Source organism: Schistocerca serialis, chromosome 3 (genome assembly GCF_023864345.2).
Source record: "Schistocerca serialis cubense isolate TAMUIC-IGC-003099 chromosome 3, iqSchSeri2.2, whole genome shotgun sequence".
NCBI classification, from domain to species: Eukaryota; Metazoa; Arthropoda; class Insecta; order Orthoptera; family Acrididae; genus Schistocerca; species Schistocerca serialis.
Genome location: NC_064640.1, coordinates 356409775 through 356553953, shown reverse-complemented (window position 1 = coordinate 356553953; position 144179 = coordinate 356409775). Strand labels below are relative to the sequence as shown.

The following is a 144179-nucleotide window of genomic DNA, read 5'->3' as shown; positions in this document are numbered from 1 at the left end:
AAAATTACTAAGAAAAGTTATTAAAAATTCAAATAACATGCACATTATGTTGGAAATTGGTAATTCTGACAACAGAGTTAAGGCTATATGGAATGTAGTGAAACGAGACAGGACAACCAGTCACAGAATTGTACATCATCACTACTGAAGTAAATGGAAAGACTATAAATGATGAGTCACAGGTAGAAAATATGTTTAATACTAACTTATTAAATACTGTAGAAAGTACAGGGACAAACAGTTCAAGGGAAAATTCACAGCAGTATTTGAAAAAGCAACCCACATAGAATTCTATCAAATGGATGTATCACCAACTTCTCCTTCTGAAACTAACAAAATTATACATTCACTCAAAATTAAAAATTCATTTGGATTTGATGATCGTTACAATAGAGTGCTATAGATTTGTTCCCATATCATAAGCCCCATCTTATCTGAAATATGTAATGCATGACTATTGAAAGGCACTTTTCCAAAGAAACTGAAATATTCCACCGACAAACCTCTCTGTAAGAAAGGTGATAGAACAGATGTCAGTAGTTAATGACTTGGTCCACTGCTGCCATTTTCCAAAATTTTGGAGAAGGTGGTGTATTCCAGAATAGTATCTTACCTAATCGACAATAATATCCACAGCAAACATGAATTTGGATTTTAGAAGATCTGCTTCACTGAAAATGCCATTTACGTCGTCACTCACCAAATTTTACAGGCATTAAATAATAAAACAGTGTCAGTTGGTATTTTCTGCAACCTATCTAAGGCATTTGTCTATGTTAATAACAATAGTCTCTTAGATAAACTGATGTTTTATGGGGATGATGGTATAAGCAACAAATGGATAATGTCATATCTGACAAAACACATGCAGTAAGTTTTACTTAGTAAGTCAACCCATGTAGTCCAGGTACATTACTCTGACTGAGGAGAAATCATGCATGGGGTTCCCCAAGGCTCAGCCTTAAGCCCACTAGTGTTCCTCATATAGGTAAATGATCTTCCGTCTGATAGACAAGAAGCAGAATTAGTTCTTTTGCAGATGCAGTCCAAGCATACACACAGAAACAGAAAAAATAGTAAACAATGTTCATAAAAGTATCATTGACTGGTTTTCTGCAAATGGTCTCAGCCCCAATTTTAAAAAGACATAACATATTCAGTTCTGCAGGTCTAGGGGTACTGCACCACTGACAAGTGTAACGTGTGGTGAGGTAATAATAAAAAAGGTAGAAACTTCAAAATTCTTAGATGTTCACATTGATGAGAATTTAAACAAGAAAAAGCACATTTTGGAACACCAAAACAACTTAGTTTGTATTTAGAATCTCTGCAGATATTACGGAGAGACGAATCTGTAAGTTGACATTCTGCATATCTTCATTCAGTAATATCATATGGAATAATATTCTGGGGAAAGTCATGTTTAAGTAAAAAGTCTTTATTGTTCTAAAACAAGCTGTAAGAGTAATATGTGTCACACACCCATGATCATCTTGTAGACATCCATCGAAAGGGTTGGGAACTGTTCACAGCACATTTACTATCTCATGAAATTTGTTGTATATAATCCACTGTAGTTCAAAAGGAACAATATGTACATAATTACAATACCAGAATGAAAATTGGCATTCATCACTCCACATTAAGGTTGTTTTTAGCAAATTAAGGTGTGCACAATGCTGCAACAAAAATTTTTGGTAACTTACCTAGTGATACAAAATGTCTGACAGACAGAAAAGTAAAATTTGAAAACAAACTAAAAAAGTTTATCCTTGGCAACTTCTCTTGTTCTGTAGAATAATTTCTATTACCGTAATGTGTAAAAGGTGGTGGGAGGAATTAGTAGCTCACATTTGTAGATGTTTATAATGAATTAAAAAAGCAGTTTACAACTGTTCAGCATATAGCCATATTTAAAAATTAAGTTGTGCTGTGCATGCAATATTATTCATTCCATGTCATCACAATTTACTGTGCAATTGATCCATGGAACATAAGACTAACTAACTAACTAAATGTGCCTGAAGTAACTTGTTTTAGGAGTTCTGAAATGTGCTTTTTCTACTTTAAATTCTCATCAATATGGACATCTAAGAATTTTGAATTTCCACCCTATTTATGTTTCCTCAGCATGTGTTATACTTATCATTGTATAATGTCCCTAGATGTGCAGAACTGAATATGTTGTGTCTTCTAAAATTGAGGGCGAGACCATTCACAGAAAACCAGTCAATGACCCTTTCAACAACATTGTTTACTACTTCTTATCTTGCTGAATGTATGCTTGGATTAATAACAATACCACTGTCATCTGCCAAAAGAACTGATTCTGCTTGATGTATATTACATGAAACATCATTTAGATACACGAGTAACAATATCAGGCCTAAGATTGAGCCTTGGCGACCATCATATGTGATTTCTCCCCAGTCAGAATAAGGTCCCTCAACTACATCAGTTGGGTTACCAAGTACAACTTTTGCATGCTTTTGGTTAGATATGTTGCTATCCATTTTTATGTAGAAGAATATTGATTCTGCAATCAAATGCATTAGATAAATCATAGAAAATACCAACTGGTACTGTTTTATTATTTAATGCTTGTAAAATTTGGTAAGTGAACACGTAATGGGATTCTCAGAAGAGCAACTCTTATATAATCCAAACTGTGAATTGCTGAAGATATTATTGTTGCTCAGGTGGGATACTAGTCTCGAATACACCACCTTCTCAGAAATTTAGGAAAATGGCAGCAGTGGATATTTCAGTTTCTCTGCAAAAATGTCTTGCAATAGTCATGCATTGCATATTTCAGGTAAGACTGGATGTATGATATGGGAACAAATCCTTAGTACTCTATTGGAAATACCATGAAATCCAAATAAGTTGTTATTTTTGAGTGAATGTATAATTTTCTTAATTTCAAAAGGAGAAGTTGGTGATACATTCATTTGATTGAATTCTATGCTGGTTGCTGTTTCAAATATTGCTGCAAATTTTACCTTAAACAGTTTTTCCGTATACTCTCCCTTGCATTGTCTGATGGTGGCCTCCCCATACATTTTCTACAAAAAACTCAGCCACTTCACTTCCGCTACTCATATGTAGGCCATGTCTTTTACATCCTCATCTCCCAATTGTAGCAACAGGCACTGCATTCATATGAGATACCATTTTAGTCAGCAGCAGCCCTCTCAACTGTTCACAACACGCACAACAGAGTTAATTCAAGTCTGGTCATGTCACTGTAGAAGCTCCAGCAGACTCACATTTGTGTGTGTAATTGCTGCTCCTAATTTCATCCAGGTCACCCCTAATGCTCTAATTTCTATCCTTAGCCAAGCTGTTCCTCAGTATACATGCTGCAGTAATATGACCCTCTATGCTAAAATCTTTGTATAAATTCTGTATATCCTCTGTCACCTGGCTAAGCCTAGCACTTGGCTTCACAATATCTGTGACCTGTCATCCTGTTCCTAGTTTGTCTCCCCATCTGGCTTACACCAACCTACACTTAGTTCCTTTTTTGTAAGTCTGCTGTAACCTACTGTGACCGACAGCAGGCTGAGGCTCTCCCCTCCTACTTCACATAACAAGTCAATTTTATTTGATACCATAAGCTCAAATGTAGATGAAAAAGTTGAAAAGCTGGTCCCTTTTACCAATGCTTGTCACCTTCAAAAGTAATTAACAGTCATGCAGTTTGTTTAGGTAAAGACAGTGTGAACTTTTTTAAATAGCTAAAATGCAGGAATTAAAAGCATTACAAAATACATTTTATTCCAAGTAATAAGTATTTTTCTTTAGTTTTAGTGTCTTCCTAAATAATAATAATAATAATAATAATAATAATAATAATAATAATAATAATAATAATAATAAAGAATAGGCCTCCGGTATGTTCTGCCAGTCGTAAAAGGCGACGAAAACAACAAACCACTAATAGGGCTAACCCCCCTTTTAGTGTGATTACTTGGTTCAGGACAGAACTAAAGAACCCTCGGACAAGCGCCGTCATGGTCGGGGACGACGCTTGAACCCTATGCCCGCCCACAATGGTAACGACACTGCTAGCCAACCGGAAAATGATTTAAATCCGAATAGAGGTGTTTTGCAGGATATGCTTCCTGCAACCACCCTAGAAGGAAAACAAAGACAGAGGATGAGATGGTCAGATGAAGTTAATCGACACCTCATGTTCTGTTATTACTAAGCAACAAACCTAGGAACCAACACAACTGGATACAGATCACAAGTATACACAACATTTATTACCAGATACCCGGAATTAAAATTTTTAACAGAACAACGACTAGCTGATCAGATCTGTGTAATAATCAAAAATAACAGGATACCCCAGTCAGAATTAGAAAACATCAAACAACAAGTACAACAAATACTGGAACAAAATAATGTGCAATCAGAAGAAGAAGAAAACACAGTAATGGACTCAAACATCCCAGAGCAAACAAACAAAGACCAACACACATCAATTAAACAATCAGAGGAAAACGAAATCTTAAGACAGCCACCAGAACAAGCACAAATAGAACACGAAGAGACACACGTGTTAGATATAGAAGAGAAATTTCAGCTGACATATATAGAATACAAAGACACAAATACAGACATTAGACCATTCTTGCATAGACCGCCAAATAACCCACAAGTCGAAACAACAATAAAAACTATCAACACAATCATACACAACAAAATAAATGAAAACACAACTATGGAAGAGTTAAAACTACTGGTTTATATAGGAGCACTCACTACACTAAATATACACACTAGGCAGAGATCAGAACAAACCAACACACAGAAGAAACCCACAAAACCAGCATGGCAACACAGGTTACAGATCAGAATAGAAAAACTGAGAAAAGACATCGGACAGCTAACACAATTTATAAGAAATGAAATATCAGACAAAAAACAAAAAGGTTAGGTAAAATCTCACAACAAGAAGCAATAGAGCAATTAGATGAAAAAAAGCAGAAATTGCAAGCATTGGCCAAACGACTTAGAAGATACAAAAAAAGTGAAAATAGAAGGAAACAGAACCAAACATTCAACACAAACCAAAAGAGATTTTACCAAACAATGGATAACACACACATTAAAATAGACAATCCACCAAACATAACAGACATGGAACACTTCTGGAGCAGCATATGGTCAAACCCGGTACAACATAACAGGCATGCACGGTGGATACAAGCAGAAACAGACACATACAAGATGATACCACAAATGCCTGAAGTGATAATTTTGCAACATGAAGTCACCCGAGCAATTAATTCTACACACAATTGGAAAGCCCCTGGAAATGATAAAATAGCAAATTACTGGCTAAAGAAGTTCACCTCAACACATTCACATCTAACTAAGTTATTTAACAGTTACATTGCAGACCCATACACATTCCCTGATACACTTGCACATGGAATAACCTATATGAAACCTAAAGATCAAGCAGACACAGCAAACCCAGCTAAATATCGCCCCATAACATGCCTACCAACAATATACAAAATATTAACTTCAGTCATCACACAGAAATTAATGACACATACAACACAGAACAAAATTATAAATGAAGAACAAAAAGGCTGCTGCAAAGGAGCACGAGGATGTAAAGAGCAACTGATAATTGATACAGAGGTGACATATCAAGCTAAAACTAAACAAAGGTCCCTACACTACGCATACATTGATTACCAAAAAGCCTTTGATAGTGTACCCCACTCATGGTTACTACAGATATTGGAAATATACAAAGTAGATCCTAAATTGATACAGTTTCTAAACACAGTAATGAAAAACTGGAAAACCACACTTAATATCCAAACAAATTCAGATAACATCACATCACAGCCAATACAGATTAAGCGTGGAATATACCAAGGAGACTCATTAAGTCCTTTCTGGTTCTGTCTTGCTCTGAACCCACTATCCAACATGCTAAATAATACAAATTATGGATACAATATTACTGGAACATACCCACACAAAATCACACATTTGCTATACATGGATGATCTAAAACTACTGGCAGCAACAAATCAACAACTCAACCAACATCTCAACTCAACCAATTACTAAAGATAACAGAAGTATTCAGCAATGATATAAATATGGCTTTTGGAACAGACAAATGTAAGAAAAATAGCATAGTCAAGGGCAAACACACTAAACAAGAAGATTACATATTGGATAAGCACAGCGACAGCATAGAAGTGATGGAAAAAACAGATGCCTATAAATACCTAGGATACAGACAAATATTAAAGAAGAACTAAAAGAAAAATATAGACAAAGACTAACAAAAATACTGAAAACAGAATTGACAGCAAGAAACAAGACAAAAGCTATAAATACTCATGCTATACCAGTATTGACCTACTCATTTGGAGTATTGAAATGGAGTGACACAGACCTAGAAGCACTCAATACACTTACACGATCACAATGCCACAAATATAGAATACATCACATACATTCAGCAACAGAAAGATTCACATTAAGCAGAAAGGAAGGTGGAAGGGGATTTATAGATATAAAAAACCTACATTATGGACAGGTAGACAATTTAAGAAAATTCTTTCTAGAACGAGCAGAAACTAGCAAAATACACAAAGCAATCACTCATATAAATACATCAGCTACACCATTGCAATTTCATAACCACTTCTACAACCCTTTAGATCACATAACATCAACAGATACAAAGAAAGTAAATTGGAAAAAGAAAACACTACACGGTAAGCACCTGTATCATCTAACACAGCCACACATAGATCAAGACGCATCCAACACATGGCTAAGAAACGGCAATATATACAGTGAGACGGAAGGATTCATGATCGCAATACAGGATCAAACAATAAACACCAGATATTACAGCAAGCATATTATTAAAGATCCCAATACCACAACAGATAAATGCAGACTTTGCAAACAACAAATAGAAACAGTAGATCACATCACAAGCGGATGTACAATACTAGCAAATACAGAATACCCCAGAAGACATGACAATGTAGCAAAAATAATACATCAACAACTTGCCATAAAACATAAACTAATAAAACAACACGTTCCCACATACAAGTACACACCACAAAATGTACTGGAGAATGATGAATACAAATTATACTGGAACAGAACGATTATAACAGATAAAACAACACCACATAACAAGCCTGACATCATACTCACCAATAAAAAGAAGAAATTAACACAACTAATTGAAATATCCATACCCAACACAACAAATATACAGAAGAAAACAGGAGAAAAAATTGAAAAATACATCCAACTGGCTGAGGAAGTCAAGGACATGTGGCATCAGGATAAAGTCAACATTATCCCAATTATACTATCAACTACAGGAGTCATACCTCACAATATTCACCAGTACATCAATGCAATACAGCTACATCCAAACATATATATACAACTACAAAAATCTGTAATTATTGATACATGTTCAATTACCCGAAAGTTCCTAAATGCAATATAACATATACCATACAGTTACAAGGAAGTCACGCTTGACCGAGGTCCGCGTCACGTTCCATTTTTAACCAGACTTAAGTCTGAGAAAAAAAAAGTCAATAATAATAATAATGGTGTGCTTTTTTATACAGTCATTCAAAAAGAGGACCAACTTCAAAGAATTGTCAGATGCACAAAGAAAATAAGTTTTCTTGCCCTGCCACAGGTGAGTAGGTTATGTCTAGTGCAGAAAAATAATTTTCAGTAAACAGCCACCTGACTGGTCTATGTAAGACTAGAACAAAATTAGCATGAGAGAAAACTCACTAAACATTTATTATTATTTCAATATAACTAGAATGTTCATGAGTAATCAGTATGATAATTCTGCTTTAAAAATTACTTAGTATCAATTTTGATTTTGAGATGTCTAAAAATAGTTCAGCTTTCCACTAAAAAATATACTAATATTCTCAAATGAAGTAACATGAAGAACAATTGAGCTGCCAAATATTTACATGTGTGCTTCTCTGTGTTAGACTTGTATTGGAATCATTCAGTAAAAAACTGTGTGTGCTGCTTCTGATCAACTGATTACTATATTTCATTTGGGCAGCCTCCAATTTCCTCCCCCCCCCCCCTCTCCCCCCCCTCCACCTACCACCCTTTGCTCCCACTCCAAGTTATACCAAAAAGAAGAAAACCAGAGGGAGAAATTTTATTATAAAATCCAATTTACACATTACTTAATCACCTCACTGACCAGTTGCAGAGAAATATTAAAATTGCCAGACAGAGGAAGGATATACACAATGGCTTTATTGATGCAATGATCCTGAAACTTCACTTGAATGAATTACAGAAAAAACAGAAAACTTAAGTCAGGATATCTAGACGACGACTTGAAACCTGCTATGCCTGAATGGGAGATACAGACTGTTAGTAGATTCAATTCTACTGGAATAATTGTTACTTTGCAGCAGATTAAGCCTTCTTACGCTATAACAAAACAGGATAAAGTATGGGAGAGGACCTTGCTGAAATACAGTTAGGTTGTTTCCATGGCAACTACCTGTTTTAATACCACCAAATCACTTCACACTGAGATCTGAATCCAAGAAAGGTGGTGCAGCTGGAACAAACTGCTGCTGATTTGGGCAGAATAGCATTCAAAATCTAAAAACCTCAATCTGTGAATCACGAAACACTCAACAGCCCCTAGGATTTTCATTTTGGTTGAAATATCACTAATCAGGGAGTATCTAGATATAATAATGGAAGTCTGACTACAAGTGAATATACACACATGACACACACACCATCCATATCAGGTGGAACTAACCTTTGGGCTCTGTAGTGCACAAATGTGAATGTGTACATAAGAAGAAATTGCACCACAGTAATGCCAATATGACAATGAATTCTTGTAAAGTGCAAAAGTCATCCAACTTTGTGACAATGTGAAGCCCTCTCAAACAAGTTAAAGTACCAATGAGAACCATTTTAACATTGTTTTCAACATTCCGGTACTTTAATATGAGCCTCACACAATGTGTAATAGAAAATATGACAAAACTGAGTGTTCTCCATTGTAAAAAGTGCCTGAATACAGCAATTTCCAAGAAACTCGACATCTCCATTTTTCAATATTCCAAAAAAAAAACCAATGAATCATTATATTTTACTATACAGTTGAAACTTAGAACATAAAATTTAAAAGTTATATTTAATAGCCTTTACACTTCCATCCTTTTGTTGTCAGGCAATTCCACAACATAAAGCAAATGTTTGCTAAGCAGTTGTTGGACAAAATGCATATTGTTCCGCATATTTCTCTTTCATATTCAGCCAGTCTTTTACTATAATATTAGCAGCTGTTGTACAACACATTTGTTGGATCATCATTAGTAAGGTGTTAGAAGATTCAGAATATTCTGAAACAATTCAGGAGATGAAAAGTGGAACACACACTAGGAGTCGACAATGCCAAAGAGTAAGAAGAGCAAGACTGCACCTTCAAATGAAGATCTGAATATAGACTGTAACCACATTGAAACAACAAACGAAACAACATGTAAAGAAAGATGTTCACGTTTCAATGATCATATTCATTTTAGAGAGTGCCTGTACACATATAAGACAAAAGTTTAACTGGATAATTTGTTTCTACAATACATGAATGGACTCATCTAAACAACACACGGGGAAGGAAGACAATACAAATAAACAAAGATCTTCCTCAGTCTCATATTATATAAGAGAAGAAGAAGGCCGAAGCTTTCATGTATGTGCCTCAACAGTCAATAAACTGACAGGTAAGAGTGATTTTATTTATAGCCTAAGCAAAATGTCTGTAGGAGACACTCAGGCCTATTAGCAAAATATATAAACTGGACAGTGTACAAACTCAGGATAATCGAGATGGACAAGCTCACAAGCTGCAGGAAGGAGACAAAGAATGCACAGAGTTAATTAAGAATGATATATTTAAAAAATAAATGCAGATCATCTCATTACTCTAGAAATAAAATTAGGCAGTTGTATCTTCCAACAGAGTTAAATCTTTAAAAAAATGCATGATGGGTACCGTAGTTCTCATATTATACAAGGTTTGTTGGGCTGCTCTCTTTCAAAGTATGAAAAGGTATTCTGCAAATGTTTCAACTTAGGCTTCGGAAATCCTCATAGTGATAGTTTCTCATTCTTTGCGCAGTTCTTGTTGTACATCAGCTCAAGATTTGGAATTAAAAAATAACATAAGAACAGATTATATGTTGCACAAAATAGGGGCAAAAATATTTTCTGATATTTTAAATGAAAATCAAAACAACACTGACAGCCTGTTTCAACTGCCAGCAGAATCAACCCGTACCTGAACTGTCTGTTGGAGAAGTATTTTACTCCAGACTAGCTTGGCTTTATAACTGCACAATCTTAAAGTATTCACAAAAGAAAGCACACAATGTAGTTAACTGCACATGGGTTGAGACTGACTCAGGATGGGATTGGGGGGGGGGGGGGGGGGGGCAAATGAAATTGCATCTGCAGGAGAGATCGCTTAACTCCCTTAAACAAAATAGCTAATTAAAGGAGGTGCACAAAATCTTAAGTCTTGGGATGTTTTCCAATTCTAAACAGAAATTATACAATCATGGCAATGCTTATGAGTTACACTAAAAGCTCAAAGACATTTGGAGGAATTCAGTTTACTTCCCAATAAGTGGGCATAGCTATTTGCCTCATGGTGGGGTTTTTGGTCTTATTGAAAAAGGCCTAATAAAACATGAAACAATCACTTTGTCCCAGAATATCATGACATATTGGGGAAAGTGCAGGGAGGTTAGAGTTTGGGATAAGACTGCTATAGTCACAACATGAAATCAATCTCCAAACATGTAATGAAAGCCAAATTGTCTTTTATGGTGCCTAAGACAAGAGTAGTGCATTATGTAATAAGACCTAAAACCAGGACACAATGCCTTTTCAGAATACTTACTTACTTCAGAAATAGATGTTGAGGTGCGGAAACCTGGGGAGAGAAGTGTTTCAATAATATTTGAAGCACCTCAACTTCCATCAGTGATCACATGGGAGCAGTAGTAAAGCTTTTGATGTGAAGAAATTGATGTCTTATTTTGATAATTACCAATAGGAGAGTAAAGAGTTCTCTTCAAAAGTTGTATAAGGGAATGCTAATGATACTGAAGAAAAAATTCTGTATAATGAAGAATCTTTACATTAAAGACGACCGTGTTGCAGCATTCTTTTTTTAATTTGGAAACAAAGTAAATCTAGCTATTATATTAAAATATGTACTCTTACTTTAGAAGTCATTTGAACGTTTGACTATAAGTTTAGGATATGAGAAACAGATTTCGCTACTGTGGAAACTTCTGTTCAATTTACAAATCTATTGTTAACTTCTTATTCTGATATTGTCTACAAAATACAATGTACATAAGAGCTCACTGATTTTAAATGCCTAGAATGTATAGCTATGGTAGAGTTTTGAAATTTTTTGAATCAGTGACGTTAAGTAAAACAAAAAAATACCTCTCCTGTAAAATTTTGTAAATGGCACTTGTTGAATTTCATCAAAATAGTCCTCAAATATGGAAAGTTCTGGCACAACTTACATACTTTAGGAGTAAGGGAGACCACCCACAAAATAGCAGAATTGTTGAGTCATTGACAGAAACATACAAAAGAGAAAGTAAACTTCCTAGCATTCGGTATAAATCCTTTGCCAACATACAGTACATAGACGCATGCACACACATCTGTGCCAGTTACTAGAAACACAGTTGCAGGATTGCGTTTCAGAAGGTGGGCTAGAGCTAGTGAGGGTTGTGTTGTGTGTGGTGGATAAGGGAGAGGCAGGAAGAGGGTTTTGGGTGGGAATCTAGCAGTATCAAGGGAGGTAACAGGATTGTTGACTAGGAATTTGGGATGGAGGAAAGTGGTGGCATGTGCATGGGCTAGGCATGTGATACATGTGTACCAGAATCCATGGAGTGCGGCACATGGTGATGGTTATGCTGAGACATGGATTGGGAAGGGAGAGCTGTCAGGTAGAGGGTATGGGGACAGTGGGCTAATGGAGACTGAGGCTGGTATGTTTACAGGAGGAAACATGCCTAGCTCATGCATAAAAAGAATTTATACCATAAGCTAGCAAGGCCTGTTTCCCTTCTGTGTGTGCCTGTTGATGACTCCATGCTTCTGCTTTTCAGTGAGTGGTCTACCTTACTCCTTTAGTATTTAAATAAGTTAAAGTATGTATCTGTTGTATGAAATTTCTTGTAAAATGTAGCACTGAGTTGCCAATATGCACAAACAAAAGACAGCTGTTATCCTTTCCACACCAAAAAAATCCCTTCCACACAGCCATCTAGGGGCAATGTATCTTCAGTGAAAGAACCCCAAAGCCCAGTATACTGAAGGCATGATGGAGGTTTTCACAGTCAATACACTCCAAACCTAGTCCACACACAGATTTCCCATGACATCCTTACACACACCCCCAAATCTCCCACCACCCCAAGAAACAGCTATAAAGGAGGGCCCTTCCTCTTCATGCAATATCACCCTGGACTGAAACAGCTGAACCATATCCTTCGCTAATGCTCTGACTACCTCTCATCCTGCCTTTAAATGAAGTGCATCCTACACAAGATTCTTCCCATCCCCACTAAAGTGGTGTTCCATCCCCCACCCAACATCTCATCTGTCCTTCTGCCACTCTCAACCCCGACCAATGTGCAAGACCTGCCCATCCACCCACCCAGCACCTCCTACTCCAGTTCTGTCACAGGCTTAAGCAACATAACAGAGGTCAGGTCACCTGTGAAATCAGTAATGTCATATACCAACTCTGTTGCAAACACTGCACAGCTTTTTATGCTGCAGTGACAAAAAGAGTCATGGATTAGCGGTATGCACATATACAGATGGCAATACTATCACGCGCACGCAGTATAAAAGGGAGTGCATTGGTGGTGGTGGTTGTTGTTGTGGTCTTCAGTCCAGAGACTGGTTTGATGCAGCTCTTCATGCAACTCTATCCTGTGCAGGCTTCTTCATCTCCCAATACCTACTGCAACCTACATCCTTCTGAATCTGTTCAGTGTATTCATCTCTTGGTCTCCCTCTACGATTTTTACACTCCACACTGCCCTCCAATGCTAAATTGGAGATCCCTTGATGCCTCAGAATATGCCCTACCAACCGATCCCTTCTTCTAATCAAGTTGTGCCACAAATTTCTCTTCTCTCCAATTCTATTCAATACCTCCTCATTAGTTATGTGCATTGGTTGGGTTGTCATTTGTACCCAGATGATTTATGTGAAACAGTTACGGTATGATTATGGTCGCAGGATGGGAATTAACAGCCTCTGAACACAGAATGGTAATTGGAGCTAGACACATGGGATATCCCATTTTGGAAATCATTAGGGAATTTAATATTCCAAGATCCATGGATGTCTGAAGAACTGACTATGGTATTATCCTTGGCTGGTGGCATCATTCTTGTTTAAAAATAATGTTGATTACTCTCGTCACAACGTTTGCATCCATATTTTGTGTAGCTCCCTCCTCTTTTCTCGTAATGTTATCATGGTGTTCATGAATTTAAATCACCTCTCTATTAAAATATACATCATAATGTGTTATCTTAGCTAAAATGTTGCTATCATTAAATTTTACTTCATGGCCTGCAATCTAAAAAGCATTCCCACTCCAATTGATTTAACACTTTGTCCAAAACGATAGTTCAGCTGAGTAGTAATACTTCTTTGTGTACTTGGCCACAACTACACAGAATTTTATACACACCAGCATTCATTAGTGACAGACATCTTGGACTACTATTAAGTATTCTTTTATTTTTCCTGTTGGACTTGCAAATCATTTGAAGCCAGTTCTTGGCCAAATATTTACTTATTCGATTGAAAACTTCATTAATAACAGACAGGAAAACTTTTCCAGTGGGCAGCCATTGTTCCTGATACATACCGGAATTAATTTTTATACTTTTTGGGTGTAGTGCTTGTTCCACGTCCTTATTGGAATAACTTTTTTTTTTTTTTTCAAAAAAAGTAACTGGACAGTTATTCTTGTAAATAAACCTGCTCACATATTTTACCAGCTCCATCCATCAATTTTTGTCTTGGATGAGGGTTACATTGCTAATGGAAGTATCAATCTGTGTTTTTACTTTCCTGTACAATTTATGGCACTAAGTTACCATCTACCTATTTGATTCTTAATGCATCTAGACAATTAAGTTCCCATTGCTCACTTTCTCTACTGTAAATTGCATTTTTAGGTTGATGCTAATGAGATGTACCAGAAGACATCCAACTCCTCTTGCTTTGGGTGCACCCTATGAAGTTATCATTCATATAGCAGTACCACTTAGTTGATCTGTTCTGTATGATGTACATGGTAAAATATCTCCAAAAAGAAGTTGGCAACAAATGGACGAAGATGGGTGCCAATGGCAAACCCATCAATTTTATTATAAAGTTCAATGTTGTACTGCACATAATTGTTGTAACACAATGTCTAAATAAAACGTATATATCCACGTGATAAATTCTTTGACCATGGTCCCTTAAACTAGAAGTTTTAACTGAGGCCATATCCTTTCAATTCTTTGATAATTTTCCAATACTATATTGTTTTCAACTTTTGACGCAACCTTCACATGAGTTACCTTCAAGGAATGTACATCCATATTTGAATTCAGTCACACAATTCTTACCCATCAAAAATGAAGGATCATACACCAAATTTTGATGAATTTCAATTAGGAATATGTTCTCAAACAAAAATCTTTATGAAGACATCATTTTTCAATTTACCCATATATGGAAAAAATTACATATAACCTGAATTTTAAAATAAATAATAATAATAGTGTAGCAACATAATACAAATGAAATTTTATAGATTTCACCGTCTTCTATATGCCAAACCCATCATTACCAAATATTAACATCCTCTTATCTTCCTCCTTGTAGTTTCTTGTCAGTTTAAAGCATAGATATATTACAAGTGGGACAGGTAAAGCATCTGTCAATTGATTAGCCACAGCAGATGCATTCACTTATGAAGACCTTACACAGTGGTTGTGCTCATAACTGTATTAACTGAAAGTTCCAGAAATTTCTTCAAAACATCTCATATGCATGGTGAAAACAGGTTCTAACTTTGCATCATGAGACATGGAGATAAAAGTGATGATGTGTTCGGAAAGGGAGCACACACAACATCAGTTTTAACATTTTTGCAACATCTTAACAGGAGGAGCAGTACCAAGTTGAATAAGGTTATTGGACTTGTTGAAGGAAACTGAATGACTGAGCAGGAATTTCAATGTACCTTCCCCTCCACAATCAGACTGTGTAGTCATCAGTATGTTGTCAATCAGTTGCACATCTACTCAATTCATATGGACCACTCCTTCAAATCTGTGGATTATGGTAAGTACTGGCTGAGCAACAGCACTTCTGTAATGTGTAATTTTTTGTGAGACGCCATTCAATGATTATTTAAGAGATAGCTGTATCTTTAGGACTCTCCTTGAATGGCAGTGTTTTATCAGTTATTATACCTAAGTACTTAGCATATTTGCTGTAAACAGAACTCCTACTGTAGCATATCCCATTTACTATCTCACTGTTACTCAGCTAAATATCAGAAATCTCATTTTAATTATAGCAGCTTGGGGCTTTGGCTTTCACTGGCAATTTTAGCACTATCTGTCCACTTTTCAATTATATGACTTTTATAACAAATCTGCCACTCACATGTCCACACTCATTCATTATAATTTCTCATTTTGTCTGTCTTTTACAAGATTCAGTAATCTTGCACACAACACAATAATATATAGTTACCACTTGCTCAATGTGTTGTATTGTTCATGGACTTCTCAGCTTACACAACAGATTATGTGAACTCCCTCTGAAATCTTAGCTCTAAACAATTTGCTTGTTAGGTGTTTGCTAACTATGGGGAGACAGTCTGTTTATGGGCTGTTAACAATTTTTGCAGCACAGACCACTGTGAGATGTTCAGGAAGACAGTCAAAGAGGTCCTGGAAGGTAATGACAGGGATGTTGAGCCATGCTGACTCCAGTGCCATGGCCAGCTGCACTAGGTTTCTAGGCTGAGGCTCCATGACACATACAGCCCGATTGACATGGTCCCACAGATTCTAGATTGGGTTTAGCTCTCATGAGTTTGGTGGGCAGGGGAGTACAGTAAACCCATCCTGGTGTTCTCTGAACCACACACATACACTGTGAGCGTATGACATGTAGCATTATCCTGCTGGTAGATAACATCATGCTGAGGAAGCAAACAATGTGCAGGGGTGGACATGGTCTCCATGGATAGATGCACACTTGCATTGATCCACTTTGCCTTCCGGAATGACAAGATCACCAAGGAATGCCACAAAAACATTCCCCAGACCACAACGCTCTGTCCTCTGCCCTGGACCCTTTGCTTTCAGGCATTTCACACTGTCCCTACCAACAGCCATCTATCCGATGGAGCATGAAATGTAATTCACCTGAACAGGTCACCTGTGACCACTCAGTGGATATCCGGTTGCAGTATTGCCATGCAAATTTCAGCCTTTGTTGCCAATTAACAGCAGTCGGCACGAGTGCACGAAGCAGGCGCCTACTGTGGAAATCCGTACACAGCAACGCTTGCTCAGTAGTCATTGCGCAGACTGTTGGTAGCCCCTTGGTTCATGTGAGTGGCCAGTTGCTCAACAGTTGCACATCTAAACCCCTCTACACATCTCTGCAGCCACCATTCACCCCTGTCATCTAGGGCCTGTGGTGCACGCCTCGGTGCCAGATTCGAATAGTGCCATTTTGCCATGCACAGTATACTTTAACAATGGTTACACTTGAACAGTTTATAAACATAGCCATTTCCTCCACCCTTGCCCTGAACACCATGATGATCCTCTTTCGGATGGCAGATAAATCGCTCTGTTCCTGCATTACGACAACGACTGCACTGTTTTTCGCGTCCCTCCAAAATGCTTTATATACCGTCCACTGCTAGTGCTACCACATATTGTTTGTGAATGGTTACCACACAATGATTTTGAACGTGGGTCGTGGTCACATTAATGTGACTAGACTATGTATAAATGATCTTAATATGTGGCTATGCACTCTACATTTGTGAAGCAGTTTATACAGTAGTGAAATATAATATTTTCTTAATCATGACAGCATGTTGCTTCAAGATATTGATAATATCATCATAGTGTTGAGCAGATAAACAGTATTACCTTGCATGGGTTGCGTCATTCTGGACTTGCAACATTCTGGACTTAAATGCAGCCACAATAAATTCCTATGTGCAGTCAAAAGAAAAAAAGAATCAATGAACACAATGGCAATCTCTCTTGTCCTTCCTTTCTGTTATGATTTAATGCCCTGCTGACACTGTGGTCAGTAAGCACAATGGTGGCTGGATTCTGATATGGACCCCCTCCCCACTCCAGTTACAACATTCAGATTATACAAATGATTTTCCTTTCAAGTATTAGTAATAGAGTAGTAGCAGTAGTAGTAGTAGTAGTAGTACACATTGCAACTGATCACAGATTTCTAAAAACCATTTTCTAAGCTGGAGTTTGTGCTAAAAAGGTAGACTCGTCATCAACCAAAAGCTGGTTTGAAAGCTACAGTGCTTTACTAGGCGCAGTCCTATTGCAGATATCATGTCCTTGCTTTCCTCCAACTTTTGAAGTGACTTGTAGATTTACAGACAGAGTGGAGGGGGTGATGTACAGTTTGGTGTGCACTCCAAACAGTGGTGCAGCTTGGCAATTTTTGATATTATTGCCAGAGGTGAAAGAAGCGAGAAGTGATAGGAAAAAATTCCTAGGACCAACTGACAATTAAATCCCAGACCTTTGGTTATATTGTCTGACCCTTAAATCACTGACACACCAGAGTTTTTAGTGTGGATGGAAAATTCCTTTTCACTTTACATGAGCAATTCTAAAATAATGCCATGAGATAAGGTCAGTGTAACAATAAACTGATCGTATCTTACCTTGGCAGTTTCACATTTACATTAACATTACTTCAGTTTATTCAAAACAACGAACCTTAATCTGCCACAGTCCTCCAACATAAATGGACAATGGTACCACCACCACCGATGACGACAACAACAACAACAACAATACATTCTTTGAGTTATCTCCTCATCACAATGTTGAGCAAACACACTTCTGCACACATAAGGTATTCATTTTTACTTTCTTTTGTAGCACACAAAGTCACCACATGTAAAGTTATTCAGATACATACATACTTGTGCTGTAGCTTTTAAGTGCCCACAAATTATTTCACACACTTTGATATCAAACTTTTTTCAGTTCACATATGTAAATTTCCAGTGACCACTGATATTACATAATTTACTAAAAACTTGTGTTGCCTGGGAAATATGTCCATTCTGAGTAATGGAAAAATTGGGGTGGCGATTTACTACTGAATAAAAAGCAAAGACATTACTTGTTCTACTGTTTCCATTCAGTATTCCCAGTATGCACCAACCACCTGATTTTTAACATCTGTTCATCTGATATGAGGATACTGTACCTCTGCATTTATTACAGGTACTCAGCCAAAACAGTAGATTTCAACAGGAAAATACAAGTAGTAGCTATCATACACCCACAGAGAAATTGTAGATAGCTTGTAGGTTTATTGGTGGTGGTAATATCAACCATGTTCATGAAAACCATGCAATAGTGACTACTCGTGCATACTAGCAGTTGAGATATTTTAGCAGCTTTTTTAAGTCATTTCAGGTTGCTTGTGCAAATGATCGTAGATTGTGCATCATAATGAACACTTTAATTGAATTTATTTGTCAGCTGTAATAGGTGTTTCACAACTGGCAATCACATGAGTTTCATTATCTAATAAAATCTTTAACAAAGAGGGGCCTTAGCTTTCTTCATACCTCCTGCAGTTGTCAAATAATGTCTTCTAAGCCCAGATTTGTCTTGCTACAGGAGAATAACCAAAACATAGTTTATTTAGAAATTCGCTACATATTGGACTATGGGCCGAGATTAAACTATAAGTTTGAAACAAAGTTGGCAGAATGCAAGTTGGCAGAACACAAGTTGGAAGAACGCAAGTTGGCAGATGTTTTTTCCATTGATACATGACTATTTATTAATTTGTTCTACTGATGTGGAACGTTTAACAGTTGGGGTCAGTTTACAAAAGCTATTGAATGCAATGTTAAGTGCTTCGATGTTCTGTAAGTTTGAAAATTACAGTGCTTTCAACTGAGGAACTTATTTTTTCCACTGAACACGTTTCGACAAGGCAATAAATACACAGATTTAGTGCAGGAGGCATTCACAGAACAGTTTCTGGAAAGAGCTGCACTTTACCATAATACAGTTTGTTGACTTATTGAGAAATTTCCAGAGAGAGGCTTGCAACCTCATATAAAGCAATTAGGCAAACAGTGAAATTGTTCATGTATAAAATGTCAGCAATACAAAAACTGAAGGATGCATATCATGAAAAGCAAATCTGCTACTGAAGATAGTTTTCATCTTTTATTGAGAGGAATAACACCAAATTCTTGCTGTCACCTTCTGTGCTGAAGAGGCCTCATTTCACCTCTCGTCACATTAACATACAAAATCACATGATTATGATCAATGGAGAATCCTCGTGCTGTGCTTGAAACACAATTGCTCGATCAAAAAATTTGGAGTGTGGGTAGCAATACCCAGGCAGCTCATTTTTGGACCTTTATTTTTTTTTAAAGAAACCATGAACAGTAAATGTTATTGTTTAATGATCCACAATTCCATTGGCCAGCTAAATGAAGACAAAATCAAGTACTCATTGTTTCAACAAGATGGCACTGTATACACAGTTAACAATTCTGTGCATCTTTTGGAAGAGTGTTTTGAGAAATGCATCACCTCAATAAACCAGCCCCCCCACTTGTCTGTAGAAAGGGTTTTCCAATAGAATTAAGAGTGTGATCGCAAAGACTTGTATAGATATCTCTGATCATCATTTCCTGTATATATATGTAACTGCAAAGCTACTTTCTGAACACACTGTGTCTGAATTATGCCTGGTATCAACAAAAATACAGACTGTGTTTCTGGAGCTATTTTACATTACCACACTGGTCAGAAATACATCTGTCCTAAGCAGTAATAGATAAGATCACTGTTCTATGAAGAATCTGTATTGCCAAACAGAATTGAATTATTGTTTCAGAAAAAAAGAAGTTATTGCCACTACACCAGCCCATGTATCTTTCTTCCCTCCACACAACAGGGTCAAAATAGTTAAAGCCCAGCCATTGACAGCCAGTAGCGTACTCTTCTAAACATCCACTGTCTAGTAGTATTAAAGAAAATTACTAGCATTGCGAATATCAAGTAAAAGAATTGCCAAGAAAACTTTTTACATAGCTTTTCATGTACAAAAAAGAGCGTAGCACATACATTCAGTTACTTACCGCAACAGACAGTAATGCTTCCTAATTGCCCCTCTGTCCCCCCCCCCCCCCCCCCCCCCTGCCCCTTCTTCACACTCTCTCTCCATTTTTACAAGCTCAATTACTCAATAAATTGCAGGAAATTTTGATTTAAAAACCACTAAAGCCGTATATTTAAAAAATAATTTCAAATGCAAAGGCTACCTTTAAATGTGACAGTGTAGCTCGAGTTCTATCGGGATTATGCAGTCAGCAAGTCGTAACTTTTATCATCAATCAAAAAACTGTCAAAGTGGTGTGGCATCTAATTAAAATATCACTGACCATGTTATTCAAGGACTGGACCAAAATAACAATTAGTTGAGTTCCTTATAATGATATGTAAGATTAATCAGAAAACAAAAAATAATGCATAGAAGGGGATAGTGTGTTGACTTTGATAGAAATTGTGCCAGCATGAAATTAACGTAACTCTGCTAGGAGAGAAGACAATTATCTTCACTGACAAAATACTGGTTGAAATCTTATAAAACTGTGCAATAACATTGGCCAACTGGAAAAATGCATGAAATATCACGAATTTACCAGCTGGCAGTAACAGGCTCAAAGAAAATAGAAATTATGCAGAATGGGGTGGAGGGTGGCAGGAAGCATTATCCTATACATAATCAATTGCCTTCAGTCAATTGTTACAACAATAAAACTGTTTTGTTGTATTTAGATTTAAATTCAGCCTTCATGTACTTCATTTTAAATTATACACTATGATATTACCTTCAACTGCTTTGGCTCTTACAGCATCTTCACGTGCCCTTTTATGTGGCTTCCTGTCTCCAGTGTTAACAGAAGATTGTCTTTCTGGAGCTATTTTAGACTATTACAATGGTAAGAAATATATCTATTCCTACCAATAATACAATATTTTTTGTATCCACTCCATATAGCATTGTTGTTGTCGTCAACACCAGATGCAAGAAACTTCATAAAAAGCCACATTTGATGCTGTAAGAGATCAAGCACATGTCACAGTGCATGCTTTAAAATACGTGGGGGGGGGGGGGGGGGGGGGGGCACACTCACAAGAGTGCGCATTTCAGTTACAGCAGTTTGATTATTTCCTTCATGGCACAATATTACAACTGCTTTACATGAAGTGGTCTTAAAGTTGTCTTTCATTTATTGCAATCTTTTATTTGTGAAAGGAGAATGTTTTGTAGAAATAGGCCATATCCATCACTATATTGTTGAACTGGATATTGTTTATAGTGTAAAGGAGCTGAAAACTCTAAATGCAGAACACTGAAGGACGTATGTGGAGAAACAAATATCTGCTCTGCTCCAACAATAACTTTGCCCAACTGTGTTCTTTTAGCACATTGTAGAAGGTATTCCAGGTTTTTGTAGACAAGCTTCACTTCTCAATGCACCATGACTACTACTACATACACTATCTGATCAAAATATCTGAACATCCCTGTATAATGTGGAACTGGCAACTAGATATCTCTAGAGTCAGACCCGCTAATATAAGAGGAGATGAAGAATACTGTCAGTAAAGAAGCAGTAACAACAGAATGGAAACTCATTGACTTGGAACATGGACTAGTCACTGGATGTCATATGAGTAACAAATCCATTGAGGGCATTTCAAACCTTCTATAACTGTCCATGTTGACTATTAGTGATAGTTCCGAAGTGCCACCAGTAGCCCAGCTAGCACAATGACTGTGCATAAGGAGTTAAAAAGAATGTGGTACAATGATGAGCAGCTCCCTAGAATCCCCATGTTTTTGTAGTCAGTACAAAGTGACACTGGAGGTGGTGCAGAGAGCCATGCCACAGGACAGTGGATGACTGTAAATGAGTGATTTGGAGTGATGAATCACACTATACCCTGTGGCAAACTGACGGAAGAGTTTAGGTTTGGCTAATGGCTGGAGAACATTACCTACGGTCATGTGTAGTGCCAACAGTGAATTACACAGGAGGTGGTGCTAAGGTAAGGGAGACTTATGCGTTTAGAATGTGGTCCCTTATTGTAGTTAAGGAAATGCTAGGTGTGGAAGGATAATTTACAGCATTGTGTATTACCCACAACAGAGGAACAGTTCAGAGACAATTATCACTTGCACCAGCATGACAGTCTACAGTCATAAAGCAGCACCCGTGAGGCAATGGTCTGAGGACAATAACTCATCTGAAATGGACTGGCTTACCCAAGAGTCCTGACCTGGACCCACCAGTGAACCTTTAGGGTGAATTAGAATGTCAAATTCACACAAGACCTCAGCATCCAACACCACTACATCCTCTGGTTTTTACTCTTGAGGTAGAACATGCTGCCAGTCCTCTCCACAGACAGTCTGACACCTCACTGTAGGTGTTCCCAGTGGAGTTCAAAACATAAAGGTGAGGGGTGGACACATCCCATATTAATGTTCACTAACAGGTATCCAGATACTTTTGATCAGATGGTGTATATGCAAAAAACATAGAACTTAACCCTCTGTAACACACTAAGTTTTTGCAACAGCAAACTTTCCACAGCCAAAGCATAAACATAGCAAAACAGAACTTTTATTTATCTGCAACAAATCGAGAAGAATGCCATGCACAGAACACTGTTGTGTTTATGTAAATTCAATTAAAATAAAACTATAAATGTCTTGCTCTCACATGAGATGCAACAGTTGTCAGCCAACAATTTGATACAGGAGCAGCAATGCAGAAACCATTTTAACAAAATAATAGCATAGCCTTTTAATACAAGGTGCCAGGGAATTACGGCCGAGACAACAATTATGAGTATATCAGAAGCCATAAATATAAAATTTGTAGCAAATATTTTTGACAACAACCTTGTCAAGAACTTGAGTATCTCATATCAAACACGTTTCTTCCTTTTCTTCATTTTTTAAAAAAGTATACAAATGACAAAATACTTAATCATGTGGAGGAGATTATAAGGGTAGTAGGATGACAAAAAAAAAAATTAAAAAAAAATCACAGCAAATTAAAATGACAAGCATATAACTTTTCCACTGTTTACTCTCAACACATCACACGGAAGATGTCTCTATGAAGTTCTGCAATTGTATAGAGGAAGCCTTCCAGAAAAACGTCCAATATATACACATACATACAACTAATAAAATGAACACGAGACCACAGATACATTAACTAATGAAAACATTAAATAAATAATGTACAAATTTTGTGCTAACAATTTTCATCTTAAAAGTGTGTCAAACCACCACTCATTCTGAAATATTCAACAGATGCAACACATGCATAAAGGAGACATGGGAGAAGCATCAGACAAAGGAAACAGTTAAGACAAGATGCACAGAAGGAAACAATACTCTCAAAAACGTAGAAAATACTTACTAAGGGTCATTTTAATACTTCAGTTTTTATTTTTTGAATCAATACAGCACATTCTGCTTCTGCTTTTAATACTGAGCAAACTGAAGTATTAGAAACCAAGTACAACTAATCAGAGAGAAGAAATTGTGGAGAGTAAGTACACTCAAGACAATCTAATTTTGTAGCCAGTGAGAAACAAACAGAATGAATAGATAATACAATGAGACCACCACAAATGGATACTATGTATCTCAATTATTTGTAGAAAAGGGAGCTTACAAGTAAGCAAAAGAAATTTTGAAGCACACTTTAACATGTAGATAACAGTGTAAAAAAAATTAATTATAAATAATGTGATAGGTCCCTCAGTCTACTACATTTACCAGCCATCCACCTAACAGGCACACCAAGGAGGAATGATAACAATTGCCTTAGTACTCCTTATGTACATTTATTTCTGACTTGTTCGACATATATAAAGCATTTGCACAGTAATACCAATATGAAAGTAAGGAAAGGGAAAGGTACTTAGCATGACCATAAGAGGTCTTAGTATGAGGGATGAAAATATGCCATCAGCAGGATAAAATGGGCTATACATTTTTTATCCAATGGGTATCAATGAACAGATTTCAAGGGTGTGTTTAGAAAGAAAATGTTTATAACAATCTTTTCTCAATTATGTTACACCCCACATCACTTCCACACATCAAAGTAAATAATTAGACACACTTACTTTCACCTGTTCCACAAGTAACACGGCAGTGGTGGCACCTTAACTTCCTGCACTCCAAGTCATGTTTCTTAGACTCAATTTTGTGTTGTATTCTAAAGAATCTAATTCAGTTTACTTAACTATATGCATGATTACTTAATGTGTATTCTGGTATTTAATATTATTCCACTGTCCCTCAACAGCATTTGTAGCAATGGCCCTACACTAATAAGACAGTCGACACATAGCTCTAGATAACAGAACTTCCACATTCATTCACATCCAACCACATCTGATGATAAATACAAAATAAATTTCCGACTCGTAACAGATATTGGTGAATGCTGGAAGTGGCACCATCAGTCTCATCTGGTAATTCTGAGTTACTGCCCCACTCGTGTTACTGCTGTAGCAACCGTTTCGCTGCAAGACTACGTAACTGTTTGGTATTTACTGTATCTATATTTCATGTATAGTTATATATATATATATATATATATATATATATATATATATATATATATATATATATATATTTTATTTATATCTATTAAATCTAATCAAAGACAGTCTGACTGTTTAAGGCATAAAAGAAAGGAATAAAGGACTGACGAACCGGAAACTCAGTCCTCATTACATTCAGACTCAAAAGTCATCTCTCACAATATGTTCCAGCAAAAATCACAAGAGAAGGAAACATCCATGCCAGTTTCACCACTTAGTTGTCTACAACTGCTGTGCATGCTACGAAGAGGGCCATGAGCACTGGAAAAGAACACTGGAGATTACAGCTGCCACTTGCTGATCGAGGATCTGGCTCATGACGAGGGATAACAGACGCTGTTCTTGCTGCAGGAAGAGCGGCCGGTTTTCAGGATGTCGTGCCAGATGAAGTAATGTACCAGCCGCACGCCTCAGCATATCCAGACTGGTTCCCATAGCATCTGGATTGTCTCTAAGTGCACCGATACCGTGCTGATAGGCTACCCCTAATGCAGTAGCTTCCGCCTGCTCGATGAATGCTACTAGCAAGGACACACACGGGCTCTGCAGTGCAACAGTACGTGCCACACCACTGTCCGCAGCGGCCAGGTAGTGCAGCATATTCACTGCAAACTCTCGTAGCACTTGCTCTTCTGACCGGCACAGAAGTCGTGTCAGCACAGCACACAGACGTTCCAAACGGGAGTAGGGTGGCGTAGCTACAACCAGATCTACATTAGAGTCCGTTACGCACAATTTGCACAGAGCTTCCAGTGCGAGGCGCTGGGGTGACAACGAGCCTGAAGATCCGGGAAATGGGTCCTGACCATGAGCAGCTGGACAAACTGCCCAGTGAAGAAGTCCATCAATTACGGGCTGCGACACTTCCTCAGGATGTTGACCGAGGTCCATATGACCGGCAATATTAGCCGCTGTCACCAACACATTTTCGCGCACATGGTGCAAGAAGTCCCACCACCATTCCGCCTCACCTTGTAAACTGCTACAAGAATCTGCAAAGTCAGCATCTTCTTCCCGGTCATAATTGCGCTGTTTCTATGCACGAGGAGGATGTTCGTGGTGTAAGAGTAAAAGCTTCCCCAACAAACCAAGGAATGTAACATTTTTGGCAAACTCTGCTTCATTGCCCGGGACAAATGTCAGATTCCTCAAAATATTTGAAAGACAAACACAACGCCTTGCCTTTGCATCCTGTGTATCAGTAACAAGGTAAAGGCTCGCTTCATCTCTCGCGTAACATTCGTCTTCATAATCTGACATACGTCTTCTTTTCAACGTTCCCGCAGGATCCCTTATTTGTATGCCGCCCCTGTTTTCTCCCTTTATCTCTGGTCTCACATCTGTTACTTTTGACTTTTCTTCAACTTCGTCACCATAGTCATCTTCCATTTTTATGTCTTTTCCTTCATGTTCAGAACCTTCGAGGAACACATCTTGTTCCATTTCTGTTTCCGTTTCTCTGTGTTCTTTTACAGTTTCGTCACAACTGTTGTTGCCATTACTACTTTCATTGCTTTCTAAACATTCGCAATTATTAAGGCTAGTTCCTTCAACAGCGTTTCCAGCACTTTCATTACCTTCACTGTTTTCTTCACTGGCAATAATTTCACTTTCAACACCTTCTTTGATCTTATAATCGCAACTGGATTCATTCGGTGTTGTGCTGTTACAGTTATCACCTTTGCTTATGTTGAATATACTACTCTCATTGCTATTAGAACTATTGTCATTGTTTGTATGTTCTGTTTTTATGTTACTGCTGCTAAAATTATTTGTGTCACTAGTTTCTGATACAGCATTATCACTCTTTGTTTCAATATCCTTTGGTACATTTGGAGAATGCGGCAACTCCCTTTCATTATTACTACTGCTCTCACTTTTGACACAGTTTGCTTCCTTTTTCACTTCCACAGCTTCTTTAGGAGGCTCCAAGGGGTCTACGCAGTGTTCAGGCAGCAATGAATTTTCTTCCGTATTTTCCGTTTTTATCCACGAAAACACATCACTCAAAATAGTTTTAGTCCGTTTCACTTCATCACTATCCTGCACATCAACGAAGGAGCTGTCTTTACTCAAATGTTCCTCATTAAGTATCACATTAGATGCACTGCTCGAACTATCAATAACACCGTTGTCATCACTACATTCCACTTTTAGCACTATAGGAGGAGTTACACTCAAGTTTTCAATGGGATACGATTCTTCTTCACTTACTTTTGTCCGACAATCTTCTTCCTCTTCGGCACCTACAGTTTTACTGTCATCGAGCAGTCTCGCAAATGGAACATTACCGAACTCTCCTTGGAAACATGACACAATGTACTTCGTCGAACTGATGTCTGAAGAGGTCAACTGCCACGGGTCTTGAACCACATCATCATTTTCTGCCAAGTCACCTTCAATGTCCCAGCTCTTCCGATTATCCACAACAAAAATCTCATTATCTCTGTTCACAATTCGAACTACCTCACCCTTTCTAGTCACAAGAGTATAATTTGGTGTCGATTTCATTAATGTGATGTGATCTGCAGGATCAACTGGCACTCTAACTTGCCCTAGGTCCACTTCCGGTGTTTCCACCTTTGGTGCCTGGAACCACTTCTTCCCAGAATCTGGAAGAGGCGAGTCAAACATGTCACCTAAACTGCGTCTGAAATGCTCCAACAGCACATCAAGGAGTCCTGGCATGTGGGCTAGTCCAAAATATGCAACTGTGGTATCATCAAACAAAAGGATGTTGAGAATATCCAGAGCCCAAGCCCTCTCTGCCAGTAGGCCAGAGCGCAGACTCATCATAAGCCTCCATGCTTCTACAGGTGCTACATCCCCTCGTGTCATTCGCTTGCGTTTATACAAAACAGGCAATATTGCTTCCACACTTTCTGGAGGGAAAACGATCTCTCGCTTTGGGGCACTCTGTTGTTGGTAGACCTGCGCATTATTCATCCCAGGCGGCTGCGCCTGAAATAAGACACCAGTAGAAAATAAATATAGGTACAAAACATGGTCAGCAAAACTGACAAAACTTAACACATGTAATTTTTTCTACTTCAATTTGGATTTTTTTTTTTAATAAGTTTTACTTTATACTATGAAATGGGCTATGGGAGAAAATCAAATTCAAAAACTTTAAACATGTGCAAAATTTATAATCACGAGGATTATCATGCTTTGTTGAAGAACAGACTTAATACTTAAAAAATTGCAAGCCTTTGAGTAAGTGGCCCATGCATTGAGAATTAAAGAAATTGGTACATTAAGAGTAATGCAAGATCATCTACCTGTATGAAATACTCAGGAGGAGAGAAAATGCCTCTACAGAAACTAATAAAACCCCTATCTTGTTGTCATCTAAAGTCTACATAACTTACTGCACAATCATTAAGCAAGTTGAAAAGGGATGAGGCAAAAAAAATTAAACACTGTAACAAATACTGTATTATAATAGCCTCCAAGTTACCTTGCAAAATTTATTAGTCATGCTTCTCTGTGGAATGAAGTGATTCATGTTTTGGGAATGATTGGCAACTTGTTACTTTGTTTTACCCAGTCATTACTAAATAACAGCTAGAGGCAAGCTGTTCTGCTGGTATGGTGGCACTGTGGCATCTCTGCACGAAGTACAAGTAACTTGCATATAGCAGTCCAGTTTCAACATTAAAAAGGATATGGCAAGTATATGTAACGTCAGCCATTATGTACAAGTGGCAACCTACGGTACTTTAATACAGTGTAATGGGTTAGAACGATATGCCATAATGAGTCATAACAGTACAACATGCTGTATACTCCACCAAAAAAATATGAGAGCTGACTTAGGATGAAGTGAGCAAAATGAATATACGCAATATAACTTTTAAAAAGTGCATAAAAAGCATTCATGATTCAAAGTCTGCACAAGAAAGGGAAACAGACAAAGGAGAAGAAATATTCTGACTGTAATGCTGGGGAAGGGGCAGGGGAGGGGGGCTTGTTCCTTATAAATGTCTCGGTAAGTGGTGTGGTCATGTGGAGCTGCTACAAGGATAACAGAAAATGAAGAGACACACAACTTTTGAAATCTATATAACTACAGCATTAAGTTATTTCACAGACTATTTGCATAGTGGAGGGTAAGTTATGAACTTCTGACTACTGATCTTACTAGTGGTTAGCCAGGTTCTTATTTTTATGGCATGTATCATATTTTGTGGGGATGTACAGTCTAGGCAGGTATCTGAAAATTCTGACAGTCTCCAATGGTTCTGCCTGATAAACAATAAAGCCTCTCCAATTATACTTGTATAATGTGTACCGAAACAGTTGGTGACAGGTTCTTATTTTTATGGCATGTATCATATTTTGTGGGGATGTACAGTCTAGGCAGGTATCTGAAAATTCTGACAGTCTCCAATGGTTCTGCCTGATAAACAATAAAGCCTCTCCAATTATACTTGTATAATGTGTACCGAAACAGTTGGTGACTGCAATTGTTTCATAAAGTCATGTAGTTCACTGAATTTCCATTTTCTTTAATGTTACCAACACAATCATTCCACGTAACTACTTTTGGTGCCTGTTGATGGTATTCTCATTCAACATTCAGCAATCTATAGATGAACTCTTTTCATTCAGAGTCTGTAGTGAAGCTTCAACACCACAATGCCAGTAGGGATTCAATAACTCCACCAATAATTTTTTTAATATTCGCGACTCGAAAGAGTTATTCTTCCACAAGCCGAGTTCACTATTTCTCATTATCATTCTCCACCTATCAGACCACAAAATTTATTAGTTTAGTGTGGTACATAGTAAGGTTGGGGTAAAGCGATATGAAGTAGGAAGAAGTAAGTTGTGTAATGCAATATATTATCCAATAGGAAAATTCTGTTATTTTTGTAGGTAGCATACATGATGGGTGCAAATCTATTTTCATCTTTAATATGAACATTGTAGATGGCTTTTAACAAAGATTGAGAAGCTGCAGAACATAAGCATTCAAAGTGGAGCACAAGCGTGCAAGATTTTTTAAAACGACAATTCTTAGCTGAAGATGATAATTTATGTCCTTTATTCTTTTAATTCATTCTTTTCTACAATGAGAACTAATAAATAAATTGGACTTTGCACTACTATTAACTGAACCAAACCACTGTCACTTCTGTTCCACATTAAGGATGGCTATAATTGGATCAGAGCCACATTTTTGTAAATTAATGTGCTCATATTTAAGAGAGAGAATGGAAAAGAATTAACTGTGTATACCTGAATAAAAACTGAACATGAACAAACTCAATGAATATCAAAAAATATCCTCGAAGGACTGGGTTTGGTGGCACCACTGTATAGTATGTGCATATACAGAGGGGTGGTTGTGTTATTGCTTTATTTGTCACAGTCATTAGTGATCAGATGGCAGTCTGAATGCCTGTCTGTGCACCCTCCGTTTTGACTCTGCAGGCAGTAACTATGCCAAGTTTGCCATAATCATTTTAGGGTACAACCACGCCCTACTGATGAGTCAGCACTCCTGTTGAACAGATTCAGCCATTTGAATGGTGTCACATTGGGGTCCTGGGGGAAGCGGCGGACGTATTAACGGATCGCTGCACATGTTGGACACAATATATCAGTGGCGTGTTGCTGCTTTCAACAAAGGTTTGTGGAACATTCCCATACCTGTATACCAGGCTCTGGACATCCTCACAGTACAGATGTACGACGAGATAGGTGCACGGTGCGAGCATTGGTGTCTGATCGATTATCATCCAGGGCCAAAATCTGTGCATATGTTGCACCTGTTGTGTCATCATGGAGCACTGGGAATCGTCTGCTTGCAGCAGGGATAAGATCACATGTGCCTCTGTCCAGACTATTACTGATACCACAACACTGTCAAGCATCACTAGTGATGGATGTACACACCTGTATGGTGTAGACCTGGTGAGCTGCCTACTCCAGAGTGTATTTGCCCTGAACACGCTGGTCACATCCCAGGTCTCATTGCGGGAGGGGGGGAGGGGGGGGGGGGGAGCAGTCATGGTCATATTTGGTGTTTCTGCAGGTTAAAGTAAGCAAAGCAAACAGTGCCCGTTGCCTTACACAGGCTATTATCCCCACACTACTGCCATTTCTTCATAGAAAGGGATGTGCTTTTTCAATGGGATAATGCACATCCTCATACAGCTGCTGCAACACAAGCTCTTTGTGGTGTACAGAAACTGCCCTGGCCAGCAAGATCAACTGATCTCTCGGCTACTGAACATGTACGGGACATGATGAAGTGGGAACTTACTTGTTCTCTGGGGGTCTGCAAGAACCACGACCAAATTACTATAAAAGGCACAAGATGCTTGGGACAATCTATCACAGGATGCCATTTGACACCTTTATGATAGTTTGCATGTGAGAAAACACACCTGCATCACCACCAGAGGGGAATACACTGTGTATTGATGCGACTGGGCACTATTTACTGCGATGGGAGTTTCGTTTGATCTGAATGATGAACAACCTGTCACCTCAATGGTCAGTAAAACGACTGTCCTTGAGGCTGTTGCTTTTTTTTCAGCAGTGTATATAGTCCCATAAAAAAATACTCAATACCTACTGTCAACATGCATACTCATTTCTAACACAGCAAACTAAGTAGTGCCTTAATCAAGATGACCTTTTTTTTCCAGTTTCAACATTTTGTTGCCAAGGAAACAGTAACTTTATTAAGTTTCTTAAAGCATTTATTAATGATTCTGTCAGCAGTTGCTGTGTTTATATTAGGCAATTAGTTTCAAATGTTATAGGTTCTTTTTCATGCCTGGCCTACTGAGGCTGCACTGACAGTGCCTGAACAATAATAATAAACATCAAAGAGGCAATGCATGAGTCTGATTTTGACTTAGTAAAAGGCATGTGTGGATTGTAGCATTTTTTCTGGAAACATTTATACAGCTTATGTTGCCTCTTTGATGTTTATTATTAATATCAGGCACTGTCAGTGCAGCCTCAGTAGGCCAGACTTTAAAATGAACCTGTAAGGTTTGAAACTAGCCGCCTAACATAAATACTGCAACTGTTGACAGAATCATTAATAAACGCTTTAAGAAAATATGATTTGTTATTACTTTTCTTTAATTTTACTCATCTTAACTTGTTTCCTGATGGAACCAGAAAGTACGTGTGTGTGGAGTGGGAGATCAGGGCCTATTGTTTTAAATGAAATGTCAATAGTGATACAGATTCACAAACCTTATATGATCTTTGAAATCTCTGTATCTGCAGTTTACCTCATGGTCCTAGCAGCAGCCGAGTTGCTCTCTTACCTATAGCCATGTACATCTGATTGCAATCCCATTCAGTCACTCTGTGCTTCAGTCAAAAGCCAATACAGAATACCAACTGTACAAGCTGCTTTAATGGGGCAAAAATGAAGCAACTACATTTGAGCATCCTGACACTGCACTATTTGTTTCTTTCTCAAATTTTAAATGCCTCATTTACAACCTACTAAATGGCTCACTTATTAACCATGCAGCTTACTCATGGTTGAACTTAAGAAATCTTGGACTGCAGCTGAAGCACTATGCAGAATTATTCTCACACTTACACATCATAAGAACTAAAACTCTATGGCACTATCACACTATATAACATTGACCTGCTGTCTGACCGCTACTTCATCTGAAAAATTGCATATTACCTCCTTGAGCTGCTGGTAAAATTCCTTATCAACCAGTTTCAGTTGTCTGGTCATCAGCAGGTTCATCAAAATATTTATGGCATCATGTTAAGTGAAATTAAAAATCATTATCGTTAGACGATAAAACCACAAATTATTGACTGCTATCACAAGGTAATATAAGCTACATTGTAAGCTTATAAAAACTATGCTAAGTAGTGTATTTGTTCATGTTATAACTGTAATCCTCATTAATGCTGTGAACAGATTCATACTACATGCCAGATGTGCAGTACTAATCTGTTCAAAGTTTTAATGTTGGTTATGGTTATAACATGAATGAGCACACTACATAGCACAGTTTTTATAGACTGAGGATGTAATTTATATTATGGTGTAATAACAGTGAATATTCCACCGTTCTATCATCTGATGATGATTATTTTATATTTCACCTAATCTTAGGTTGTGAGTACTTTTATGAACCTGATGATGTGGGATGACAAACTAGCTGGGTAAATACAGAATTTTACCAGAACTTCAAGGTGGTAATATGACATTTTTCAAATACATTAGAGCTGTGGGACACCATCTTTTGAAAATCCACTCAATCAGCACTGTGCAGTAGTATTACGAAGACTCACAGGCAGCACATGACCTTGTCAGCTGCTAGTGTCAAGTTTCTGAATTAGAGCTACCACTATGCCATAACAAAGCTCCCCATTAGTGTTCACGAGGCTGAGGGCACCCTACTAAATATCTGTAACAGGTTTATTTATTGGTCATAACACAGTACAAACATGAAAGCTTTATGTGTTTGCCAGATATGCCTACCATAGAGACACACGCCCTCGACAGTGTGTTAATATTTGTTAAATGCTGACTTCAAATGCGTGCTTCGGAATCAATTTATGACTATTTATTAATAGAACAGACAAAACGAGCCATATGTGATGTAAGACCAAATGCACATACTCTTTATTATGGGCACTTCATTTAATGAAATAAAAGTACATCGACTTCACAATGTGCTGCAAAATCATTTCACGACATGACCCGAGTTTAACACAATGGTTTGGAACAGTGTCTAAAAAACACTGAATGTGTTTATTTTTCAATACGAAGCAAAGACTTTGACATACTGTAATGTACAAGCCTCTTAATTTTTTTTTATAACACAGGTTGTCCTCAAGTTGTTAGCACACGAAACGAAGGCTTCTCTAAATGTCTTTCAGTATCTCGACATGGTACAAAAAGCAACACCATAAGTAGACTCATGATGTGTGTAGAAAATTCAGAATGAGTGAGAAAAAATTAGAAGCAGCGAACCTTTGAACCCGGTAGTTGCTGCATCGAATACGGCTTTCCTTCCGGTCGGAATGGAGCACGTGGGCTAACCATCGGTGGCCTTAGGAGTGAGTTTTGATTAATACCAGGAGTCTGCATACTTGGAACCCACTGCTGCTGTGCCTTAAGGAAAAAAGAAAGAAAGAAGTAAATAAGACTCCGAATAAAATACTTGTGTTACTAAAATTATTTATAGTAACATCTCTGACAGTTTCACTAACAGCTTCAATCTCAAAAAGAGTAAGAAATACACAGTTCACACAAAAATTATGGTTACGGATGTCTTCAACCATAAACAACCAACCCTATATGGGCAAAAGTGACAGAGAACATCGTAATTCAAACTGTAACACAATACCTGTTGTGGAGGCTGATACGGTGACTGTCCACTAGCTTGGTAGCGGTGCTGGTCCCACTGGCTGTTAGCTGGCTGACCAGGCACAGGACCACCAGCTCGTTGAGCATTTTGGTTCCACTGTGGAGGCCCTTGTGGAACAGGTCCTTGTGGAGGGTACTGTGCCCGATACTGAGTGTTACCACTACTCCAGCCTACAATACAACAAATTCTCTATATTAATCACACCACATTTAAATCAATCTCATGAGATGCATTTATGTCTCATCAAATACTAGATCATCTCACTCTAATGTGAATCCCTCCAATAACTACATACAACCAAGAATATGAGAGTTTAACCTAAGAGGCTCATTATTAATCCTGCTGCAATGTATTTTGAATGGAACAACAAAGTGTCTGGATCTGAGGAAATTATAAAAACAGAATTGCATAACTTAGCTCTCTTAAATGTTCACTGTTAACTTTATTAATCTGAAACTGATTACGGGTTTAAATCTTTAGAAAGCCAACGCAAAGTTAAAAAATAAATAAATAAAAGTCTCCAAGACACTAATTTCTTTTATACATTCTTGCACTTCCAGTTAACATATTACTGTCCAACAAATCAAGTTTGACGAACCTACACAGATCAACATTTTTTCAGTTGCCAATTCATTCAGTCATCCCAAACACAAGAAAACATTTGTGTAACATTCCATAAAACACTAATTCTCATTTATAAGTACTGAAATGGAAAATTGTAAGTACATTTCATTGATACAATACATCTGAAAACACTTGCAAAACCACAATGAACCATGAGCTGTACAATTTATTTATATATTTTGTGTTCCGGAGAGCTGTGTTGTAGATATATCACAGGGTATTGAACATGTCAGTTTTACTGATGTGTTATGGTATTATAAAAGTAGTACTACTATTCATTTTTAATATCTAAAGCTCAGGTTCTAACACTAAAAAACAAATTTTGCAGTTAAATAAATATTACAGAAAATGTAAATATTACAGTACATATAGAATATAAAAATAAATACATTTACAACAATAAATAGACAGGATCATAAACACTCTATGGTCTAAAATGACACACACAACAGGAACTGACTTAAATTTCTTTAAACAGGAGCTCGTCTTGCCATCTGCCAAACCTAATTTGTGAAGAAAGGGCACTAAAAACCTAACAGCCACTGAAGTGCATCTCCTTCCAAACTAATGCCAAGTTTGCATGCCAAAAGTGGATATCGCCTTTTCTTGTAGATCATGATTACGATATGCTCTAGTAAGTTTGAAAAGGGGCTTTTCCCCCGAAATTACTCAGGCTGTAGATTTTGGGAGGCACCACAGACAAAACAGCACATGAAAAATCTGTGCTCAAGCTTAAGATGGGTTTGAACATTACAGTGCTTTAATAAATACAGAACTTTTAATGGTGGTAATGTCACCGACTTCCTACAATCTGTGAACTAACTCAACCAATCAGTTATTGGGCAGCTATAATTTAACCGGATACATTAAATGTATTCACAGTTGTGAATATGGACAACCATCAGCAGTATAACGGAATGACAACAGAGAAAATTTGTGTCGAACCAGGACTCGAACCAGATTTCCAGCTTATCGTGAGCAGTTGCCTTACCATTAAGCTATATAAGCACGACTCATGGCCAGACCCAAACTTCCACATGTTTCCAACCACGTGTCTACAACCTGCACTTGTACATTCATATGTATATTCTCTTACAGGGGAGACATTTTAGGCAAAAGTCACTTTGCCCGGTGTCAGTAGATAAATATTATATTTCAGTACCTGTGTTATTCAGAATTACAATGCACTGTTCCTTTGGACATGCATACATTGATAAGGTGACCACTTGTGGTAATCGGGAAATCCAGGTTCGAGTCCTGGTCTGGCACAAATTTTCACTGTTGTCACTCCGTTAAACAGCAATGGCTGTCCATATTTGCAGCTGCAAATACATTTAATGTATTTCATAACAGCTGTAGTCACCACAGTGTCTTTTCCTTCAGGCATGTATGAACATTTACCCAGTCAGTCACCTAGTCACATGCACAGACACCAATTTGCCTCCTTGGTTAAGGTATCAATCAGAGTTGTTGGTACAGAGGAACATACACAGAAAACAGCAAGTAGCAGGAAGCGGAATAGGACATTAGACACAGCAAAGGGTGTTGGACAAGCATGTGTAATGACTAGGGACTGGAAAATGTAGCACCTATTTTTGGCAAAATTCGTGTCCAGTTTCTTAGTTTGTAAATGACTAGACACACAAATTTAAAAGGTTGACACACTACATGAGTGCAAATAGACAAATTATTAGTTCTTTGAAATCAACTGTTAAAAAGAGTGCTGATTGGGGGCTTTTGACTGGCATGTTTGTTTTTGAAAACACTTCAACAACTTTTTCTACCGAAATGGCTTTTGTTTTCTTCATTTGGCTGTATTTATACTTTCAAAAAAGATTGTTCTGTTGCAAAGCACCAGCATTTTCTCACCAGTTAACTGAATTCCTCTCAGATTAAGGTGTTTCTGGACATTATTTGTCTTTTCTTGCCCAATCTGAAGATTAAAAAATCCGCAGACTATTAATTTCGACCTTCCGTGGGCATTCATAGCCCTACAACCCATGCTTGACAACACTACAGATAGAACTGACAAGACACTTAGCGTAAAGTAAATCAATCATACGTTAGCTTGGTTTTAACATTAGAAGAATTATTTCTGCACCATCAAAAAACATTAAAGACTGTTTTCCAATCACTATAGCACAGAGGGCATTATAGGCTATAGTCACAGACGGCAGCAAGTGTAAACAGACTAGAATCTTGAGCGCCACAGGGGAAGGAGCAGTGTGGGGAAACAAACCCAGCCTCCATTTCATTGGGCAGCAGCCTACAGCAGAACTGACACACTGTCACAGGGATTGCCGATCTCTTCTGGTGTTGTAAGAGTCATAATTGAAATCTGTGATGGAGCAGGATTAGTCGCTTCACTTATTTCAAAATAAGAAAAGAAAACAATGAGTAACACACAACACAAAGCATTCGGGGTAGCTACCACACAATTGCTTGTTGAAGTTGAAGAGTATTGTTAATGATACAGGCCGGAACTCTACCGGTACATTGCATTACGCGAGTGTGTGTTAAACAGACCACTCAATCATCCACAATTGGCATCACACCAGATCATTGAGTGTATTGATACATCCTTGCATTTGTACACTTTATTTTGCACATAGGTCCTTGTGCACATTATCTATCCAAATTGGGTTTTGTCATATGGTGTATAATGCCAGTGACTGCTTACATTTTCGATATTCTATGCAGAAAATACAGCCATTTCAAACTTTCGCTAACAAATAGCTCATCTGGATACAGTTCGCTATGAAATGGCGTCTATTAAGTAATTTCGCATTTTGAGGCAGATTTCACATTTATTTTGGATTTATCGGAAAATGTGAATTATTCCAGTCCCAAGTAATGACTCATTATTAAAGGTACCTATTTTCTGCAAAGTGCAAAATCACAAAATTTTACAAATTTTGTTCAAAATGAGTAACTGTTTATCTTTAAGAAAAATCACAAAATAAATGATGAAATTGTGTGGAATCAAATCATTTGAAGTTAATGGAGTAAATTCAATTAAAGTTATGGCAATGAAATACAAATATTGATGACACTCGATTCTACACTACTTCGATACATTGAATTCAGTATTGCTAACTAAACTTCCTGCACAGGGAAGTAAAGTAAAATTAATTTTATGTGATGCTGAAATAATAGCACTGATTATGTGTGTGTTTTAAACAATATGATAAATACAGTCTTTTCTGCTGTAGGAGATGGTATTTCTTGCTCCTACAGATGAGGTAGTGGTGAAATGTACCAAACATCAATTATACCTGCCTAGGCGAGAAGTTAGCCCAGAGTATTATCCCATATGACATCAATGAACAAGCAAAATATTTTAGCTTGCTGACTTCTACATTCACAAAGTTGGCAATTACTATTATGATGAAAGTAGCAAAACTTAAACATCTTAGCAGGTCTACAGTATGGTTTTTCCAGTTTATGTTTTCATCACATTCACACCAAACACTTTGCAATTTCCATCCCAGTTTATTATTTACTGTTGGTGTACTCAGTTAATAGAAGGGAGGATATTCTCAACAGTACAAGAGCGGGTTAAATGCATTTTTTGAAAGTTTACAGTAAGCCCATTTGTGCAAAACCATTCAGTAACTTTCACAGAAACATCATTTACCATTTTCTTTGTTGATGGTTCATTGCTTTCTTTGTTGATGGTTCATTGCTCAACTTCACAAAAATGCTTGTATTATCTGCAAACAGAATTAATTCTGCTTCCCAATGCAAATAAAATGGCACATCATTAACATGAAGCAAGAGCAGCAATGGACCAATGCTACTTCGGAATTCATTAAGCAAGCAAGAAATGGTCAATAGTTATTTACTTGGAATGTTTTTTAGAGCTCTGAGAAGCTGGATGTCAAGACATTTTGGGAAGGTTTCCTCTTAAATTCCATGCTTAACAATACACGAGCCCTTCAACAAATAGTTAATGGTGGCACAGGGACACACGAACACAAAACATATATCTGTATGGTTCTAAGCATAAGTCAGAGATGATGGATGCTCAGCTTTCTGCAAGGTATCTCGCGCCCATCCTTTTTGCCCTTCTATACAGAACCAGAAAAAATTATCACTGAGTACTGTAATTACCCGTGTTACTCAATTCTATTTACTTTCTATGCAGTTCCATATAATGTGGCAATAAACTGGTGTAACTGTAACGTATAGTATTTCATATTTCCAAAATTGGAAAATTAATCCCTTGATATATTGACTTTTCTTCACAAACTGTTCCAAAAATGTATTTTATTATTAATGAAAATAGCTTTTGAAGTAAGTGTGACTTACAAATTTTTGAGGATCACTGTTAATAAAATCCAGAATATACTTGTGCACTGGACTTTCACTGAAGTATCCTGAATCATAAAGTCATTTTGTAGTTTGTGTGTAGATATGGAATCAAATCATGTGTTTCACAGTGTGTCCCTTTGAATGGAAATATTGGTGGAGCTAGTCACAGTACAGTATAAGTATTTATCTCGTACCACTGGTGAGTACTTGTCAGTCATCTGTTCAACTTTTATCACTTTCAGTCTCCAACGAAATAACATCACATACTACTTCACTTTCTGGGGTGCTAAATTCAATGTCAAACTTAGGATCACTGTACAGCCATCCATTTTAAAGTACCCAAAGCTACAAACAGTAAAGGTGATATCCATTGGCAAACAACTGAACCAGAACACAATATCTAGGCTACAAATACGGGACTGGATGCCCCCTAGTGGCCGAACACTTAACTACCCATGCTGAAACGGATGTAAGCAAGGCTTTACTTTTTCAGAGGTCTGTTCTTAAGTTGCTGGAATACACTTGGGATTTTAAGGTTTTTGTCAGAATAATAAAAACTAACTCTGGCTTTATGTTAAAGTGTTAAATTTTTGAAATCAAGTATTGCCTCTCTATAGTTTCTCATTTGTAACTAATGAATTATTTTCATTACATACAACAAATAGAAGATGTTTGGGTTGAATCAATACAACTGACAAACTGTGGTTATCAAAAATTAAGTCTAATGTACATGGCACAAAAAAATCCCAGAAACAAATAATTCCTGGCTGTTACACCACAAAGTAAAGGGGAAAACAAAGATGATGATGATATGTCCACAATATCAAATTATGAAACTTTACTGTCACTTTAAAACATGAGGTATATCACATAAAATAGCTAAACAGAGGGAGAAAGTTCATATTGTCCTCATAAGCTGGGAAGAGACCCCTAACAGCACCAAGAACTATGTGACTTAGCTTGTTTTTCCTGTCCCCAATCTTTAAACTTTTAAGAACCCTCCAAATTACAGTGCTTACCACTTACCGTATATAGAAGGCCTTTGTTGACTATATGGTGGATAGGGAGACTGCTGTGGGTCTTTTGCAAAATCTGGATGCCTTCTAGGGGTCTGTGGAGCTGGAGGTGGCATTGATTTACTATGAGGGCTTCCAGGATACATCTGACCACCTGGGCCAGTTGCAGTAGCTGCTTGTTGACCAGAATATACCTGTTGGCAGTATTTACTTTCAATTGTAACTATTTTTCACAAACAAATATCAAATAACAACACAAACTGTAACAAAACTATAACTTCTGTTTCTTCATGAATAACATTAAAAAAAAAAAAAAGTGTTTATACATTACTGTTCACAAGCTCCTTGCTGTTAACTGCACTAATTATTCCTGGTAATGACCTGCAATTGTGCTGTACATTTTCACACTTTCCCCTTATTAGAAACAGTACATCAGAATCATAACATTTTTGTATCAGTGAGAATGTGATCTCATATCTACCTGAATAATAACTATGAGGAAGCTAAAAAGATATAAATGATCCCCAATTATACATAATGTACAGACAGTGTATGTATAAAATAAAAAATATTAAAATACACATTTGTTTATGACAACTTGAAATTTTCAAACTCTGTTAAGAATTAGGTAGGGGTGGGCTTTTAGCTTAAAACTTGTTGGCAGAAAAGTAACAAGTATGCTTTGTGTGTCCCAGAATGTGTTATAAATTCATATTGGGAAGAAATTCAAATTGGTGTTCAAGAAATCATAAAATTTATATGAAGTGTTGTTATCTGCAACAATTTCAAAGTAGGAATCACATGAATTCAAGTGATCAAATCTCAAGAACTTTGTTTTAGGATATTAAGACTGTTAATTTTTACATTTCAACTGAGGTTTTTGCACATAATGAAGCCTAACTAGATAATAATATTGTTGGTTTCAACTGAGAATACTGTATTATTAATGTCGAGGGTGGAAGTGTTGCAGGCATATTGTCCTCCTTAAGGCAGAGTACATTACACTGTTTATTCAAATAATGGAAAACCTAGGATGAGATGATAACAAATAAAGAGTTATGATAGATAGCTACTCACTACACAATGGTGGTGGTGAGTGGATGACAAGCACATTGAAAGAAGACTGCTACATACTATCAGTGAATGCCCAGAGGGGGCAGTGGCAGTGTGTGTGTGTGGCTGTGGGGGATGGGGAGGAGGAGAATTTGTTGCCTACATCTGACAAAGGGAATAGTTTGATAGCTGATATTACAAAGAGACTCAAAAAGTATGTTTCATAATATAATTGCAGTCTAAGTATATTTTCTTGAATGTTCCACTACACTTCAAAGTGACACAGATACACGATATTTTTCAACATCATCAGTTATCTGTAAATAATGATCAGAATGTTCTGTCTGTCAGTCAGTCAGTCCCTCGACAACAGATATCTGCTCCTCTGTTATGAAGCCATTTGAGCATTATTGTGTGAACATCCTCATCATCGGAAAATCTGTGACCGTTTCAAATCAGTTTGTCAATTGCTTGGACATTGTCATCTGTAGTAGATGCCACTGGTCATCGTACCCTATCAGCACCCTTCACACCCATGCGGCCTTGGTCACATTGTAAGCACCATTTTGCTATGGCTGGATGCAACACTGCATTTTGTCCATATACAACCAGAATTTCAAATTGCATTTGTGAGAAAATTAGAGTTTTATCCATAAGATTTTTACAGACTCAAGTACTAAGACTTTGCAGCTTTGGAGTATGTTTACAGTTTCCGTGACATTTCACTTCCACACTGTGATGCAGTTGTTATCCATACCCCAGTAGAACAGTGTCTGCAGGACATCTAGAACATGTACTCTCTTTTGACAATGTGCCATTCTTGTTGCCCAATAGTCTTAACATGGGACAACCAGTGTAACTTACTATTTCAAGTACCCTCGTATATAGTAGGCCTCTTTCAGTGTATGTCTCTGCACTTCAAAGCCTCCTCTATGTAGTGAATACTGACCTATCCCATTACATATTATTATTACACTGTTTATTGACAGTTTTAAAAATGCAGACTGATGGTAACATCAGGTATGTATGTAAAAGATTTCACATGGTGTTTCCTACATCAAGTGCAAATAGAAATTTGTGTCCAAAGTGATTGTTTTTGTATCGTATACTTCTATCATATCAAGTGACATATTCTGTGTAGTTTACTCATGAGGTAACATGCAAGTCAGATTACATCCTAAGAAGAACATTCTTTACCATGAAGTCCTAATAACTGTAAATGTAAACATTTTTGTTTCTCTCATCTATAAAAAGAACAAAACTAATGAACTTATGCCACAGTAGAGTTCCATCAGAATATCAACAGAACTACGGCAACTTTTGATTACCCAGAAATAACTGTGTAGAAGGAGCAAAACTAAAACAAGTTGTGAAATTCGATTTTTTTAAAAAAACCTATGATCTGTAGAAGGTTGACGTGTTTTCATGATTTTTACTGTATATACTAACTACCCTTAATTATTATTATGTACCAATGACGAGTACATTAAACAGTAAATTATCAACTGCAAATACACATTTTTTATAATAAAATTTCAACTATGTTGAGACACACTGTGTGGAAAGTTATCTGTTCAATGACAAGTACACACACTATTCTTCTTCATTCTTACAGTAAGTTTACCTGTAATGATAATGTAAATGTGTGACTTTCAAAGAGCTTACTACAGAGAAATTATTCTATTCAACATAATTAGAAAATTACCTTTCAATGGACAACAGAAATTTTCTGTTGACATGTTGTATTTAGTTCCATCTGCACATGGAGGGCAGTGAGGGGGGGTGAGGGGGGGGGGATGATAATACATTCCCAACTACTGTCTTATTTTCTCTCCAATTTTAAAATCTTCTGCCAACAGTCCATCCGACACTGCATTAGAAGCAACTTCAAGAAATGTAGATTTTTTTTTTATCTCCCCTCTGAGTTTTTAAAAATGTAGACCTCTCAGGCTGAGCACTAATTTAGCTTAAGTAGCTTCAATGTATCATTGACATTTATTTGTAAGAGTCTTGAATAAGTAATGGGTGTGCTCAGAGTTTTGGAATGCCACAGGCAAAGTCAGCATTTTGGTAGACATCATCACTGCTCCTCTACAACCTTCTTTTGATTTGCTCTCTTTGTACCATTCAACTCTGTTCCGTAAAATGTTAAAGAAACCTGCCAGTATTACCATTACATCTGAAAGGGGCTGGAAAATCTCAAATGAGTGAACTTCAAAGGGAAGCTAAAACTTCGAGAAAAGTGTATGCCATGTATCACTGATGTTTTGATAAGAAATGATTGAATATGCACTGAGTAATGTAACACTACATGAACTCTATTGATAAAAGGCCGTGCACAGTACTTCTATAACATAAATATATAATAATGTGTCTATGTACATACCAGCTGTACTATATTGTTATGCACTGTGCAGTATCTGTAGCATACCATACAAACAGGTGTGAACAGTATTGCATGATGTGGTATTGGTACAATCAGGCCCAAAACATACAATATTTATAATGACAAGAAAAACAAATTACAGAAGACGCACAGTTTGACACGTGCACCAAGTGATTACAGTCATGAAGATCCACCTTCCTCTTGGTTGAAATGTGAATTCACTTCATGATCTGTGCTTAGTCAGTGAAAACTTAATGAAGCACAATTAGATGCAATTTTAATATACAATACTGATTTGGCAATGAGGCACTCAAATACAAATTCAGTAGTTTGACACACAGGATATCAGTCTAAAGAATGTGACAAACGAGGGAGCAAATCATATCACAGAATTAAAGAATTTAAAAGAAAGGCCGCTAATAAAAACTGAAACTGTTAGTGTTACAATGCTGTCCTATGAAACCAGCCGAGGCTGTTATAAAACTGTAGCTACACATATTTTATAATGGGTTATACTCGTGTCTAAATTAACCAATCTTGAAACACTTATTAAGAAAATGTGGATGGAAATCTCGGAAGTCTCAAAATTAAAAGTTTTGGGCACCACGTACATCTAGACAAACATTGCAGTAAACCTTTTAGAGATCTGAAAAACTGTGGGCTGTTGAACTTGCGGTAAGACTGTTTGGAAGTTAAAAATTTTCAGTAACTGCAATACAGGCTGTAACAACATTTATAAGGCTTAAATAGAACTACTCAAGAAAGAATATACAATCCCTAAATTGTCTATGTCCTCAATGAGAAAGTTACAAGGCACAGTAACACAAATGGTACAATTATGTATGGATGAAAAGGGAAACCATATAATTTAGATATCTCACTCAACATAGAACATAATTACACATATACTTAAGAAATGGTATGACACACTCATGCATTTACAATTTCTGTGGCATAGCATTTGGAGCTGTAAAACCTTATGTGATGTAACAAAATATTTAATATTGCATTGCTTCCTACAGTTATAATCACTGACTAACATGACACAGTGATTAGTGTACCACAGGTACATTCATCCACCCAAATATTGGTTACACATGGTTGCCGTAAAAAGCTTACAGTAAATGGAGGGATGATTTACTTGAAAAGAAACATCCCACTCCATTTCCATATTTATCTTCTGTCATCTTCTTTACAGTTGTAGGTATTCAAAAATACATCGCATTGATCCAGAAAATGTAAATGAATATCAGCATTGTTATTTCTTTCACATTTTAATGAAGAAGTATGATTTACTTTTATACAAATGACTATAATTACCGGATCTTGACGATAATAGTCTTGCTGTGGTGGATACCCTGTGGGTTGCTGTTCTGGTGGTCCCGTAGGTGGAGCAGGATAGCCAGTACGTGAAGGATAGCCAGGTGGCTGGCTGGGCCCCCCGTACCGGTTGTGTCCAAAGGGATCTTGACCACCAGCCGACTGCTGCGTCCCACTACCTTGTCCATAACTCCTGAAAATAATAAAAGACTAATTGCAACACATTATTTTCCTAATTACAATGCCACCAACTGTTACCTCAATATAGATTCTCACATTTGCTCAATTTTAGACTACTGCCAGCCTATTCTCTGATAGAACAAATGTTCTTGCTAAGCCAAAGACAATATGCAATAGGCCCAAATGAAAATTTAATATTCTCTTGTTTTTACTTTCACACAAAGGTAGGTGTGTGTGTTTTTTTTTTTTCTTTTTTTTTTTTTTCTTTTTGGAGATTACGGGTGCTCAGTGTTGAGGCTATCAGTGCCCTTACATATTTTGAAAGAAACAAATATGATTAAAATGTCCAAAATTGTTGTCTCACAGTGTGAAGGAAACCTATAAAATGACACTCATTCACTCACTCCCATGCCACTCACATGGAACCACACAATCACCATGTCTCACAGGAATTAATACAATGGAGAAGGGTGAAAGGCACCATTCCTGGGATTAAAATAGAAGTAAAACCACAGAAGAACTAAAGGAAAGGCACAGGGAAAAGTGACTGGTCGACCACTTACAAAAACATGAGTGACCCAGTCATCCTGTTAACAGATTAGGAACATCATCCTAAAATTTTTGGAAACACATTGGAGATATCACAAAATCTTAAAACTCTCAAACACATTCCTTTCAATGTCACTTGAAACAAAGGGGACATCTGCTGCTGCCGCCCTCTGGTCTAAAAATAAAACATAATCTAGTAAAATGTGGTGCACAGTCATCTGTATGCTACAGGCAGCACACACTGGAGGATCCTCTTGGCAGAGCAAGAAGCCATGCATCAGAGGATTGGCCTATGTGAAGACAAGTAAGCAGGACTTCATCCCGTCTTTGTGGCCAAAGCTTATTACCAATCACTTCCACCCACCCAATCATCTTCCCATTGACACACTGTTGTGGATTTGCAAGACACACAACCCACTATGAGAGGATGCCGAAAGGCACACGTTTTAGCTCATGCAGGCTGGCATGAGGTCTGGAACAGGTCAAGGAAATGAGACTAACAAAAAACGAACGTAGCTGCTGGAATACTTAAATTTAATCCATAAATGGTGAACATCACTCTTGACAGTACATGTCTTACAGCATCAATAGTAACTGGTAATGGCGCTTTGCTAGGTTGTAGCAAATGACATAGCTGAAGGCTATGCTAACTATCGTCTCAGCAAATGAGAGCGTAATTTTTCAGTGAACCATCACTAGCAAAGTCGGCTGTACAACTGGGCAAGTGCTAGGGAGTCTCTCTAGACCTGCCGTGTGGCAGCGCTCGGTCTGCAATCACTGATAGTGGCGACACGCGGGTCCGACGTATACTAACGGACCGCGGCCGATTTAAAGGCTACCACCTAGCAAGTGTGGTGTCTGGCGGTGACACCACACACACAACTCTACTTAAACAGCAAGGTGATGGCATGCAGGGGGATAGCACACTGAAATAACTGAAGATCGCTCCATGCCTCCTTGACTGCTACATCCGCCCTTTTGGTCCCCTCAATACCCATGTGTCCTGGTACACAGCAGGACACCTCCTTCCCCACCCAGCCATTGTAATTGATGGAGGATGTCCTGGATATTTTGGCCTACTTTATCTGCTGGATACGAGCACTGTAGAGAGTCCAGAGCATTCAGAGAATCTGAACAAACAAGGAACTTAGCAAACTAAGCACACCTCATCTGCTCCAGTGCCCACAAGATCGTGTACAGTTCCGCATCAAAGACAGTAGAGTCTCAAGGCAGTTAAACCTTGAGGACACTATCAGGGAAAACAACAGAGCAAACAATGGGGCCCCTGTTTCAACCCATCCAGAAAGACAGCTGTAGAGCTGTGGCGCTCAGTTAAAATGGCAGAAAATATAGTATTTAAACATATGCAGGAGTGCAATCTCTCCTGTACTGCACTAATTCTAAAATTACCCTGGGACTATGCAATGATGACAGTGGCAGGTAGTTAAAATCCTGGATTTGAGGACTTACGTTTCCCATATTAAGTGACTCCAGCACACACTGCACGCAGATTGCAAATGGCACTGTTGCTCATAGACGATTAGAGAAAAGGTGTTCCAAAGGTGGACGAGCAACAGTATTGTATGCAAGTGAATTTGGAGTATGAGGCTGGTCCTGCAAGCACCTGTGGCCAGTCTAATCCCCTCAAGATGGATAGCATCAATGATATTCAGATAAGAAGGCCTCACTGAGCTGTACAATGTGCATCCACAGTCAAAGCGTGAACACACAAAAGCCCTATAAAACTAAACAGATGTGCCCTGTCTGCTCCCAAACACCTGTAGCTAATGCACTTTATGATATTGAGTGCTTTCTGGGTTCTGGGTTTCAGCTCTCTCAGGTGTGGTAACCATAACAGTTTGGAGTCAAAAATGAGGCCCAGAAACCTGACTGAGTCTTTCAAATGTAAAATGGTGTCTGCCATATGCAAGTCAGGTAAATTAAAAATACTATGATAATGACTAAAATGAAAACACATACACACTTTTCTGCAGAAACCTGAAAACCTCTCTGTGCAGACCACTCCTACAACTTAGAACTACTTAAACCTAACTAACCTAAGGACATCTCACACATCCATGCCCAACGCACGATTTGAACCTGCAACCGTAGCGGTCGCGTGGTTCCAGACTGAAGCACCTAGAACCATTTGGCCACAAGGGCCAGCTAGTTACATCTGACAGGGCACGACTGCAACACTGGAGGAGTAACAAATAAATAGCAAAATCATCCACAAATAAGGAGCACATACAGGACTCCTTACCATAGACATGATTCTGTTTAAAGTACAGCAAAGAGAGTAACACTTGAAACACTGTCCTTAGGAACACCATTATCCTGCACAAAATGATCCAACAGCATGTCACCAACTTGGGATGTAAAAAAAGCACTTAAGACAGTAAAGACTGCATGGAGATCTGGAGATGGCTACAAACGCCTCATTGATGGAGCTGCATGACAATACTTTCTCCAAGTAGTACCATACATCTTACTTATATCAAAGAAGATATCAAGTCAGTGATGTACTGTAAGTAAGCCTGCTGAATAGTCATCTCCAGTATGGCAAGGTTGTCAACAGTGGACTGAAATCTGGAATTCACACCAAGCGTGATTAAGGAATTACCTGGTCTCTAACAATCAGACCTGACGACAGTTAACCATTTGCTCCAGGGTCTTTCCTACACAGCTCATTAAGGCGACACTCTGATAACTACTGGTACATGTGTGGTCTTTTACTAGTTTGAGGAGAGGTAGCAGAATTGCTTCTCTCTAGGAGTTGGGAAAGTTTCCTGTCTGCCATATAAGATTGAAACATTCGAGAAGGATTTCCTTTGATGCTGCTGGCAAATGTCGAAGTATGCAGCACTAGATTTGGTTGTGACCGGGTTCAGTATCTTGAGTTTCAGGCAGTGCTAATTCCAGGTCCCACATGGCAAGAGGCCAGTTGAAAGCCTCAAAATTGTGGAATCTGGAGTCCATATTGTCCCTCTCTGCAGTCACACAGTAACGGTAGATCACTGGATCCCAGCTGGAATTGGTAGTAGTTGCTGTAAAATGCTCTGCCATTGTCTGAGTGATGACACCAGGCATTGTTTGGAAAACACCCTCATTGCAGCACTACTGCTATTGGTAAACAACTGTGCCCCAGAAAATTCTCCCGATGGCTGTCCATACCTCTGTAGAATATGTGGAACAGTTGATGGAGCCCGGGAACATTTGCCATGACCTTTCCTTGCTCTCCTTAATTACGTGTTGAGCCTTGGCTCCTGCAACTTGAAAGGCTGTGAGGTTGCTTGCTGTTGTGAGGCATTTAAACCATCGAAGAACAGCAAGCCACACCCAGACTGCTGAACAACACTCATCAGTCTACCAGCACACAGGCTGCCTCCTAAGATGACCTGAAGACTTTGGAACGGAAAGTCAGCAGGATCACTCGTCTGATGTGTGATCCAATCATTTCTGGACACTGTCATGGTGTTCAAACACAACCAGCTGACTGAACAGTGTACAGTTAGCCCTGCTGCCCATCCATTTCGGTGATTTCTGTTCAAGCAATCCATTTCCAGTGGGTGAATCCACGCTGAGAAGTGGTCACCGGAACAAAGGTCATCAGTTGCTTCCCACTGTGTTGAGACTGCAATGGCTGGAGAGCAGAACAAGAGGTCATTGTATGAGGACAAGCCAGTAGCAGCTGATAGAAGAGTAAGACTGCCTGTGTTGAGGATGCACAGCTCCTGAGATATCATGAGGTTCTCCAAGTTTCGACCCCTGGGACAAGTATAGTTCAAGCCCTATAATACACTATGGGCATTGAAATTAATCAGTAGCAGAAACAGGCAGGGGAGTTGTGCAATAAGACATATAAGCCTCAGAGTCTATCACATCAGTTGTGATCTGTATCTACCTCTACAGGTAGATACAGGGAGCAAGACAGTGATCTTATCACCCATGTGAAGAGCAACAGCTACTGCTTCTAGACTGGTAACCAAGGAGAGAGCAGAGGATTGATAGGATTGATGTGCATTACTGACAAAGACAGTAACCCCAATCTTGGCTCTTTCCCATGTCAGGTGAGGGTACAGCCCAGTAGCACAGGGGCACCAGTGGCCTTGAAATGTGTTTCCTTAAACACAAGCACAGGGAGTGTGCCTTTGTAAGGAATTTCGGTTCCTCCATGTGTGTCCTGAACACATTAAGTTTTCGTATGTCCATCCTTCTGACTGAAGGTTGGAGGGACTTCGGTCATCCACTTATGTAATAAAATGGAACACCTCAGAAGCTATGTTGGCATTTTTGGGTTGGAGACACATCAATGTTATAGTCTATGGAAACCAGTTCAGAGATGTCTGCCACTGATAGGATTGTGTATACGATTGGAGTTAACCCCCTTGGCATCAGTTAAGGCCTGAAGATCGTATATTGAGTCACCAAAACTGGTAACTGTATAATAAATAACATCAAAAGGACGACTGCGGGTGTCACATTTTATAACATTATATGAACCCATTAATGTTCCACTTTTAGATGGGAGCCGTCTATCATGAGGTAACACTTTCACCCTAACTTTCGGCCTGGGAGGGGAGCCCACAATGGGTGGAGCTCAGTCTTTGGTTGAGATGGTTGTCGCTGTCTCATATCAAGGTCCATAGCCTCCAAAGAAGAGTCAAAACAGGTGTCTGAAAGGATGACATCAATACTGTCAGACTGTGTACTTCCCATCCCCACCAGTGGACAATTCTTTGCCTTCAACTTTGATTTTTTGGTCCGAGGAGGCAACTGCAGAAGTGGTAGTGTCAGTACTGGACAGTGGACCAGACTGAGTCTTTGGAGGGGCAGGACTTCTGCATTGTCAGCAACCACGCTTTTTCTGAAGTTTTGGAGGGAGGGACAGGCTTCAAAATGACTGCAGCAGCACAAGTACATTGACCAACGCAGGTACTAGTGCTGATAGTAGCAACCTCTGTTTGCATAGCAACATCAGCTGTTTAGGAACTGAAACAAAGGAGGTATAAGTAGTGAACATTGGTGGGCGGCATAGCTTTATTATTTTTTTGGCCTCATTATATGGAATGCATTACAGAGTCTTATGCTTTCGCACCTTTTGTTCTTCAAGGTATACACTACAATCCTGACTCCAGACACAGTGAGCCCCAGAGCAGTTCATACACTTCAAAGGAGATGTAAAAGCGACTCTTCATGGGCAGCCTTACCACATTTTCCCGAAGTGGCTTCTCCACAACTCCCACAATTAGTATGTCCAAAGTGCTGGCATTTGAAAGAAGGCATTGGGTTGGTGACATAAGGCCGCATGTTTAGATGAAAGAAATCTGCCTTAATGTACTCAGGGACTTCCATACTATTGAATATCAAGATAAAGGAATCTGAATTTACAAGATCCCATCTACCCTCTTCACAATGTCTTTCACATCGACTATACCTTCTGGAGCCCACTCACATCACAATACCTCCTTGGGAATGTGAACGAGATCCCTGCAAGTCACAACACCTTTGCTGTAGTTCAACGTGTTGCACAGTTCAGTGTCTATTGCACACTCCCCGAAGCAGCTACCTTCTTGGAGGTTAGCTGATGGTTGGGAACTAGAAGTTTACACTAACAATGTCACATTGCACAAGCACTTTACTGTTTTTAAAGAGCCACAGGTTCCCTCAAAACCCTTTGGGATATAGGATGGGGAAACCTTCTCAAAACTACACTCTTTTCTTCTCACTATTAAAACCACTTTCTGATAATCAGCACGTGTTCTATTACTCAAGACAATACTTTTAGAATGAATCAGAAGGACTGGCTACATGAGCCCGTTTGTTAGATTGGGTACCTTCCAGCAGTCTACCTTTTCCACTGAGAGGAGGAAGGGAAAATTTCGAAGGATCCATTTTGGTCCCATGAACAGCTAGGGGAATAAAAGTTCACCTAGACAGAGCCCCACATAGCAAAGTAAGCCTTATACAACAGAGGCACACCAGGTTCTTCAGAAGTTGCCCGCAAATAACTGTTCCACCTCATCAGCGCACAGCACACCTTGAGACTGAGGGGTTTCTAACAGCAGTTTGTACCATCCATGTGATCCGGGTGGTAAAGCCCATGACACACAACATTCCACCATCATGCTGCACAGTGGTTGCTGCAGCATGCCCAGAGCTTATGGTGACAGGCGACTGGTGACACTTACCAGTCCCCAGCTCAGGAACCTTAGGGTCACCAAGCCTGTACCCAGGAAACGAATCCTGAGCCCCTGAGGGCCTTTCACAAAAGGCTGATGTCAGCCTCTAGATGGCCATTATTAAGGAAGCCAAGAGACTGACATAAAAAGGAGAAAAACCTTGACATTGTTTTGTGTTTTAATTATCATGTGATAAGATACAGATATCATCAGCTGTAAGAGTGTACAAGTCAAGTTACAAAAATGAATATAAACTCCAAATTGCATTTGTACAGAAATGTATCAGCCATCCATGTGATAAAAATAAAGCTGCATAAACAAAGTGAAAATTGGTATGCCAGCAGTAACGTATAAATTACATCCAGCCATCCACCACATAAGTACATACCATACACTTACTTTCATTTACCAATAAATGGCTCATTTACATATTCAGTAACTAATATATACAGATAATAACTGGGTCTGCTGCTATGAGTCAGTCAGAAAGCAAGCACATAATCAGTATGCTACTATGTTGAAATATTACTTGCAGGTGAAACTTTACACATTCATATTCTCTCTGTATGTTCTTCCTTTTATATTGTGCCAGCAGCTTCAATGTTTCTGTACAAATAAAGATGTAACACCAGTTGTTACTTGTACGGTAAACAGCAAGTTTCCACAAAGCACTATCAAACAAAAACCGAAAAAGAGCTGAAATAATTCCAAGCAGAAGGAAACGCCTGTTGTATGTAAAACGGGACTAATAAAGGAGACACATTGAAGCTACTAACCTGTCACACAGCGTTCACTTGAGTAATTGTGCTACTTCCAGCAGATTCAACAGTTTGCTACACTATAATATTTACAAGAAAGGTGTTGACAGATCAGACCAGATGACAGCACATTAGCCATTCAAAAGAAAACAGCTGAAATGTTGGGAAAAATTATTCTTTCACCTTTTTATGATCAGTGCTGCTAGTACTTTTTATCCGGTATTAGGAAACCAGGAATCAATGTTGAAAGGAAAAAATACAAATTAGCAAATTTTCTTCTGGAACTAGCAGTCAGTTTTATCCCAAAAGAAGGTGAATCCAAACCTTGATTTTATAGAGTGTAACAAAGTAATCAGACAACAGAGGTGTAAATCCCCATGGAGAGACACTTTCTTGTGGTATGTTGTCTGAGTTGTGGAGCTCTCTAGATGCTAAACTGTTTCAAAATGTATCACACACAGACAAAATACATGTAATGTGTATGATGCGTTTCTTTTTTCAGATGACATAAACATGGTATTTTAATACAGATAATCCATGTTTTCATTTGATAAGATAGAATACAATAAATCTTTACATATATTTCAATAAACAAATGTCTAGATTTTTATGGAATAATTCAACGTATTTATTTTATTGTTCCAAAGAAGCAAGTTTTCAGAAATCCTCTAAAAATGATAGTGTGGATAGTCTGAGATAGACCTGAGAGACCAATCTTGAAAGTGTTAATAATGATCTATTTGTCACAATGTATTGTCCTTAACTATCTCCTTAAGTTGCAAGCAAGTGTCCAAGTGAACAGCTCAGAATTTGAATGTTAAAGTGCCCACAGTAAATGTTCCACTGTAAGGCTTTAAGTTCCAATAAAAAGAATTTTAAGGTCCAGCGCCATTAATTATTACATCATAAATATAACATCCACAAAACGATTTAAAATGTTTGTTAACAGACACATGAGAGAGATGGCAGAAATTGCAAGAAGTTCTTTGAGCAAGGTCGAAGGTTGCAGGCATGATAATCTGTAACTAAAAGGTGTCACAAACAACATAGTGAACACAGGGTTGATCAGCAACTGTAGCATACACATAAACATATCACATAAACAAGTACTTAAGTGCAGAACAAAACTAAATAACTATACACAGAATAACTGTCCCACTGAAATTATGTCTGCTATCTGAACTTGGTAAGTTACAGACTCAAAATACCCTAAAGCAAAGCAACTAATAATGAATTTTCTTATTTAAAGCCCTCAGGTCAATCAAATGAATACAGGCAAAAAAAGTGAGTACCAAATCCATGACAATTTTTCACCACAAAACAAATGGAATATTATATAAATCAAGCCAGTTACTTTCAGAATGAATTTTCACTCTGCAACAGACTATGCACTGATCCTTAGAACTGTGTGCTGGATCTCTGCCTTTTGCGTCTGATGTATGAACAAATAAATCACAAGGTTTCCAAAAGTGTGGGCATGTCACATACAGCTGTATGCATAAGAAGCATGAATTTCCCAAATTTAGTCCATACACTCATAGCAATTTTCCCTGTATTTTGTTGATGGTCACAGAAAATGCAAGTCACAACACAAACTACAAACATTTCAGTTTGAATGGCATGTCCATTAGAGAATCATTGGGATGTGTGGCAACAGTGCATCTTCTCCTGTAAATTTTCCACTTCAAACTGAAGCTTTGATGATATTGTTCAACATCTTTTTCACTGCAACCCTGGTGCTGTTGCAAAGTAGTGGTGGATTTATGTTCCACAGAAGAATGATAGGCATGCCACTTTTCAATGTTGAAATGTGTCGTGGAATGCCTGGCAAATCGAGTTGAATAATTAAGAGCTTTTTCTTGATTCATTACGGTATCAATGGACTCATATGTTGTCAATCTACCTGGTGTTTCATTTTAGATGCAGGAATTGATGGCACTGACATCATTGGTATTGTCTGTTAATGTAGCACTTGCATGAGCAACTAGTGATTTTTGTGATTCTGTGTGATATTTGGTAGAACTTAGTGAATCAGTTCATCTGTAGCTGCTGTGATTTTATAGAAGTTTGTTGACAATGCATAAAGTTGTGCAAATTCATCGATTGCTATTTAAACATTCTAGTATCCAACAACTGTTTTGCAAATGTCCAGCAGATGCTTCATGTCGTAATTGCACATGTTAATTGGTCTTCAGAAATCAATGTCTGTAAATGTTGTAATAAAACTGATGATTTGAGACATGAGTTAATGTCATCAATGGCTGTTTTACATGGGATAACTGGTGGATTTTCCAAAATTTAGTTCCTGGCAAGCAGTGCACACTTGAAACACACACATACGTGACCAATTACTATTCCCAGTTTTTGGAAGGTTGTCGGGCCATGTAGACTAATTGACAGTAATTGCAAGTACCAGCATGCTGCATTGTCTGGTGAATGGTGTACTGATGGCCTAAGATGTCAATCAAACCTAAATTGGGATGTCTTGAAACTGCTTTGCACTGTTTGTATTGTTTAAACTTGTTTTCTGATGCATTCTGTGAATAACATGTTGGCACTTCAGATTACTGTCTTATGCATGTAACATCCTCACACATTGAAAAAAACACAGTTAACATTGTTGGCAAACATGACAATGCTCTTGCACATGCATTTTCCATTGTGAAGTACACACACTGTCAATTTTCAAGGTGCACTGTCAAATGAGTAACTATTTGACATTGTTCATGGATTGGAAATGATAAAATGCACCATACTATTTCATTCCTACTAATGTACCATTCCAGTTGATAGTGGTCGATTCCATTTATAGGTGCTGTTGCATTTACTGCTCCAAAAATTGCCATATCATTTCCTCCATTGAGATATTTGCAAATGTACTTTATCAGTTTCCCTGAATTGCAATACTCGACACTGATGAGTGCTTTGTATGTTTTTGAGAGTAATGGCGAGTACAGAAAAGCCCAACAATTACAGAGTTCAGCATCATTGTTTCATACTTTTTAAGTGATGGATTTGCAGCCATCTTCAGTGGAGTGTCGTGTTACAGTGGATATCCTTCACTGCCACTGGTAGTCAGTCTCAGCAAGTAATGCTCCTAGGTGTCATCTCATTCATTTCCCATTAGATGTGCATGAGGAATGGTTGTTGAATAAGCCACATGGACCATAAATAACATTTTGGTGACAACTTCAAAGAAGTCCTGATCACTGGTGATACCTGCTGTTTCTGCAGAGATGACACTATCAACCTGACATTGAGAGATCTTTTCTGTCAACTAAGGCAAAATGTTTACATGTGACAATTATATTTTGCCATTAAATGGAAAACAACCAACAGCATTTCTCTTCAAAACCGTGATGCTTGGAAATGAAATCCACTGAAGATTTCAATTTTTGTTTACAGCCTTGGAGAAATATAATGATGATCCAATGACAATTGACTAGTTAACAAAAGTTCTTTTATTTTATCTTGTGTAGGATTTCATGTGCATGTGATTTAAAAAGATCTGTGTGGGCCTATGCACAAACATGCGTTATTGCATCTTGTGCGTACCCATGCATGTGCTGTGGACTACCTATAAATGTGGCCAGTAGTGTGACCATTTTGCTCAATTCACTGGGATTCACATTGCCATCTTTAACAACTGAAGCATATAAATGAAAGTACCCTTCACAATGCAACTTGGTTTCATGCAACTGATTGTAGAGTTGTCATTAGGTTTGGATTTTCCCATACATACAGACAATTTCATCATTTTCACAAATCATCATCAAAATGGCACTGACTGTTTTCCTAGTTTGCTATAAATGTATGTATTAATTCAGAAGCCTCAAAGAGTATATGCAGGGTGATAATGATTGAAGTACCAGTTTCAAAACTCAGTAAAAACCTAACCAAATTTGTACAGATTATTATTGAACAAGGGGAAAATATTATGAATAAAAAATTATGACTAGATGGGACTGAAAGTGGCAGAATAAGCAAAATAAAAGACACAGGGTAACAGCTGTTCCTAATTTTGAACCTGAGATGCTCGGCATGCATGTCTCAAAGCAGTATTGCATGATACTGGTAAAGCTCTTCTACAAGAACAGTGATGTGTGCCAGTTGGGCTGAGTTGGGTTGTTTGGGGGAGGAGACCAGACAGCGAGGTCTTCGGTCTCATTGGATTAGGGAAGGATGGGGAAGGAAGTCGGCCATGTCCTTTCAAAGGAAACATCCCGGCATTTGCCTGGAGCGATTTGGAGAAATCACAGAAAACCTAAATCTGGATGGTCAGATGCGGGATTTAACCATTGTCCTCCCAAATGAGAGTCCAGTGTGCTAGCCATTGTGCCATCTCGCTTGGTGTGTCAGCTGCTTTGCAGAAAGTTCTAGGTGCTGAAGGGTACAAAAATAGGCATTGGTCCAATTTTTGCCAAGGTTCTGGAGAAAATTATTATAAAATTCAAAAAGACAGGTTCTTCTGTAGTAAAGTGTGGCACAGGGAGAAAAACAACTGATCAAACATCAGTAGAAGTGACCACAGCATTGCAGGAGAGGTCACAAGGTGGTGTGTAAACATGCAGTCCATGGGGAATTGCCCAAACTTTGGACATGAATGTGAGCATGGTGAATAAATTTTTACAAAACATCCTGCATTGCTATCCACAATTTTACCAATCTTCAGGAGTTGCTTCATGCTGACTTACCAATAACAAAAACGTTTTCTCTAGTGTTCTTACTTGCACAAAAGTGGACAATGAATGGCCATAGAACATTCTGCACACAGACAAAACCCATTTCCAACTACAAGGACATGAAAATACACAGAATTGCAGAATATGGTCGACGGGAAATCTGCTCACACATCCGTTACTGCTTCAATCTGCAACAGTAACTGCATGGTGCAGGTTGATAATATAAAGACCATATTTTCTGAGGAGATGGGTCCTGCAGGGCCTGTTACCTGTGCCATCACAGTTAAACACTGAATGCAAGGTGGTGCTCCTCTGCATATTGCACAGTCAGTGATGAAGATGCTGCAGAGGCACTTTGGAAATGCTAGAATTATCAGCTGTCATTTCCCTACAGCCTGGATGTTCAGATAATTTGATCTTTATCTATGTGACTTCTGTCTGTGGGGTAACCTGAAAGATAGTGTTTAGTGCTCTGATAACAAACACAGCTGATATGAATGCACACATCGAGCACCACATTCTGAACGTGAACCATGAGACACTCCAATCTGTTGTGCAACATGCCATTTTTAGATTTCAACTTGTGGCAGGAAACGGTGGACAGCAAATTGAACACATCTTGCGCCAGTCTTATGACATGCTTTTTATGCCATTTCTTGGCCTTGTGAAAACTAAAACCAGATGTCGTTGTTGCTTTTTATGCAGTTTCTGGTCTCTGAACAGTTAAAAACCAATTTTTCCCATCCGACATAGTACAACCATGTCGCAGTCGATGGGCTTTGCTAACTTAAAGTACCACAACTATTGAATGCCAAACTTCTGCCATCATTACATAGTATGGTTGGTTTCATATGCAACTAACATCATGGCTGTCATATTGCGATTCATCTTTTGTTAGTAGCCAAAATCACTTACATTATGACACTTAAGGTGCTGCCTAGTGGTAAAATTTTCAACCCCCCCCCCCCCCCCCCCAAAAAAAAATAACGTTTCCCCCTTCTTCAATAATGTTCTATTGATATAAGATGTCATTCTGAGCAATGGTTCATTTTTTTTTTTTTTTTTAATTTACATCATTTCGAAAATGGAATTCAAATGGTAATTACCCTGTACTTTACAGTGGCTCCCTGTTCTGAGATACACCTATCAAGATTACTGCTCAGAGGCAAAAACAAAGGCAAGAGTTTAACATTAACTATGTGGGATTACAGTACACAATTATCCATTTGCAATGAGATGACATACCAACAAAGGATAGAAGTCCTCTAATTTCTGTATACATTACATGTCAACAGATAAAATGTATTTCTCTGAAAATTTCTGGACAGCAAAGATGCAAGAGATAAGGTTTTACAGCTTTGTAGCAAGAAAGGGAATAAATAATATAACAGCAATTACCATGTTTTGATTAACTTTAGAACATATCTTAAAATTCAGTATCAGAGAAATCATTCAGATCAGTGGTAACACTGTCTACAGAACTTTCTTCTGATTGTGCAAATTTTCAGTGTGGTGTAAGCCTTTCACTTGAACACATCTCCCACAGTTACAAGATCAATCACTTCCTGGAGCAAACTCTGCACATTTTAAATTCATTCCGCATGTGTAATTTCTGGATGTAACCTCTTCTTGCACTCACCTCCTCATGATAAAGATTGAATTTGTTGGAAAGGAGTATTAATTTTGCACATTTCTTCAGTTAGTTGTATCTTGCAAAGCACTTATTGACAATTTGTTCAAAGTCTCATCTATTTCAATCACACTTCAATATTAAATACAAATAACAATATACATTTATTGTCTAAATGCAACTGAAATAACAAAGACTGCAAAAATGTCTGTTTCCTTTCATGGCGAACACTTGTAAACTACTACTGTCTTTCAAATCTTGCCAAATGTGACTGTCCTTACGTCAGGTCTTCAACACACACAAAATTTTTGATCCAACATTGGATTCTTCTTTGGATTGTAAGCCTTATCAACACACTTTATGTATTTTAATCCCAAAAATTTTACAATTCTGTCTATCAAATGAAGGCCCCCTGTGAAATCATTTCATTCATTTAAGACATTAAGACATATGCCACTTGTGGCTTATAGGATATGGACAACAATCACACAATTCTAAAAAAGCGAGATCAAAAACGTTTTTTTCTAGAAATTGTGCAAATTATGAACACAAGTCTTCTTTCCTTAATATACTTGAAACTTCTTGGCAGTTTAGAGCCATACACTAAACCAGGACTTGAACTGTCACCTTTTGTGGCCAAGTGTTCTAGCAACTGAACTACTTGAAGATGAATCACGATCGGCCCTCAAAGCTTCACTTCTGGCAGTACCTGATAATATCCTTATTCTGAGACAAAGTTCCATATCAATCATACGTTTCCATTCAGTATACTTCTGCACATATTCTATATAGTATCTAAGGTGAAAAGGCACATGCTTTTGCTGTGGCACTCTGCTGTCTGGTCACGATTTCTTCTCCTCTGGGACTCTCTTTAAAATTGCATGAAATTCTTAAATACCTCGTATGTGATCCTTTCATTTTCCTCTGTGTGTACTGGAATTTAGTAGCATTAGCTAACAAACATGAGCAAGGAAGTACTCAAGAGGAATCTACATTCTCCTTGCCAATTATTTAATCCAGTGACTACATAAGTGACTCAAAGTCACAACACAGTTTGAAAGCCATACTAACAGCAACTGAATGAATCAAGCATAGTATTACTAAATAATACATGTCAGTGATAGGTATCACCTGAGTAACTGTTGTTTTTTATGGTGCTGCCTGAATGACAGCCATGTCATAATTGACACTGTGTTAACTGTATGCATTTACTGCCATGGACTGAATTCTAATTGGCATTGGCAATTACAGAAGAAGAAAGTACAAGGGTTGGGGGAACTGACATTCTCCTGGCGACTGCCACAACTGTTGTATCCCAGAATATGTAGTCATAACTTATCTTGTGGAGAGGAATGGTCCTGGTCCTGGTGGTGGTGGTGGTGGTGGTATTTTCAATCCACGTCTGCAATGTAATGCTTGTCACATTTTTATTTCTAGTGGGAGTCAATAGAAAATTCATGTTGCGGCACCATAAATAAAATACTTTTTTTAACCTTTGTTACATGGTGCATGTCAGTCAGTCTGAACTCTCATGTAAAATTCATTTATGCCATCTGCACACTAGTTCTCTCCCTCTCCCACCCCCCTTTCCCCCATACAGAAATAAAAGAACATCAAACAATACTGTAGAGCAGTAAACAGAGACAGCTCCTTTGATTGCTCTTCATATTACAGTTGTTACATTACAGTTTGAATGTTGTAAGCAAAAATTTGTAGTGGAGAAAAAACAATGCAACAATTACTTTACTTCACACAGACTGGGTATACAGACTTAAATACAAATTAGTGAAGGAAAACAAATACAAAATGCATGGAGTTAAAACATCATTACTCAATACAACAACAACAGCTCAACATACTAAAAAAATTTCAAAAAAGTGCAAAGAAATAAATCTATGGGAAGAAACAGTAGATGGTAAAATATAAGCAGCATCTTACAGCAACAATTCAAATTTTGATTATGTGAAATATTTTAACATCAACTTTACCTCAGCATAGACCAAACAGTGCAGACAATATTCCATTTGTTGGTAATTCTATGTAAGCCACTTACCACAGCTTAAATGTGTTGTGGTGGAGTTCACATTTTTCATTCCCCTGCGAAAATGGCAGAGGAACAGAGCACAAATAGTACACTTGTAATCCTCCGGTGAGAATGACTACACCACTTCACAGGAGCTTGCACAAGATTCATTCATTAATATTACACATTACCTGCAGTTTCTTTCTCCAAACATAAACATTTTCCAGGAAGAACCACTCTGGCTGTTCTCCAGAGTAATAAATAAACACAAACAAAAATATCTGACTTTTCTCTCCTCCAAATATGAGGCAATTTTATTACCATTCTATCCCCCCCCCCCCCCTCCCTCACTATTGTTTCACGACTGCTGCCTCACTACACTGTCCTCTCATATACTTCGTTGTTTCCAACTAAGGGATGTTTACCTTTCAGAGATCTGTGGTACTTCTCTTTTCTATTCTTCTGAAGCAAAAATTAGTCACAAATGCATGTCAGTGAACAATACAGAACAGTACATATCCTGACAACACATTACAAGAAGTCAATATCAGATCACTCCATGATAAAATACATACACATGGGTTTATATACTGAGGAACTCAAAGCCCATCTTTCAGCCTCAGAAGCGTAGGGAGGATACATAGGCTGAGCAGGTGGATATGAGCTGCTGGGAGAGTACTGCTGATTGAATTCCTGCCCCATATTCGTTGCTTGTCCACGACTATGGGGATACTGATCCGGATACTGAGAGTACCCGGACTGGCCTTGATAGCCTTGCTGAATTCCTGCAAAAATTCATATTAACCAGAGTACCATTCCAAAACTGTACTATATTTGTAGTAAATTGTAATCAGTGTAATTTGGATATTCTATATATTGCAAATTAAAAGAATTACTGAGATGAGCAACTTACTGAATATCAATAACAAACAATGCAACAATTACTTTACTTCACACAGACTGGGTATACAGACTTAAAGACAAATTAGTGAAGAAAAACAAATACAAAATGCATGGATTTAAAACATCATTACTCAATACAACAACAACAGCTCAACATATTAAAAAATTTTCAAAAAAGTGCAACGAAATAAATCTATGGGAAGAAACAGTACAAAAAGAGGTAAACCAGCAAGCAAGCAACAACACTGGACAGAATCACACAGAAACCATTCTACAGTTAGCCACCCATTCCCTCCCATGTTTTAGGAAACATCACAATTCCCTTTATGAATTTTTGCCACTCAAGCTAACATATATAAGCAAATTAACAAGGAAATTAGTTTTCTTAGAAGATTAAAGTGTCAGTTCATGCTGACGTGTGAAATGGAAAAAAAAGTAATAAACAGAAAGCAAAAGGAAAACTCACACTGAAGCATGTGACCAAGAACATCTAGGGAGGGTTACCTTGGGGACGAGAGGGGCCTCCAGAAGAGCAGTAAGGATTGGGCCTCTGCCCAGTCGCCACGTCGTCAAAAGGGTTGGAAACACTAATGTTATCCCCCGCACCTTGCGTCGGCACCCCCACACCTAGCACAATAAGCAACTGCTGTCACAAATTCCCCCAACAGGTTGCAGTCAAAATCAACTTATGAGTTTTACGGATAAAAGCAGAGAAGGAAGATCAAACTTAAAAGTATGTTTTCTCATGGCCTCCATAGCTACTAACAAAGCAAATTATAAACACAAAAATGCAAAGCAATCTCTTACATTATACTATATTTTACAAATTAAGCTCAAAATGAGGCACAGATGTAATACAAAATAAAGTATCAATAAATGCCTACCCATGAGGAGCACTTTACTTTCAGATTATGATAACCCTATCTTTCTCCCCCTTCAATGGCACCAAAGAGTGGTCACACAACTAAAATAACAAATATAAAAGCAACAATTCCTGCCAGAACTTGCTGGTCTACCTCAGCAGGGGAGAAATATTTATCCAGCAATCTGAAGCAGATATCTACATGTGACATAGTATTTTGATACTGAGTTTATAAAAAATGAAGATTGTGCATTACGAATTTATCAGAATTTCAGATTTTAGCCTCTGGAAATTGTACAAAAGCAGTGCAAACTGGACTCCTCAGAAGATATGGGAAATAGTCTCTTAACTGCAATATCAAAATATTTTCTCCACTTGAACTAGCTGCAGGAAATGAATCCTGTGAATTTGATGAGCCTGTAATTGAAAGAATCCTTTATCACACACAAATGCTTCAACAAGTGAAGTACAATAGTCGAAATCTGAATCAGTAATTGCTCCAAGTATTCACAAACTACAGAAGTGTCAAATTGCTTTTTATAACAATCTGCTTAATAGTCTCTCAAAAAGATTTCATATTAAAGTAAAGTATTACCTTTTCTCAGCAAGGAACAGAGAAAAAAAAACTGTGTGTAAATTATAGGAACATACATTCAGTCAGTATGTGAAAATGTCGAAGGTGTTATACAGGGAAGTACATTTTTCAGAAATTTCACACCAAATCATTAACACACCAAAATAACTAACAATGTTTTGTCTTGGAATTATCACTGATTCATGCACATGCACATAGAGACCTGTCAACAAGTCAAAGAGGACAATTAAATTAACCATCAACATGAACTTGCTGAAAAAAGGGGAGGTGTTGAGGAGCAGATGGGGAAAGGATTCAGCTGTGGCCTTGTTTAAGGAGCTTAGGGAAAGAAGACAATGGTAACTCAAACAGCGCTAAATCAAGAAGTTTGGATTGTAGACTTGAATATCAGCAGCCGCAACATAAAGTGGGTCCAATGTATGAATCTTATCACTCAGTGCTAACAAAGATTCACGATGATCAGCATTAGTATATATACAAAGAGAGGGGAAAGGGACTACATCGCGGGTACTGCTGCATATTTAGCAGTCACAGTGGACACAAAATTCTACAAGACATTCAGACCAGGACCTGCATATTAAGATGTTCATCAAATACTGGGACTGTCTGCACGTGCTGAGCTATTGAATAAAAATCAGTTTGTTATGTGGCAGGAATTGCTCCACTATACAAAAGCTGTTCTTTTCCATTCTGTTTGGAATTATAATTCTGGAGGGAACTTTATAACATATTTGGAGCAATGCTGTACAAGGGCTTACTGAAAAGTATGCCTGCAATGATTTTTTAAATAAAATTAATGTTGTTACCATTCTACACTTTTATTCTTTGTGTCTACATATTTGCAACCCTCTGCCACTAGAGGGCTCCGAATTGTAGTGTACAGCATGGCAGTATGTAATGTAACTGTGTGCCACTAGAGGGCTCCAGATTGTAGTGTACAGCATGGCAGTATGTAATGTAACTATGTCGGTGTGTGAGAAACTGAATGCTGTAATCGATTTTTGAATTTGAAGAGTTCGTCCAACCTCTTCTTTAGCATGACAATGCCAAATCACACACGAGCACAGTGAAATCTGCTGTAATCCGATGCTTAGGGGGATCACTGTCGGTCGATCGTCCTCCACACAGTTCTGACTTGGTCCCATCTAACTTTAATCTTTTTCCAAAACTAGAAGAACACCACCGAGGCCTTCAATTTCATGCTGATGAATCATTGCAAGTAGAGGAATAATATCTCTATTATTAACTGTTATTCCATTCTAAAACAATGCGTGGAAAAAACCAACAACTATACCTTTCCGTGCAAGCTCTGATTTCCCTTATTTTATTATGATGATCATTTCTCCCTATGTAGGTCAGTGTCAACAAAACATTTTCACATTCAGAGGAGAAAGTTGGTGATTGAAATTTCGTGAGAAGTTACTGTGACTGTGAAAAACACCTTTGTTTTAATGATGTCCACCCCAATCCTGTATCATGTCCATGACTCTCTCCCATATTTCTCGATACTACAAAATTTGCTGCCCTTCTTTGAACTTTCTCAATGTGCTCCATTAATCGAACCATGTAACGATCCGACGCCGTGCAGCAGTACTTCAGAAGAGGATGGACAAATGCAGTGCAGGCAGTCTCTTTACTAGATCTGCTGCATCTTCTAAGTTTTCTGCCAATAAAACACAGCCTTTGGTTTGTCTTCCCCACAACATTTCCTATGTATTTTCTTCCAATTTAAGTTGTTCGTTATTGTAATTCTTAGGTATTTAGTTCAATTATGGCCTTTAGAGCTAACTGACTTATAGTGTAACCGAAGTTTCATGGATTCCTTTTAACACTTATATGGATGATCTCTCACTTTTTTCTTGTCAAGTGCTGCATACTTAAAAATGATTTAATAACATAATTGATAATGGCACTGGCAGATGATGAAAATGATGTCATGAAGAGAATGTGGCACATCTTTATGTTACATTAGCATACTGGGGAAAAAATTAGTCACCCCCCAAAACAGTACAATGCTAATACTGCACAACATTTCTAGCTTTCACAATCACTCCAGTTTTGCAAGGAAGAGAACCTGTAAGTTTCTTCAGGTGTGACATACCTAACTGAAGCCACTCAGTTATGGTTAAATCCTGTATAGCTACCAAAATGTGGGGAGGCTGACTGTCATTTCACCCATTATTCCAAACCTTCCCACACAGTTTCTATGGGATTACCATCAGATGATTTAGTACACCAACTGAAATGCAGTAAGGCCCCAAGTCTTCATCAAACCAAGCACATATGCGTGAAACCCAGTGAACACAGCTGTTATTGTGTTGAAAGAGGGGAGTGTCCACAGCATTCTCATCATGACTATGAGGAAAGGGTGACATTTAGTCACTCACAGTGTTGAAATCAACATCCCAGCTCATGTTCACAGTAACCCGAATGGGGGATTCCAAGTAATGGTACGAAAAAATACCACCAAAACATCACAGAACTACCTCTTGCCTCCACACACTGCCTCATCAGGGTGTCACTGCCCCCAATGCCTTGCACTGTATAAAAGAGGTCAAATCGCAACTCGACAGACCACACTACTCATCTCCATCCTGCTGATGTCCAGTTTGTGTGTGTTGTCCACCCCATTAGCTGAATGGTCAGTGCATTGGATTGCCGCACACAGGGGCCCGGGTTCGATTCCCGACTGGGGCAGAAGATTTTCTCCCCTCAGCGACTGGGTGTTGTGCTGTCATCATCATTTCATCCCCATTCTCAACACGAAGGTCGCCCAATGTTGCGTCACACTCAATAAGACCTGCACTTGGCGGCAGAACTTCCTGACTGGGAACTCCTGGCCACTGACACCATATGATCATTTCCATTTTTTGTGTGTGTTTGGTCCACTGAAGAAGTGCAGCTTTATGTACCGCTCTGAGCAATGGCCTCTCATGAGTTACACAATTCCAAACGTTCTTTGCACACACTTCCCTTCATATAGTTTTCTTTGAAACTGATTGAGATGGACCACAGCTCACCCACGGCACCAAGCCATGTTAAATTTGAAACCTATCATCATTGAAAAGGCACAACACTCACCTCTGGACCCTGTATGTTAAGAGCTTTTTATGACCACTGTTCTTACACTGTGTTACATCACTGTGAGTGATAAACCTGTCAATGAACCACTCTGCCAATGATTAAAACCAACTTTCCGTATGCTATCATTGAACGTTATGAATACTGACCTACTCTCAACTCTGCTAAATTACTGCACAATCAATCTCTCAATTTTCTTTAAAATCTTTATAGATTTACTATCACATCAGAAGTAACTAAAATAACAGAATAATGAAGGGAAGCATATGGTTTATCTTGTCATTTCACAAGAGTTTGCAGAATGTGTTATTTGTAGAGAAAGAATGAGACAACCAATGCCTACATAAGTCAAATGCATCAACTGATACTAACTTCCAAAATGTATCATCAATCGTTTACTGGTACACACATCAAAAAAAGTTTTGCATCACCCCGGTTCCCAGAACTCCTGAAGACAGATGGTGAATGGGGATATTGTATCATAGACACAGTCCCTTTGACTGTTCAGAGATGCCACTAAACACGCCCAAAGATGTAAACAACCATGCATGGACACCACCTATTAGATGGAGGGTGTCCGGCAGCTGATCAATTCCAGTCATCCAACCAGGACGGAGGTACACAGCTCAAGTTTTCTGTAGTTCAACCATGCCTAGACGGCCAATACCGTGATTCGATCACATCTGCATTGTTACTTTATGCCAGGAAGGGCTCTCAACAAGAGAAGTGTCCAGGAGTCAAAGAATGAACCAAAGCGATGTTGTTCGAACATGGAGGAGATACAGAGAGACAGGAACTGTTGATGACACGCCACGCACTGGCCGCACAAGGGCTACTACTGCAGTGGATGACCGCTGCCTACGGAATATGGCTCAGAGGAACCATGACAGTAATTCCACCATGATGCACAAAGCTTTTCATGCAGCCACAAGACGTCATGTTATGACTCAAACAGTGTGCAACTTCACTCCTGACGTCCATGGCGAGGCCCATCTTTGCAACCACAACACCATGCAGTGCGGTACAGATGGGCCCAACAACATGCCGAATGGACCTCTCAGGACTGGTATCACGTTCTCTTCACCCATGAGTGTCACATATGCCTTCAATCAGACAATCATCGGTGACATGTTTGGAGGCAACCGGTCAGGCTGAACGCGTTAGACACACTGTCCAGCGAGTGCTGCAATGTGGAGGTTCCGTGACGTTTTGGGATGGCATTATGTGGGGCCAACGTACGTCGCTGGTGGTCATGGAAGGGGCCGTAACGACTGTACAATACGTGAATGCCATCCTCCCACCAATAGTGCAACCATATCGGCAGCATATTGGCGAGGCATTCGTCTTCATGGACGACAATTCACGCCCCCTTGTCATCTTGTGAATGACTTCCTTCAGAATAACAACATCACTCGACAACAGTTGCCAGAATTTTCTCCAGACATGAACCCTATCGAACATACCTGGGACAGATTGAAAAGGTCTGTTTCTGGACAACGTGACCCACCAACCGCTCTGAGGGATCTACGCTGAATCGCCATTGAGGACTGGGACAATCTGGAAAAACAGTGCCTTGCTGAACTTGTGGACAATATGCCATGATGAATACAGGTATGCATCATTGCAAGAGGATGTGCTACTGCATATTAGAGGCACCGGTGTATACAGCAATCTGGACCACCACCTCTGAAGGTGTCACTGTATGTTGGTACAACACGCAATGTGTGGTTTTCATGAGCAATAAAAAAAGGTGGAAATGATGTTTATGTTGATATCTATTCCAATTTTCTATACAGGTTCCAGAACCGAGGTGATGTAAAACTTTTTTTGATGTGTGTATTTTGAGATTGGGGCAAAAAATAAAATATCCATTTCACTTTAAACACAAGAATAACAAAATTATGTTTGTAGGACAAAATTTCTGTTTATTATAATTCCCCCCCCCCCCCCCCCCCCCCCACCACCACCACACACACACACACACAAAACCTCTTTCTCAGCTCTCATACGACAATGACTGTGTAGATGTGTTAAACATAAAACTACATTCTCTGTGCCATTTAGTAGAGCACATGGAATGATAATTTAGTCTGTGTACACTATTTAGCTTGTCGATATGTCTCAAAGAGTCACTTCAAAAGTAAACTGTGTGCACTTTATCATCTTAGGGCAAGGCAGGATGTCTAAGTGGGAGGATGCCCACCTGCTAACATACATCACAGTAATGTCATTTGTACATCTGTCACGAGACAGGAGAGAGAGATATGCCTTGTAGTTGTCATTGACAGTTAACAGTACTAGCTAATGTGTCTAACATATACATTATGGCTCATATACAGGGTGACTCACTAACTATTGCCACCTAAAATAACTCCAAAAGTATGATAGAAGCCGAAAAGTTTGTGGGACAAAAGTTGCATGGGGAAAACAGGGACCATAATATGACGTTGGTTTTTTGTTGCTATGTGGGGTCACTTCAGAGATATGAAGGTCAACTTTGTTTTTTCAAATGGAATGCTATAGTTTGGTACTTATTTTCTGACAGTGGCTATCAAGACGAATCCAATGATGTGTAATAGTAAGGTCTTTGAAGGTCAACGAAGGTCACAAAGGTGGCATGAACGTCCATTTACAAAAGATGTTGTAAGTGATGACCATTGGTATCAATGCAGTGCTGCAATACTCTTATCATGGATTTAGTGGTATTCCTTAACACTTTGGCACTTATCGAAGCACATGCTCTGACAATTCTCTCTCGCATATCTTCAGTGTAGTTGGAATGTCTTTATAAACTATGTCTTTTACGAATCCCCACAAGAAAAAATCCAGAGGCGTCAAGTTTGGCGAACGAGGCTACCACGACACATTTCCTCCGTGTCCAATCCAATGATTTGGGAATTCTCTCTGCAACTCATTTCTAGCCATCAGCGAAAAATGTGTCGGACACCCATAGTGTCGATACCACATTCTGTTCTTTGTTCCTGAAGGTATTTCTTCCAACAACAGACTTAATGTTCCTTGCACGAATGTGGTGTACTTCCTACCATTAAGATTTCCTTTGATGAAATAGGTGCCTGTAATTCTGGCCTCTAGAATCCCACACCATACATTCAGCGACCACAGTTTTTGGTGTGCAACTTGCTGCAGCCAACATGGGTTTTCAGTTGCCCAATAATGAATGTTATACAAATTAACATTTCCACGGTTCGTGAATGAGGCCTTGTCATTAAATAAAATCAAATTCAAAAATGTGTCATCACTCTGAATCTGAAATTGAGCCCATTGGCAGAATTCAATGTCACTCATACAATCCGTACCAGTTAATTGTTGGTGGAGACTGATATGGTAAGGATGATATTTATGCAGAACACGAACAACACTACTCTGGCTCATGCCAGATTCCCTTGTGATTTGATGTGAACTAACACAAGGATCTCGAGCCACAGTGGCAAGAGTACCAATTTCCATTTCCTTGTTAGTAACTTTGCTTTGCCGGATATGTTTCCCATGTGTTAAAGACCCAGTTGTTCTCAATTTATTATACACACATTTAAGTGTATGACATGTAGGGTGGGTACATGGAGGATATCTTTCGGTGTATAAGTATCTAGCTCTCAATGAATTTCGTTGGCATTCTCTGTAAATGAGAAGCATATCGATTTGTTCTTCGAAGGAATACATCATTAACATTCGCTTGATTTGACATTACTAGTCTTACAGTTTCTGTTAGTGTTTTATTGTGAAACCGTCGAATGGTGTTTACATGTCAATGGTACATTAGATGGATATGCATATTCGGTGAATATTTATTATTTGCACGATATACAAGAGAGAATTGTCAGAGCTTGTGTTTCAATCAGTGCCAAAGTGATAAGGAATACCACCAAATCCATGATGCTAAGATTGCAGCACTGCACTGATACAAATGGTCATCACTTCAAACACATTCTGTAAATCGATGTTCATGCCACCTTTTTGACCTTTGTTGAACTTCAAAGGCCATAGTGTTACACATCATTGGATTCGTCTCGATAGCCACTATCAGAAAATAAGTACCAATCTATAGCGTCCCATTTAAAGAAACAAAGTTGACCTTCATATCTCTGAAGCACCCCACCTAGAAACAAAAAACTGATGCCATATCATGGCCCCCGTTGTCCCATGCAACATTTGTCCCACAAACTTTTCAGCTACTCTCATTCTTCCAGAGTTATTCCAGGTGGCAATAGTTAGTGACTCACCGTGTATATCCAAGGAGAAAGCAAGAGAGCTGCTTAATGACTTTCCAAAGGCAACTGAGAGAACTGTGTCAAACCAGATGCCACATGACTGTCTCTGTATAGTCAGTTTCATCTCTAGACATATGTTATTGACAACAGTAGACCTTAAATCAACACTATACATTGACAGGTTTGGTAAGGGATCATCTAGAATGAAACTTCTACCAAAAGCATTCGGATCTCTTTGCCAGTAGATGCAGAATTTGTCTGACACCTGACAATTGTCATCACAGAAGATTGTAGAGACTACCAGGTACCAACACACATCTCTGGCATGCCAACCGATAGGTTCAGTGCCGAGGTGGCTCAGTCACGCTGTGGACTGGTACCATGTATAAATGTCGGGCACCTCTCACTGCTACTGAGGGTAATTTGAACATTGCGCAGTACTGAGGAAGGAATCTCCTACCTCATCAGAGAGAGGCTAATCTGAGCTGTAATGTGGCTACCACCTTACGGACAGCTTGTCAAGGAGGATCAAAGTATGTTATAATACACGTAGTGGAGCAACTGCATACTGAATGTTATCCAGAAACAGATTTTAATTCACACTCGCTAAAATGTGCATTTACAAAGCTAAAATGTATGTTTATAAACAGATTGCCTTTATTTTGTTGTTATTTTATTTCACAATATTTACCATTTTTATTTTCATAATGTTAATTCTTTTACTCCCTGTTCCCCTCGAATCTACGAGTGAACACGATCACAGATATGTGGGTGATGTGAAACTTTTTTTTTTCTTTTTGAGCAATTTAGATGAACATGTGTGCTACATTTGATGTTCACTCAGAGGAAATTAAATTATTCTGTGAAGGATCAATTTAAAAATCCTTACACTGAATATGCACAAGTCCAGTTACAGTGATGTGACCACCACCTATGTTCGATGTCAACATACAGTAACCACTCACAGACAGCAGATGGCAGCAGAGGGTATATAAGGTGTGTCAGGGGGCACATGAGAAACAGTGCAGTCATTGTCCTAATTTGAAAATGGAGCAATTTATCTGACTCCCAAAAGAGCATGTTTATTGGTTTTCAGGCCAATGGCGGAAGCATTCTGAAATGGCTAAGTTTGTAAATTGTTCACACGTCACCGTGGTTAAAGTATACCATGCATAGCAAAATGGCGCTATTCAAAACCGGCACCAAGGAACTGTGGTTCAACACAGGCCATAGATGACAGAGGTGAACAATGGTTGTAGAAAGTGTAGGACTGAATAGATCTGCAACTGCTGAGCAACTGACTGCTCTGATGAACCAAGGGATTACCAACAGTGTCTCAACAACCTTTTAATATACATTGCTGTGCATGCGGCTTCACAGTAGGCTGTAATTTGCACACCAATGCTACTACTGGAAGTCTACTGAATGGTGTCAGGTGGCCTTTTCTGATGAATCATGTTTTACGCTTCATCATGCAGATGGTAGTTGGCACGGATGGCGTGAAACGTCTAAAAGTGAAGGGCCCAGGCCAGAGGAGGGAGCGTTATTGTCTGGGGTACATTTTTGTGGCATTCCTTTGATGATCTTGTCATTCTGGATGGTACAATGGATCACCACAACTATGCAAATACCCTTGGGAACCATGTCCACCCCAATACACAGTTTGTTTTTTTTCCTCAGCACAGTCATCTACCAGCATGACAATGCAACATGTCATACAACTCTGAGTGTAGCTGCATGCTTTGAAGAGTGCCAGGATGCATTTACCACACTACCCTGGCCACCAAATTCACCAGTTAAATCCAATCAAGAATCCGTGGGACTATCTCAATCGGCCTGTCTGCGTAATGCGTCCACAGCCTAGGAACCCAGTGCAGCTGGCCATGGCACTGGAGTTGGCATGGCTCTTCATCCCTGTTGGTTCCTTTCAGAACCTCACTGACTCTCTCTCTGCCCACCCACACTGCAAAAGATGGTTGTTCATGCTTCTCACAGGTGGTTGCATTGATGTGACTGGATCATACATTACCTCACGAAATTTAACTCCAGTAATATTAAACACGCTAATGGCTTCTCACTAACTAGTATCTTCAATTTTGTTATATGATTTGATGCGTATATTGTACAATGTGTACCATCAGTAAGTACTGACAGTACACAGCCTCAACAACATATAAATGTGTATTTTTAACTGTGCTTTTTAGCAATGCACAAGAGTTAAAATTTGTTCCCTTGTATAATACTTATTTCATGCATCAACACATACCAATACTATTATCAACAACTAATAAAAATCTTTTTTACTTCACACCACCAGCACCAAAAGCATGAATGATGCTACTGTCACTTGTTGCCGTTATCTTACAATGGAAAACTGTCCATTGCCCACTTCACTGTGATAGTATATTCTATTACAGATTCACTTCCAAATATGCCATTTTGGCCCTTTTTCAACAACTCACTTTAACACAAAATATGTTATGAACAGGATATGAGTACATAAGTTATAAGATTCTGCAAGCTTTTCTGAAAGAGAGAAGAGTAGAACTTGCAATTCCTCTGTCCACTCTTTTGCATCAGATGGCATGTGATCACAATATTCTACATAATTTAAGGGCCATAAGCAATGTAGAGCCCATGTCAGTAATCACTTCAGAGCAGCTTTGTAGAGGCACAAATCAAATCAATTAAGTACATAAAATTAAAATTTTCTGTAAGGATTTCAACAGTACAGTGTTATGGACTACCTGGAGATGGAACTGATGATGTCTTGGTCATCTTCTTCTTCGAAGTAGATTCCACTTGATTTATAATTGGTTGTGGGTCTATACCTCCACGGTCAAAGTGACATTCGAAGGCCAAAAGGTTTTTCGTGTAATGCTTCCGAAGTGTATATGCAGCACTTGAAGATGCTCCGATGCCTAAAAGCCCTGCAATGTCTTTCCAGGTTTTGTTTTTTGTGACCTGTGAATTTAAGTTTGTAATCAAACACAAATGAGAAAACTGTGTTTGCTGAAACACAAATAGCTGTTATAAAATATACATACTATGAATTAAATTCACCTGTCATGTTTTTCTGTCTGAATGTGAAGGATAATCTCAGGAAATAGTGTACAGATACTGATACAGCTTTCACTAATAGATAGGTCGATTGATGAGGAAGGTTTGTGTAGATAATTCATTACCCGTGTGCCAGACAAGTTGTCTGACCATAGATACTTAGTGTTACCCATGCAAACCAGGGGTAGGTTGCTAGTGAAGAATCATTGTAAGTAATGAGCTTTCTTATGCTACAGGTTAACAATTAAAAATTTCCCTTTAAGGTAACTGTTATTTAAATATTTTTTATGCTACTGACAGATCTGAACTCAAAGATATTAACAAATAATAGAAAACACTAGCAACTATCTATTTATGACATCAAATTTTATAGCTAATCTTAACTACATTACTGTTTAATGTGCATTCATTTTTAATAAATTTCAAAGTTCAGCTTTAACATTTACTACATACACAATAATCTCAAACTGAAGGTAATTCACCACCTTCAGTGGTTTAGGTGAGAGCCTTATTCCTTTGTAATCTGTATTTCCAAAGTAATGGAAGTAATTTCCAAAGTAATTCATAAAATTCAGGAGGTGGTCAACATTAACTTCCACTTATTATTGGAACACACATGAAATAGAAAGATGTTGTGCACTGGTCGAATTTCACATAGTAAAAAACTAACTGCTACTCTTTATGGAAAACAGCTTGCACACAGACAACCCCCCCCCCCCCACACACACACACACACACACAAATGACCACAAAATCCTACTATCTCAATATCCGAGACAAAAAAAAAAGGAGCAAATACTGCTCAGCAATTAAGAAGCAACTGAAGAAGGGCTTAAAACGACAAACAGCCACTCCTCTTTATCTTCATTCTGAACTGTATTAATTCTTTACTAATGGTTATCCAGCACAGTATGTGAAGCTGAAGATTAACGAAATGTAACCAGTCTTCAAATTACTTACTCTGTTTAATGAACTACAAAAACACAGAGAAAATGTAAAGCATTGTTTTGTTTTGTTTTGTTTTGATATGAGTTCATAAATTTCAATATCTGCGATGAACAAGATGGGGAATATTTTAGTGCAGAACAAGTCAGATACGTCAAAACTCATTTTTTATCTTATTGCTAACCACTACAAACAAAACAGGATTTCTTTATTGCAGACATTAGACTGCAAATTATCATAAAACTGGTTACAATAAAAGTACAGGAAATGGATGTTTCAGATTAAGAGGAAAGAGAACAATTCATTACATAGTAAAGCTACATGGCTCCTTGTGATATCTTACCTCATTCCCACACTCGTACTGAAGAAGGGTGTAACTGATCAAGCACACGCATAACCTAACACATCCAAACTTAGATTTACACCCTGCAAGCCACCTCTCATGGTATACGGAAAAATCTTTTGAGGATCAGTCAACAAGCAGTGCCTCTTTTTTTTTCTTCAGTAATGCTTATTAAGTTAAAAATTTGAATTTGGCACTATTCTACAAAGCTTCTTCTCTAATCTACTGCAGTGGTAACTTCCTGCATCAACAGATGCCAGTACTGCAGTTGCTTGCAATGTGGTCAAAGTCTATGTTCGTATTAAACAGCGTTCTGTGATAGAAGCCTGAAATGTAGAAGTAAAAATGCCCATTGGCATTCATGAAAGACAGAAAAATGTGTAAAGTGATGGAACAGTGGATACCAGCACTGTTTGTCGGCGTAACAACGCTGAAGACAGATCATTGGCTCATGAAAAGCAGAGCAGCAGGTGACTCCACCCAACATGAAGTGAGTCGATGACATTATTCATGGTGATCACCAGGTGACTGTGGATGATTTGTGTTACATTACCTCCCACAGTAATGGCATTGTGATGATGATGATTTTTTCTGCAAATGTGATACTCAAAGCTTTGTGCGACTCGAGTATCAAGAATATTAACACTCTGTCGGGCGTAATTGGCCCGACAGGCACAACTGAAATGTTTTTGTTCCCTCTCTCCCAAATAAGTCAGCGTGGGATTTGCCTGCCATTAGTACCTTCCTATCTTCAAGCAGTGTTTACAACACCCTCCACAAATTTTTGCGTGACCTTTGTAGAGAGCAGATGTGACGTTAGTGGCCTCTCATGCTCATTGCACTTTAATACATCTTTGCTTTTGGAGGTGAGTATTTTTGGTTCTTTTTAAGAGTTGTTATTTTGCTCACTTTATGGATGAGTAATGTGAATTTTGTGAATATCTTGTAAAAATATACAGTTCAGTAAGCTTGGCCTTTCAGGCACATTCCGACTGAGTACATAATTATCCTCAAGTTCTCTCTTTTAGACTCTAGATTCTTCAAAGATACAGCTCAGAATTATTACAAATTGTCTAACCCCTGTCATCTCGAAGAAATACAGGATTTGCTGATGTACAATGATGAGGAAGACTCCATACTGTCTGAGGATCTTGGTGATGAAAGTGACATTGATTCACAAGATGAGATGGAAGAATGTGAAGGTGATTCTTTAAAGCAGCGAGATGGTGAGGATACTGCTCAAGATGAAGAAAGAAGAGACAACAAAACAAGGAACTTTTATTTGGGAAGAGATGAGACGACCATGTGGGCCAAAAAGGCACCTGAGGAAAGACATCGTAACGGGATCTTACATCATCACCACTCACCTCCCTGGAGTCATAGGAAATGCTTAGAATGCTACAAGTGCAGTTGAGTGTTGGAATAATTTATTAGCCGATGATATCCTTGCCACCAGTATCACATATGCAAATCAATACACTGACACTATCAAGGATCATTTCACTAGTGAGAGAGACATCAGATGCACAGATGTAATTGACCTAAGAGCATTTATTTTTTCGTTGTACCCAGCAGGTGCATACGGAGGGAATGGTCAAAGTCTGGAGGAACTTTGGGAGACTGAAGGTGGCAGACTGAAAAATTAAGTCTTGTGATGAATATCAAAGAGTTTAACAGTCTGATATGTTGGCTTCGTTTTGACACCTGAATTACCAGAGCCCAACAGAAGGAACTTGAGCAGCTAGCTCCTATTCATGAAGTGTTCGAAGAGTTCATGAAAAATTGTCAGAAGAGCTATTGTCCTGAGGATAGCATCACAACAGATGAAATGCTTCCTGTTTTACATGGTTTATGTCTTTTTTTGGCAGTATATACCCTCAAAACCTAACAAATATGGAATAAAACATTTTGGTCTTCTTGATGCTAAAATGATATACACAGTGAACATGGAGATCTAAATTGGACTACAGTCTGGAAGTGGTTTCTGTGTCAGCAACAAACCTACTGGAGTTGTCAAGAGAATGGTTAAGCCCATATTTGGATCTAGCCAAAATATCACTGCTGATAACTGGTATTCAGATTCTCATCTTTTGACTATTTGAAGACAAAAAAGCTGTCGTATGTTGGAACTGTCTGAAAAAATGAAAGACAACTGCCACCAGATTTTCTTAACATAAAAGGGAACACACAATACAGCAGTATGTTTGGCTTTAATGATGGGAAGGTTTTCGTTTCCTACACACTGCGCCACAACAAAAAATTAGATTCTTGTACATTTGCTTCACAATGATGATGTCACTGGTCCTGAATCTGGAGAAATGGAAAAAAAAAAACAGAGATAGTCACTTTCTAGAATTCAACAGACAGTGGCATTGATAGTGCATATCAAATGTGTGTTACTTATTGTATGAGCAGAAACACAAAGCGCTGGCCAGTGATCGTTTTTTATTCACAATGTTGAATGTAGGTGGTCTCAACTCCCAGGTTATGTACCTTGAAAGTCAATTGGAGAAATTGCAGAGAAGAGTGTACCTAAAATCTCTGGCACATCAACTTGTGCTTGGAGAGCTACACAAAGGAAGTATGAAAAAGATTAGAATCCCCTCCAGCTTGCGAAGCTCACTCAAAAGATTTATTCACAAAAAAGACACAGAAATCACCTCCTCTCCCACATCTCAATATACGTAGACGCATCACCTGCACTACAAAAATGGGTCGCAGAAGGATGTCAAACTATGAATGTAAAAACTGTCAGAAATATAGTCTGCCAAGTTTGCTTATCTGTGCACCGATGTATTTCCTCTGGTAATTGTGAGAGAAGTTGAAAGGCACCAGCATCAAAACAGTGACTTAAAATGGTAGTTTTTTTCATAAATATATTTGTTTGATAAAATTAATGTGCTGAAAACTGTTACTGTTCAGTGGTGGATTCAAAAGTTCGGTTATTTATATTCTGTTTCTTCTGTGTTTAATAAAATGTTTTTTCAGCATCCATTTTCATATGTTGTGTTACTACACTTTCCCATGAAAGCCACCTACCACATTTAGGTTACTAAAGTTGAAAATATGAAATAATAGCTGATTTCAAAATCTCTGCCTGTTACGCTCATTGTGCCTGAACACAGGAGTCTCAGAACTGCACCTGATGAATGGTTAACCAAGCAGAATAAAAGGCCAAGAAAAACAATTTCCTGCCAACTCTTGCAGCCCTTCTGTTTGGAGGGAGAGGAGTTTTGGGAAAATTTGTTATTGGAGACCAAACATGGGTTATTTTTCTAAAGCGTACTCAAAGAGGTAGTCAATGGAATGGCATCAAAGGAACTCACTGAAGAAGAAAAAGTTCAAAACTTCGTGCCTGGCAGCTAACATTATAGCTACAGTATTCTGGAATGCAGGGGGCAATATTATTGTTGATTTTTTGGAGCAGAGATGCACAATTAATTCTGTCAACCATGTCAGAACCCTCAAATAGCTTAAAGCACATCTACAGTGAGTTTGCACAACATAAGCTATGGTGGATGCTGTTGTTCTGAATGACAATGCAAGACCACACATCAGTCATTACATCACTAAAGAGATTGTGAAAACTGGGTAGGAAGTTTTGCCTCATCCCTCATATAGCCCTGGCCTGGCATCATTAAGCTTCCACCTGTTTGGCCCACTAACAGCAGCTCTTCATAGGATTCACTTTGAAGATGAGGAGGCCATGAAAACATCAGTGTGTCAACGGTTTCAGAAGCAGGACTGTGCATTTTACCAATCCAGATTACGTGCCCTTGTTAAAAAGATGGACCAAACCCATGGAAATGGACAGATTATATTCAAAAGTCGTAGATTAATTGTCAATGTGTGCTTTCCAATCTATGTAGTTGCATTTGAAATCTTTGACACACACACACACACACACACACATACACACACACACACACACACAAGAAGCATTTCTTTTTGACTGACCCTCTTTTAAGCAACAGTTATTTCTCTTTCCTTATCAAACGCACAGAAAAAAACTTAACACTTGCACAATGGCTCTATTATTTATTGAAACACATTAAATTCCAATCACAAAATATTCTTAAAAAATATGTTAGTAGGAAAATCTATTTACAGTACATCTAGTTAGTATGTCTATGGAACTACCATGGAACTAAACACTGCACCTTGCATACCTCCATGAAGCCCCCTCTTTCCTTGACGTAAGCATACAACCGATAGAGATCGAGAGGATTCTTGGAGATGGTGGGACATGCTGAGATAGGTGTTCCATGCTCCTCCATGAACTGCAACAGTTTGTCAAGCCAAATGGGCGCTCGTGGTTCTCATCCATCTCATACAGTTTGCACAGGCTGTCTGGTTTCTGTGTCACATAACATACTTATTAGTGGGTTCAACCAATACACATTAAAACTCAAAATTTACAAGTACATCAAAATAGTTACAGTATTCTAACACCAATAACCTTAGTTACTATTTGTTGACTGTCAAGTTCAAGTGTAGTTCATACTGCATCTACCCCACTTCCCTATGGGAATACTAAAAACTGCTTTGACATATCTATCTTACCATGTTACATCAAACTGACTGTGATTAAAACTCGACAATTTCAGTTATGTGGTTACAAGCTACTTTGTCTGTCATAACACATGACATATAAATTCTCCCACTTTGTAAACGAAGATGGTGTCTAGAACTGATAGGTGCAAAAAACACAAAGGAAAAACAGAAACACTATTTCGAAGTACAAAAGGATATTTGTTTCTCTTTTGATGTATGTTCTTTTTATTCGGTATCAATAAGTCATTGCAAAGCCTAATCTAATGTTCGCATTCAAAGTAAATGTAAATCGCGATCTGGAGACGTATGTGCTAAGTAAGTGCATTAATAATCGAAAAGTTCTACCGCAGATAATAATAAAATTTGAAAAATGTTGAGAAAGCAGAGAGTGTTGCACTCTCGATTCAAAAAAGAACGCCCAGCGATCGACAGGTAAAAATTAGTAGAACTTCGTGCGTCCGTTAGAAGATGGATACGCGAAGCATACAAAAATTTCCACCGTCGTACCATAGCGAAAGATCTTGCCAAGAACCCCGGAAACTGCTGATCATATGTAAAATCACTAAGCGGATGGAAGGCTTCTATGCTGTCACTCATCGACCAGTCTGGGTTGGCAATAAAAGACAGTAAACGGAAAGGTGAAGTTTTTTATTTCATGTTTAAGAAATCATTCACGCTGGACGATGGTACAAATATACCGTCGTTCGACTGTCGCACAGACTCCCGCATGGAGCGCATAGAAATAGACATCCTTGGCGTAGGGAATAACTGAAAGAGTTGCAAACAAGTAAGTTGCCAGGTCCAGATAGAATCCCAATTCGGTTTCGGGGAGAGTGCTCTGCGGCACTGGTCCCTTACTTAGCTTGCATTTTCCGCGAATCTCTCGCACAGCGCAAAGTTCCGAGCGACTGGAAAAAAGCGCAGTTGACTCCTATATACAAGAAAAGCAAAAGTACGGACCCACATAATTACAGACCACTATCCTGAACATCGATTTGCTGCAGAATTCTTTAACATATCCTCAGTTCGTTGCACGGATTGCCCTTTTTTCACGTGCTGAGCATAGATGAAGGGCAACAGGCAGATTCCATATTCCTCGATTTCCGGTAAGCGTTTGAGCCGGTGCCCCACTGCAGACTGCTAATGAAGGTACAATCACACGGAATAGGTTTCCAGTTGTGTGACTGGCTAGAAGACTTCTTAAGAAATAGAACCCAGTGAGTTGTCTTCGGCTGTGAATGTTCATCAGAAACAAGAGTATCGTCAGGGGTGCCTCAGGGAAGTGTGATAGGACCGCTCTTATTCTATAAATGATCTGACGGTCAGGGTGAGTAGCCATTTAAGGCTGTTTGCTGATGAAGCTGTGATGTATGGAATGGTGTCTCGTTGAGTGACAATAGGAGGAAACAGGATGATTTACACAGAATTTTTAGTTGGTGTGATGAATGGCAACTAGCTTTAAATGAAGAAAAATGTAAGTTAATGTGGATGAGCAGGAAAAATAATGCTGTGACTTCCGAATACAGAATTAGTAGTGCTGCTCGCCACTCCATAGGAATTAAATATCGAGGTGTAACGTTGCAAAGCGACATGAAATGGAACGAGAACGTCAGATTGGGAGTAGAGAGGACGAGAGGTCGACTTCGTTTCATCGCAGAATTTTTCACCTGTAGAGGAGACTGTGTGTGGAGCACTAGTTCAACCCATTTTTAAGTACTGCTATAGTGTTTGGGATCCACACCAGGTCGTATTAATGGAAGACACTGAAGCAATTCAGAGCCTTGCTGCTAGATTCGTTACCAGTAGGTTCGATCAGCAAGCAAGTAGCACAGAGATGCTTCGTGAACTCAAATGGGAATCCTTTGAGGGAAGATGACGTTCATTTCGCGACGTATGCCATACTGAGGAAATTTAAAGAATCAGCTTCTGAGGCTGACTGCTGAACGATTTCATAGTCGCCAACGTACATTTCGCCTAAGGACCAGAAAGTAGGACTAGGAAGGAGGCTTACAGACAGTCGTTTCTCCCTCGATCTGCTTGCTACTGGAACGGGAAAGGAGGTGACTATCAGTGGTATGTTGTATGTTTTACCTTTCGACATGCAACATACGGTGGCTTGTGGGGTATGTATCTAGATATAGATGAAGATATCATACGTATTAAGCCTTAGTGATTTTGTCCGTCGTTAAAATGGTTTGTAGATGAACCTTGCGATAGCATTTCGCTGGTGGCAGTTTATCCCAATTGGAACATGGTCACCTTGACGTCCACCATATGTCACAGAAGTTCAGTGGAACAAAAAATCTAGACTCAGAATTGCATAGCAACCTTTAGTTACATTATACAGCTATTCGACGCACTCATGAACTCATTCTGCCCCCACCTAAAACATAATATTGCTGAAACCAGTTACTTCGTCACCGTCTCCTACCCCCTGCAAACTATAGTGAAGGGCGTTTAATTGTTTCCTACCAACGAGGTGAAGATTTGCCACTGACACATGCGCCCCTGTCCCCAATAAAATGTACTCCCCTAGTCGCTTACCACTCCCACAACGCCACTTTCCGCCTCCACATACGTTCTGCAGCATTGATATTGAATGGGGTTCCCGTTTGCTTTTAACGCTTGAACATTTCGCCCCCGTCCATTCCGCCACTTGCTTCTACAGTTCTTCCCGTGGTGCCCAACCACACGACAGTTCAACGTTGTGACTGACGGCACTGCCTCTGGACGTGCCCTGATCGCCCACACCTGTAGGATCGCACTTCAGCAGACAAAATGACTCGCCTATTGCATACCCCTGTCGCTATATCTATCTCCTGATCCGTAGCTAACCTAACGGCAGCGTTAATGTCTTTCGGGCTACATCACAGAACGCTTTTATACACATCGGACGGCAGACCTCTGAGGAAAGCGTCTGGACCTTTATGCTCCTCGTCCTGGAAGATAATCTTATTTGCTTCATCTCTTCCCATTAATTCGTAAGTATGCCAATTGACTTTTAGTATCCCATCGCTGAAACTTTCGACTGAATCATTGTGCTTCCCTGACGTTCCACTCAACTGTTTCCGTAAAAACCTCGCGCTATTCTGTTTTCTACAGCGTTTATTGATCCACTGTTCAAACCGCTCAGAAGACAGTACTTCTTCAACTCCCAGTTATACCTATCAAACGCTTTTGCGTCATCTGTCAGCCGCAACTAAGCCATTTGTAATAGCTAATCATCTGTGTAAACGCCAATCTTTGCTACTGCCTCCAAACCACCCAAGAAGGACAAAAGATGGTTCAAATGGCTCTGAGCACTATGGGACTTAACATCTCAGGTCATCAGTCCCCTAGAACTTAGAACTACTTAAACCTAACTAACCTAAGGACATCACACACATCCATGCGCGAGGCAGGATTCGAACCTGCGACCGTAGCAGTCGCGCGGTTCCAGACTGTAGCGACTAGAACCGCTCGGCCACTCCGGCCGGCCCAAGAAGGACAACACATCGTCAGTTGGTTTGCCAGAAAAGGGAGAAATCAAATTAGCGGCGGCTGAATCCACCGATGTAGTAGATAAACTGGACGATAGCCCATCTTCTTTCACATCAACCATTTGCCTATACGTCTCTGCCAAGTCCATTGTTAACTGCTTTACCTGATTTATTAACGTACGAATTACCTCCCGCCCGGAAATACCATGCGTCCTGGACTCTGTCACTGACCCCAATACACAATTAAGTATAATAAAACAGCAACACACCGAGTGACATGGTGCAGTGCTTAACACACTGGACTCGCATTCGGGAAGACAACGGTTCAAATCTGTTTCCGACCATCCTGATTTAGGTTTTCCGTGATTTCTATAAATCGTTTCAAGCAAATGCCGGGATAGCTCCTTTGGAAGGGTACGGCCAACTTCCTTTCCATCCTTTCCTAACCCGATGGGACGATGACCTCGCTGTTTGGTCCCCTTCCCCAAATCAGCCAAAACAGCAACAACATCAGGACAATATCCTCTCACAATCATCGATTAAGGTAAGATAAAGTTCCGCCTTCTGGCCCAATCGTGCCCGACCCATCGCCGTGTCATCCTCTGCCAATGGTGTCACTGGATGCGAGATGGAGGGGCATGTGCTAATCCCTCCGCTCTCCCGGTCGTTGTCGGATTTCCTGATCTTGGAATAGCTGCTAATTGGTCGCGTAGATCCTCAATTGACCCACGTGAGGCTGAGTGCACCCCGTAACCTCCCTGCAAGGAAAAAATCCTGGCAGTGCCAGGAGTCGAACACGGGTCCTCCAGCTGGCAGTCAGCCGCGTTGACCACTCAACTACGGAGGTGGACTCTCGCAAATCTACAATACTATCTTACATCTTACGCATAATCATGAGACTTCAATTCCCTACACTGCCTAGCACCATCGTCATAACGTCGGCACCTAAAATGCTCTATTGATACAGTAGTGACTCAGTACATGGTACACACACTGTGCCCTAATAGTTTGCACTACAAGCACCTTATTGGTCATAAAGAGTGCTCCCTGAAATTGCCACGAAATTTTGACAAATCAGCCGTTCTTCCGACATCATAAACACTACTCTAAAGTTCCGATAACACTCCCGCTTAGAAATCCTCTGCACGCTAAAGTAGAAGAACTAAACAAAACAGTTAGTCCACTGTAATTATTCCTGCTAACTGCTGCAGCCGGTATGAGATGCTGGGTCGGGCTGCCGATAGCCGTATCGGAGTTGCTTCAGACACGCAAATGTAGAGGCCCGAGGTTGATGACATCTACAGTAGCAGGGTTGAGACGAGGTGGTGGGTTGAGCCAGGCTGTTGACCGGTGGTCGACCAAGAAAACAGCATTAACACTCACTCATTTTATTAGAAAAGTTACAACACTCCTAGCGTTGCTCCGTAACAGTTACACCCGCTTGTCGTGTGACGACTGTTGCCGGCGGTTACTGATACTGTGGCCGATCAGCAGCCGGCTTAACGTCAACAGCAGAGCAGGACTGACTCTGGTAACCTGCGGCAGCTCGTACACCGTCTCTGCAGGTCAGGGCAGTAGCCCAGACAATGAAGACCAAACAAGGTGAAGTAGACGCAATTTTTTACGGTGGTAGGAGTTTCACGACAACGTACTAAAACTCCACATTAATGGCGTGTAAGGGTGGGGGTGGGGGGGCATTTAAAGGTCACTTTATTAAGTTTTTCTCGAATAATTCATAAACCGCAGCTTCTAGCGAAAATTATTCCCAGTACAAATTGAAACTACATTAAATTTCGTACAAAAACGGTATTATATGTTTTTTCTTTAGAGCTAACATTTTCGGCGTTGCAGGGGATGGAAAAGCTGAAGATTATTAAAAATACTGTTTTCATGGTAAAAAATTACTGTTTACTGTTAAATAAGGTGGGGTAAGAACAAAAATATTAAATTTGTGTCCAACGTTTAAGTGCAGTAGCGATGCAATAAGGGATAAATTGTGTTCTATGGGTGTAAGAGAGTGGGGAGGCATAGGTAGAGGACAGAAGTGCAAGGGAAGTAGGCTGCCGAATTGTAGTCATGCACTTCTCTCCTTCATATGTCTGCAAAACGAAGAGCGAGTGGTGACTTCCCACCACTCTATGTAACTCGCCACCTCACAAGAAGCAACTATAGGGTGTTTCACAACGTTATACTACAATTGCCCTCCACAGGATGGTGTGTTTATTTTCCACAAAAGTGTGTTGCACTACATGGGATACAGTTATGAGTTACTGTGCCACTAATACTAACGCAGAAACGCTTACGCTTTGCCAGTGATTAGTATGGCGGGCTGCAGAGGGTCTAAATAAGTTTGTGAAACACCCAGTAGTTGCTTCTTGTGATGTAGCGAGTGGAAATCACCTGTTCTGTCTTCAGGAGGGAATGGCATGACCACAGTCTGGCGAACTATCTTCCCTCGCACTTCTATCTTCACCCTCTCCACCCTGTTACACACTCGAGTATAATTTATGCCTCAGTAGGCTCTAAGATACTTATACGTGGTACAGACATTTAACATTTCATCTTAATCTACTTCATCTAACAACAGGCATTAATTTGATACCATCAGAACACTACTTTTAATAAACTGCGGGTTTTCCATCCCTCAGCAACGCCGAAACTATTGGTCGTAGAGGAAATACGAATAGTACGTTTTTTATTTTAATTTTTTACTGGGAAACAGTCTTGCTAGAAGCTATGGTTTTTGAGTCATTCAAACAAAACCTAAAAAAAGTTACATTTAAACCCCTCCCCCCCCCCCCCAACCAACACGCTCACACCCAACTGGTGGGGATTTATAGTATGTCGTTCATGACACTTCCTCATACAACTATACAAAATTTTGTGTCTATGTTTTTATTCTCGTAATTTTCCTTCATTGACCACAGGGCGCGCCTGTAGACAGGGTAGTCCGCCATGGTTCTTGTAGCGGATGACAGCTCACATCGATAGTGTTCGCCATTCCTAGCGGAGGCGTACAGCGCAAGTACAGGCTGATATCGGCTGTACAACTCCGGTCACGAACGGCTGACCTCCGAGGCAGAAATCCAGCTACTGCCGAAGTGAACCCGAGGTGGTCCACCAGTGGAAGGTGCCAACTTCACGGGAGTAGACTTAGAGCCAGTAGTCGGCTCGTCGACCATGTCACCCTGTTGCCTGATATCAACCTACAGCCGTAGTAGGTGCTGCGAGACTCCGATTATCTCTACTGGAAATAATGGGTATCTATACAGGTTTGGTGTCCAATAGTGCCGGGGCATTGCTTCTAAACACGTACCCCAAGACAGTGTTGCGGCCAGAATGTGGGCAACTGGCCTGCGACTTCCGTGGTCGCCCTGCCATTCTGCTTCGCCGACAGTACTGCGAGTACTGGCCTCTGACACGCAATGTGGAAACCAGAGGGTGTTACTGCCGCATCTCATGCAATGGTGTTTTGGTTCGCTCCGTGCCGAGTGGCGGTCGCGGCCTCCTTACAACAGCTGCGGCAATTCCGCTTAGTAGCACCGAAAACTAGTGGTGGCGGTATGAGACAGAGCACAAGCTCGGAATACGAAAGGATGATGAAGGAAATCGGCCGTGGCCATTTCAAAGGAACTAGCTAGGTATTTTGCCGGAGAAGTTTAGGGATATCAGTAAAAACCTAAATCTGGGTGAGCGACCGGGGATTTGAACTGTCGTCCTCTAGAATGCGAGTCCATTGTGCTAATCACTGCGCCATCTTGCTCGGTCCAGATGATACGAGAGGACTTCAGAATGTAAGTTATACGTTATTATGGCAGGCAAAGAAACTTTTATTGAATGCTGTACTACTCTTTAAAATGGCAGACATACGTGACACTTGTTTTCGACATAGTCACCAGCTCTTTGTAAAACAACGAACGGATGTTCAACCAATCGTTCAGCGCCTCGACGATCCATCCATTGCTGAGGCAGTCATTCGAGAACCACTGTGTGAACGTCCTCATCGTCGGAAAATTTGTAACGGCTGTGAATTACTTTCTCGATTGATTGAAAATTTCCGTCTGTGGCCCATATCGATGGTCTTCCTTCCCGTTCAGCATGACCCATGTCTGTGCGCCGTTGTCAGATTACCAGCTCTGTTTCACTATGGCTGGACGTGACATCGCATTTAGTTTAAATACCGCCAGAATTTCACGGTGACCCTGTGAATCATTTAGATGATTCACCTATAAGAATTGTATATCTAAATTGTACACGTTTTCAACGTGAAATTCTGGCGCTCACTTACGCCCTGGAGTTCGTTTCCAACTGCCGCTCCCACAGTGTGATGCACACCGCAGCACTGCCACTGCAGCAGACCATGAACATGTGCTCTCTTCTCAGAGTGCGCCACTCGTGCTGTGTAATGATCTTAGTCCCCTGACACTACGCGCTACGCCACGGAATCTCAAAGAGCGGAGCGAAGGAAAGTTGCAGTTATTTTGAACAGAATTGAATCTACGTTTACGTTATTTTGTGCTCCATTTATCAAATTTTGTTGGTGGTAGCGTAGTTAATTTTAGCCTCCCATCAAATCTAACCTGAATGCCAGCAAATATTTAAAAGTATGAGTGAGTGATGACAGACAGTGAGCGAGAATAGGCTTCTAATTTAAGGATAATCACGGTTAGTTCAAATATATGCTTACTTCTTAGTCGGAATTATAGCAGTTCCAGCTTCGACACATAGGTAGAACATTAAATAATTAATTTTTCACCTGCTCTCATATCCTCTCTCCATCGTCATTATAGTATCCGAACAAATTAGTACTAGAAGTTAGTTACTACTGAAATGTTCAGTTACTGCTACCTGGAGTCCCATGTAGCGTACTGATATCATTACAGTTGTAACAACGATGCAGCCACAGATATTTAAAGAACGCGCACTCGCTTGCCATGATCCCAAATGCACTTGACGCTTGTTATCAATCCTGCCGCTTTTCACGTAATGTAGTGAGGTCTAACAAACTAGGTCAGTGCTATACGGTGCATTTGTGTAACTCCGTTTAATATACAGGGTGACCTAAAAGTTTGTTAACATTTTAAAACCCGCTAATTCAGGGAATAATGTAGATAGGGAGGTAAAAATTGATATACATGCCTGAAATGACATGGTGTTTCACTGAAACCAAAAACGAGTGCAAAAACTGGCTAACAGACAATGCTGGACAGTAAAATGTCGGTGACGCCGCATGAGAATCGTGTATAAAATGAGCTGTAATGAGAGAAGGTTTATAAACACGTGCTGGAAGGTACGACCTTTATTCAGTATGGCGCTCCTCTCCATATTGCTATGCTTGTGAAAGACGTCTTGTGTACATCGCTTGGTGAGGATCGAATGCTGCGTTGTCACGTCCGTCATCCTTGACCTCCCAAGTCCCCAGCCCTTAATCCGTGTCATTATTGATTGTGGGGTCATCTGCAGTCGCAAGCCTACCACGATCATCCGATTTCATTAGGAATGCTAAAAGAAAACATCCGACGGCAGTTTCTCACCATACCTGCTGTTCAGTGCTGTTCACAACATTGTCGCTCCACTACAGGTATTGTTGATGAATGACAGCCGATATGTTGAGCATGTGTTACAAAAAACACCGTCTTTCCCAAAAATCAATTTTTATGCTAATTATTACTTTTGTATACACGTCAAAAAAAGTTTTGCATCACCCCGATTCCAGGAACTCCTGAAGATAGACGTTGACTGTGGTTATTGTATCACACACACAGTCCCTTTGACTGTCACTAAACCCACCCGAAGATGTAAACAACCATGCATGAGCAGCGCCTATTAGACGGAGGGGGTCCGACAGCCGATCAGTTCCACTCATTACTCCAGGAAGGAGGTACACAGCACGTGTTGTCTGTAGTTCAACCGTACCTAGACGGTCAATACCGCGGTTCGATCGCTTCTGCATTGTTACTTTGTGCCAGGAAGGGCTCTCAGCAAGGGAACTGTCCAAGCGTCTCGGAGTGAACCAAAGTGATGTTGTTTGAACATGGAGGAGATACAAAGAGACAGGAACTATCGATGACATGCCTCGCTCAGGCCCCCCAAGTGCTACTACTGCAGTGGATGATCGGTACCTACGGATTATGGCTCGGAGGAATCCTGACAGCAACGTCAGAATGTTGAATAATGCAGCCACAGGACGTCGTGTTACGACTCAAACTGAGCGCAATAGGCTGCATCATGCGTAACTTCACTCCCGACGTCCAAGGCGAGATCCATCTGTGCAACCACGACACCATGCAGTATGGTATAGATTTGCCCAACAACATTCCGAAAGGGCCGCTCAGGATCGGCATCGCGTTCTCTTCAACGATGAGTGTCGCATGTGCCTTCAACCAGACAATCATCGGAGACGTGTTTGGAGGCAACTCGGTCACGCCAAACGCCTTAGACACACTGTCCAGCGAGTGTAGCAAGGTGGAGGTTCCCTTCTGTTTTGGGATGGCATTATGTGGGACCGACGTACGCCGCTGGTGGTCATGGAAGGCACCGTAACGGAAGTACGATACGTGAATGCCATCCTCCGACCTATAGTACAACTATATCAGCAGCATATGGGTGAGGTATTCGTCTTCATGGACGACGATTAGCGCCCCCGTCGTGCACATCTTGTGAATGACTTCCTTCAGGATAACAACATCTCTCGACTAGAGTGACCAGCATGTTCTCCAGACATGAACCCTATCGAACATACCTGGGATAGATTGAAAAGGGCTGTTTATGGACGACGTGACCCAACAAGCACTCTGAGGCATCTACTCTGAATCGCCGTTGAAGAGTGGGACAATCTGGACCAACAGTGCCTTGATTAACTTGTGGATAGTATGCCACGACGAATACGGGCATGCATCAGTGCAAGAGGACGTGCTACTGGGTATTAGGGGTACCGAGGTGTACAGTAATCTGGACCACCACTTCTGAAGGCCTCGCTGTATGGTGGTGCAATATGCAATGTGTGGGTTTCATGAGCAATAAAAATGGCGGAAATGATGTTTATGTTTATCTGTATACCAATTTTCTGAACAGGTTCCGGAACTCTCGGAACCGAGGTGAAGCAAAATTTTTTTGATGTGTTTATTATGTGAAACGCCATGCGCTGGTGATTTGCTGAACTTTTTTGGTTTCAAGAAAACCCCATCTAATTCCAAGCATGTGTGTATATTTTTACCTCTCTGTCTACATTTCCCCGCGAAGTATTGAATTTTCTAATTTTAACTGACGTTTGGATCACCCCATACAAACAACAGACATTGTCTTGCGTACGTATCACTTACTGTCGCCAAGTGGGGTATTTTTATTTCAAAGCAACAGTTCCATTTTGTACCCGTGCGAATTGGCATCACCATTTGTCTATATTATCTCGAGATAAATAGCTCTGTCTTTTATACGTGTAACTTATTACCGCAACTTGTGGTCTCGTCAAGAAACAATAGATTCCACGTCTTTCCCATACGATATTACTTCTGTTCCAGGAGATGTTCAGTCATATAAATAATGGAACTGGTAGAGATTTTTATTGTGCATTCGTTGTCCGAGCATACAGCAAATGTTCCCTCTGGCAATGCTAACACATGATAGGCAGAGATCGGCAGTACGCATTTAGCCGACTGCGTGCTGTGTTGCAGCCCGAGGTCGTCGCACTCTGCGCTGCACCAGGTGACGCGGATGATGGACGCGATGACGCTGCTGGAGCCGTTCGCCTTCACCAAGATGACGACGACGCGCTGGCAGTCGCACGTGCCGCCCCCGCAGCCACAGCGCCGGACAGCCGCCAAGCAGCACCCGCAGAACGCTCACCGCCCACGCGCCCGCCTGCACAGGAACAAGTCACCCGCCACAGGTCAGTCGCTCGCAAACCGCCTACCCTCACTTTGTGGCTGTGGCGGTTTGTCAACGGGTACCGTACAATATTTACATACACTATATGATCAAAAGTATCCAGACACCTATTAGTGGACGTTAATAAGGGGTGCGTGCTTCCTTCGCCTTTATAACGACTTCAGTTCTGCTGGGGACACGTTCAATGACGTGTCTCAATGACTGTGGAGGAATGGCATTCTTCCTCGAGAGTCGAAACCAGAGATGGTAGTGATGTTGGATGCTGGGGTCTGGAGTAAAGTTGACGTTCTGACTCACGCTAAAGGTTTTTCTTTGCATTCATGCCGGCACTCTAAGCAGGCCACTCCATTTTAGGCATATTATTGGCCACAAAACATTATCTCACAGATGCTGCTTTACGACAGGGAACATTGTCCCGCTGGTATAAACCAGGATTGTCTCCGAAGTGTTCCCCTGCTGTACGCAGTACAGCGCTTTCTTAAGTGCAGTAAGGAAACCACATCCTAGCCACGAAAAATGCACCCATACGGCCATCTGTAACCGTATTTCACCGTAGGCACTATATATCATGGCAAGCAACGTTCTGTAGGCACTCAACAAACTAAAACCTCTCTATCGGATTCTCGATGGGTGTAGTGTGATTCATCACTCAAAATCACTCGTTTCCAACAACTCACTCTTCAGTGGCGTCGCACTTTACGTCACTACAAGTGTCTCTTTGCGCTGACTACAGAAATTTGTGACTTAACAGGAATTATTCCATTACGCCATTCTTTTCGACTCCTTATGCAGTCATTATGCTAGATGGACTGAGATTCATGAGTAATTTTTACCGCTGATTTCATACGACTTTTTACAATCAGCCTACCCCAGTGCTCGAGGGTCCCTGTTGGTCGATACATTGAGTCTGCATGGTCTTGGTTTAGCTGTTGTTGTTCCTTTGCATTTCCACTTCACAATCGCATCACCAGTCGACTTGTGAAGCTTTAGAACGGCCGAAATATCCGTGATGGATTCATTACTTAGGTGACATGCAGTGACTATACAGTCCATGTTCGAAGTCACTAAGCTCTCCTGACCGACCCATTCTGCCGTTACTACTCCTCTACTGACAACACACTCCGTTTCTACTGGCGGATCCGCCTCACGTGCTTGGTTTAGCTGTTGTTGTTCCTTTGCATTTCCACTTCACAAACGCATCACCAGTCGACTTGTGAAGCTTTAGAACGGCCGAAATATCCGTGATGGATTCATTACTTAGGTGACATGCAGTGACTATACAGTCCATGTTCGAAGTCACTAAGCTCTCCTGACCGACCCATTCTGCCGTTACTACTCCTCTACTGACAACACACTCCACACCTCCGTTTCTACTGGCGGATCCGCCTCACGTGACATCCAGTGGTCAGTTCCGTATTATATAAGGGTAACCGTATACTTCTGCTCAAATAGTGAATGTTGATACTACAGCTATGAGTTGGCCATTTGTTTTCCCTGGAACATTTTTCATGAAATCTCCAGTCACAGCCTTCGCTCTATGAATGATAGTATGCTGGAATAAAAGAGAAGAGGGTGAGCGCTTGTGATCCCCCGTCTTCGAGTTCATTAAAAATTTTGTATCTGCTCCAGCACGTGGATCTGCTCCTGTGAACCGCTTCTGCAAAAAAGGCCAAGAGTAAAGGACACGAGTAGGAGCAGGAAAGGGTGAAGTACTTCGGTACTGCGTGTAAATTTAAAGCACCTTTACTATAGGAAGAATATGAATACTTAAATTGTTACTTAACTTTGGCGTTCATGCGATGCCGTACATCAATCAAAGCTAACATCGACTAGAAGTTTCAAAGGCAAAATCTGTAGTGGCTCGTCCACTATGCAATAGAAACAATCTTGCTAGGTCGTCTGCTCGTAATGAAATGGGCTGAACGTGGAGCGGCGCTCGTCGAGCTCCACATCGTCGGCTAGAGGGCGCTGTGGTCGGAGTTGTTCGTCCGCTCTCGTAGTGCCAACCTAAGAACTTGTACCTAAGCCGTCGCATCGTAGCTATCGATACCACAAAAATTGTGGCAGTATCATGAGGGGGATGCTGTTCCGGCCGTAGTGAAGCATCTATCCCACTTGCTAGGACGAAACCACGGAAAATCTAAATCTGAGCTGAGACTTTTAACTCGTTCCTCCGACCCACCAGTCCAGTGAAGAGGGCATCAGCCACTTCCACTTGGTTTACACAGTGTGAGAAGCAGACAGCTGTTCCGTATTACTTCAAAATCTTCATAATTCAGGATCCGAGGGGCTATCATCAGCTGAAAAAAAACCAGAACGCATTGACATACCATAGTGTCTCAACTACGATTTTTCTCTCAGCGAACAAGATACTCCAGTAGCTAGAACTAACTTGACTAAAAACCATCGTTGGACTGGTACTAGCTGAAAAATCCATACTCCTTCAGTGACGTCATTTACATCTACATCTACGTGATTACTCTGCTATTCACAATAAAGTACCTGGCAGAGGGTTCAATGAACCACCTTCAAGCTGTCTCTCTACCGTTCCACTCGCGAACGGCACGTGGGAAAAACGAGCACTTAAATTTGTCTGTGTGAGCCCTGATTTTTCTTATTTTATCGTGATGATCATTTCTCCCTATGTAGGTGGGTGGCAACAGAATGTTTTCGCAATCGGAGGAGAAAACTGGTGATTCACATTTCATGAGAAAATCCCGTCGCAACGAAAAACGCCTTTGTTTTCATGATTACCACTTCAATTCACGTATCATGTCTGTGACACTATCTCCCTTATTTCGCGGTTATACAAAACGAGCTGCCCTTCTTTGAACTTTTTCGATTTCATCCGTCAGTCCCACCTGATGCGGATCCCACGCAGCACAGCAATACTGCAGAATAGGGTGGACAAGCGTGTTGTAAGCAGTCTCTTTAGTACACCTGTTGCACCTTCAAAGTGTTCTGCCTATGAATCGCAGTCTTTGGTTTGCTCTACCCACAATATTATCTATGTGATCGTTCCAATTTAGGTTATTTATAATTGTAATCCCTAAGTATTTGTCTGAATTTACAGCCTTAAGATTTGCGTGACTTATCGGGTAATCGAAATTTAGCGGATTTCTTTTAGCACTCATGTGAATAACTTCACACTTTTCTTTATTCAGGGTCAATTGCCACTTTTCGCACCATACAGATATCTTATGTAAATTATTTTGCTTGTATTTTTGATCATCTGATGACTTTACAAGACGGTAAATGATAGCATCATCTGGAAACAATCTAAGACGGCTACTCAGATTGTCCCCTATGTCGTTAATATAGACCAGGAACAATAGAGGGCCTATAACACTTCCTTGGGGAACGCCGGATATACTTCTGTTTTACTCGATGACTTTCCGTCTATTACTACGAATGTGACCTTTCTGACAGGAAATCACGAATCCAGTCGCAGCCTACTCCGTAGGCTACGGTTTAGATAGTTTTGATGCACGGCAGTTCTTTAGTTTCACGAGCCTTATTTTATGTGCTGTCACCATCTATCTCTAATAGTTAGTGTTGCTGATTGTTACTAGAAAGTTAGGTAGGAGCTTCATTTCCGGTAACTTTTCTTGAATTGAGAGGTCTGCAATTGGGTCCAAGGCGCGTGACATGCTGCGTGAATCAGTAAGTGTCAACATTGACACATGAGCCGCCGAAATTGAGTCAGGCTGAAAGGACTTACACCAGGCTGGGTGGTGGGAGTGCTGGCTCCGCTTCCAAATGACAAATCTGTGTGTGGGGCGGCGGATGTTTAAGTTTGTAACAATAATAAAAAATCTGATTGCTGGATATATGCTTGCAAGTTGAATCAGTTTCTAGCTTTTAGAATGTTGTTATTGCTGTCTTTTGCCGTTCTCAACACTGGCTCTCTATTTACTCCGTGACCCCCAGAAAGTGATTTAATAAAACTTGGAGCCAGTAAATAGATATCCTAGTGCCCACTTTACCTGAGAATGTTCTTATAGCTGCAGCTTATAACTCTGAGGAATTAGGAGATTGTCCGGGATTTCTAATCAAAAACGGTTTTCCAAAATAGTTGAGTATATTCTGAAATTCACTGATAAAAACCACAAGTATCCCTACAACCTAACTAACAGAACAGTTCAGAGTCTAATGCGCTAATGCAACTATAAATGTCCGAATCAAATGTTAAAAAGAATGCTCGCCATAATTTGATGAAAATACTTCATCAAACGCCACGCTAAATATTTGGTACAATGTCTGTCCCGCGACGGCACATGAAAATACGACAATACGCAAACTGAAGCTAGATAATGAAAATCATTCCAGAACTAACACTTCACATAAAATGTTTTCATAGTTCCGCGTATCTCTAGTAACTTAATACGGCACCCGAGGCTGTTTGTAGCAGATACACTGATGCGACGCGACTACCGACACAGATGGCGTGTCCTTCAGCGTCTGGAGAGAACTGGGGCCTTGCTTCCACGCGCAGTGTTCTTATATATAAAGCCGCGGTGCGGACGGCGAAGGGAATGCCTGATCTTTCCGGCTCTCTCGACTAGCCGCTGGGCTAGTAACGCACCACTTCAAGTTACATAATAATTTATAGCTTCTTTGGCTGATGGCCGAAGAAGCTCTTAATTTAAACGTGCATTCAGCACGCAGGTAAGTATTGATAATAAAATTTTGACGTGGCTAAGTTAAATACTTTGGGCGAGAGAATTAATCTAATTACCCTGCACGCAGCAGATGAGCTCTGAACTGTCCCTTTTGAGATCCGCTATCGCTATAATTTTATAGGTATTAAAAAGAAACTTTACACATCTTCATAATCATAGCGGACCTCCAACCTATTTAAATCTAAACATCCTAGCCTTATTTACTAGCCTACTTAATCTATCTTGCTTCCTTCAGTTTTGAGACGAAAACCAGAAAATCATGAATTTCCACTAAAGTCTTAATTTGTGAAATCCAAAGTACTGTTTTTATTAAATCATTATGAAAGATGAATCTAAATATAAATTTTGAAGTCTCTAGCTCTGTTCTGTTGCGCCAATGATTTTTCCAGAAAAACGTCCAAATCTCGGAAATGGCTGAAGTTACCGAACTGATATTTAACACACATTAATTTAGTATTATTTCTGACATGCTAGAAAAGTTTTAGTTCATTTGCTTGATTTTTAAGGTATTGCGCAACATTTATGACGTCAGAGCTAGTTACAGCAGACTGGCTGGCACACAATGGAAACTGATGTGAATTTACTACAGCGTGAGTAGGCTGCTTCCCTACATCACCCTCTACTTAAATTTTTTTTTGTTTATGAATGTTAATGAATGAAAAAAAAAATTTAATTACAAAAAAGGGAAGCAAGAGTACAGTTTAACTCCTTATGAAAATCAAAATTGAAATATAAACCTGTAGAAACATTAAAGAAAACTGATTACCTAACATTAATTATTTAAATTGTAGGCATGTTCACTGCCTTTTAAACAATGTCATTACTCAAAATTTTAAGCAAAGTCAATGAAATATTTTGGCATACATATTGCCTTAGACGAACAAACACATATAAATTGAAAAAGTATGAAAATCTTAGATCCATTAAATACATTTTTACATACACATATTCAAAGAAAATAACATGATACATAAACAGATATATATATCTCTTAGCAGTTTTTTCTAAACCTGAAAGAAAAAGTTCACAAATAATTTTTACACACGTGGTTGTAGCCGCTTTGGCTGGCGTCCTACACTTCCATTCACAAGGGTAGAGGAGGGGAAGTCGCTATGGTGTGCGTCCTTCACGTTCTCTCTAAATTACATGGGGGAAAGGGGAGGGGTCACTGTGAGTTGTGTCCAAGTCACTCCACGCTTTCACGCAGCTATCAGGCTGCCATTATCTGGTTTGTCCTGTAGAACAAACAAAAAGAGTGCCTCAGACTCTGTTCACTTAATATCTAAGGGTGGGTCACAATGAAATGGGGATATATACATTTTATCTTCCAATATTTTGCTGGAACAAAGTTAACAGAACCTTTTTAATTTTACTCTCACGGTTACTTAACTGTCATAAAATCGGTAAACAAATGGCTCAAAACGCCGTTAGTCACGTATTAGAGAAAATTTATGCTCCTAAGGCATATAATCATAAATCATTTTTAACATCAATTTATTATTTCTGGGCCGGAACACTGAACCAATGCTCGGTACATTCCTGACACAATTGTATTTCATTTACTTAACTGTCTCATCTTTGATTACCTTATTCTTAGAGATAGTATGAGTATGATTAGTGGTTGTTTTCTCAGCTTCTTTGTACATGTGAGTAACTTTTGGTAATAGTACAGTTGTGAGTGTTCAAAACACACTACGTTTAGTTGACTACTAAATCCACTTATTGGTCCTCTACTGTTGTCAGTTCCACATCTGCAATTAGGTACGTACTTACTTTGAAGTGTATTTATGCTGAGCTAAAATAATGTTTCACGTCTGTCAGTATGTTATTTATTTATTTTGCTAGTGTATGTACGTATTTAACACTCACTTTATTAATATTTAAAGCATAGGAAAGCACATTAATTTCATATTCATAGTGTATTGCAGCTGATTAGTTTGCTCACGGGGCAATCCATTTCCAATCGATCGGACGCTGAAACCTCAGGTAGTCTCTCTCAGACCTACCACTAAACTGCATCAAATAATTATGGATGAACGTAATGCTAAATTCCTTAAACCTATAGGACACCATGAGCTGCTCTGTCTCATCTAACATATGGGTACCTATGGTCGCATTCACGCCTCCAACTCATAACCTCAATATGTGTAGGTGTATCCTGTCACACACTATACTAAAATAATGGCCAACTCCAACCTTATAAATACTTCAGGGACGTGTCCTTCACGTCTCAACCACAAACACTGCTCAATTCTATTACACTGCCTTTCCTTGCTACACCAGGTGAGTTCATCCTTACAACTTATCTGCATATTTTTCATAACACTAAGCAATCTCTTTTACTATTTCTTAGTTAGCTCTAATGCATACACTAGGTTTCACTACCACTTCAGATCCTGCTTGTACATGAATTCATATATCTTTTTAAATTACTGTTGGTGGACCATTTCCAATAAAACAACACTTTGTACTTATTATATTACCAGGGTACTATACATACTTGTTACTCAAATACATTTTATATCTTAATTACGTCATACTTCTCTATTGTTTGTCACTATTAGGTCTGTCACATTAGGTATTTTTCTTCACTAATCGGTAGATAGAATGGTTACATAACTCATAGCTTGATAGTCATGACAGAAAATTTTAGTATTTGGAAAGAAAAGGTCGAAATTTTTGTAGATAGGAAAGATGAAGAGTGAGTGAGACCTGAAATGGAAAGAAGATCTCACACAGCTGGGACTGCACAGCTGCCACACTGTGTAGAGGTTAAAGAACAACCTCCTCCCTACAGCATTCATTAGTTTAATGCTGTAAAGATCAGTTAGAAATTTTTAGGTGGATAGAAAAGATGAAGAGTGAGTGAGACCTGAAATGGGAAAGAAGATCTCACACAGCTGGGACTGCACAGCTGCCACACTGTGTAGAGGTTAAAGAACAACCTCCTCCCTACAGCATTCATTAGCTTAATGCTGTATTGATAGTCATAACGGAAAATTTAATGTGTTGGAAGAAGATGTCGAAATTTTTGATGACAGGAAAGAGGAAGAATGAGTGAGATCTGAAATGGGAAAGAAGATCTCACACAGCTGGGACTGCACAGCTGCCACACTGTGTAGAGGTTAAAGAACAACCTCCTCCCTACAGCATTCATTCACTACCTATAAATTTCTTTAGGTCGATCACGTTCCTGAGACCTAATAGCTTCTTACTTTTGGGGTACTCCAGCCTATATGCATTGGCATGTGGTTTTCCTATTATCCTGAAAGGTCCTTGGTATACAAACATGAATTTCTTGGTTTCTGCATTTACTTTCTTTGATTTTTCTTTGGTTTTGACAAGGACTAATTGACCTATTTCAAAGCTAGTAGGTACAGCTTTTGTGTCATGACGCTTCTTCCTTTCCAACGCTCTTTTTCTCATATTAGCCCTAGCCTTTAGTTTCTTCTCGTCTGTGGATATTTGCGTTAGAATAAGGAATTCTACCATATCTGCAATCACATTGTGCGGTTCTTGGCCAAACATCAATTCACAAGGTGCAAAACCAGTTGCATCATGTCTTAAGTTGTTAATTACATTCTCAAAATACTTAATGTGCTCTGCCCAACTTGAGTGTTTCCGAGCACAATAAGTTCTGCAAAGCCTATTCAATTCCCTCATAATACGTTCACTCATATTTCCTTGGGGGAAATACGCAGATATTTTCAGATGTTTCACGCCGGCCTTATCTAGACATTCCTTAAATCTATCAGAAGTAAATTGAGGTCCATTGTCAGACAGCAAATTCTTCGGAACGCCAACGTTCACGAAGAAATCTTTTTCCAACTTTTCAACCAATGTTTTTGCATTTGCTCTTTTAATTGGGTATAGCTTAACATATTTACTGAATCCATCCACCACAACAAAAACATGGGTGCAACCACCTCTCGAAACAGGAAGAGGGCCAAACAAATCACAAGCCAGTAATTCTAGGGTTTCAGTTGGCTCTACTGAATGCATATCCCCTTGTATTCTGGTATTGGCAGCATGGACTTTCTGGCACACTACACACGATGCTAGACTCTTGGCCACACGGCGGTACATGTTGTCAAATACAACCTTCTCTTGTAATTTTGCAATGCACTTCTTTGCACCGTAGTGCCCATACCTCAGGTGTACATAGTCGATTAGCAAGTCTACATGTTGTGAGGGAAAGCACAGCTTCCACTCAGAAACACCTACCTTTTTCCTTCTAAACAGAATACCTTTATGCAGACAATAGTATTGTGAAACCTTAGGATAGTTCGCATTTCCTAAATAGCTCTTCACTAATTTCAGTTGGTCATCTGCATTCTGCTCACGTCTCAAGTTCTTAATCACTCTCTTTAATGCACTTTCTTCCTTTACTTCGTGCAATGCAAACATTCGAATTTCATTTGGGTCTGTTGCTGCAATTCCCGCGTCATCACAGAGCTCCGCACTTCTAGATAACCCATCAGCTACCAGATTGTCTTTCCCTTGAATATACCTAACCTCAAGGTCAAACTGCTGGAGATACAAAGACCATCTTACCAAACGAGAATTCCTCAACTTACAGGTCTTTAAAAGGTCAATGCCTTATGGTCACTGTAAACTATTATCTTGTGACCTAATAGATACTGCTCAAACTTCTGTACCCCAAATACAATTGCTAATGCTTCCAATTCTGAGATGCCGTAATTTCTCTCTGCTGCCTGTAAAGATCGACTGGCGAAAGCTATAGTCTTGTGCACTTCTTGTTCGTTCTCTATTTCTACTTGGAATATCTCCACAGCTATACCATAGCCACTAGCATCAACAGACATACAGAAAGGTTTTTCAAAGTCAGGATGATGCAAAATTGGACTATTAATTAACGATTGTTTAAGCACCTCAAACGCCTGTTGACATTCTGCTGTCCACAACCAAGGGGTATTCTTTTTCAGCAGGAGGTGAAGACAGGGAGCATTAAAAGCCTGATCACTAACAAAACGTCTATAGAAGCCGAAAAGACCGAACATTGATCTCAATTGCTTCTTGTTTCTGGGAGCCTCAAATTTTTCAATGACTGCTAGCTTGCCTGGGTCAGGCAGAATACCTTTTCCACTTATTCTATATCCCAAGAAACCTATTTCTTCTTTAACGCACTCTGTCTTTTCAATCTTTAGTTTCATGCCACCTCTCTCAATAGCCTCTAACACTTTCCCTAATAAAGCTATGTGTTCTTCCCAGGTAGGAGTTGCTATTAATAGATCATCTACGTAAACTGTTATTTTATTGCTTAAAGCTGGTCCTAAAACATGGCACATCACACGTACGAAGGCACAAACAGAGATATTAAGTCCGAAAGGTACCACACGGTATTGGTAACAAACTCCTTCGTACAAGAAAGCTGTGTACTTCCGTGAATTTTCCGCCAGTGGCAAATTCCAATACCCACACGTGATGTCCATGGACGTTAAGAATTTTACTCCCCGGAATTTTTGCAGTAACTCGTCCATGTTCTGCGGTCTATCACTTTCCCTAACCACTATTTCATTCAACCAACGAGCGTCCAAGACCAATCTGACACTCCCGTCTCTTTTTGGTACAACAACAAGAGGATTATTGTACTCACTGACCGCTTTTTCAATCACACCCCACTCTAGCATTCTCTGTATCTCCTTCCGAACTGCCTCCTTCCTAGCTACATGTATTTGGTATGGCTTCCTGAAAAACACTTGGCCGGGTTTCACTTGTAAATGACATTCATAACCCTTGACTATGCCAGGTCGATCCGAAAATACCTTATGATGCCTTTTTAGAACCTGTCTCAGTTCTTCCTTTTGATTGTCTGAAATCCTATCGATTTCCTGCAATTTAGCTTCTATTTTGTCTAAAATAATTGCTTCTTCTTCTTCTTCTGTGTTCAGCTTATTGTCATTACGATTAACACCTTCGTCCCAATATCTCCTGTTTTTCAGAACTCGTATAGGCAGCTCCCAAGTTTCATGATCAGTTACTACATGTTTATCACTAAAAGGTACTATAATTACTCCGGTTATTGGCAAGACCATTTTTAACTGGCTTCTTTCAAAGTCAACAACACTCTGATATTTTGACAAGAAATCTATGCCAATTAAAACCTCAATACTGAGATTGTTTACAATTAAACATGGATGATCAATTAAATTACCATTAATGTTAAAGGGCAGCAAAGCTTCTTGCTTTACTGTTTTTGACACCTTGCCAGTAGCACCAATTATTCTTAGTCCTGATACTCTCATTACTGTAAGCTTGTCTTTACCAGGTAATGCGTCAAAGAAGGACTGAGATATTGCACTCACCTCACTTCCACTGTCTAAGAGACAACGTACATTGATACCCAACATATTCACTATTATTATAGGGTGACTTATTCTAGGTTGTACAGGTGGTTCCTCACATTCATCTAGTAGTTCCTTTTGGATTTGTCTCCAACTAAAGTGATCGACATCTGTCTTCATTACATTTAGGTTACAGTGTGTAGGGGTTTCCTGAATTACATTTTCAGCTGCCTTTTCCAGTCGGTCTATTAATTTTAAATCGAAACACCGCACGACTTCATTACATTTAGTTTGCTGAACATAACCCAAATTACTGTAGTCTGAGCGATTCTGCGCCTCCAGACCGGGCATAACATTAGTTGCAGCTAAACCACTTTCACCATTATCGTCGGTTTCCTTCTCAAGTGACAACTGGTCACAGCTACTGGGTTCATCGACTCCAAACAGCCTACCCTCTACATTCCCACTTATCTCCTGTTCTAAATCTATTAGTACATTATCAACATCCTGCACAGGCACTTTAGATAAGAGCACATCATCCTCATCGTAAATATAAGCATGAATTTCTTCTGCTTCTTCACCTGACAATTCAATATTTTGTAGCTCGTCCCTACTGTTACACTGCTGCGCCTTCTCTTTCTCTTCCCACTTAGAAAGCGTCTCTAACACGGTATCTATCAAATACTGTGAGTGATCTAATATTTCTGTTGTATCCTTAGGTGCTACCGACTCTTCATCCACATGTTCAGTTTGAGTATTCTGATCTGTCTTACCAATTCCCTTAACTACTGGCATAGGAAAAGTAACCGCCTGGTGAGCGCCAGTGTCCTCATAGACGGGAACTAGTTTTCCTGCCTAGGTCTACTACTGTTTCCTTTATTTTCATTATAGTTGACTGGCACAGCATTACTTTCCGTACTGTTGTTTACATGCATATTTCTGTTTGGAACAAAATTATTATCCCTTGGACGCCATTGTTGGTTCTGATAATTATTTCCCCAATTCCTATCTCTCTTAGGATGACGAACACCTACTGTTCTGATGTTTACATTGCCATTTTGCTCGTTCCTAAAATTACTATTATTATTATTGGCATTACGGTTATTACGTGCTTGCTCCTCATTGGCAGCAACACGTTCTACATGTTCCAAATATTCAATGAAGCGATCCAGATTGTCTCTAGGGGCTGATATAATTCTAGTTTGCCAGTACCATGGCAGTTTGGCTTCCAGACCTAGTATAATCATTTCTGGTTTTAGCTTTTCCGCCAAATGTGACAAACGTGAAATCCATGACCTAGCAAACTCTTTAATAGATTCCTTGCCTGCATTGAAGCGTTTTCCACTCCAAAATTCTCTCAACACTTCATTTTGCTTATTGCTAGACCAATATTCATTAATAAAAGCTGTTTTAAATTCCGCTAATGTTTTACATTTCAACATAACATCAGCTGACCAACGCATGGCGTCACCTGCTAAATGGCTTCTAATAAATGATATTTTCTCTCGCTCAGACCAAGTTGGTGGAATCACATCTTCAAAATCGTTCCAGAAATCTAGCGGGTGGATATTTTTATCTGGATCGAACCGCAAGAACTGCCGACACCCGATAAAAGCGGCGTTTGCAGCTACAACTTGTTGTACATTACCATTACCAGAAGTTACTGAAGCTACTTTACTCTCAATGTTAGCAATGTTAGTACTTATATTTTCTACTTTCATTTCAACATTATCTACTCTTTGCACAATATGAGTAGTGTCAGTTTTGATTGCTTCTACTTCTGCTTGAGATATGTTTACTTTTATATTAACATCTTTAAATCTATGTGAGCACAGTTCAGACTCCGCCTCGATCTTTTCTGTTAACTTGTGCTCCAGCTTCGCATCTTCCATTTGGAAGTCTTTGCGAACCTCAGCGACTTCGGATTTTATTGTCTTATACATTTCAGAAAATTGTTGAGCAACCTTTTTCTTAATATCCTCATGATTGCAATCAATTTTATAATTCAAACTGTCTAGATCTTCCTTCAACTTATTGCAACCAGCCTTGAAAGTATCGTCCATTACCTCCAATCGTTTATTAAAATTTGTTTGGCTGGCCACAATCTCAGACTTTAATTCAGCATTACTGTTTTTGACCTCAGTTATTTCAAACTTTAATTCAGCATTACTGCTTTTGACCTGTTCACTTATTTCAGACTTTAATTCAGCATTGCTGGCAGCTATTGCTTGTAAGATAACATTTAAATCAACAGCCCCAGCATCTTTGGGTTGCTCACGAGCTGGCTTTTTATCACACTCAGGTGACGAAAAACTCGCTCCAACACCAGAATCATCAAAACTAAATGAAACTTCTGATTGATTAGTCATATCTAACTGTTCCTTCTTAAATTCTACCATCTCTGATGACTGTTTCATTTTTAATTCATCAGAGAAACTATCATCCAATAAATTTACAATTTCTACTTTCCGCTTTACTACAGGGGTCTCTATTATTGAATCATTGCCCCTTCCCACACTCCTGTCAGGAGACAATACTTCATATTTCACTTTAACATTATTACTTTCTTGCATATTTACACTCGAACCGTTGTCTGTATTAACAGTTCCCTCAACAGACATAGGTTCTAATTTAAGTTTAAACTCAGTTTCTTTTGGCGGTTCCATCGCCAACAGTCTTTTAGTGCAGGTTAGTAAAATTTTTAACAGTTTTTCACTTAACTTAGTTCCTTCTGCACGACGTATGGCGTTGCCGGCGCGGCGTACCAGGATTCCTGATGCGACGTGGCACGTTGAACTGCAGACGGCTCTCCGACGGCTGTTGTGTGTTTGCGTGGCCCGCAATTGCAGGCTCTGCGCCGGCTGCTCCAGCGGACGACTGCGGTGCGGCGAGACTGGCTTCTCGCGATGCCGACAGCACCGCTAGACTCAGCGCCAGCTCCGTCAATCCAGATGCGTTGTTAATCCAATTGCGTCGTCCACATACACACGTAACACATTCACTGTTCTATTCTCAGTTGCGTGTTGCATTTCACTCGCGAATCCGAAAAGTTAAAATGACTTTCACTTAGTTGGTTTCCCGGCCGATGCACCATATGTGGGGCGGCGGATGTTTAAGTTTGTAACAATAATAAAAAATCTGATTGCTGGATATATGCTTGCAAGTTGAATCAGTTTCTAGCTTTTAGAATGTTGTTATTGCTGTCTTTTGCCGTTCTCAACACTGGCTCTCTATTTACTCCGTGACCCCCAGAAAGTGATTTAATAAAACTTGGAGCCAGTAAATAGATATCCTAGTGCCCACTTTACCTGAGAATGTTCTTATAGCTGCAGCTTATAACTCTGAGGAATTAGGAGATTGTCCGGGATTTCTAATCAAAAACGGTTTTCCAAAATAGTTGAGTATATTCTGAAATTCACTGATAAAAACCACAAGTATCCCTACAACCTAACTAACAGAACAGTTCAGAGTCTAATGCGCTAATGCAACTATAAATGTCCGAATCAAATGTTAAAAAGAATGCTCGCCATAATTTGATGAAAATACTTCATCAAACGCCACGCTAAATATTTGGTACAATGTCTGTCCCGCGACGGCACGTGAAAATACGACAATACGCAAACTGAAGCTAGATAATGAAAATCATTCCAGAACTAACACTTCACATAAAATGTTTTCATAGTTCCGCGTATCTCTAGTAACTTAATACGGCACCCGAGGCTGTTTGTAGCAGATACACTGATGCGACGCGACTACCGACACAGATGGCGTGTCCTTCAGCGTCTGGAGAGAACTGGGGCCTTGCTTCCACGCGCAGTGTTCTTATATATAAAGCCGCGGTGCGGACGGCGAAGGAAATGCCTGATCTTTCCGGCTCTCTCGACTAGCCGCTGGGCTAGTAACGCACCACTTCAAGTTACATAATAATTTATAGCTTCTTTGGCTGATGGCCGAAGAAGCTCTTAATTTAAACGTGCATTCAGCACGCAGGTAAGTATTGATAATAAAATTTTGACGTGGCTAAGTTAAATACTTTGGGCGAGAGAATTAATCTAATTACCCTGCACGCAGCAGATGAGCTCTGAACTGTCCCTTTTGAGATCCGCTATCGCTATAATTTTATAGGTATTAAAAAGAAACTTTACACATCTTCATAATCATAGCGGACCTCCAACCTATTTAAATCTAAACATCCTAGCCTTATTTACTAGCCTACTTAATCTATCTTGCTTCCTTCAGTTTTGAGACGAAAACCAGAAAATCATGAATTTCCACTAAAGTCTTAATTTGTGAAATCCAAAGTACTGTTTTTATTAAATCATTATGAAAGATGAATCTAAATATAAATTTTGAAGTCTCTAGCTCTGTTCTGTTGCGCCAATGATTTTTCCAGAAAAACGTCCAAATCTCGGAAATGGCTGAAGTTATCGAACTGATATTTAACACACATTAATTTAGTATTATTTCTGACATGCTAGAAAAGTTTTAGTTCATTTGCTTGATTTTTAAGGTATTGCGCAACATTTATGACGTCAGAGCTAGTTACAGCAGACTGGCTGGCACACAATGGAAACTGATGTGAATTTACTACAGCGTGAGTAGGCTGCTTCCCTACATGTGGCCTGCGTTTGCCACGAATCTTACAAGTCTCCGGTCGGATTTCAACATACATTGAACGACTCAGATATTACTATTTGTCAGTTTTCCTGGATTCTTGACAGAACTTTGGGTTTGACCACATTCCTGCATTTGTATAAGGCGCAGACAAATGAAAACTAGACAGATGGGAAAAAAGGAAGAAAAGTCTTCATTATTTCAAAAGTAATCGCCATAATTGTTAATACATTTATCCCACTGTGAGACAAGACGGTCAGTGGCTTCACGGAAAAAGTTTGCGGTTGCTTACGGAACCGTGATTTTACCCGGGCTTGTACCTCTTCGTCCGAAGCAAATCGACTGCCACTAGTATCTTACTTCAGGGCACCAAAATTATGGATATCACATGGGGAGAGAATGGGACTTCATGGAGTATGTGTAAGGGCATCCGAGTGAAACTTCTGCAGCGTAGTCGAAACGTGAGGGCGGGCATTTTGTTGACAGGTTGTGTTGGCTACATTGCAGTCGTTTCGCTGGGAATCTCTTACACGTACCCCATACAGTCCCGATCCCTCCCCATGCGATTTCCAGATTTTTGGAACCGCCGGCCGAAGTGGCCGAGCGGTTCTAGGCGCTTCAGTCTGGAACCACGCGACCGCTACGGTCGCAGGTTCGAATCCATCCTCGGGCTTGGATGTGTGTGATGTTCATAGGTTAGTTATGTTTAAGTAGTTCTAAGTTATAGGGGACTGATGCAAAACCGTCAGAGGATAGATAGTGAAATACGTCCAAGAAGAACTCGGCGAACGCTACGGTTGCCATCTGATTCGGAAGAATTTACTGAGGACCAATAACAAATTTGAAGGATCTCCGGGTCCACACATGTTTCCCAAAGATACACAGAGCGTGGTGGATATCGTAGAATTATGTATTGGGAACGATCTGTTTGAATATATTAGCAACGAAACCAATAAGTATTACAGTCAAAATTTCAATAGAAGGGAACTGGATTTTAAAAAATGCCAAATTTGTCGACGTTATGGGGCCCGAACTTCGTTGATAGACACACCGATATTTCGCAAAACGATTCAGACAAATATTATCATTTTTACATTTTTCCGACATCAACAATAAACCGAATAATGCCGACCGGATTTTCACAGTGCAATTCGTAACTGATTATTTTTCCATAAAGTGTAAAGAAACGTTTAATCTAAGTCAAAACATCTCAGTTGATGAAGGAATGAAACCATGGCGTGGACAGTTAAATTTTAAAGTTTACAATCCGTCGAAAATTACCAAATATGGCTTTCGGAGCTGTGTGATTCGAGTAAGGGATACATTTCCTCATTCGAGATATGTTCCGGCGCTGGACAACCTTTAGCAAAAACAATGATGGAACTATTGACACCTTCTTATGGAAAGTGGCATCACCTCTGCATAGATAATTATTATAACAGTGTAGAACTTGCAGAGAAGTTACTTGAAAAGAAAATTCGAGTTTGTGGAACGATACAGCAAAATGGAGGATTTCCGGAAAAATTAAAGCTCGCAAAAATCAATGTGTTTGAAGCTTGTCACTAACCCAAAGGTGACAAGCGGCCGGCGACAAGCCAATCCGAATTAGCGCTGCCGGCACCAAGCGAATAAATTTATAAGAGACGGGCGGACGGCAAAGTGTCAACAGTTACGGCGAAAACATCTGAAATAATGAACACTTTACTTACTTTTATCCATCTGCCTCATTTTCATACAACTGCCCCTTATACTACATTGCATGACTGAAGATGAATGTGGTATTTGAGATTCCATCGTAATCTCACGACTGTGCACATCCGACTGCTAATCTCCCCCTAGCCCATTTTAGTGTCGACCGGTTTGAAACATGCTCATTGCTGTGTTCTATCGCGCGATAGATTGAAACGCCGCGCCGGTTCATCTAGAGCCCGGCGGCCCAGATAAGCGTTCGTCGGCACGAGTGCAGAGTGCACTGCTCACGACCACCGCAGCGCCACTGCCCGCTTCAGCGGACTTGGCTTGGCTTCACAAGGAGTGCCGGACACGCATTCCGCCGCCAGATACCCATCATCTGTGGTACAAAGCGTGTGTGTTGTGAGGCCTCACGAGCTTGATGTCGTTGTTGCTGCCGTAGGGCTTGTTTGCCACGCTGTGTAACATTTTTCGAGCACGACTGTCATGCTTTCGTGGTTGTTTTATTTGCCTGTTGCGTTTTTCTACATTGTCAGTTGTGTAATTTTGGTCTCTGGCGGTTTCCTGATGAGTGTAGTTCCATTTGCGCAATTTGCAGGGCCAAGGGTGCCAACTGGCTCCGATCTTACCGACCTGCTTTCGTCCACTGCCCCTGTGAGGCAACCTTCTTGTTTCACCTTGAGCCCATTTTACACGAACAACTTCTTGTCTCAGTTGAGAACTCGTGGCAAGTGAGTCTACTGCAACAACTCGGACGTTTTATCCTGTACTCTGTCTCGTCCGTCACGAGTGACCATTTTCGTTTACACGGCAGCACCAAAATTCGTGCGTTGTCAGAGCTGTCTGCTGTGCAGTTTGGCACCTGCGAGGTGACAGTGACTTTGCGAGGGACCATCATTTTCACGGCTTTGTGCTGTACGTGTCGCTTCACGTTTCCTCTTCACTATCACATCTGAAAAAGTAGACCTAGGGATGTTTAGGAGTGTGGAAATCTCGCGTACAGACGTATGGCACAACTGACATCCAATCACCTGACCACGCTCGAAGTCCGTGAGGTCCGCGGAGCGCCCCATTCTCCGCTCTCGCGATGTCTAATGGCTACTGAGGTCTCTGATATGGAGTACCTGCCAGTAGGTGGCAGCACAATGCACCTAATATGAAAAACGTATGTTTTTGGGGGTGTCCGGATACTTTTGATCACATAGTGTATATGAGCAGAGCAGTAACGAATGGGGAATCATTCTAGCGACGATAAGTAGCGCAAATGCGGAAATCCGCTGACTTAAGCGACTTTGACAAAAACCAGATTGTTTTGGCCCAGTGGCTGTAAGCGAGCATCTAGTAAACGGCGAAGCTAGTCGGCTTTTCGCTTGCTACTGTCGTGACCGTCTATGGAAAGTGGTTGAAGAATGATGAAACCAGGAGCAGATGACAATACGTTTTACAATATGTGTACAAAGTAAAAGCCTAGACAATGCGTAAATAATAACGTAAATGAATAAACGTCCGTACCTCATCACGGAACATAGGGAACGGAGGCTTGCCCGCTCTCTAAAGCAGGATAGGTGGCGATCTGTGGCATATCTAACTACAGAGTACAGTGCTGGTGCAGGCACAAGTGTTTTGGAGCACACCATTCGGCGCACAGTGACGTTCCGCAGCAGAGGACCCCTACGTGCTCCCACGTTGACCCAACAACATCGTCGGTTATAATTACAGTGGGCACGGGATCACCGTGACTGGGCAGCGGGTCAGTGGAACTGTGTCGCCTGGTCGGATGAATCCCATTTATTGATAAATCAAGTCGATGGTCGTGTCCAGATACGCTGTCATCCAGGCGCTCTGCTGCTCGAAACATGCAGCGCACCACGGACGCAGGCCAGTCTGAGTAGTATTATGGCATGGGGGAGATTCGCCTGGGCTTCCATGGGACCTGCGGAAGTAATCGAAGGCACCATGACACATCTGGACTCCATGAACATTATTGGGAACCACCTGTAACTCCTTATGCTAGATGTCTTCCTCAACAGCGATGGCATCTTCCAGCAGGATAACAGTCCGTGTCAGAAGGCCAGAATCGTGCTGCAATGGTTTGAGGAGCATGATTGTGAGCTCACGTTGATGTCTTGGTCATAAAATTCGGCTTATCTGAATCAGATTAAACCCAACTGGGACGCTATCGGGCGCCAGCATTTTTATAACGATTCTTTTCCCAAAACATTGACTTGTACTTCAGAGTGAAGCCATTTTGTTAAAAACCATTTAAAATATCCGTACGTATTACGATAGACAATATCATCAGTTTCAAAGCAGTTTTTTAAATTTTATTCTAGGTCGAAAATTGTGGCGTTCAGAGCTCCCACCAGCTGCCTTCGCACTCTGTGAAGATTTTTCGTCGATGTCGTGTAGTGTCTTCTGGGCGCAAATCTTTTACTTAAAAAGACAGAAAACAATCTTAAGGGTGTACAATAAATGTCTAAAGTCAGTTTGGTAATTTGTTTGTTTTTAGTTGGAAAAAAAAGGAACGTGTACATCGGTTCCAAATCGAGCGTCACCCTGGTCTACCTCCCTTAACTTCTGATGATAGCAGACGACGACATAATCTGTTCTGCGCATGCAAAGTCTGAAACATACTCAAGATTTCATAGCTCCACACTAGGCACAGGCAGTCGGTCACTGACGTCACTGTTCCGCTCCCTACTTAGCTGGCTGCTGATTTACACGCAAGCACAGAATGCACACCAACAATGAGTAGTCGTTTGTGGCGAGAAAGTCGCTGGTGTAAAATGGGGTTTGAGTGTAGGAAACCAGCATACCACAGCCCGTGGCACTACCTCGTTACCCGCTTGTGTCGTTAGTTCTGAGGGACTGGCTCTGCTCTGGAAACCTCCTTGCAGGTACTAACGAAAGGGCAACCAGGTTCACTGGCAGCAAACCCCTCCACTTTTGAAGCTGGTGACTCTGGCCACATACCCTCTTAGCCACCGTAATTGAGGCAAAGATTTATGAACTATTGTCCTTAGTTCACTCCTTCCCTACTCCAAATCCCCGCCACCACCCCTCTATGCCACTTGGGCTGTTATCCATTGTTTATTTCGGACCTAATTTATTACCCTGGAGTGGATCTTATGGGTTGAAGGACAAATGTTGGTGTTTATTTAGAATGTAATATATTATCCAATTAATTATCCTTATCACTACAGTTTATTACCTTATCGCTGATATTTATTACCCAATTGGGATAATTTGTGACTCAATATGGCGGATGCAGTACGGCCAACACTATGACATCACAATCAAACTTGACTGAGAGGGTCCTGGGCAATGATTATGACCTACAAGGGGCGTTTGAAAAGTCCATGCAAAAATAAAAACTACTTACGTGTTTGGGGTAAACCTTTTCTATTTTTCGACATAGTCTCCTTTTAGACTTATACACTTCGTCCAACGCTGTTCTAATTTGTTGATCCCTTCCGAATAATAGAAATTGTCCAAGTCTGCAAAATAGCTATTAGTTGCTGCAATCACCTCCTCATTTGAATAAAATCTTTGTCCCGCCAGCTATTTCTTCAAATTGGGGAACAAATAGTAGTCCAATGGAGCCAAGTCTGGAGAATAGGGGGGATGTGAAACGAGTTAGAATCCTATTTCCATTAATTTTGCGACCACAACTGCTGAGGTGTGTGCTGATGCATTGTCATGATGGAAAAGGACTTTTTTGCGGTCCAATCGCCTGCGTTCTTCTTTCAGCTCGGTTTTCAAACGGTCCAATTATGACGAATAATATGCACCTGTAATAGTTTTACCCTTTTCCAGATAGTCGATGAGGATTATCCCTTGTGAATCCCAAAAGACAGTAGCCATAATCTTTCTGGCCGAAGGAATTGTCTTTCTCCTTTTTTGGTGCAGATTCTCCCTTGGTAAACCCAATGTTTAGATTGTTGTTTGGTCTCTGGAGTACGAGGTTTCATCCACACTGTCGAAACCATACTTAAAGTCCCGCGGATTCTTCCTGAACAGCTGCAAACCATCCTTGCAACACTTCACACGATTCCGTTTTTGGTCAAGTGTGAGCAGTCGCAGAACTCATCTTGCGGATAGCTTTCTCATGTCCAAATGCTTATGAAAAATATTATGTACCCGTTCATTCGAGATGCCCACAGCACTAGCAATCTCAGGCATTTTAACTCTTTTGTCATCCATCACTATATCATGGATTTTATCAATGATTTCTGGAGTCGTAACCTCCATGAGGCGTTCAGAGCGTTCAACGTCACTTGGGCCCATATGGCCACTCCGAAAATTTTAAAACCACTTATAAACTGTTCTAATTGAAGGTGCAGAGACACCGTAATGTTTATCAAGCTTCTCCTTAGTCTCCTGTGTCGTTTTGTAATGTTTAATCACCACACGAAATTCTTTTTCGTCCATTTATTGACAATCGCTCGAATTCCTTGATTCACACGAATGCCAAACACACAGAAATAGACCAATATGGCTGAAACTTGGTGTGCGTTCTTTCCAAAGATGCTACTAGCTAAACATGACCTCGATATACACCGGTGGTGCCATCTCTCGGATTTTGCAAGGACTTTTCAAACGCCCCTCGTATCATTACTATCTGCCTCCCTCTTATTCCCCCTGCCCCCCTCCACCTTCTTCCCCTTTTCCCTGTAGGTTGCTTGTGCTGTTATCCTGCGTTTATTGAGGATCTAACTTACGAATATGGTGTGTTATCCTATGAGTTGGACTGCATATGTTGGTGTATACTTAGGATTTAATTTATTGCACAGACTACTATGGCTGTTGCTATAATTTATTACCTTATTAGAACTACTGCATTTCTTGCTCCTATAATTTATCGTCCTTATCACGACAATTTCTTACCCAATATGGCTGTAGGATTCAAACACAGCTGCCCAAGAAAAGTCTGACATTTTGACATCAAAATGGACGTCACCGAATGTAAAAACAGCGGAAGATTAAACAAATACGAGTGGGATAGCTTCAATATGAAACGGACTGTTTATTGTTTCTAGGTCCCTCCAGATATGTGTGTAGCAGTGATACGTTCAAAACACGCCAGTGCTGTAAAAAAGGCAGGAAATTTTTAAAAAATCGGAGAAACATACTTTTCATATTGAATAATCTATTTATTTAAAACATTCGTAATGTTTCTCCGAGTCCCTTCAACATATATGTAGCAGTATTACACTGATAGTCCCCTGGTTCTAGATTTAACAGTTACCACTACCTCCTTGGACATGCAAGCAGTGGTATTTAACTATCACTGATTGTGTGAAGGACCTACAGCAGATGTATATTATGCAGCTAAGAGCGCACTGGCGGAAACACATCGCGGGGGTAGCTGCTGCTGGTTGTAGCCTGAATTAACACATGAAGCGCCTCCACCCCCCACCCCACTCCCTGAACCAGTTGTGCATTATATCCGCCCCAATCATGTCCCTCGGTCCCTGGATCACAGAAGCTAAATACACAGCCAACTCCTACAGCCAAACCTGGTAACCTGCTTTCCTAATAATTAATAATTATTACAATGAAACGATGAGCGAGTGATGCTGAAAAAGTGGTTCTGCTGAAGACATCGTTGCCAAGCACTGCGTTCAACCATAGTGACTCCAACTTTGGTCACTGTCATGTGTAATTCGATTACAATTTATCATTACTGAACACACATAATGTGCAACACATGTTAAACAATTATATATTACAGAGGACCATAACAGTAAGCAATCATGAGATGCAGAGCAATTCCATCATGCATTGTTAATTTGTTCTCGTGTACTGTTCAAGAGTGGAATGGTTATATTTGAAGAAGACAGCATGGAATGCATCACAATCACCACTGACAGGTCGAAACACGGGCGGTGTTTAAAAAATAAAATCGTGACTGACTTTAGAATACAGTTATTCTAGAAACAAATCCATTACTTACATTTCGTTCCAGAAACGGAACTTCTGCTACCTCTATCATTTAACCCCATCCCCGTTCCATTTGTGAATGGTGCATGAAAAGAATGATTGTAGGTAAGCCTTAGTATTATCTCTAATTCCTCTGATTCCGCCGGCCGAAGTGGCCGAGCGGTTCTAGGCGCTACAGTCTGGAACCGCGCCAACACTACGGTCGCAGGTTCGAATCCTGCATCGGGCATGGACGTGTGTGATGTCCTTAGGTTAGTTAGGTTTAAGTAGTTCTAAGCTCTAGGGGACTGATGACCTCAGAAGTTAAGTCCCATAGTGCTCAGAGCAATTTGAATTTGAATCCTCTGATTTCCTCTTTGTGAACATCCTACGAGATGTATGTGGCAGGAAATAATACATCTTTCTCCGAACATACTCTGTCGGATTTTCTACAGTAAACCTTTCTGTGAAACACAACGCCACTCTTGTAATGTCTACCATTGGAGTTTGTTTAGAAAATCCGTGACGCCAACTAAACGATCGCATGCATGTCGCCCAACGTTGTATATGATTAAATAAAATTTAATGTGACCTGGGAAGGGTATATGAAGCTTTGTATTTTGCCATAGACAGAATATGTCAGATAACTGGTCAGCATTCAGTGACATGATGGAATGTATAATGCGACAGGAAGTTCGTGTGGATGTAATGTGCACTTTTATTGTGTGCAAGGGGTAGCTTTGACAGCTAGCATTGTGTTGACTAAAGTTTTCCTGAGCAGTTATTTGGAAGAAAATGATAATGGTGAAGAAGAAGGAGTGTTCTTGCAAATATTTTGTAGGTACACAACTTTGGTGGGGGAATCCGAATCTCAACTCGGTGTCAAAGAAACCAACCCATTCTTGATAGTGTATTGAATATGAAAACAAATATTCTTGTACAAAATCTTTATTAATTGTTGCATACATATTTACATGCAAGATACATTTCTTCCTTCATCTTTTTGGCGTAATTTTGATAATTTCTAGCTAATTTTAAATTACAATTTAATCTGCATCAGAATCTTCTCATTCTTTTTCCAACCAGTAATCAGATCCCGAATTGTAATACGTATCTAATTTTTTTCCTGTAAGAGAATTTATGCTGGACCGGCACTCGTACTCGAATTTCCCAATGATGACGAGCGGTCGCCTTAACAGCTTCAGCTATCAATGCACACTTCCCGGACCGACATAAACTTCCATATGTCACACTGTCTGCATCCCTATACAGTGAAAGTTTGAGTCGGTCTATGAGGCACAGCTGATGGTAGGCTTTCTAATTAATTTCGGACGGCTGTAAGTCGTCATTAACGTCTATTCATCCAGACACGAAAGTAAATATTACATGCCACTGTGATCGCAAGGGTCTCGATTCCTCACAGTCTCGTCCTCACCGGTGCGGGAGTACTGAGTAAAGCTGTAGGCATTAAGTGATGAATATACTGGACAATGTCATAGGGATATAGATAGCGGACATATGGAAGTATGGGTCCGTTCGGGAGGCGTGGGTGGATGGCCATAGTGGTTAAGGCGACTTTTCGCGATAAGCAGGTTCGAGTCCTTGTCCGGCACAAGTTCTTATATCTCACTAACAGATAGTAAGTCTATACCTAACACACCCAATGCCAAGATATTTGCAAACAGTGAATTTATTTCGAATTAATTTAAGATGGCTTCCACTCTTTATTAATGTCTGCTCATATAGATGTGCAAGTAAATATTGTTAATGCACTCCACGTATTTTTTGATGTACAACTGTAAGTTTACAACGTTTTCAAGTGAACTACCATTAAATGTAGTTATTCCGTCAGGCTCAAACCCCACTGTGTTTCCGTAGCGGTCGTGCGGTTCCAAACTGTAGCGCCTAGAACTGCTCGGTCACACCGACCGCCCGCATCTCGTGGTCGTGCGGTAGCGTTCTCGCTTCCCACGCCCGGGTTCCCGGGTTCGATTCCCGGCGGGGTCAGGGATTTTCTCTGCCTCGTGATGGCTGGGTGTTGTGTGATGTCCTTAGGTTAGTTAAGTTTAAGTAGTTCTAAGTTCTAGGGGACTGATGACCATAGATGTTAAGTCCCATAGTGCTCAGAGCCATTTGAACCATTTTTTCACACCGACCGGCTAACATATTTAAGTGATTTACATTGCAAGATCACAGGTCAACACATGGAACAGTGACGGGGGTTAATGATAGACACAGACTCCAGTGTTTGGAAAGAAATGTAATATTTTTTTACAAAAAACTTTTTTCTACTGTCAGTCATGATTTTCTTTTTTTAAATATGGACTACAAAGCAATGATAGATGCATGTTTTTTTTTAACTACGTCATTACCGCCCTCTTTCTTTGCAGACAATCCAGTGGCAGGATGACAAAATAACTTTTATTCCTTGAGCTGTCGCTATTTTCTTTTTTAGATGCGGTGTTTGTTCCATGCACTCCATGCCGTTTTCTCCGAATACGATCATTCCTCTCTCGAATAACATGTGAGAAAGAATGAACTATGCGTGTATTAAACACATGAAACCTACCTTGAAGTAGCTCTAAGGGTAACTGGTGATAAATTATTGGTCTCGTAACTGCTTAGCGCCCATGCTGAATCACTCGCTGAACACTACCGAAACTTTGTTTACCGCGTTCGTTACAGGACTAGTGAGCACATTAAGCACAAAGCGCGCGAAATTATTCAGTAACAGAGGGTGGAGTGAAATCGATATGCTGGCACCCAGGGAATAGAAGAGTCTGACTCAAAAGACTCTGACGACAACATGGGCGCATAGGACACTCCTCAGATGACTGACAACGTTCCGACCAGCAACTAGTTATCACTGCTTGCTGAGGAGTGAATTAACGAAGAGATATGATAAAAGACGGCCATTGGGAGGCTACCCCCACCTGTCGATGCACGACCAGCAACTACGAGGAACTCAGTGAGCTACCCACTGGTCTCACTGGTCAGCTGGAGACAGCGTTCAAACCTAAAACGTTTAGGTTTCCGGCAGACACCTTGAAAGACAATATATTCCTTCTCCAAGGTTTTGGGAAACAAAGTTTCTAATTCTACATATATCCTACTGGACAGAAATACAAGATTCAGGTGGTCGTCCGTGACATCCGGCCTGACAGATCTGAAAACAGAGCCATAGTGGCAGCGCTTCCCGAGAACTTCACCGTAGACAGCGTGAAAGTCATGACCAAGTGTCCACCACTGAACGTCTAAATGAAGGCAGGATTAGGCAGCTCCGGTTCCTGGCGACCTAATTGAACAAACACAAGAACTTGTCGACTACCAACTTATTGCGCCTTAAGGTGACAGTTACGAACTACGAGGAATTTGAAGGTCCCACGCAGTACTAACGCTCTGAGGTATTTTATCATGACGCACAGCAGTGTCACGTGAAACCAGCGTGCGTAACGTACGCTGGGAATCACCTGTCTCGAAAATGTGTCACACTGAGGAATAACTCAGCAAACGTGAGTGCCATGTGGTGAAGCACATCGAGCACATTATAGCCAGTGCCAATTTACGTTAAAATATTGGAAAGTTGACGACATACCGGTACTGCAGCTCCGTGCAAGACACACTCACCACTGCAACACGCCTAACCATGTACACCTCAACCCCCGAACAGTTTCCCGCTTTAATGAACTGTCACCAGTCAGCAGCAGCGGCCAGAACGAGTCCGCAGCGGATTTAACGCCGAAATTGCTTCCCCACCCCACCGTTATCAAAACGACACAACTCCGGGGCCCATTACCAGCTGCAAATACCCTCAGAATTCGCAGGAACCCTGAAATAAATCAAAGATTTGTTTAAAGAATTTAGTATCCACGAGTTACGACGCAAACCATCACGAAACTACGGGCCCTCACTGACAAGTTTTCCTAGGTCGTCATTGTGGCTGACGCTGTCATAACTGTCTTCAGTGATGGCTCAGGTTAGACTGAGTGCATTCCATACCCTAAACTGGATATCCACTAGCGTTTCTGACAAGAAGTACGAATTGGAGCACTTGCTTCGTCGCAACGGAAATGATGTAGCGTGCCTTTCTGAGCCGCGCATGACCGACACTGACAGAGTGACCATCCATAACCACGCATTGCATCGGGTCGACCGCGATGGCCGTTGAGGTGGCGGCGAAACCGTCCTGATGAAAATATCGACGCCACTTTAAGATACTCAGTCCTCCCCAGACTCCCCATATTGATGCCGGAATCGCTTTGGACACACCACAGTCCACATCGACAGGGGACGTCAAATTGATTCCACATAGTTAGATTTCCAGAAGGCTTTCGACGCCGTTCCTCACAAGCGTCGTCTAACCAAACTGCGTGCCTATGGAACATCACCTCAGTCGTGCGACTGGATTCGTGATTTCTTGTCAGAAAGGTCACAGTTCGTAGTAATAGATGGAAAGCCATAGAGAAACACAGAAGTATATCGGGCGTTTCCCAAGATAGTGTTATAGGCTCTCTATTGTTCCTGATCTATATTAACGACATAGGAGACAATCTGAGTAGCCCTCTTTGATTGTTTGCGGATGATGCTGTCATTTACCGTATTGCAAAGCCATCAGATGACCAAAACGAATTGCAAAATATAGATGAAATATCTGCACGGTGCGAAAAGTTGCAACTGACCCTGAATAAAGAGAAGTGTGAATTTATTCACGTGAGTACTAAAAGAAATCCGCTAAATTTCGATTACGCGATAAGACACAAATCTTAAGACTGTAAATTCAACTAAATGCTTAGGGATTACAATTGCAAATAGCCTTAACTGGAACGATCACATAGATCATGTTGTGGGTAGAGCAAACCAAAGACTGCGATTCACTGACAGAACACTTAGAAGGCGCAACAGGTCTACTAAAGAGACGGCTTACACCACGCTTGTGCGCCCTATTTTGGTGTATTGCTGTGCGGTGTGGGATCCGCATCAGGTGAGACTGACGGATGTCATCGAAAAAGTTCAAAGAAGGGCGGCTCGTTTTGTACTATCGCGAAATAGGGGAGATATTGCCACAGACATGTTACGCGAATTGGAGAGGCAGTCATTAAAACAAAGGCGTTTTTCGTTGCGACGGGATCTTCTCATGAAATTTGAATCACCAATTTTCTTCTCCGATTACGAAAACATTCTGTTGGCACCCACCTGTATATGGAGAAATGATCGTCACGATAAAATAAGAGAAATCAGGGCCTGCACAGAAAAATTTAAGTGCTCGTTTTTCCCGCGAGCCGTTCGAGAGTGGAACGGTAGAGAGACAGCTTGAAAGTGTTTCATTGTACCCTCTGCCAGGCACTTTATAACAGAGTAATCACGTAGATGTAGACGTAGATGTACGCTTATTAGCAAAAGTTCGAGGGTATTGTGTATCAAGCAAAATTAGTGACTGGATTGAGGATGTTTTGGAGGGAGCACGGAGCAGTTATCTTGGAAGCAGAGTCATCAACACATGTAGAAGTAACTTCGGCTGTGCTCTGGGAAAGTGGGTTGGGACCCTTGTTATTTATATTGTTTATTAATAACACTGCGGACAATATTAACAGTAACCTCGCAGATGACAGTTATATAATAAAGTACTACCTGAAAGAATCCGCACAAACATTCAGTCAAATACTGATAAGATTTCAAAGTGTGCGAAATTAAACACTGTGCACTTCAAAAAACGAAAAAAGTTAGTTTTCTATGACTATAATATAAAAGAGTCACAGTTTGAATTGGTCATCTCATGCAAATAGCTGGATGTAACACTATATAGGGGTATGAAATGAACCGATCACACAGGCTAGGTATAGCAGGCGTAATACTGCGCTGTTCACTGGTAGGATTCTAGGGAAATGCATTCAATCCACAAAGGAGACTGAACTGGCACACGTTTGCGATGGACGCAAACTATCCTGTGAAAACCCGTCTGGAAAGTTTCTAGAACCAACTTAAAGTGATGAATCGAGGAGTATGTTACAACCCCCTACGTATATCTCCCGTACATATTGCCAAGACAGTGTTAGACTTTTTACATCATGTACACAGGCATTTAAGCAATCGTTCTTCTTACGCTCCACGCATGAATGGAAAGGGAAAAAGCGGTAATAGCTAGTACAATGGGACGTGCCCTCTGCAATGCGCTTCACAGTGTTTTGCGAAGTGTAGATACAGATGTAGAATGACGCATTTATGTGACGCAGTAATGAAAGTATATAGAGTTATTCACAAGCAGCTCCGTACCTCTACAAGACATCACAATAAAATGACGCATCAGAATATCCCTCCAAATTTCGATCAGTAAAACATGCCGTGAAATAGTTGCAGAGTGCAGAGTGCAGTATCAGGGGGTAGGCAAATCAGAACATAAAATGATGGAAAAAATCGCAACATCAAAACATAATGAACGTAGATTGACGTACAGTTTTGCAGTCTGGGTGCGTAATATAACCGTGAGAGTGCTCCTGTTGTCATACGAAATCGCACCCGAGACCACAACTCCAGGTATAGGTCCAGCGTGTCTAGCACGCAGACAGATTGGCTGCAGGCCTGCCAACTTGCTTTTAAGTAGCACAACTCCTTCGTGTTGCGGTTTTTTTCCATCAGTGTAGATACTCGTAAACCATTCACTCCGGATTGTTGCATCGAATTTGTTTACGCCTGCAGATACGCAACCCACTGAACAGATCTCCAAAGAGGACTGCTACCGTTGCACCTTCCCAAGTAGCAACGGCAGCAGCAACCTAAGTGCACTGCACGCACGTATTGACATTTGCCTTGCCACAAACTGTGCCCATATTTAGCATCTGTAAAGTGAATTTAAAACTTGGGAAAATGCTCTCTCCACTCATATGTGTCTACTTTCTGTATGTCTTCTGAAAACCCGGATGTACTTTAGAATAACGCTGTATAATTATAGCGAATACGAATGAGGAACCATTCTAGCGACGATATGAGCCGCAAGGAGAAATGCAGTGACGTAAGTGATTTTGACAAAGGGCAAATTGTTATGGAAAGTCGCCTGGAAACGAGCATCTTGGAAACAACGGAGCTAGTCGCCAGGTTCTATGGTATGTTATTAGCATATGCGTATGAAAAGTGGTTGAAGAATGGTGAAGCCACGAGTAGATGATGAGGTGTCGGTAGTCTACGCCACATCATAGAACATGATGGCCGGAGGCGTGCTCGCTCTGTATGTCACGATATCCGACGATATGTGGCAGACGATATGTTGGAACACGTGAGGCAAAACTAACCTTACGACTTATCTTAGAAGAAAGATTAAGAAAAGGCAAACCTACGTTTCTAGCATTTGTAGACTTAGAGAAAGCTTTTGACAATGTTGACTGGAATACTCTCTTTCAAATTCTAAAGGTGGCAGGGGTAAAATACGGGGAGCGAAAGGCTATTTACAATTTGTACAGAAACCAGATGGCAGTTATAAGAGTCGAGGGGCATGAAAGGGAAGCAGTGGTTGGGAAAGGAGTGAGACAGGGTTGTAGCCTCTCCCTGATGTTATTCAATCTGTATATTGAGCAAGCAGTAAAGGAAACAAAAGAATAATTCGGAGTAGGTATTAACATTCATGGAGAAGAAGTAAAAACTTTGAGGTTCGCCGATGACATTGTAATTCTGTCAGAGACAGCAAAGGACTTGGAAGAGCAGTTGAACGGAATGGACAGTGTCTTGAAAGGAGGATATAAGACGAACATCAACAAAAGCAAAACGATGATAATGGAATTTAGTCAAATTAAATAGGGTGATGCTGAGGGAATTAGATTAGGAAATGAGACACTTAAAGTAGTAAAGGAGTTCTGCTATTTAGGGAGTAAAATAACTGATGATGGTCGAAGTGGAGAGGATATAAAATGTAGACTGGCAATGGCAAGGAAATCGTTTCTGAAGAAGAGAAATTTGTTAACATCGAGTATAGATTTAAGTGTCAGGAAGTCGTTTCTGAAAGTATTTGTATGGAGTGTAGCCATGTATGGAAGTGAAACATGGATGATAAATAGTTTGGACAAGAAGAGAATAGAAGCTTTTGAAATCTGGTGCTACAGAAGAATGCTGAAGATTACATGGGTAGATCACATAAGTAATGATGAAATATTGAATAGAATTGGGGAGAAGAGGAGTTTGTGGCACAACTTGACTAGAAGAAGGGATCGGTTGGTAGGACATGTTTTGAGGCATCAAGGGATCACAAATTTAGCATTGGAGGGCAGCGTGGAGGGTAAAAATCGTAGAGGGAGACCAAGAGATGAATACACTAAGCAGATTCAGAAGGATGTTGGTTGCAGTAGGTACTGGGAGATGAAGAAGCTTGCACAGGATAGAGTAGCATGGAGAGCTGCATCAAACCAGTCTCAGGACTGAAGACCACAACAACAACAACATGTGGCAGATCTGAGTACAGAGTACAGTGATGATGCAGGCTCAAGTTCTTCAGAACACACTGTTGAGCGCACATTGCTGAACATAGGGTTCTGCAGCAGACGACTCCTACGTCTTCCCATGTTGATCCAACAACATCGTCAGTTATGATTACTGTGGGCAAGTTATCATCGAAATTAGACCGTGGATCGTTGGAAACGTGTCGGCCGGTCGGATGACTCATACTATCTTGTGGCAGCTAGTATGCACGAAGCAAGCAATGGGCCATGGTCGCAGGCAGTATTATCCTATGGGGGACATTCACCTGGGCTTCCACGGGATCTGTGATAGTAGTCGAACACACGGTGACAGGTATGGTATGCGTGAACATTGTTATGGAAAACCTGTATTCCTTCTTGTTTGATGTCTTCACTGACGGCGACGATACCTTCGAGCTCTGTAACTGTCCTTGTCGCAACGCAACTTGACCGGCAAATTAGCTTGCTCTGAACCTGATGGAAAATATCTGGGATGCAGTCGAGCATCAGCTCCTCGCCCAAAAACCACCATCCCGTTATTTGTAGGAACTGCGTCACCTGTGGATAGACGCCTGTCGATACATGCATCAAGACACCTACCAAGTCTTGTCGAACCATGACACGCAGAATCGGCGGTGTATTGAGATCTACAGGTGGACCAACACGCAAGTAAACAAATGGTCTTAATGTTTTGGCTTATCAGTGTACATACTTACCTCTATGTCTTATCACCGAGCCGGCCGAAGTGGCCGTGCGGTTAAAGGCACTGCAGTCTGGAACCGCAAGACCGCTATGGTCGCAGGTTCGAATCCTGCCTCGGGCATGGATGTTTGTGATGTCCTTAGGTTAGTTAGGTTTAACTAGTTCTAAGTTCTAGGGGACTAATGACCTCAGCAGTTGAGTCCCATAGTGCTCAGAGCCATTTGAACCATTTGAACCATCTTATCACCGCTTCAAACATAGTCAAGCTTGTGAGTTACTGCAACAAAATGAATTTCACCCTCTGACTGTAGAACTGCAAGGATCAAAAGTACTCCTCGGAAATCATTACACTACCACTCTTCGTGGCATTTCTTAGTTACATCGCTACCTCTATACATTTCTTAGTCATGGAAAACCATCACGAGTCACAGGAAGCTACTGATCTTTGCCTTTCAATGCATGTTGAATGGGTAATGTGGCGCAGTGAGTAACCTTAACTCAAGCCCCTTTCCAGCCATCCTAGTCTAAGTTTTATCTGGTTTCCCTTTAGGTAAATGCCGAGACAGGATTCTCAAGTAGGTCACATTTCTCACCCTCATTCTTTTCTAAATGATTTACTGCGCTGTCTCTAACGGCTTTAACGTCAATGGGTCGTTAAACTCTAAGCCTTGCTTCTTGTTCTCTCTGAGGCTGCTCCACTGTGCCTTCTTTTCGTTACTGTTGTTTTATTTTCAGGAAGTGTGTCTTAGTCCCTAGAACTGCAGTTCTCAAAAATGTTCGGATGTGTGTGAAGTCTTATAGGACTTTACTGTTAAGGGCATCAGTCCCTAAGCTTACACATTACGTAACCTAAATTATCCTAAGGATAAACACACACACCCATGCCCGAGGGAGGACTCGAACCTCTGCCGGGACCAGCCGCACAGTCCATGACTGCAGTGCCTCAGACCACTCGGCTAATCCCGTGAGGCGAACTGCAGTTTTGTCTCTCGACAAAACTGTGTTCACAGTCTCTTTTCCTTGGTTTTCATAGTACTAGTACTTGGGAGAGCAGTTACTCTCCTAGAACCGAATTACCAATTGGATTCCACTAGTGTTAGCAATGTCAAACGTGCTGTTTCTGTAGCTCACTTCACGTCAGAGCAGCAGGAAAAGGCAGTTTGGTTTGCAAAACAAGTATTTATATGTTTGCTGCGGAAGATGGCCACACAAACAAACGCTGATACTGTTTCTAGGTAATGTTACGAAAGTCACCTAGTGCTGTCACTCCATTGTGCATTTTTTCTTGCATTAACATGCTGCAAATGCCTACACCTAATTTCTGACCTGCTATTCTAGTACTTTGCTGTGGATAGCTTCAAATATAGAAAATTACTTATCATATAAGTTACTGCAGGGCTGTCACATACAAATCAATTTCTCGGAAAACTGGAAGGCTGTCATTTTTTCCTACAAAGCACGTATGAAAATACAACAGCGGAGAGAAATCAAATCTGAACTTATTTTGACAGAAAATGTACATTTTCAGCTCAGTATAAGGATGCATTAAAGGTACTACAGGTGACAGAGAAATGAGTACAAATTTTTTTCCCCCTTTGTTGTATTTCAAATCCCCATCGGGGTGGGCTGGCAGCAGCATATGCACTGCTCTTCAGCCGAAAGACATAGAACAAACAATAGAAGACATTTAAAAATATAAAAAGGAGAAAACATGATGAACATAGATTTTAAAAAGGGGGAACATCATGGAAGACAATAGACAAAAAAGGGGCGACTGTAAAATGGAGATAAAAACTGTAAAAAAGTAGTGCACACAAAAAACTACACACTGGGACAGTTAAAAGAACACAAGGCATAGTATGACCAGAGCATAAAAGTATCGCCGGATGGCGTAGCACAAACAAACACTGACAGTGACACGAAGTACAATGCCAGCACACAATTAAAATCACACCTCTCGACGCACAGGAGAAACAGCACTAAACACAACACTGACGTGGTACTCTGACGATGATCAAAACGGTGGATCTGCCAGGCGCAAGGAGATGAGGGAGACCGGGAGGGTGGGAGGGGAAGAGAGGGGGGGAGATCGACGGGGGCGCGCCGAAGAGGGCCAGGTAGGGAGGGATGTGGGAAGGAAAGAGGCAAGTATGGGGTGCAGGGTCTCAGGGGGGGGGGGCGGAAGGTGGAAAATCCGCTCTGGGAGAAGGAGGGAAGAGGAAAAAGGGGGCCCTGGGGAGGGGGGGGGGGCAAGGCCAGGTTATAGTTGGAAGGAAGGGTAGATGTTACGGCGAAGTTCATCATCCGGGAGAGGGAGGCGCTGGAAATTGCCCTGATGGAGGAGATGGAGGCTGTGGAGGTGGAGAGAAGGAGGGATACAGTGACAGAGGCGCGGCAATGGGCGGGGGGTGAGTACAAATTTTTAATTATGGCAATATTTGTTTCATTCGTCTTCCTTATTTCGCTCTAGCTACTCTGAGGTAGTGAGACAGAAAAGCTCATTCTAAGTGGAATCTTGTTCTCTTTCTTTGTTTATTTTAATAAGTTGTAACATAAGAGGGGTGTTAGATAAGCAATACGACACTTTTTTCGGCCAATTTCAGATGAAAAAATGTGGAATTTGTTGTGGGACATTGTGGAATATTCCCGCTTCAGCCCATATAGTTCATGACGTTCCGATAGATGGTGCCCCTGTACGCAACCTTCAAACTATATCGGTAACTGACCAGGAAAGTACTTGGGCTCGAACAAACAGATCTGTATGAACGTTTGGTTACAGGACCATTATGTACCACTGAATGTGCTGGTGGGTGTCGTTTTTCTGCAAAACTCTGCAGTCATGCTCTAGATATCACTGTAGATGTAATTGTAGACGCCATACGCAGTGCAGCAATCTTAACTATAAATGTAAATGCGGAATGTCAATAAAATGCTCCGAGCAATACGAATGACTGCAAAACGCACAGTGAAGAAATGCAAGTTGATCGCATGGCGTATTTGCACATTCTATAATATCAGTGTTGAAGGCCACGTCAGTGACACTTTTGAAGTTGTTGGATGGTTCACCAATATCGTAGCCAGCGTTCTGCCACGTGTAACGAAGCTTTGGTCTGTATACTCCCGCAGATAAGTTATTGTAAATGACAGAATGCATATTCATGATAAAGAATCTGCTGTGCAATTTCGGCTGCATATTACTGGAACGTAGTTTAATGTAGTCTGTTATTGTCTTGGCATATGTTTTATATTGCCTGAAGAAATACACATCCAGAGGTTGTGCACATTTTGTAGTTTTAGGCGGAATGATTTTTAAATCTACATGTTTTCCACCAGGTGCTTCCAGTAGTACTCGTTCATCCTTATGTCCAGACCAGGAATCACAAAGTACTAATGACTTTCTCTACAAATGTGGATTCAAAACTGACAGAAAAAACGTCTTCAGATGTTGTTTCGTCATATTCCCAGTCACACTTGCACCGACGACGACATTTGGAGGGCACCGCGTTTCTATTTCCCTTGACACGCGGGGTCCAAACTTTCCACTGGATTCGTGGAAGGAAATATAGAGTTTGTCTGCCAATCGTCCGTCCATTGATATAGCAATATCGATCGTGTAACTATGTGTTGCACAGTTAACTGATTGCAACATCGCGACAGTGTTTCTCTCCCCTTTCGTGGATAGTGTTCTGTCACAAGAAAGTTCATAGCTGAGCTGACTCTGATCACAGTTCCATACAGAACTAATATCGATATTTTCTCTCGTGATATGCTCATTGACGTCAGCAACAAACGTTTGAGCTCTTTCAATCAGCTCTTCTTCGTCATCCTTATCTTTTCGTGCTTGGAGCACAGTGATACGGCGTGATGTTATCCTAAACTCCTTTTTCAAATTAGTAATAAATTCTAGTGAAACTGTAAAGTTTCTACACCCGAGATTTCGGGCTACGTCCAATGCCCAATGTTGTAAATGCCAATAGTGAACGGCGGAAACGCATTCTCGCGCTTCATCGAATTCCGCCATTACACGCTCCTTGATGGTCTTGAACAGCAGTGTACGATTTCCTTTGAAAACTGTATTTCCTTCTCTTTTCTTTGCCACGTAATCCAGTATGTTTTTAATATTGCTTTTAGACTTCAGTTTAGGGTATCTTTTCAGAAGCTTGTCGTATGTGTCGAAACCTCTTACGTAATAATCATCGTATATGTTCTCCAGTGTGTTGTCATCAAACGCCGTGATGATACTTGCAACTTTAACCTTCTGCTTGGGAGACAGTTGGTATTCACTGTCACTGCTTCCATCACCTCTTCCCACACTTGCCGTAGCACTACCGTTTGCAATGAGTTGTTCGTCATTATCATTCCTATCATCATCATTATGTGTTAGTGTTACAACAGTATCTGTTTTTAACTTATGCTCATATTTCTGCACTATAACAGATACCAGAAAACATGCGAATGATCGTCTTCTGCCGGCCGGGGTAGCCGAGCGGTTATAGGCGCTACGGTCTGGAACCGCGCGACCGCTACGGTCGCAGGTTCGAATCGTGCCTCGGGCATGGATGTGTGTGATGTCCTTAGATTAGTTGGGTTTAAGTAGTTCTAAGTTCTAGGGGACTGATGACCTCAGAAGTTAAGTCGCATAGTGCTCAGAGCCATTTGAACCATTTGATTCGTCTTCTACACCAGTACCATCTTCACGAAAAAGGGTTCTTCGTAACTTCATCTCAACCAATCGCAATACATTAGCAGGATTGATTACCAATCGCCGAGCCATCTGACGCTTCAATACACAAATAATGTCACAAAACGCAACTTCAGAGGTACACCGCACCGTCCCTACTGGTCCCGACTGGCGTACCGGCAGGTCAGTGTGCAATGCGGCATGGCATACGCAGAGGACTCTAACGGACGACTGCAGAGTTTTGCAGATGCGGGAGTATCACTAGTGCAACAACAGACCTTTACATTATTTCTCACACGATTTTGGTGTATTTGTGTTTGTTCGGGCCCAAGTACTTTCCTGGTGAGTCGCGTTCTAAGCAGAAAGCTGTCACTGAGTTTCTTTTGGCGGAAAACCAGAGCATCGCAGATGCTCATAGGTGCTTGCAGTATGCCTACGGAGACCTGGCTGTGACTAAGACACGGTGACTTGTTAAGCTAGGCATCTGTCATCATCGCAACGAGGTCGTGCAAAGCTGTTTCATCTCATCCGTACCGGCTAACCGCACACATCTGTGACTCCTACAATACTGGAACATGCAGACATTCTCATTCGAGGTTATCGACGGATCACAAACACTTCGCTACTCAACTGAACGTCTCTGTTGGTAGTGCTGACACAGTTGTCCACCATCTGGGGTACTCAGAGGTTTGTGCCCACAGGGTTTCGCGTCACCTAATAGAAGACCATAAAGAGCTTCCATCTATGGCTAATGATGGATGCACTCCACAGGAAGCAATACGTGGGTGATGTGGAGGTTATGACACAGCAAGACGTTGGTCCTAACTTACACCAGTGGAGTGCTACCATGGGAGCTTACAGGCCCTCCCAGTAGGGTGGCGTAAGATTACCGCATTGAAAGGAGATTATGTTAAAAAAATAGGGTTATATAGCCAAGAGAGTGGAGAAATAATATGGTGTATTGGAATCCCGAATAAAACCAACCTGCTTTCAGAAAAAAATAAGTTGCTTTACTTACTGAACGTCCCTAGTATTTAATAAATAAAGTAACAGGACCACTGTTTAAATGAAAGTATTGTAATTTTCTGATTTGCATAGAACATAACTCTATTATATGTTTATGTAACAATTCATTACAAGTCCTTTGTTGGTGTACTTTGACTTCAAACAGGTCATACTTCAAACACCTCTACACAGAAAAGTGAAGCGCCATCTGGGTTCAGTAGAATGCCAGCCGACTAGTGGGTAGCCTCACTTCGCAGACGGGATCCAGATTTGCAGCCAAAATGTTTCCTGGACTGGTATTTTCTTGTAATTCTATTGCACTGCTCTAAGATCTAGGCTACACTACATTAAACAGAGCTAAAGTACAGCTGTGTGAACTGACATTCTACTCTGTGGTCACAGGTGAAATTTTCTCGGCCTACCACAAATACGACTTACATATCAATGACATTTTGTATTTCTTATGTTAATACGTGTAAGTTGAATATGAACTTGATATGCAGAATTGTTCTTTGTGCAGCTTTTTATAGCAGTCGTACATGTTTTGTTGCAGTTGTTGAAATGGAATACTGGTTCACCGTAAATATTATAGGGTTAATCTTTCCTACTATTTTAGAAATCGGCAGTGGCAATTCGTCTAAGATTGATGAAGGCTTATAAGGACTGAGTTTCTTCATTTTCAAGGGATCAGGAGTAAACGACTGAATTCAAACGTGACCATACTACTTCTAAAGATTATCTAATGTATCGAAACTGAACCACAGTTGAAAACATCCATATAACGTGTAATTTGAAGACTGGCAATGAAAGGTGAATGAAATATTTTACCTCATATGTATATGGTGTAAAAGTGGAGATTATAGTTTCAGTGGAAAACTGTGACAACCTTTATGTAATGCTAGCTGAGAAACCCAGCATTTCTTGGGTATTCATTTACACCTGTGCCCGAGACTTCGTACGTGCGGAATTTTTTGTCGCATAAGGTTTCGATGTTCAAATACACACACACACACACACACACACACACACACACACACATGTCCGAGGGAGGACTCGAACCTCCGACAGGAGGGGCCGCGCAATCTGTGCATGGCGCCTCAAACCACGCGGCCACTCCGCGCGGCAAGACTTCGATGTATACACTGTTTGAAGTAATATGATACGAGACATGAACGGAGAGGTTGTTTACTTGACTAATACAGGAGAGAGTCACATAGAGTTGCCAATGAAAAAGCAGCTGACAATAAGGTCAATACCCACAACACACAGCGTCTGGCCTCGTACTTTGTTTACGGTCATGGCATAACATAAGCTTACGAAGAATTGTACATGTTTAAAGCGAAATCGTGAATTGACAGGAATAAGTGAGATTCAGGGTATGAACACTCACTCGCCTGTGTTATTTCCCGTCAAAATTTCCGCTTCTATAATGTTACGTTGAAGAAAAGTAACTTTAACCCTCTGCGAGTGAAAAGTTCTGAGGAGCGAGATGATAATGCATGACGCTCTCCATCAGAGTTATGTTGCACTTCACCTGCAGAGTAGCTTCCAGAGAACGAGTTACAGTATGATGTTCAAATACACACACACACTCACACACACACACACACACACGCGCGCGCATGCCCGAGGGAGGACTCGAACCTCCGATGGGAGGGGCCCTAAGGTGAGACCAGTGAGCTCAAAGAAGAAAAATCTAGATCCTGCAGCAAGTCCCACTTCGTAATCTTCACTGGATTCTTGAGACCGTTTTCAGAAAGACTCGACCGTTTTCGTAAACAAAACGAAATCAAAATGTAATGGTTCAAATGGCTCTGAGCACTATGGGACTCAACACCTTAGGTCATAAGTCCCCTAGAACTTAGAACTACTTAAACCTAACTAACCTAAGGACATCACACACACCCATGCCCGAGGCAGGATTCGAACCTGCGACCGTAGCAGTCCCGCGGTTCCGGACTGCAGCGCCACAACCGCCAGACCACCGCGGCCGGCAAAATGTAATGAGTACCCAAATCACATAGCAAATTTAATAAATTCGTCTTTCCTAGCAAAGAACGTAAGTCAAACCTATCGAAAGAAGCAAAGCAATATCGTTCAGTTTTAAATTCACAAACGGAAACCAGTAAATCCATATATACGTAGTAAATTCGCTGTTGATTTGTATTTGTAAAGATGAGACTGTATCGCGTAACTCTGTCACTGACCTGAACTTCTGAAAATCAAAGCCAGCGAGATATACGGGCCGTGCAACGAACTTGGGCATCACACCAGTAGTCTTGCTTGCCAAACTTCGCGACACTCGGCTCCGTGCAGGGCCCACGGGAAATCAATATTTAATTGAAAAGATACCTACTATAGTCCTAATTTTGTCGTGTGCCATCGAGAACTTACATGCATTTTTACGCGCAGTTAAAAAGAAAGAAAAAAACTGACAGCACCATCTATTGGTTCTTTGGTGTACAACCAAACTAACAGCGCAGTCTATTTGTTGTTTGGTGTACTAAACCGTAATGATTTAACATCCGAACTCCTAAGGTGAGACAAGTGAGCTCAAAGAAGAAAAATCTAGAGGCAGCACAATTAATCCAGTCAAATTGCAGATATACCTTGCAAAAGGTGGGGTAAAAGATTTTATTTTTTTAACTCCTTCATATTGTTGGAAAGGTTACAAAACCAAGTGTTGCCAACAAAATTACTCTTGGGAAAGCTTTCTGCAGTCAAAAAACTTCGAAAATTTCAGACTTTTTTCAGTTTTTTCAAAATATCTCAGTTTCATTTGCTCCTATCGCTTTAACGTCTATTTTCTTTTTTAAAGAGCACAAAATTCTCTACAAATTTGATTCTTACCCTTTTTTTCTACTCCCAGTATCTAAGGCGCTACAGCGCGTCAAAAAATACCAATTTTTCAAATTTTGAGCATAGTGTCAACATACCTTATTTTTGAACACTATTTTTTCAGTTTCTGTTTGTGTAGTATAAATACACGATACATCGTGCTATATGTTGGAATTTACCACCTCACTTTCAGGTATTCAATTTCTCTGTATGCAACATGAGGATTGCTGGGCAACCAACTATTGTGATTCTTACATCACTACCTGAAGTTCACTATGGGCCACCTCAGCCCTGGTATTTGTAAAACTATAAATATAAATGTGCATCATTAAAGACACACACACACACACACACACACACACACACACACAAAATAAATTGTCTCAGGAAACTGAACTATTATTAGTGCAATAGGCAACCTAATTAGGTAGGTAATTATTCTTGTGTATAAAGGCCACACAGTTGACATTAAAAATAAGTAGCTTTATTACAATTAAAATACATTGTCAGTTACTAAAAAATGTTGACAATTCTGGGTTTGTAATACTTGTAATATCGCACTTTAGCGCACTTGACACAGGTATGAGCATCACTTCCAACGTTTTGATGGGCCAGGTTCCTCAGTGTCACCAGAAATACTTTGAGTTACGGATTCAGGGTCTGTACATAGAGTTGATCCCAGATTGACCTCTTCTTTAAACAGCGAGTCAGCCTCAGCAAGTTCGTTGATTTCGTCAGCGGTTTCCTCAACATCCTCAACATCTTCTTCACTGTCTTCATATAAAAATTTTGGCACGTTTTCGCAGTGGACCCCAATACACTTCTTGCAAATTGAAGAACATTTCAAACCCGCTTTTCTGCAGGAGCGCGCTTCGCCACAGTTCAGCTTGCATGAGCATGAAACAATGTGAAGAAGTGCTTCAGGTGCTGGATCTTGGCTCATTATAACGAATATTGGACCGTGGTCACTGTGATTCCAGCCCCATTTCTCAGGAGGTTTCCAGTTTCCCATCCAACTTTGGACTTGTTGGTAAGTCCGCAACGAATGATGTTGTGCAACATCTTGTGTAGATGGCAACCGTGCAAGATTCAGTTTGCTTTTTGTGGCAGACTTGGCGAATAGCTGGTACCGCAAATGGTCTAGTGTGTCGGAACTGCTGACACCTCCACTATACAATGCGATAGTAACCTGTTCTCCTGCTGTTATTATTTCTTCACTGGTAGCATGTGGTTTATTGAACGTGCAAAGTGCTGAGGTTAGGTGTTCATTTTTCGCAACAATATTGCAGCACTTAATTTGTCCTTGACCAAAAAAAGCGGATGTTGCACCACATCCGCTAAAGGCGTGAGTGAACAGAATATATTCACTGTCAAACTTGTAAGATGCAGTGGAAAACCACTTGTCTTCTGCATTTCCTCTTCCGGGCTTTAAGAAAAATAAGTTTTCAATGCCTTGCCCCAAACCGGTCATGAGCAAAAGCAGATCAACATCATCTCCTACAATGACAACACTTCCAAAATCTTTGGTTCTTGAAATGCCAGATGTTACAATCATAACGTCAGCATCTTCTTGTGCCTGGCTTTGAAGCTGTTTCAGCCATCACCAAATCGTCACCATATTTCTGGAAAAGGCGAGCCTTGACAGTTCGAATATCAGGACGAGATGATGTGGGTATTTGCTCTAACAGATCGTCCATAGAAAACTGACATTCTTCCGTACTGGTTTCCAGGTAGGCAAATATAGCCTCCATGCCTTCATCTACTGGTGTTGCAGGTCGGTTACCTCGATTCTGTCCAGTAGCTGAAACACGGTGAAAGAACTTTCTGTAGCAAAATCTGTGGTATCGCCCATCTGCAGCAACCAAATCATTTACATTTTCAATCCGCTCTATCACTTGTTGACCAAATTCATCACCACGTCGTTTAGCCTGTTCTAATACTGTCGATTGCACTTCCAATTTCATTACTTTGTAAACAAAATTTCGTTTGGCATATGGCAATCTTAACTGCTTGGTTAAAAAGTCATCAGAATTGCCTTTTGCAAATAAGAAGCATTTCTCTTAGAAATTGAACTGACCTTTTTCCTGCGACTGACGTAGCACGTCTGTTGGTTCCTGAGGATGTAGAAGGCTAGCTGCTATCATTCTCTCATTAATGTACTTCTTGTAGCATGCTTCACGCAACATCACTTCACTGAGCGTTTTCAAAAACGGGTGTGGGCAGACTCTCTGCGTTTAGCACTACAATCGATAAGTGTGCTCAGTCCTTTCTTTTTCACAAATCGTTCAAATGGCTCTGAGCACTATGAGACTTAACATCAGTCCCCTAGAACTTAGAACTACTTAAACCTAACTAACCTAAGGACATCACACACATCCATGCCCGAGGCATGATTCGAACCTGCGACCGTAGCTAAAGAACAATTCCTACATACTTTTTCTTATAACTGATCATTAACGTCAATCAACTGTAGAAAATGTACGGCACCTGCATGCAATCGTATTACATATTGTAACATAAATAAACTTCACGCAATCCGACGTGAATGTGTTCGTAGTTACTGAATATGATGCTGTTTGTCCTGGCCCTGCAGCAGAGTGAGATGGTAAATTCCAATGAATAACATGATGAGTAATATGTTTATACTACACATATAGAAACTGAAATAACAGTGTTCAAAAATTAGGTAATTTGCCACTTTGCTCAAAATTTGAAAAATTGGTAATTTTTGACGTGCTGTAGCGCCTTAGATACTGGGAGTAGAAAAAAATGGTAAGAACCAAATTTGTAGAGAATTTTGTGCTCTTTAAAAAAGAAAATAGACGTTAAAGCGATAGGAGCAAATGAAACTGAGGTATTTTGAAAAAACTGAAAAAGTATGAAATTTTCGAAGTTTTTTAACTGCAGAAAGTTTTCCCACGAGAAATTTTGTTGGCAAAACTTAGTTTTGTAACCTTTCTAACAATTTGAACGAGTTAAAAAAATAAAATCTTCTACCCCACCTTTTGCAAGGAACAGGCTTTTTTCTGACAGTTCTACTGGACTATATGTGTTACGAAATCTTGACGCTCGACATCTTTAGCCGCCATTTTGCTGAACGTAATCTGTCTCTCCCTATCCAACTGTCAGTATACAGCTGTCCCGCAAGTAAACGAGTAAAATTTTATTTTGCCATCATTATGTGCACAAAACATCGCATTTTATCTGAATTAAGTATTTTTGACATCCCTGATTGCTGAGTCTGGCAATTAATTGACCAGGAAGCATTAAATACCTACAGAAAATAAAGAACCGTAGCCTACTGTTTAAAAATATCCTCTTCACATTATCAGCTGAAAAACTGTAAAGCAAAACTTCCTTGAAGTCACAGCAATTCTTTAATTTGATTGTAACTATTATTACATGTTTCGTTAAAGTCTGACGACCTTCATACGAAAAAAAATGCACTATGTAGGGAGTTGGTGGGGCTAGTACAGATAGTTTTTATATTTCACGATTTATCTCGAAACAATTTGAGGCAGATTTTTAAGATTTAATGTATTTCGATTAACCAGTTTTCATACTAAAAGAATCATTAAAGTGATTCTATGTTTCTTCAATAGTTTGATCACCAAATGGAAAAACCTAAACAAATGCAATCTGTCCACATTTACTCCATTGTAAAGTGTTGACATTAACTGAAATGGCATAGGGTAAAAGTTGATACCGTTTTTATATAAATAAATAAGACCAGTTTTCCCAAAACAAAAAGATCACTTAATTAAAATTATTTTGTGTCCACTTTTACCATCCCCATTTTCCTCTATTTAAACAAAAGTTTTGGAATGATAAAACCTCTGATACTTTGATCTCGCTTTTGTGGAAAGGGTGAAAAAAACTTAAAAGTAAATAATTTTCAGTTCAACATTAATTTATATTTTTCATTTACGTTAGACATTTGAAAACAAAATAATTTTTGTCAGCTTCTGTCGAACAGAACAGTTTTTCCCATTGACCTTATTTGTTACATTTTTTTGCATTTGCTCTTAATCTAACTCCAATATATACTGACGCAATTTCTTTAATAAGTTTTGTTTCGTGCATGTCGTCTAGGTCAAATACAGAATTTACAGAATGTGCATTAGGTCCAAAAATATTTTTTTCATTAATAGAAAAATGGTGAGGCACCGAATTTACGAACTGGGAATAAACTTTACCGAAATCTTCCACATTTGCAAACACACGAAACTTCTTCTCACAATAAACAATAATTTTGTAAATTGCAAACTTAATTCCTCTCCTAGAAACCTGCTGAGTGAAAGCAGTTGGGTCAGACAAAGGCTTCCTACAATATGTGTGGTCACTTACTTTGTCATTACCAAAAATTAACAAACTAGCACACTCACAACACTTCAAATTTTTTAACATTTTTAACTACAAATCCTTCTACGTAATACAAAATATTATTAACATAATTACTGAGGTTTACGTCATTCAGTCTACTACAATAATCTAAACACTGTCTCAATGAAGCATCTTTTACACTAAATTTTCTGTTTGAACATGGCGGTACCTAAAGTGAGCAATTGAAAACACACTGTTTGATTCAAAATCAAGTACATTAGTCTTACATCCAGAGTTTATGCTATTTTTTAATGGCTTTGAGAACTGACTGGAACTGAATAAATTTTGGATTATTGTTCCAGCCTCTTTTACCTCTAATACATGAAAATAGTAATTCCAGTTGATCTTGAGACACTTTATACGTTAAAAAATGCTGAAATGGGTCTGTGTCATGGGAAAGACATACTGTAGCAAACATTCCTACACTTTTAATAGACAGCAAGAAACCCAGAGCAAATATCTTACGGGGATGCCGTAGAATGGATAAACCTTCAATGGAGATAGACTTCAAAATATATTCCATCTCTTCGCAATAATTATGGCAGAAATTAATGTTGAACTTATGTAAAGGTGGTTTTAAGCCTTTAGCAAAAATATTTCTGCTATTTAACAACTCAAAAAGTTTGTCTACTTTCCCGATAAAAGTAACAGTTGCAGTTGATCCTCGAAAACCTGTATGTTGATGTGACTCAAGAAATTCAGTACATCTGCTACACTTGAACTCAGGGTTTGAGCAGCAAGAGAGACATTCATCGTCTTATTGTGGAACTTAACATGCTAGTTGGTGACTCAATTAGCAAACTTCAAGCCTTCACTCTCCTGTAGTTCATTTAAATTAACTATGTAGCTCCACTGTGCTTCACCATCAACTATCTGCAAAATCTGTTTCTCAGCCTTTCTTGTTGATTTACGCATGTGGCAATGGTCCAAAACTACATAAACATTGCATTCAGCTTAAGGGTGCTTAAAATACGAAATAATATTATCAGGTTCATCGTTGCAGCCCATGTTTTTCAAAGCTTGCAGGTTTACAACTAGGCCGTCACAAGTAACGGACCATACGACTACACCAACTTCATGTAATTTTAGGAGGCATGTATGGATTAATTCAGCTGAAAGTTCAGCTCGAATACTATTTACAAAAAAATATGCAACTGGACATTTAAATTTTTTCTGTACGAAACAATTTGGAATACTAATGCTTCTATAGCTAGTTCATTCAAATCTACTGGCTTAATGCCACCAAAATTTACATAACCACTGTTAACTTTTTTAATATTGTCCCATAAGAATTGTTTATGAATCATCATATTGTCAAAAATTAAAGCACATTCTTTTAAGCAGGGTTTTTTCTCTATATTTTCTTTTAAGAAACTGAACACTTCACTGATGAAAGCAGGCTCACAGCTGACAGATGAGATCAAAGATCTGATGCAATTTGGATGGGGCAAACTAAATAATGATCTAACGTATCTATATGCTTTAGGTGAATAAAAATGTAGTGTCGAAGCGAACTGTTTTATAATATCTCAGTATCTTCTTACTTGTTCGTCACACATGGAGTTTTCCAATTCGTTAACGATGAAGTGCAAAGGAAAACCACTAAAACTAAATTTTAAATGATTCTCTATATCATTGTTCAGGTGTCCTTTTTTTTAAGTTCATTAATCAGCTGTGCCATTGTCGAAATGTTTTTGTTTCGTCGGCCTACAGTCATTTGCAATCTTCTTATCTTCTTTCTTAAATTTGTTTTCGATAGTGAAGGGAGGTTTGCCTGAATTCCTTTATTTTCAGCAACTGCTTCAGGAGACTTTTCCAGTTGTACACCTGTGTGATTTACATCCTGCAAGAAAGGAGGTCATTGTAATTTTGCATTCATCACAACAGTTCAAAATTATAAAACCTTCATAAGCAAGCTTATAACAATAATTATAAATATAGGCCTATTGACGTTTATTTTGTTCAGGCCTACACTATTATAATTAAAAGCTTGTAATATATTCCACTTACTTGAGTACTAGCAGGTTCTTTACGAACCAATTGTCGCCTTGCAGTCATCTTTCTCTGAATATGTTTCGGAAAATCAAAGATGGATGGGACGGCATCTTCTTTTAACAGTCTTAATGATGCTCCTGGCCTCACTTTATAGCAATTTTCGGTAACGTGTCTGCTGCATATTGTACTGTACGCAGTAGGTGAGCACTTGTCTCTACGAATTGCTTGCGCCCACAATTTCTGCATTTCCGAACGCGAAAATGGAAACCTGTATAAACAAGAGGCAAATACAGAACTAAATCCAAGAAATATCGTCTTCAGTAGTGCAATTTATACATGAAATACAGTGCGGCAGGAACACTAGTTCTAAACAAAAACATAACTTACCTATGAAAATGAACTCCGCTGTCTTTCCTCTAGAGTTCTTTACAACCATAAGCTACTCAATATTTCACCATTATAGCTTCACAAACTTAATAAATCGCTCTCGAATGAATGATTATCAAACAACAGAAAGCACAAAACAACACGACCTACACCCGTACGTACAGAGTTGCCAATCTGATACAAATTGATCGTCACTATTTTCAAGGGTCCAAAGCACAGCAGTTGTGTATCTTGTTTTTATTGAGATCTCTGGGTGGGACCAAGCGAGGTGGCGCAGCAGTTAGCACACTGGCCTCACATTCGGGAGGATGACGGTTCAAACACGCATCCAGCCTTCCTGGTTTAAGTTTTCCATGATTTCTCTAAATTGCTTCAAGAAAATGCCACGCTAGTTCCTTTGAAACGGCACAGCCGATTTCCTTCCCCATTCTTGCTCCGTCTCTGGTGATCTACACTCATGCTCATAAATTAAGGATAATGCTGATACATGGTGAAACAACGCTCTGTTGGGCAGTCTGCATTTGACCTGCCATCGTCGCACGGTGGTGCTGGCAGCAGTCCACATACACAGAGGTGTGTTGGTGCATGTCAGAGTACGGTGCAGTGAGTAATTGTGCAGACGTTTCCAGACGCGCTAATGGTGACTGTTGTTGAAAATGGCTCAAAGAACACATATTGATGGCGTTATGAGGGGTAGTATACTAGGGCGACTGGAGGCTGGTCAAACACAGCAGATCGTAGCACAGGCCCTCCGTGTGCCACAAAGTGTGATCTCAAGATTATGGCAACGATTCCAGCAGACAGGAAACGTGTCCAGGCGCTACAGTACGGGACGTCCACAGTGTACAACACCACAAGAATACCGATATCTCACCATCAGTGCCCGCAGACGGCCACGGAGTACTGCAGGTAGCCTTGCTCAGGACCTTACCGCAGCCACTGGAACAGTTGTCTTCAGACACACAGTCTACAGACGACTGAACGGACATGGTTTATTCGGCTGGAGACCTGCAAGGTGCATTCCACTGACCTCCGGTCGCAGGAGCGCCCGTAAAGCCTGGTGTCAAGAACACATTACATGGTCATTGGAACAGTGGTCCCAACACAGAGGAGTCCAGGTAGAGTCTGAATAGTGATTCTCGCCAGGTTTTCATCTGGCGTGAAGCAGGAACCAGATACCAATCCCTTAATGTCCTCGAAAGGGACCTGTATGGAGATTGTGGTTTGATGGTGTGGGGTGCGATTATGATTGGTGCACGTACACTCCTGCGTGTCTTTGACAGAGAAACTGTAACAGGTCAGGTGTATCGGGACGTCATATTGCACCAGTATATCCGCCTTTTCAGAGGTGCAGTGGGCCCCACCTCCCTCCTAATGGATGGCCCCACCGAGCTGCTATCATGGAAGAGTGCCTTGAAACAGAAGATATCAGGCGAATGGAGTGGCCTGCCTTTTCTCCAGACCTAAACCCCACCGAGCACGTCTGGGATGCTCTCGGTCGACTTATCGCTGCACATCTTCAAACCCCTGCGACATCCCAGGAGCTCCAACAGCCACTGGTGCAAGAATGAGAGGCTATATCCCAGCAGCTGCTAGACCACCTGATCCAGAGTATGTCAACCCGTTGTGCGGCCTGTGTACATGTGGTTGGTGATCATATCCAATATTGATGTAGGGGTACATGTGCAGGAAACAGTGACGTTTTGTAGCACATGTGTTTCGGGACGGTTTTCTCAACTTATCACCAATACCGTGGACTTACAGATCTGTGTCGTGTGTGTTCCCTATGTGCCTATGCTGTTAGCGGCAGTTTTGTGTAGTGCCATGTTGTGTGGCACCACATTCTGCAATTATCCTTAATTTATGAGCATGAGTGTGGTTGTCGATGGTACTTTAAACAATAGTTTGCTCCTCCTCTCCTTTTAGGTGAGCAGACGATTTTGGATAAAACTTTAAATTCCGATATCTTTTTTCCGTGATCCGATTTTAATGAAATAAAGCCGACATGTTGCCAAAGGTCACGCTCAAGTTACCTGTGAAAACCCCATGACAATTCGTGTAGTAGTTTTGAAAATTAGCATGTACAAACAAACATACATACACGACAGTTTTAGATAAAACTTTAAATCACACTATATTTTTTCCGTTATCTGATATGGATGAAATAAAGTCTTTGCATTGCACCAAGCTACTTTCGTGTTACCTGTGAAAACCCTACGAAAATTCGTCTAATAGCTTTGGAGATTAGCGTGTTTAAATGGAGAAACAGAGAGACATGAGGGTTTCACCATTTTATTATTGACACAAAAGGTTGCCACATATTTTGAATGATTACCACAATCAAATGCAAAACCGAATTTCCCAACAATGTTTGCATAATTTTGAAAACAATCAAATTGCTTTCATTACTTTCCCAGACAGAACTCAGCATCGTGACAATTTATATTACACAAGTCCAATGGTTTCCTCAATCCATTTTATTAGCTTCATCTTGTAGATAGCAACTTGCATAGTCCCACTTCATGGACTATTTATACTGTATCTCACCTCTCCTATCAGCCGTTGTTAATAATTGCTGGACGCCAGATCACTGAAGGTAAATTAACAACGATCAGGTATGTGGTGTTGGGAAAACGTTAAATGAAAGAAAGTGAGTTAATAGAGTACCACATACATTAAAAGAAACAAATGCGTTATTCATCTTTTTGCCCAGTGTATCTCAGAGCACGTGGTCTTGGTAGAATTATTGATTGTTTGTTACTGCTTCATATTGGTCCTTGAATACAACGTACGCTACGATCTTCTTCGAGCTGTGAGTGAAGAATTGTGTTATTATCTCTGGTGGAGAGCGAGGGATCTCTACTGTGGTGTAGGCAGGTACCAGTGACCACTTCTTCACGGTCGGCCACAATCCTGGAGATACAGTCTCTTCGACTGGTAAAAATGTCAGACGGTAGCTAGCCACCACCTGGCATATTAATGCATTCTGTTCCAACCGACAGATGATCATTCGACAAAGACCATCTCTCATCAAAGGTACATTGTGCAATTACAAGCGATAAGCCCGAGGTATAAATGAATCATGCAAAAGGAAGGCTGAGGTAAGTGCCATGTTACTACCTAATTGCAGAGAAGGAGCAAAATCAGGTGTGTAAGAAGCGTTGTGACTGACAGTGTATGGGGGCCGCCAGATGCCAAACCGCTCAATGGTAACAAGCTGGCAATCCCATGTCATTACGTATCCGATACTGCCGCACACTTATCAGTGTCGAGCTAATATGGCAGAAGTCTGATTGCAGCAATATAAGAAGTTACAAATATTTACCAAAAATGCTAAATTGATTCCAAACAAGCTTCAAGTGCATGCTTAAAAGTAATGTATCCGAATTTAAACAAACAGGATGGCACTGCTAGCTTAGTGTGGACTAGAAGTCGCTGCTGAGTGAAAATGTCGGGCAACTGAAGAAGGTCCAATGATGGTTTCAATGACCTCTTTAATGAGGCTTCATTACAATAATTAGTGTGTGGCGTGGGGAGTATGACGGCGTCTCCCTCAGGTTACTGATGGCAGGTTCCACTGCTGGGCGGCAGGTGCTGCATCGCCAGGTTCCCATATTTCCTCGCTGTAGTGAGTGTGGTTGGCTGCAGCTAACACAGGGACATTAGCCTGCATCACAGAGAGTATCAGTCTTCTGTCAATACCCTGGCGGGGTCAGACATGACTGGAACCACCTATCATACTCCCGGGATGGTGGTCAAGTGTGGAGTCGCACCTGGTGCCCAGAGGCTTAGGCATCAGGCAGCGGTTAATGTCCCAGCTGTGGCAGAAGTATCTGCGTCACTGAGACAGAATAGCATAGCCTCAACGTCATAGCACTAGCCACCTGTTCGAAGACGACAGGCTGCTTTGAGCGTCCTTAAATACTGATTCTCCGTGCTGTTCACCACGGCTAGTGTGCCACACTGAACTGTCTGTAACGTGTCAATGACTTTCCGGCTGTCATAACTGAGATTCAGTAATTGTGTAGGTTACGTCAAGTGGCACGTGTCGTCTGTCGTCACTGTACTGTTGCGAAGTTGCTGACCGTGCAGCCCCTTTGCCAACTACAAATGAAATAGCGGTGCCCTGGTTTCGTCATGATGCAATTTTTGCTGTTTCCAAGACTCGCTTGTAACTTTATCCCTTTATATTCCTCCCTGCCACGAAGAAAATTCGGCCTCACATTTTACTGCAATAAAAACACTAGTTATTTACAAATATTTACACTTCGGATTTATTTCCCCACTGATGGTATCACACTGTACATTATTTGCTCGAATTCAGTAGCACTTATTTCTGTGCAGAGGTCTATGTTCAAGGTACACTTTGTCCCTCATATCATTGCTTCTGGTTGATGCCATTGCGACAAGTTTGAACTCATAGATGGAAGTCGGCAGGGATGGGATTGGGTTTACTTTCCACATAAGTTGGTAGTATATGATTCCAGTTACTGTGAAAATTATAGTGGCAACTGAGGTCTACACAGGTGACAGAAGTCATGGGATGCCTCCTAATAACGTGTTGGACCTTCTTTTGCCCCCTGTAGTGCAGCAACTCGGTGTGGCATGGCCACAACAAGTCGTTGGAAATCCCCTGCAGAAATGCTGAGCCGTGCTGCCTCTGTAGCCGTCCATAACTGCGAAAGTGTTGCCAGTGCAGAATTTTGTGCACAAACTGACCTCTCGATTATGTCCCATAAATATTTGATGGCATTCATATCATATGATCTGGATGGCCAAATCATCCACTCGAATTGGCCAAATCACCTACTCCAATTGTCCAGAATGTTCTTCAAACCAATCACGTGGTCGCCACTGACCTAGGGGTGAATCTTGCGACAGTAATGGCATTCTGGTCATAGAGTAAAGATGAAACGGTACTCCATCCATTTCTACAATATGCCATTCAATGTCAACTTTGGTGTGATGTGCAACCAGGCAGTCTAAACCGAGAATGACCACATAGCCACTGCCGAACACAGGAAAAACGTCTACACCAACGCAGAAGTTATCTTCCCCAACTCAGAAACCAAATAAAGTTGAACCAGTTGAATCTACAAGACCCCAGCTTATGCTGCTTAGTGACCAACATGGCGGATTCACTTTCACTTTATCAGGTATAGCCTTACTTGCCACAGATACCTGCAATCCGGTGTCTTACAAAAATTTACAAAGTCCCCTTTCATGTAACTGGTCAGAAAAGGGTCTGCCACTGATTTTGCACTTGCGCTGACTTTTACTGGCTGCCTTGTTTAACTGAGAGGAGCGAGGTCTGGCCTTTAGCCATGTTCCATGCCTCTCCGAGTTTCTGTCCATGCAATTCTGTTCAGAATGTCC

General features: G+C 40.2%; 1 protein-coding gene across 1 annotated transcript; it reads right to left on the bottom strand.

Moving 5' to 3' along the window:
- Nucleotides 1-25207: 25207 nt before the first annotated feature.
- Nucleotides 25208-138479, bottom strand: LOC126470843 (trithorax group protein osa-like). Its single transcript, XM_050098859.1, is given in 10 exon segments — nucleotides 25208-28085; nucleotides 34108-34248; nucleotides 34484-34674; nucleotides 40469-40652; nucleotides 45218-45410; nucleotides 61862-62006; nucleotides 73639-73855; nucleotides 79409-79545; nucleotides 79548-79596; nucleotides 138432-138479. Coding segments are annotated over 10 exon segments (4026 nt in total). The 3' UTR covers nucleotides 25208-25364.
- Between the last annotated feature and the right edge of the window lie 5700 nt (nucleotides 138480-144179).